This window comes from Arvicola amphibius, chromosome 1, assembly GCF_903992535.2.
Source record: "Arvicola amphibius chromosome 1, mArvAmp1.2, whole genome shotgun sequence".
Taxonomy (NCBI): Eukaryota; Metazoa; Chordata; class Mammalia; order Rodentia; family Cricetidae; genus Arvicola; species Arvicola amphibius.
In genome coordinates this window covers 85,775,360-85,887,347 of record NC_052047.1, presented here as the reverse complement: position 1 = coordinate 85,887,347, position 111,988 = coordinate 85,775,360, and the positions used below count along the sequence as shown (strand labels likewise).

At 42.3% G+C, this 111,988-nt stretch overlaps 2 protein-coding genes across 3 annotated transcripts; one reads left to right on the top strand and one right to left on the bottom strand.

The window, feature by feature from the left end:
- Nucleotides 1-9,244: 9,244 nt before the first annotated feature.
- Nucleotides 9,245-76,960, bottom strand: Pus10 (pseudouridine synthase 10). 2 transcript variants are annotated; one of them, XM_038322874.1, is made up of 18 exons: nt 75,949-76,960; nt 73,740-73,880; nt 62,344-62,583; nt 61,758-61,844; nt 44,050-44,084; nt 39,203-39,314; nt 36,417-36,478; nt 35,890-35,935; nt 34,249-34,313; nt 31,654-31,739; nt 30,701-30,826; nt 27,439-27,495; nt 26,438-26,514; nt 26,295-26,350; nt 24,564-24,681; nt 20,087-20,229; nt 16,093-16,192; nt 9,245-9,457 (listed from the first exon to the last, which is right to left on the bottom strand). In XM_038322874.1, exons 2-18 carry the CDS (start codon nt 73,863-73,865, stop codon nt 9,419-9,421), a joined length of 1,575 nt encoding a protein of 524 aa, XP_038178802.1. In that variant the 5' UTR covers nt 73,866-73,880; nt 75,949-76,960; the 3' UTR covers nt 9,245-9,418. The 2 variants fall into 2 exon arrangements, with proteins under 2 accessions (XP_038178802.1, XP_038178811.1); XM_038322883.1 differs by having other exon boundaries at nt 73,740-73,876.
- Nucleotides 76,490-102,090, top strand: Pex13 (peroxisomal biogenesis factor 13). Its single transcript, XM_038322897.1, has 4 exons — nt 76,490-76,648; nt 91,898-92,592; nt 99,574-99,699; nt 101,350-102,090. The coding sequence occupies exons 1-4, from the start codon at nt 76,551-76,553 to the stop codon at nt 101,646-101,648; spliced, it is 1,218 nt and encodes a 405-aa protein (XP_038178825.1). The 5' UTR covers nt 76,490-76,550; the 3' UTR covers nt 101,649-102,090.
- The last annotated feature ends 9,898 nt before the right edge of the window (nt 102,091-111,988 follow it).

The following is a 111,988-nucleotide window of genomic DNA, read 5'->3' as shown; positions in this document are numbered from 1 at the left end:
GCTGGGGTTGTAGGCATACGCCACCACACTGCATCTGGTTTAAAATATTTAGATTTTTGAGGGGAAGGAAGGGGAGCATCACAGTGGAATCGAACCCTGAGTCTCACAACTGCTGGGCAAGTGCTCTGCCGCTGAGCTGTCTGCATTGAAACTTATTTTATACGCTTGATAATGAATGAACTTCAAGGCACCGAAATTATTTTTTAAAGTTCTCAGATACTATTATCTAAGACGTTAAGCTTTGTATCAAGAGGAAATATTTTTTAAAATGTCAAGATGCCTTTTATTGTACAAAAGATTGTGTTACTTTTGTAATATTTTTGTATATTGTGATTTTTTTTCTTGGTGATGTAATAAACCATTTTCCAAAAATGCTTGCTAAAATTTTGCTATTTGCTCACAAAAATCTCAGTTAACTTTCCTTCCTGTTTGTCACATTCTTGTTCTAAGGAGCAGTTGTTTGGGTTGTTTAGAAACATTAGGCATTTTACAGAATGTCTCAGCGATGCGTTTGTCTGTAACTGCCCTTTGAAATGGTGTCTCAGGAAGCAACTGATAGCCCTTTTTCAAAGATTTTCCTTTTTTTATCTTTTTTTTTTTTCAGAGACAGTGTCTCACCGTGGAGCTCAGGCTGCCCTAGAACTCACTATGTGGACCATGTCTGTCTCAAACTCTTCCTGAGTGCTAGGATTGAAGGAGTATGCCACCACACCCGGCTCCCCCATCCCAAGGTCGAAGTCTCAGGGAGCAGTATGGTCAGGATCTTTTGAGTTCCCTTCATGGCTTGAAGATGGCTGCCCCCCCTCCCCTGTGACAAAAAGAGCAGAGGTTAAGATATGGAACTTCTGTGTGTTCTTCCTCTCATAGAAAGTTTTTTAGGTGTATATTTTTATTAGATTCTATTCATCTGTTTGTGGGTGAGAGCACATCTGGGGAATTAACCCTAGAGGACAGCTCTCTCCTCCCATTGCATGGGTCCCGGGAAGCAAACTCGGGTCACCAGATTTGGGGGAGTCATCTCAACTTTATTTCTTTAAAGATGACCCCCAAAATTGTGTCCTTTGACCGCCCGTTTCCCCAGTTCCTCTCAAGTGCATCCCAACCTTCCAACATCCCATTCTGACTTCAGCAATTTTAGATTTCATGTATGAACCACATCATGTAGTACCTGTGTTCTTGGCCTCACAATTTTATCCCAGGCTTGTCTACGTTGTCGCCAGTGACAAGATTTCCCCCATTAAATGGCCGAATACCATCTCACTGTGTATCTATACTGTATTTTCTTCATCTGCCAACCCACTGGCAGACACTCAGATTGACTTATTAGCTTGGTGATTATAAATCTGTGGACATGGGAATGTAGATATCAACATACTGATTTTTTCCCCTTGGGATGTAGATATATAAACCCAATAATGGGATTGCTAGACCGCACACTTGTTCTGTTTTTCTGAGGAACTCCCACAACAGCTGAACCAACATACATTCTTACCAACATTGCAGTTTCTCCTTACTGCATGTTCTTACCAGCATTTTTTTTAGCTTTCTCCATGTGTGAGTGTGCGTGCGTGCGTGCGTGTGTGTGGTGCATACATGAGTGCTGGTGCCCTGGGAGGCCAGAAGATGGCATTGGATTCCCAGAAGCCAAAGTTATAGGTGGTTGTGAGGCATCTGACATGGATGCTGGGAACTCTGGTCCTCTGCTAGATGAGCCATCTCTTCAGCCCGACTTCCCTCTTTTTGATAATAGCCATTCTAACAGGTATGAAGTAGTGTCCCATTTTAATTTTTGTCTCCTTGACTGAGTTTTCTTTTTCATAGGCTTGTTGACCCTTTGTTGAGAACATGTAATGGGTTTTGGTCCATTTTACTAACTACATCCTTTTGTGTGTGTGTGTGTGTGTGTGTGTGTGTGTGTGTGTGTGTGTGTGCACGTGTGCGCGCGCATGTGTGGTCTTACTACTTGCTAAGTAGATCAGAGGTGCTGGGGTTGAAGGCGTGTCACCACACCAGTGCCTCCTTTTTTTCTTCTATTGGATTGTTCTGGATAGCAGCCTGCTCTCAGATGTCCCATTCTGGGGGTGGTCTTTCCACTTTCTTCTTTCCTTTGCTGTTCCAAGGAAGCCTTTTTGGTTAGTAATCCCATTTGTCTAGTTTTGCATTCGTTGGTCGCGCTTTTGGTGGCAATGCAAAAGCACAGTTGCCTACAACGGGGTCAGGTTGCCTTTCCCCCATCTCCCCCTGGGAGTTCTAGCTTTAGGCGATCTTTGTAAGTGGTGTGACTTAAGGAACTCACTACATACTTAGGCACGTAGACCCAGTGCCCAGAGCCTTTTACTGTTCTTTCCCCATTGTGCATCCTTGACACTTTTGTCAGAGAGAAGCTAGATGTAAATGGATGAACTTATTTCCGGGGCTGGCATGTGTGGGTATTACTTGAGCAAATACATACTATTTTGACTACTGCAACTTTTAGTTACATTTTGAAATCAAGTATTGTAGTCAGGCAGATTTCCTGTGTCACTGAGGATGACCTTGAACTATTGGAGTTTCAGGCAGACACCACCACACCATTTTAACCATTCACTGAGCTTGGAACTCAGGGACTCATGTATGCTAAGCAAACGTCCAGCCCACTGAGCAACATCCCCAGTCTTTGCTATTATTTTGAAATGTGGCCCTATTGTATATCCCAGGCTGGCCCAGATCTTGCTGTATGCCTCAAACTCATGATCTTCCCACCCCTGTCAGCAGAGTCCTAGGATTTCCTATTGAGACAACATGCCTTTCTCTCCAATGTTATTCTTTGGACTTCCGCTCACTTTACTTGCTCTCTCTTGTGGTTCCATACACAGTTTAGAACAGTTCTGCCAAAAATGTCATGGGAATTCTGCTTTTGTCATACTGACCCATCCTTGAACCCTTGAGGCAATCCCACATGGCCATAGTCATACTCTTTTGAGTATGCTGTTGAGTTTGTCTTGCTAGCATCTTAATTTTTCACTTATGTTCATAAGAAATAGTGGCCTGAGCTTTCCCTTAGTGATGTCTTTGTTGGATTTTGCCATCAGAGTTTGGAAGCATTTCCTCTTTGCTTTAGAAGAGTTGGAGATTGCTATCAATTCTTTAAACGGTAGCAGTGAAACCACCAGGTCCTAGGATATTTTGAGGGGGGTCTTTTGTTAGTTTTATCTCCTTATTTATTATTAGTCTGTTCAGATTTTATTGATAATGGGATTGTAGTGATCTTGGAGGAAGCAATAAGAGGGTAGTTACTCTAAGGGTTTTATGTGCATGTTGTGGTGTGTGTTGAGGCTAATGGGAGTCAGATTTACCATCAGAGCAGAGAATTAAGAATTTTGAAAAGGCTGGGTGGTGGTGGTGCACACCTTTAATTCCAGCAGTTGGGAGGCAGGGGCAGGCAGATCTTTGTGAGTTCAAAGCCAGCCTGTTCTACAAGAGCTAGTTCCAGGACAGGCTCCAAAGCTACAGAGAAACTCTGTCTCAAAAAACAAAAAACAAAGCAAAACAACAACAACAAAAAGAAGGAAATTTGAAAAGAAGAAATAGAGGGCGGACACTGGAAACGCTGATAATTATAACCATAGCTTTTTGATATATATAGAAATTTCTAGATGTTACGTGTTCTATGAGAGGGCTTATGAACAGCAATCCACAATAGCAATGAGCACATGTGATCCCCAAACCTTGATTTCTAAATACCATTTTCTGGGGCTGGGGGTGTAGCTCAGTTGCTTCTCTAACCTGGAGGGGGCCCTGCTCTCCAGCATCACATGAAGCAGGCATTATACACACCTATATTCCAGGCTCTTGATTGCAGAAAATAGTTTAAGATTATTGTTGGCTACATAGTAAGTTCAAGGCCAGTCTGGGCTACATGACATCTTGTCTCAAAAAAAAAAAATTAAATACTTTTGGGATGTTGAGATGGCTCAGTTGACAAAGGCACTCGTGCCAAGCCTGACAATCCAAGTTCAATGCCCTGGACCCACATGGTAGGCAAGAACCGAACTGATCCCGTAAATTATCCCGACCTCCATACGTGTGCAGTAGCATGCATGGACACACACATGTAAGCGCAGGAAGAAGCTTATTCTAGAAAAATAGCATTTTCCACAAATGGAATCAGATCCTCTTAGAGAAATTGTCGATTTCATGGCTAGTACAGAGGAAATACAAAGATGAGCATGGAATAGCTTTGTGTCATAGTAATTACATCCTCGAAGAATGATGGAGAAAATGTCGAAAGGACATAGGAACGAGCTTGAGCTCCCACTACTCAGACCAATACTTAGAAATAATGTTAGTAACACATTACCACCTTGTCGAATAAAACGGGGATCTGTAAGTGGGGTGTGGCAGTGACAAAATGCCGCTTTGTCTTGGCTCAGTCCCCAATACCCCACAAAACAAAACCAAGGCTATGACGATGCGGAGGAACGGAGAGCGGAGGAAACGAGAAGGAAGGACGCAATCTGGCATCGGTACTCTGCACAGTAGTAACTGAGCAGCAGGGGCGAGGGGGAGTGTAAGACTGGAGTCGTTGAGAGACCATACCTTACCCAATTACCACCTCCCACCCCCCCAGTAACTGGAAAACTTGGCAACTGACTGACACTTGGTAGGGTGCAAGAAACCATTTCTTCTGTGGCATTCTCCCACACCCGAGGCTGATAAGGAAGCACCGGGCAAACTGGACTGAGGGGTGGACTACTGACTCACCGGTCTGAAATCTGAAAAGTGCTTCATGCATGTCACCATGACCACTGACTAGAGAGTGTGGCGACTCGATCGTGAAGCCCGTGACAAACGGCAACCCGAGGGAAGCCTTTGGGTGAGATAATGGGAGTCTGTCAGTGCTGACTTCCTGGCATGGTGGGCGTCCTGTGATTTACAAGACGCCTTCCTGGAATCACACGCTGATGTATCTGAGATGGTGAGGTGTTGCTGACTCAGCACCTCGGTGGGAAAGTTCCTCTGTGCTTTTCTCAGTACTTTCTAAGTTTGGAATTATTTTGAAGTGAAAAGAATTAAAAGATATGAAAGTCATTTTTTTTCTCCTCATGGTAATAAAGTTATGTCAACTTGGCACAGGCTAGACTATCTGGGTGGAGGGAGACTCTGTGGAGGAAATGTTTCCATAGGCTAGCCCCGTGGGCAAGTCTGTGGTGCAGTCTTGAACGACGGTTGTGGGAGGGCCTCGCCCACCGTGAGCCCTGCTACCCGAGCTCGTGGTCCTGGGTGAAAGCAGACCGAGAAAGCCACAAGGAGTGAGCCAGGAAGCAGCGTTCTCCCGTGGCTCCTGCTTCAGTTCCTGCCCTGACTTCCCTCGATAACGGAAGGGTAAAGGGAAATAGATTCCCTCCCTAAGTGGCAAGGTAAGTGGGTGCCATGTAAAAACCCATTCAGAAAAGCTTCCGCCTGGACGGGGTTATGGCCCGAGTACAATCCAAACACTCTGAGAGTCAGAGGAAGGAGAATCCTGAACTCAGGTCCAGTCTAAGCTATAGCAGGAGACCCTGTCTCCAGGGACCTACCTCACAAAGCTTACCGCACGCAGTCCGTTCTCCGGTGTGGACTTCAAACCCAGACTAAGGAGCAGAAATAACAGATGAGCTGGCTGATGAGGATGCTGAGGCATCACCTTCTCAACAAGATGGCACGACTGTGGCAATCATCAGGGAGGGGGTCACGGGGGCCTGTCCCCACCTGAGGAAATGCTAGCTCTTGACGCATGCCTGAAGGGGTGTGGTCTTAAACGCTGCAGCTCTCTGTGAGCCATGTTCCACATCCATGCCCACAAAGGCTGTGATCTCAGTGGGTCACAAAATGAAGATGGAAAAGTGGGAAGGGTCTCGTAGAGGGCTCTCTGGGGAGGGGAGGGAGGTAAGAAAGGATGAGGGCCGGTGTGGTGGTGCACGCCTTTAATCCTAGGGGAAGAGTTCCAGGACAGCCAGGGATACACAGAGAGACCGTCTCACAAAGAAAACCAAAAAGGATGGGGGTGTAAGTGTGACCACTGTGTGTTATGTGCATTATAAAACTATCAAAGGATAAATTTAATTTAAAAAACAATAAAGCTCCAAGTGAAAAAAAACCACCTGTTTTTCTCTTAGGAAATGTAAATCTAACTTAAAATCAATTTAATTTGCAAAGGAACCAGTTACCCTACTAGGAAAAGTCTCATTTATCAGTTCTATTTTTTTTTTTCTGACTTCTCCTGTTCTTCGGAGTTGATTTTTCCCCCCTTAAACTACAGATTATATTTACAAGAACAAAGGCTCATTCTGTGACAAACAATGCTCCTAATTTAAATAGAGCATATAGAAGGGAAACCAAGGTAATGAAATACTTCCTGCTCCTGTGACCCCCCCCAAGTCCCACGGACATCAGCAGCCACTTCAACAGGAAATAATTCAAGACACAGTTTGTTGGAAGTTCCTGGCATCGTGCTTTGGGTTCACTGGATTCAAAGCTGAGCTAAAAGGAACCAAGATTATTTAAACCCTAAATTATTTAAACTTTTTTTGCAGCGAAATTTCATCAGAAGCTGAAAGTTATTCACCAGGAGTCTTTAGCCTTTAGCTCTGTCAGCCCCTTTGCATGTTTCAGTGAAAAAACCACCAGCGAAGAAACATGCTCTCAAAGCAGAAGGCTTCCCTTTCACCTCAAGCAAAACCATTTTCCTGCTGCAATATCTAAAATCCATCTTTTTAATAACATAACTCTTTATTCTTTGGAAATTTCACATTATGCACCCTAACCCCACTCACCTCACAGTCCCTCCATATCTGTACCTCACCCCTCCAGTGTCCCCCCCCAAATTAATTAAAAACAAAAAGACCACCTCGCACCCCCACCTCTCCAACACCTCGTTCATCCTAGTGGCACTGAGGGCTGCTGTGTGTCATGCGGTCGACCCTCTGTCCTGCCAGCTCTGCCCGCAGATGTTCACTGCAGTGAGTCACTGGTCTGGCTCAAGGCCTCTGGCCCACCATCACCACTGGACCCTCACCCAAACTCCTCTCGGATATCCTGCAGTTGTCCCGAGTCATGGAGATCCTGCAAATATTGTTCTGCAGGACCAGGCCCTTCATACGCTCCAGCAGGTCCTAGATGGAGCAGATATTAGGTGGGCCAACCTAAGGTCCAGGATGTGGGTCTGGGTGGTGGCTGAGCTGGTCAGGGCCACCCTCCTCAGGCAAGGGAAGGCCTTGGGGTGGAGCTCTCCTGTGAGGGGTGGGGCCAGCCCTCAGGCTGTAATGTAAGGGAGGGGTGAGGCCACCTATATGGAGAGTCAGTGAAGGGCGGATCAGCTCAGCAAGGCCCGTGGACTGTGGTAACACAGGCCGTGGATATTACCACAGACCCCCACTTCAGCAGTTCCACCGACCCAGACAGCATTGCCCTAGGTCACCCGGATCAGTATGACCCCAGTGGCGGCATGGCCCTCGGACACCAGCATGGCCCCGGGTGGTAGCCTAGAACCCTGGCATCTGCATGGTCTTCGAGGGTATCGGGAGCTACAGATATCAACACAAATCCCGGCTGCCTGAGGTAGGGTCAGACCCAGAAATGGCCCTCAGCAGCAGCCCTGGGCCCAGACATCACCAGCATGCCTGGCACCTGTGGCGGCACAGGCCGCTCAGATCTGTATGGCCCCGGCTGCAGCATGACCCTCAGACTAAAATACATCTTAAGGATCTGTGAACTGTGTGCAGAGAAACCAAACAATCAAATACTGTTCAAAGTGATGTATCAGGAAGAAAGGAAGGAAGAGAGGGAGAGAGGGAGGGAGGGAGGGAGGGAGGACAAAGGTCGAGAAGTTGTGCCAGATGATGGAAATTACACTTGAATCCGTATTTTATTGAGTTTCTCTTCTGGAATTTTTAATGATTAATTCAACTTCTTTTGGTTCTGTATGTTTAAGGCTTCTCTTCTTCATCATGCCATTCATCACAAATAATAATTATATGAGATCATCTAAGACAGGAATTAGCCATTTGCTGGGAGCAAGTTGCTATCCGGTTCCAGAAGGCACTGTGCATCTACCTGGCACCCTTGAGAGCACCGTCAGCCACAGGAGCCACAGGTCTCGTGACAAGCGTGTACAGAAAGGACCCCGGAGGCACAACCTCAGTTCCAGTCCTGGTCAACAGGAGTAACTGGTATCTTAGGTGTCCTTTAACTCTGTTTCCTTGTTTATGAAATTAGATATAATGTTAGATATACCTTATTAAAATGTTTGAAGTTAGAAAATAGTTGAAACACTGTAAAGTGTGTTTGTATTTGTTTAGCAAGCTCAGAGTTTTGAATCTGTGACCCGGGAAAGCAGTTATTGAAGGTACTTGTTTCATTTTACCTAAAGGATGCAGGAAAGTGTCAAGGCCAGTGGTTCTCAGCCCCCCAATACTGTGACCTGTTAATGCAGTGCCTTATATTATGGTGACCTCAACCATAAAAGTATTATTATCTGCTACTGCTATACTATAAATATCTGATATGCGACCCTTATGGGGGGGCACGACTCACAGTGGGGAACCGTGGCTCTCCGGGTTCACCCCAGCACGGTCACAGTGGGGAACCGTGGCTCTCCGGGTTCACCCCAGCACGGTCACAGGTTCTGCAGGAGACAAGTACTGACAGCTTTAGATTGTCAAACTAGTGACTTGAGGTCATTAGGACTTCTGACAAACCTCACCTTAAAGTACTTCCACTGATAACACTTGAGGGTAACTGGGAGAAAGAGTCCTATCAAATGTGCGCTGGAGATATTAGAAATCCACAGGACACTCGAGCGCGTGCGTCTAGCTGCAGCGTTTATTCAGATGATCTGAACACTGGAGCACTTTCCTTTAAAGGTGCAGGGGTTCCCGTAGGAAATCTCACTGAAGAAGTCACAGCTCCTCTTAACAGTGTCTCCCACTGCACACTTCTCTGAGTGACAGAATTAAAAAGGAAAATGGCTCGATTATTCCTATTTTGGTTCTGTGGTCATGAGACGGAATGAGAAAACATAAGACATCCTCAAAACACAAAATATGGCCGGGTGGTGGTGGCGCACGCCTATAATCCCAGCACTAGGGAGGCAGAGGCAGGCGGATCTCTGTGAGTTCGAGACCAGCCTGGTCTACAAGAGCTAGTTCCAGGACAGGCTCCAAAAAGCCACAGAGAAACCCTGTCTCGAAAAACCAAAAAAAAAAAAAAAAAAAACAAAAAAAAACCACAAAATATGCGTACATATAGATCCTGAGATGTTACAGTGAACTTCAGAAACAGATGAACACGATCCAAGCCGTTTTGAAGACACTGTGCTGGTGGGTAAGTCATTTTCCAGGATACACCACCTGTATGTCCGCATCGTGTCAGGAAAGCCCTCTGTGTCCAAATGTGGGAGCTAGTCATCCAGAGCAGGGGGCCAGTCAACATCTACAGACTGCAAGGAAGAAAAGACATTAAACAGAAATCCTGATGAGCATTTCTGGGGACAGCGTCACTGTGTGCAGGAGAAATGGCACTGATAGGAGCAGCAACCCTGAAGGCCATTTCTGAACTAATGGAGACACAATTACTTCACACCTCTTGACTCCTAGAGAAGTGGACAAATCATCATGTCAGTTATGAATAAAGTATGAGGAAATTCAAATCTGGGCAACCACACTATTTTTCCTCACAAGTCTCAACAACTGTTGCTCTGATCGGCTTTCCATTCTACCACCTCCTGCTTAACAAAATACAGCTATGTATCACTTAATGGTGGGAACACATTCTGAAAAATGTGTCACCGGGCGACTCCATCACTGGGCAAACACCATGGCGGCGTACTTAACCTAAGGCATGGTGTCACTAGGGGATATCAGCTAGCAAGACCAGTGTTCAGTGGCACATGGCTCAAGCAGTCTCTAACTAAAGGGGAAGCGGATGAATATGACCATCACTAGAATTACAAAACCGCCGAGTGCCTTCTCATTTCAGAAGCTTTGCTTCTTTTAAAACCCAGTCAAGTCGGCTATCACGAAACATGCCTGCAATCTTAGCGCTTCAGAGGCAGAGGCAGGAGGCAGAGTTTAAAGCCTACCTGGGCTACATCAGACCCTGCTCCAAAGCATCTAAACAAATCCGATCAGTCTCCGTTGCTACTTACCCTCACTTTGTTCTTCCAGATTAAAATCACAGTAAGCAATCTAGTCCAGTTCCACACATCACATTCCAGACACACCAAGACAAACCTTATCTGGCCTCTCGGTGGATCCCCTTAGGAAGAGGGTTACGGCTTGTGTGGGTGCAGCGGTGTATACCTGCCACAGCAGCCAGGAGACTGAGCTAGGACAGATTAGTAGATGCTAACCTGAGCCACAAGGCAAGTTCCAAGCAAGCCTGGGATATATTTAAAAACAAAAAGCACTTGGGAGGCAGAGGCAGGAGGATTTCTGTGAGTTCAAGGCCAGCCTGGTCTACAGAGCTAGCTCTAGGACAGCCAGGGCTATGCAAAGAAAGCCTGCCTAGAAAAAACAAAAAACAGCCACCAACAAAAATAAATAAATAAATAAATAAATAAATAACCCCCCCAACCCAACCCAACCCAGAAGTGTGAAGTGCCTCTCTGAAACGAATGCGCTCATTAGCCCACGGATCACATCACACTCAATGGCAGAAAATCCAAGTAACCACTGGAGAAGCACATACTGCACAAACTGCTCTAATAAATCCCAAAATGCACTGTGTAGTGCTTTAGATAAAGCCATGTGCCAAATAATCATATTTAAGTCAATGAGTAGCTTCTCAAACTAAAACTGAGACACAAAGAGCCACAGCTGTGGCAGAGGGCAGGAAGGGGAGGCACATCACTGTGGATCAGTAGCTCTACAGGGAGTCCTACTGACAAGGCTGAGAAGCTGACCCTAAGCTATCTATTAACATGGATTGGACACAGTTCAAGGTAGAGTCCTGCCTAGCATTCTAGAGAAAATGTTTTCAAATTTTAATTTTGAGATTATAATATAATCACATCATTTTCTACTTCCTTCCCTTCCTCCAAACCCTTCCCTATATCTTTCCTTGCTTTTTCAAATCCATGGTCTCTTTAGGGCATTAATTGTTGCTACATAGACACATAAATAACACACACACACACATACACACACACACAACCTAAATATAACCTGCTCAGTCTGTGTTGTTACTTGTATGTATGCTTCCAGGGCTGAACATCTGGTATTGGATAACAATTTTAAAGAAGTGATTGTGGTTGGCACCTTCTGTGAGACTAAGTTGTCGGTCTCCTTACAACAGCCTCAACAGGCTAATCAATCTGGAAGTGGATCCTGGCTGCCATGTAAGAGCCACGTACGATCTAATGACAGCATGACTGTCATGGCTGTTCACATGGGCACATGTCCACTTCATGCACTTTTGCAGGACGCTAGCCTCTTCTGGGGTTTGCAGTGGACGGAGGCAGGGATGTCCCTCAAGGAGCACAATGTGTGACCCCACAGCCCGGAAGGGCCATTCTTTAGACTTTAACCCTGCTTCAGCTGATACTACAAGGGCAGAGTCGCACAACACAGCGCTTTTCCCTGCTCTGGACTGTGGCAGGGATCCCAGAGACAATCACCTGCTTTGCTGTGTTTGTTCTGAGTCAGGGTCTCACTGGCCTCAAACCCACATTTCTCTTGCCCATGCCTCCTGAGAGCTGGGATTATAGATGCACCACTATGCCAGGCTTGAGAAATCCAATTTACTTTATCTGATTTCCTATCATATCTAAGTGCATGCTCTGGAACAAGGGGTCTTAAATCCCTTTTTAAACATTTAACTTATTTTGTATGTGTGTGTGTACACTCATGCATGCACACACATGCCCATGCCACAGCACACAATTAGATGAGTGGTGTGGGAGGCCCTTCTGTATGTGTGTTGCTTTTATTGGTTAATGTAGTGATGGAGGATTCTCATTGGCTAATAAACTGCCTTGGCTTTTTGATAGGGCAAAATTTAGATAGGTGGAGTAGACATAACAGGAAGAAGGAAGTGAGGTAGATGGCTTAGTCAGATGCCACGCCTCTCCTAAGTGAGGCAGACTGCCATGCCTCACCTCTCCTCTCTGAGCCAGACCGCCATGCCTCTCCTCAGAGAGAGAGATGCGATGGAGCCAGCCGCCAGTTCAGACATGCTGAATCTTTCCCGGTAAGACACCATTCGTGGTGTTACAAAGATTATTAGATTAACCAATCTAATAATCGGGTTAGTCAAGATGTGAGTAAGAGGCAGAAAATAATGGGCCAGGCAGTATTCAAAAAAATACAGTTTCTGTGTAATTATTTCGGATAAGCTAGCTGGTGGCCTGGAGCAGGGGCGGCGGGAAGTGGCCCGCATCCCATCACTACAGAATGGCACCCAACGTGGATAACTGGATCCACAGAAAGCTTGAGAAAGCTTGGGAAAGAATAGAGCAAAGCATGGCTTCTTGGTAGCAGCAATTTCTCGGGTCTGAACCAAGAAATTGTTTTTCGGTTTTCAGCCATAGCAGGAAAAAAAAGCTGTGCTGTTTAAAAATGCCGGCTTTCTGGGCCGTCCTGCCAGGGCAAACTCTGACTCTTTCAAGCAGGCAGTACTGACTATGGAGCTTTTGATTGTTGTTTAATACTGTTGCAACTTGCTTGCTAGCAAGGACCTTGAAACGTCACAGAGTTGTGGTAATAAAAATGGCTCTAGCAAGTACCTCTGCCATGAGGCTGGAAAGCTAAGGAATGGGATGGATCTAGCTGGCAAAGCCACGGCTTGAATCCTACCCATATTGTTCAGTAATTTAAAGGCTCATGTGGTCAGAAAAAGAGAGAGAAATACAGTAAAGAGAGATTAAAAAACAAAGAAGACCTCTAAATGATTTACAGTGTGTTAAAAATATATGCAGGCTAAAGGTTAAAGTTCTAGAAAGAAAGAAAGAAAGAAAGAAAGAAAGAAAGAAAGAAAGAAAGAAAGAAAGAAAGAAAAAAAGAAAGAAAGAAGTTTGTTGTGGTAGTACACACCTTTAATCCCAACACTTGGGAGGCAGAGGTAGATTGACCTCTGTGACTTCAAGGTGTGGTAGCACACACCTTTAATCCTAGCACCTGGGAGGCAGAGACAGAGGGATCTCTGAGAGTTCAAGGACAGCCTGGTCTACAGAGTTATTCCAGGACAAAAAAACTGTCTCAAAAAGTAAAAGTAAAAATAAAAGAAATAGTGATTAAAACAAAGCCATACAAAGATGGAAAATACACAGAGAATCTTGATACTGTATGCTATTGTGCTCTCTTTGAATTGTTTGAATGCTGAGGAAGGAACAACAGCTGTTAAAAGATATTTGTTTACAAATGCTGCTGAACTAATTCAAGATAGATATTTTGAAAATACCTTGACTTCAGAAATTGGATCTAAGGATATGATACTTTGGAAAAGAGATTCTTCTGTTTTTACAGAAAATGAGACCTGTTGGATTGCTTCTATCCTAATATGGTATGATAGACCACGACCTCCTGAAAGGTTGCTGTGAACACCTTCAGAAAATTACTTCACCCAACTGATGACTGAGATGAACCTGGCACACAGGTTACACCATGAAAGATCTGATTAACCGCGTCCCATTCAGCAGGAAGCAGTTTGGAGAGAAATAACTGTGCCCATGTTCCCAAATATTGTTTATAAATGTTCTTTTACATTTAAAGGGGGATATGATATAGACATGAATAATTTGCATTGATATGGATTTTGCTTTAGTGATTTAAATTTAAGGTCAATTTTCTTATATGTATATGTATTTCTAATCTTGATTAAGATATTGTGATTATGTAATGTATAATTTATAACATATGTAAGATATGTTAATAGATAGTCATAAATAATAGTCAAGCTTGTAGTCATGTTAGTTAGATTTTCTAGATATATAGAGATATATTTCAGTTAGATAGGCATACTTCATATCTTCCAAAGACTATAGAATATGGCATTTTAAATGTCTTAATAACTTAGGACTTTTCACAACAATGAGACACATCTGCTCCTGGCAGCACAAGCTACTTCAAAAGGAAGATGGGCATCGAAGAGGCTCCTTATGGACTTTGATAGCCATTTGGGCAAGAAATTGCTCTTGCCTGGACTGATGCATAGACTGGACACAAAAAACCTACAGAGAGAGGACTGCTGAACTTGCCTAAATGTGAGATGATTCTTTGGGGTTCCTGATTCATGAAAGAGTCTGCGAGACATTCTACAGGACACAGCAGATACTGACTGAACTGCCTTTGAAATTTCCTGCTTTATGGAAATGTCTGCTGGAAACTATGGGCCTGAAGGCTGAAGATGGATGCCCCAATGGTACAGAGGAACTTTGGGTGACTGTCCAGGCAGCAAGATGTCTCTGTCATTTCTAGAGTTTGGAAGTTGCTTATTTCTTGTTTACTTAGGTAATATTATATCCTTCTGGAGTCTTTGATGGAGTTGAAGAATAGATAGTTATAGTCTTCCTTAGTTATGATAAAAGATAAAGTAGATATAAATATTGTAACTGTAATTCTTACTTGATAACTGTTGTTATATGTAATTTTACTATGTTAAAGTGAAAGCCTTTTTTGTTTAAACAGAAAAAGGGGAAATGATGGAGGATTCTCATTGGCTAATAAACAAACTGCCTTGGTTTTTTAATAGGGCAAAATTTAGATAGGTGGAGTAGACAGAACAGGAAGAAGGAAGTGAGGTAGATGGCTCAGACAATTGCCCCACCTCACCTCTCTCGGGCAGATGTCATGCCTCTCTCTGTGAGCGAGATGCCAGATGCCATGAAGCCAGCCACCAGGCCAGATGTGCTGAATCTTTCCTGGTAAGACACCACTCGTGGTGTTACACATATTATTAGATGTGGGTTAGTCAAGATGTGAGTAAGAGGCTGAAATTAATGGGCCAGGCAGTATTTAAAAGAATACAGTTTCCGTGTAATTATTTTGGGGCATAAGCTAGCCGGTGGCCAGGAGCCGGCAGGAAGCCGGCCCACTGATCCCCACTACAATGTAGCCCCACTGGAGACAGACGCTAGGGACAGAACTTTGCCTGGTAAGCCACAACCATGTGGCGATACACAAATTAATAGAAATGGGTTAATTTAAGATATGAGCTAGTTAAAAAAGATGCTTAAGCTATTGGCCAAATAGTATTGCAAATAATGTAGTTTCTGAGTGATTACTTCGGGGGTCTGGGCAGCCCAGAATGAACAAGTGGTCTCCGCCAACAGATGAGTGTACACACTTATGCATGCACACACATATCCATGCCCCAGCACACAAGAAGAGAGTGGGTCTCTGCTTCTACTGTGTAGATCGCAGGGACTGACTGAATTCAGTGTTGCTTTGGCAGCCATGGCCATTACTGAGATGAGCTAAGTCCAGCCCTAAAGCCCCTCCTTGAGAAAGAATATCTCTATACGGCCCTGGCCGTCCTGGAAATGCCTATGTAGACCAGGGTAGCCTTGAGCTCAGAGATCCACCAGACTCTGCTTCTCAAGTGCAGAAGGATTTAATCTGATGCCATAGGTAAATTAGTAAATGACAGTACCTGATACCAACTAGTAAATTAACTATATAATCCACAAGTATCACAAATGGATCCTGGTTTGTTTGTGTGTTTAAAATAATTACAGAGATAATTCTTCCCTATACCACAAGGCTACTGTGAGGCTTTACCCTTGTCAAATACCTAGAGAGGGCTGGAGAGATGCTCGGTGGTTAAGAGCACAAGCTGCTCTTCCAGAGGACCTGGGTTCCATTCCCAGCACCCACCTGGTGGCTCACAACCACCTGTAACTCTGATTCCAGGGGACCCAACACCCTCTTCTCAACTCCAGGAACACCAGGCACACATGTGGTGCACAGACATACATGCAGACAAAATACTCATACACATAAAAGAAAATAAATCTAAATAAAACCCTCATATTAAAAAACACCCACGGACACAGGTGATGCTATTCGGTTTAGTGTCAAAAGACCTAATTTGGCTGAATTTGACTGGCAGATGTGCACTCCCCATAGAATACTTTACCTCCACATCCAGTTCAAGGATGTCTGCGGTCACGTTCATCAGAGAGCCGATGTTCGGCTTGGTTCTCCCAAAGTCTCCGTGTACAAATTCTTTAATGTAGCTAGGGTCTGTTTAAGGAAAAGCTCGTGCAGTGCCAACTACTTTGGCCAAGGGGAAGGGAATGTTACAGAAGCGAGGCCATTTCTAAACCTGGACTTGAGATGTGTATCTCAGAAAATGAGCTCACTGCCAGCAGCCCGGATCCCACAGGCCTGGGTGCAGCACAGTAACCGGAACCTGTTCACATCAAACTCACGGGAGGCCACGACTCTGCTGTTTCAGACGGCACCGTGTGGCCTAGGCTACATGAACATGACCTGCATCCTCCCGCTTCCTCCACTCAAGTGCTGACAGTGAAAACCTTTGGCACCCCCACCCCAGGTATGGGTTTCTTATGAGCTCATCTCATCTCAAAATGCCAAGGTTTGGGTGTACATTAAATAGACTTTGTCCGTCCCCCCCCCCCCCCCCACTTTGGAGACAGCTTCTCACTGTGTAGACCAGGCTGGCCTCTAACTCAAGAGATTCACCTGCCTCTGCCTCCTGAGTGCTGGCGTTAAAGGTGTGCCACCATGCCGAACCCAGTGCTTTTCAACCCCCCCCCCCACATCATTTCTGTTTTGCTATCTGGTCCCATTTTTCAATAATGGCAATTAGCATCTATGAAATGGGAAGTTTCTACAGGACCACACAGAAAATGACCGCCAACGATGGGGTTCCTTGTAACAAATTAGCATTAAGGTGGGAGGAAGAAGTAAACTATTTAATCTTCTTTAAAAGTCTACTTGATACTTATTGTTCACACGTGCATGTGTGTCATTGAGTGTACACCAAGCATGCATGATGGCACAGGTCAGAAAACTGGTGCAAGCCCTGCCCCAAGGCTGCAGCTACGGGCACCTGGGAGCAAAAGAATTAAGTTTTTTGCTTGTTTGATTCTGTTTGCTTTCTGTTTCTATCTGTGTGTATGCTCCTGAGTTTTTTTGCCACATACCCAACCTGGTTGTCTTGAGCAGAAGCAAGCCTGAATAACAGGTCCAGAGTGAACCACACCTGGCTAGATTCTTTTTGGGGTTGGTTTTTTAGCAACTCTGTGTTCTCTATATAGGTCTTTACATTTTGAAGGCAATGGTTAAATCTGGCATTTGTTCTTAATAAGATTAGCACTCCACAACACGCTACTTCAGCCCTGACGTCATCTGAAAAATAACATAAAAACACTGCGTTAGTAAAAGCAGAAGTCAGTGTAAGTGGTTAATGGTGTTTGTACAGGAAAACAAACGACTTCTCCAGCGCTAGCTGAGAGGCAACAGTACAAGCTTTTACCCCTCCTCCCCCATAATATGTTTTGACTCAAACAGAAGACAATGATCCAGTGGCTCTTTCTTTCCTGAATTCATAATTTCTCTTCGTCGTTCTTTTCCCCTCATTTTCTTCAGAGAAAGCCAGAAATAAGGAAGGAAGGAAGCAATGGAAAGGTCTGGCCTGAATTCGTGCTGGAGGGACCAGACAAAAGGCAATGACCCTGGCCGCAGTGCTGAGCCATGGAAGACTGAGACAGCACATGAACTGCGCGCATAAGGCCGTGCACTTCTATGAGAACCATGCGGTAGCTGTAGTTTTACCAGCTCTTCTTGGCTAGCGCATTAAGTACATACATGTAGCTGTTTCCAAAAATGTCTTAACAGGATTGGAATCATGCTAGTTTTTTCAAAAGACAAAGCATTCCTTCTTGGTATGTAAAATTAAAGACAGATTAGTTTTATTTCATTCTTATAATCTGGGAGCAATAGGAAAACCAGGCATGGTGAGACATGCCTGTAATCCCAGCACTTGGAAGGCAGAGGCAAAATCTTGAGATCAGGGACAGCCTAGGATCCACAGTAAGAAGCAGTCTTAAAAGAAAGCAAATACTAAAGTAGGCCTAAGACAGCCGGAGCTCTCTGATACACTGTGTCAGAGACTCAGTTCTGACCCTGAAGCCACAAGTCGGACCTGATCAGAAACAAAGTATCAGCTTTGGCAGGTAACTATTTAAAACTCCAAGTTCCAATCTTCTATTTTATTGTTTTTATTGAGCTATATATTTCTCTCCACTCTTCCTCCCCCTCCCCTTCTACCCTCTCCCATGACCTCCACGCTCTCAATTCATGCAGGAGATCTTGTCTTTTTCACCTTCCTATTTAGATCCATGTTTGTGTCTCTTAGGGTCCTCTTTGTTGTCTAGTTTCTCTGGGGTTGTGACCTATAGGACAGTTTTTCTTTGCTTTATGTCTAAATGAGCGAATATGTATTATATTTGTCTATTTAAAACACAGTGAAAATTTTGGAGTTTTGAAACTTTTAACACTGACACTGACATATTATTGCTTAAGTAGGTGATACATAGTTTGGCTTTTGGTTTTTATACAGCCCTGCACATAAGTTACAATCACTATGTCAAGAAGCACTGGACACAGCATGTGTCCACATTCCTACCATCCTGGAGGCAGAGACAGAGAACTGCCTAAGTGTTAGTGATGAGCCTGCCTGGGCAACACAGTGAGCGCTTGTCTCAAATTCTAAAGAGGGTAAAATACCGTCTCTCCCTTTTATCACCGGTGTGTACTCAGTTGGGCAAACACTTGAAACAGATGACCAAATAGGGTTATGAACATGTGACTTGTAAAATGTGTAAAGAATGGCAAATGAATCAATTAAAAGTACTTCCTGAGTCTATTATACGCTAAACAATGGGTAAGACAGAACTGTAAACTTTAAAGTTGGCATTGAACTAACTGATGGATACTTCATGGTTTAAAACACTATTCTGAAATACAAATGGGAAAACAGACTTCAAACAAAAAGTGCGGATTCCCTAAAATGGCTGAAAGATCCTTAAGGAAATGCTCAACCTTCTTAGCCATCAGAGAAATGCAAATCAAAACAACTCTGAGATTCCATCTTACACCTGTAAGAATGGCCAAGATCAAAAACACTGATGACAGTTTTTGCTGGAGAGGTTGTGGGGAAAAGAAAACACTCCTCCATTGCTGGTGGGAGTGAAAACTTGTACAGCCACTTTGGATATCAGTATGACAATTTCTCAGAAAATTAGGAAACAACCTTCCTCAAGACCTAGCAATATGGCTGTTGGGTATATACCCAAAGGATGCTCAATCATACCACAAGGACATCTGCTCAACTATATTCATAGCGGTATTGTTTGTCATAGCCAGAACCTCGAAATAACCTACGTGCCCCTCAACCAAAGAATGGATAAAGAAAATGTGGTATTTTTACACAACGGAGTACTACACAGCAGTAAAATAATAATAATAATAATAATAATAATAATAATAATAATAATAATAATGACGACATCCTGAGTGAGGTAACCCAGACCCAGAAAGACAAATATGTACTCATTCATATGTGGCTTCTAGGCATAAAGCAAAAAAAAAAAAAAAAAAAAACCGTACAGTCTACAATCCCAGAAACCTAGACAACAAAGAGGACCCTAAGAGACATACATGGATCTACATAGAAAGAAGAGAAAGACAAGATCTCTGGAGTAAACTGAGAGCATGGGGATCACAGGATAGGGTTGAAGGAGAGGGGAAGGAAGGAAGGAGAGCAGAGAAAAATGTATAATTCAATAAAAAAAACCATTAAAAATTAATTAAAAAAGAAAACAGTATTGATTCTACTCCAAAAATACTGAATGAATATACTCAAATCCTTTCCAAAGAATCCCAGACTACCTGAGATGGCCTGTGATCCCAGCACTTGGGAGGTGGAGGCAGGAAGATCAGGAGTTCAAGGTCAGCCTGGAGCGCATGAGACCTGGGGTATGTGGGAACACATGTCTAGCAAATAAGTGTCTCCTAGATCATTGAACCTGTTGTCTAGGGCAGCATTAACTATCCTGGTCCCATTCTGGTTAGGGCTCTGTGGTGCAGAGGCAGAAGGATACGTTCCAGCTTGGGTCTTCAAATACAGACGGAAATGATGCTCGTCCACGTAGTGCGTCTCCATGGAGTGAATGGCCCGAGTTCTCACAGCCAAAGGCCTCCGGTGGAGGACCCGGAGAGGAGTTTTCTGGTCAATCTTTAAGTCCTAGAGGAGGATATGACACAATCACGAAGCCATCCACAGCTCACCACATTAGTTCCCATTACTGTCAGAGTAGGGTAAGACAGAGCCAGCTGCACCCCCCTAGGCTCTATGGGACATCTCATCTGAGCACTACAACCCCATCAGAAGCCAGGGGCTGGGAAGGGAATGGCCCCATGGGCTCTTCTGCCCTGACTCTTAACACATCCGTCAGGATCCTGACACGGGACTTTGCTAGAAGACAACATTTGTTACCCTTGTGTTCTGATGCCACAACGTGATTGACATAAAAGTGAGGACTTCGGGCTGAAGAGAAGGGGAGGCAGAAGGTGGGGCCCGAGGGTCACGCGTGCATGTGGGAAGCGTGCACATTTTACGGAACAGCATGCATCATCTATTTCAGGGTTTGTTGGACAACAGACTGTATCTAGAAAAGGCGCATCAGCGTTTAGCAAGATGCTTTCATACAGTGATTACAGAGAGGTCTGAACGGTGACTCAAGGCCTTCCAGTATTTCCTAGCCCGGTTTACAAAATTAATATTCACATGTATCTCAGCAACTCAGATTTTCAGTGATACAGGCTGCTTTTTCTTATAATTACATCAAATTAGAGATTCCCCTGTATGTTCGGTGATATAAATTAAGGAATAGGGATTAATACTATAAAAGGTCAACTACTTCATATTTTTAATAATAGATTTTAGCAAACCGGACAAGTTGGTTCTGAAGAACTCTGACTTCTCCGCAGTTTCTTGCCGGTACAGCTCCTCCTAATTTGCATGAGTGAGCAGCCAGGGCTTGGCCAAGGAGAGAAAGGCTTCAGCCTGCATTCCCTTCCGGACACCAAGGGGGAAACAGGTTCTGACAAGGGCCACACTTGAAGGGCAGGAGTCAACAGCCCCACCCGCCATGACTTTTATGATTCTATAATTCTTATGAGATGAGCTATCTCTATGGGGCTTGACTTTCTCTAGTCAAAAAGACAAATGTTTTCAAGAAGGAATTGTGACTGAAGAGTTATAAAGATGTATACAGAGACTCAGAGAGCAGAAACAGTCGGCCTTTACAGCAGCAACTGTGACGGGGCAGTGGTGGCGCATGCCCTTCATCCCAGCACTCTGGAGGCAGAGGCAGGTGGGTCTCTGCGTTTGAGGTCAGCCAGGTCTATAGTATGAGTTCCAGGACAGCTACACGGTAAGACCTTGACTAAAAAAAGGAAAGAAACGGAGGGAGGGTGGAAGGGAGGGAAGGAGAGAAGGGAAGAAATAAATAAAAACAAGCAGCTATCTAGTGAGAACTCCTCCCCTGGCTTCTGTTGCCTGACTCCCAGGACTGACAAGGAGCCCACCAGAAGGGCCATTAACACAGCACTCCACAGGACACAGGCCCATGTGTCCTTTGTGGTCTGCTTTCTAGACCACAGAGGGAAACCATCCCGCCCACTCTCAGCTCTGTGCCGCGCTATCCCACACTGCTGAATTTTCAGAAACACACACAAGCACAGGTTTTCCTTAGAAGTAGGCTGCCCTTTAAAAAGAGGCAGCAAGCAGCAAACCTGCTGCAGTCTTTTTCTCAGAATAGAGAAGTAACTCGGCTTTTATCTCTAAGCCAATGGGATTTTATAAACTATAACAGCGTTACTAGAAACCAACCAAGCCCAGCAAGTGTGTCTGGGAGTGGTCTCCTACCACTTCCTATGCCCCTATAAAATCACCTCTCTAGGTTACTTTTTAGTTAGATCTATGGTAACCCCCAAACTGCACTTTTTTTTGTTTGTTTGTTTTGTTTGAGCAGTGCTGGGACTACTGGGAGCGGTAGTGCCTAGCTGCACTAGGCAAGCCATGCCACTGAGCCACATCCCCAGCCCTTGAATCTATTTTTAATGGATTATTTTTCACTGAGCCTTGATGCCAGCCTGCAACTCCCCCCCCCGCCTTTGTATAAAAATGAATTCTAAATGAGCATCTACAATTTTCGTGAGTTGTTGGTTTCTTTGTTTTTTCTCTTTTTTTCTAGACAGGATCTCACTATGTAGACCCAGCTGGTTTTGAATTCAGAGATCTGTCTGCCTCTGCTTCCTGAGTGCTGGGATTAAAGACAAATACCATTATATCCAGCTGATTTATACATCTAAGATGGAATATATGATTTTTACAAAGTCCATAGATCTGTCTGTACTCTTAAAGTACGTCTGTATTGTATCTGCTTACCCGGGGCTGGAGACGTAGCTCGTTGGGCACAGTGCATGAAGAGCAGGCATGATGCCCCTGGGTTCAGCCCTTAGCACGGCACAAGCACAGGCATGGTGACACACACCTGGAACCCAGCACTCAGGAGGTGGCTACACTGCGAGCCCGAGTCAGTCTTGGCCACCTGATAACCTGTCTCAGTTAAAACGAAACAAACCCAAACGCCTCTCCCGGAGGCCCTAGGCAGAAACACCAAGCCTGTGGAGGTGACAGGCGTCCCCAGGGGACAAGCCACGTGTGCTTTCCCTGCAGCACTGCCATCTGTCACTTCACTTCTGCCTCCTGAGTCAGATTCAGACCCGCATTCCTTTCCCCAACGTGTCTGATATGTACAGCCACACACTGACCCAGATCACGTGAGATCATACCTGCTTCTGGTTTTATTTTTAATAGCTACAAGACGCTTGCTCATTCTACCACTAGCTCATTCAGAGTTTTCTGTTTGTTTGTTCGGTCTCACCACACGGCCCAGGCTGGTCCTGAACGCATCCTGTATGAGCACTGCCACTACATCCAGCTAATGTCATTTTCTCTCCAGCTTTGTCCTTGTTGATTCTGCCACTCTGAGCAAAGTCGGAAAACCTCCTTTCATGCATAGCCTTACACAGGAGTCACGCTCCTGCAGCGAGGCTGTCAACAGCCGGGGCGGGTACATCGGCACAGTCTTTGCTTTACAGTCACTGCCGCTGCCTTCCCAGTCTGAAACACCTTCCATGTCTTCAGGTCCCCTCCCTCTCGACCAGACCCACCGGCTGCTTTACTGGCTTAAGGGAACAGAGCAATGTCATGTACTACTTTGTCCTGGAGGTGGGGCAGTACTCCTATATTTTTCAGGGCTAAATGTAAAGCATGAGAACTTCTGCCATATTGTTTTCTGCAAAGCCACACGTGTGTGTACACGCAGCACATCTGGATGTGCTGAAATCACATGTGTGTGCACACAGCACATCTGGATGTGCTGAAATCACAAAGCATGGCCCTCTACTTATTCTTTTTTTTTTTTTTTTTTTTTTGTTTTTCTAGACAGGGTTTCTCTGCAGCTTTTTTAGAGCCTGTCCTGGAACTAGCTCTTGTAGACCAGGCTGGCCTCGAACTCACAGAGATCCGCCTGCCTCTGCCTCCTGAGTGCTGGGATTAAAGGCGTGCGCCACCACCGCCCGGCTCCCTCTACTTATTCTTAAAGCTTTCTCTTAGCACTCAGGATAGCATTTTCCCCATGCTAACAAGCATCACTTTAAACAGTTTGCTCTCTTGCTGTATTTCCCAGGGCCTCACACTGTGGTCCTCTGCCTTCACCTTCGGAGCCACCATTCCCGCCAACTTGTGTGCTTGCACACACATGTTCTTACCCACAGGGACTGTCTTTACAGGAGAGAGATGTGAACCAGCCAACAGAACAAGCAGGTCCTTTACAGTGGCATGCCCACAAAATACATGTGTTTCATAGAAACATTTTATTCATTCATGTATATAATTTTAGCATCAATTCTATAAAATAATTTTATTGTATACTTAATCTTACAGATAACCAAATATAATAACACTACTGAGTATTTTCTATGTGGCTGATGCCATTTGAAATACTTCGTACAATTGAATTACATTAGTTTTTCTAAGCTAATTTCACAGATGAAGCATAGAGGTCAGGAGTTTGTCCAGAGTTGTCCAGCTATGATGCAGACCCAGGGTTTAACCCCAGGAGTCTGTCCTCCGAATCAGCAGCAGGCAACATGGCTGCTGCTGCTTCTTCTTATTTTGTTTGTTTGTTGTTATTGTTTTGTTTTTTAAGACAGGGTTTCTCTGTGTAGCCCTGACTGACCTGGTACTCACTCTGTAGACCAGTCTGGCCTCGAACGCAGAGATCCACCTGCCTCTGCCTCCCGAGTGCTGGGATTAAAGGTGTGTGCCACCCATTGAAACCCTGCTTCTCCAAAGAGTTTTCCAGTGGACTGGAAAGCCAGAATGTGAATGCACGTCACACAGACCCCAAGCCCAGGTGCTATGGCTTGCTGGTAATAAACATGAGGACATGGACTTTTTAGCATGCAGAAGAACAGTAAAACAAACCAGAGCTGCGGGCGAAGTACCTTGAGGTCATTTAGGAACCCAATGTCGCTCTTCTGTATGGCTTTATTCGTCCAGATCAAGGCGCTGTAGGTCTTGGTCTTCCCTTCTTCACCTTCCTTCATATACCCGATGGCCTCTCTAAATACCAGCAACAAAGGAAAGTTTGTCTCAACCCAGAAAATACACACCAACCTTGTCCCAGATCTCTGCTCCCTTCTAACAGCTTGGCTGAGGTATAACCTGCATATGTTTCCCCCGGCTATGAATTTTATTGTTTTTGGAGCTAAGCATCTAGCGTCATCTAACTTCCACTGCCCCAGAAGGACCCATGGCACTTTCTTCCCATTCCTTTCCCAAGCCCAAATGATCCATCACTACCTGACTCCCCTATCTTTACCATTTCCCTAAGCATTTCCTACCAGGTACAACTATAGAGCAGTGAGCGGCTCCCGGCTCCCGCCACTTCATATGCTGCCAAGGTCGAGGTGTGTCTCTGGGGCAGTGTGACTCACCACTCCACACCTCTTCTTTTTCAAAGAAAAAAAAACAAACAAGCAAATCACACCACAGCAGGGGGCAAGTAGTAGGTCCCCAGCCATGGATTCACTGCCTGCTGTCAACCTCCGACTGAAAATATTACGTACAAAAACTTAAAAATGGCAATTGATGCTTACCTTTTTTAATATGTCCTGTTTTAATATTAGCTACTATTTTATGTTTTCAAGATTTATTTTTATTTTATGTGTATGTATGAGTGCTTGCATGTATGTATGTATGTATGCCACATGAGTGTCTGGTGTCCATGAATGTCCAACAAGGGAGTCAGATCCCCTGCAGCTCGAGTTACAGGCTGTGAGTGACCGTGTGTGCTGGGAACTGAACGCAGGACCTGCAAGAACAGTCCGTGCTCTCTTTGGTCCTGATTTGTGCTCAGTTTTTTGTGTTTTTTTTTTTTTTTTTTTTTTTTTTTTGTCAAACCTTTTCATCAGTTATGTACAGGAGAAACACACTATCTATAAAAGTCAGTATTATCTGTAGTCTCAGGTGGCCATGCAAGACCTGGAACATATCTTCCAAGGATAAGGAGGGATAACAATTTCACATTGTGTTTTTTTCTACAGATAGACAAGTGGTATCTTCTTTTCTTTTCTCTTTTTTTTTTTTTTTTTTTTTTTTTTTACTTGACTGGATATAACAGTCCTATGTAACCCAGGCTGGCCTCAAATTCACTATCTGGCTAAGGATAGCTCTGAATTCAACTGTCCTGCCTTAGCCTCCCACTTAGAATTACAGGCTCGTGTACCCACTGCTGTGCAGACACTACTGTGAACAGCCGTGTGAGCCTTGGTTGATCATGTCTGAGGTTGAAGGGGAACTGCTCAGTCCTCCAGTCCTCCTATGTGTGAATTCCTGACAGACTGTCAAGGTGCCTTCGAAGCGGCCACATTCAGCCCATTAGCAATGCGCAGGGCACTTTCTCTGTGCCCTTGCCAGCACTTGTTATTTTCTCTCTCTGCCGACTGCCATCCGTGTGGGTGTGGACGGGGCGTCCAGCTCACTGCGGCTCTGACCTGCACAGCCCTAGTGTAAGTTGCTGGGCACCATTTCACGTTCATGGACGACTCACACGTCCTCCTTGGAGAAATGTCTACTTAATCATTTTCCCATTTCTTAATTGGGGTTAGATTTTTTACCAAATATATGCTCTATGAAAGCTTCCCTTTTGGAATCTCCAGTACAGCCATCCTCACCTGGTTACAAGCTGCAAATCACGTACTTGGATTTTGTCAGATGCCTTATTAATCTTCTGTAGCAGCAGAGAAGGAAAAGCAATGGTTACCTCTGGTTCGGTCCCAGGACTGCATAGACACGGTGCCCCCACACAAGTGTTTACCTGCTGGAGCTCCTTAACTTCTTGAGAAGTAAAATGAACCCTGTGAGGATTCAGCAGCTCCACTGCAAACGGCCTTCCTGGCAGCACACGCCCACCGTGAAACAGAAACGTGTTGATGGAGTTAGGTTCGGGTAAAGGCAGAAGGTGTGACATAGGGGCTGAGCTCTGGGGGACTGAAAGTTTAGTGGCATGATTCTATCTGGGGGAGGAGGGGATGTGTGAACGGGTAAAGGGGCTTTTGGGGGACTGCAGCAGGAAGGTTGCTATGTGAAATGATTGCCTTCCCAGAGGTCCACACACAAGCCTGTGTTAATAAAATTTAAATAACCACTAATTAAGTTTCTTACATGAATGGAACTATCATTGTCACGGAGAGCAATGCCCAGATATAAGAAGGTGAGATCCATTGTCCCAGTTAATCTACTAGTGACATGGAACAACTGAGCATCAAGCAGCTCAGAATTAATTCTCATTATCTTTCTTATAACTCAACAAGATAAAATAAGAACAAGGAATGAAGGTTAAAAGAGAAGAATCATTTTCAAATAAAGAACTGGTAACTTTTGAGATATTCTTTGTTTTTTGAGACAGGGTCTCAATAAAGCCCTGGCTCTCCTGGAACTCGCTCTGTAGACCAGGCCAGCCTTGAACCCAGAGATCTGCCTGCCTCTGCCGCCCAAGGCATGGGCCACCACTGACTGGTCTGAAGAGTTCTTAAATGGAGTAACTAGTAAACTTTGAGGGGAAAAAATATTCCCTTCTTCATGCACATGCAAATCCATTCCAGCCCCAGGCCTGTGATAAGGACGTCTACCTCTAAAGAGTGACTGCTGCTCAGACACAATTCAGTCTACAGAAGTGGCCGCACAACCCACAAGGTCCCTCCCAGCCACGGGAGGAGCCTAGGTCCTCCCACTGTTCTAAGGGACCACAGTAAGCTACTGCCTCACAGGGGCTCAGCAGCAGCTGGCTCAGGTCGGGTGGCGCTGACGCCATCTTACCTTTCCCTAACGTTCTCACGTCTACGTCTTCCCTTCCAGAGGATGAGAAATTAAAACCTGTAAGAAGCGGAACAAGAGGAGAAAGGATGAGAGACAGCAGCCCTAGTATACTTTGTTCCAACCGTTGGCAGAAATCCAACTGACGATCTTGTAGTCCCAGCAATTCATGGGATAAAGATCCCCTATCTCTAATCTCAATTTTGGCTAAAAACAGCAATGACATTAATAAGTACTGCTCAATATAAGCCAGGTCCTGGGGTAAAATCACACACACACACACATCATTTCATCTTTATTATAACTTCATGAAGCAGTAAACACATGAACATTGTGCTTCATAGACATGGGTAATATTCCCAGGGTCAAATAATCCAATGGCAGAGCTATATATTTCTGACGTCAAAGCCAGAGTTTAACTAGCATCTATGCCGCCATCATAGAAGGGCAAGACTGGAAGCAAGGCCCACCTCCCTGGCCACTGGCTTGTGGCAAAAACTTGGCCTTTTTTTAAAAAAAGCAAGCATAACAATAGGAACAATTGTGTTGAAATTAAACTCTATAAAAAAGTGAGAAGAAAGGTCTGACCTTTAAATAGCAAATTAATTATAAAACCAAAACCTACATGCAGCCGTGTTAAAGCTGCTGTACAATCCAGGATGAATTTATCAGCACAGATCAAATGCTGAGGATGTCAGACAGGGAAAACAGACAGAGATGCAGAGATAGAGATCCCGCGGAAGGCTTTGTCACCACAGCAAACACGAGCAGGCAATGCTCCAAAAGCTTTAAGGCACTGTCTTCATCTTCCTCCTAAGGAAGGTGAGACCGGCAGGAGGAATCCATTGCCAAAAGTCACATCAGAGTAAGAAATGCAGATCTGGTAGCGAGGCTAGACAACAGGGACTGACACCAGAACCTCCTAACCACCAGGTTACAAGGCTGGAGGACAGGCACTGACACCAGAACCTCCTAACCACCGGGTTACAAGGCTGGAGGACAGGCACTGACACCAGAACCATCTAACATCAGCAGCAGAGCTCAGATCAAGGCTGGGAGGGGCTGAGAGGCTTTGGGAACCCTGTGGTCTGTACAGTGATGACACTGAAGGTCTCTGAACAAAGAGGAAGGAGGACAGAAGGGTTCTGGGTCACAAGAGTGCCAGTGCCGGGTTAGGATATGTGTTGCGGCAGTGTGCCATGCTTGATGCTGGAGACAGGGAAACAGGCGGTGCAGTCCTCACCCCCAGAGTCACCGTTTAAGGAGAATTAGAGAGTATAACGTGACCATGTAGACACAGTGCAGGAAACAAATGTAAGACCATTCCTGCACTATGAGCGCAATCCTATTTTTCACCCTTTATTCTGTGTGTAGGCATGTGTGTGATGTGAGTACAGGCATTCTGCTTTCACAAAAGCCTGAAAGGGGAGTTACAGAGCCTCCAGCAGTCCGTGAGCTCTGAAGACGCTAGGGCTTCTCTGGGACCTAAATAGTCCAAACTGAAGATCCCTGAATTCTCAAAGAAAGCAAGCGAGGCAGCTCTGCCAACTGTCCCTGCCTCCAACCCCCCACAGCCAAACACACACACACACACACACACACACACACACACACACACACACACAAAATCGAGCAAGTGTTCTTTACTCTTTTCTTTTGGGTGCAGTGCTGTGGAATAAAGCCAGAACCTAGTGCACATCTTCAGCCTGAGAGATGCTTTTACGGTGAGCTTGTTTTTCAGAAAAAAGTAGCAGCTTGCAGATATTAAATAGATAAAAGTTCATAGCAATGCTGCAGAGTCTTTTCCTCCGTTCAGAAAATCATTCATGGCAGATAGGGAAACAGCTGAGTCACGTGTCTCCTGTGTAAGCCCCAGGAGTCTAGCCGGAGGTTTGGCTTCACAATAAGAGCGCTTGCCGCTCTTGAACATCAGGTGGCTCACAAACACCCAACACTCCTGCTCCAGGGGACAGAATGCTCTTATCCCCCATAAGCACAGCAACTCATGTGCTTGCCTCCCCACCCACCCCACCTCCACACACTACATAGTTTAAAAAGAAAGAGAAGTGAGGGTGAGAACTCGCATCTGTACCCTACTTGCTGGGTACGGGGACGACAAGCAGAGCCCTGGACCTCGCTGTCTAGCCAGTCTAGCCAGTGTGGCCTTGTCTCACAAAGTGAGGGGGAAAGCAACTGAGGAAGACGCCCCACGTTGCCCTCTGGCCTCCACGGCATACCCATGCGCACGCATACACAGAAGGAAACAATTTGCATAAGCCTTTAAAGGTGGGAGCGGCTGGACAGCCCGGCAGCAGTTCCGACCGCACTGCTCTTGTCCAGTTTTCAACACTCACTTAAACTCACAACCCCCTGGAAACTCCAGATCCCAGGGACCCACAGACATCTACACTCGTGTGCAGGTACCAACACAGAAACATGAATAAAAATAATAAAGAACAAAGGGGAAGCTCACCCTTGACGGACAGTAAATCATGAAGGAGATGCGGTCTAGTAATCCTTTCTTCCTAACGAGTCAGCAGGGATAGCCATTGCCTATCTAGACCTCGGTCTGACTTAGAGTGTGTTCCTCAGCGTTTCTCACAGAGAAAGGGAGTGTGGAGCTGGCCCATAGAAGACTCTACTGTGCCAGAAGCCCCGCTCTAAAGGCTGGCACTGACCACTGCCCGCAGTTTTTCTCCTTCTATATCCCACAGACTTTACTAGACACTGCCTTTGATTTACAGGCCTGTTGAGACAAGGAGAACATAAGCTTCCTCAGGCCTGACTCATCCCACAAACAGGGCTCATTAACGGGAAATTAAAGCATAATACACACCATAAAAACCTCTATAAGATGGTTTTTCTAGTCATGAACTTCAATCTAAATCACTCCATAGGTCAGGGCAGAAACCAGCTAACTACTCCTGAACAAGCACTGGACATAAACATCGCAACGTCTTCCGATTTCCCCAAAGAATCTACGGCTGAGGTGTGCCACGGTTGGGGCTTAGTGCATTTGTCTAAAGCAGTCTTGGTTGTTCTGAGTTTCCCAGGAGAGAGCAGTCACCGAGAAGGGACAGACATCCTTGGGTATCTGGACTAAAATCTAGTCTGAGCCCCAAATCCTGCATATTAATGATGCCTGTTCTGGGGAAGCCTGCAGCCAGGGAGCCTGGGCTGGGGTGTGGCTAACTAGACAGAGCAATCTTTCCTGGAGCCACCAAGGGCTCATGAATAACAATGTATGTAAAACACGAGCACTTACTCTCTGCTTTGAATACAGCCAAGAGATGATCTGAAATTAATTCCTCCACCGAAGATTCCATTTTCCTTTCTCCATCAATTATCCAAGGAGTTTGTGGTAGATTCCTGGAGTATTTATTATATCTGCCTGCCAAAGAAACATCAGCTAGTTGGACTGAATGCTGTGGTCAACATATTAGGGTAAAAGGAGAATTTAGTAAGCTTGATGTTCTACATGCTAGGATAGAAAATGGGGCCTTTATCTAAGAAACAGTCAAATTGGGAAGCCATAACATAGACATGGAGATAGTTAAATAAGGCTTAAAGTAATAATAGAATAGGTACCTTAGAAACATAGAGACAGGGTATTAAATGAGAGAAATAATTTAATAATTTGACTCACTGACTAGAAAAGTCAGATGATATTGTAGAACACAACAATCATAAAAAAACCTTGCTTTTACAGACTACTACTAATAATTTAAATATAATGGTCATTGGTGATGATGTATTACAGGGAATTAAATTTGTGAAAAGTTTAAGAATTTGTAAGTTAAAAAAACAAACGAAAAACTCCCTAACACATTGTGACTCACTGCCTTATGAATAAAGTCCCCGCGAGAACGCCGCTGCCGCTGCCCAAGGAGGCGGTCAAGACTGCAGAGCGGGTTCCTTCAAGCTTTCACTATGAAGCAACTACAGCTTTTAAAACACAACAAAAACCTGCCTGCAGTACAGCAATCAGGAAAGTCATACAACGCCATCTTCTCTGGATAAAGCTAAGTGTTTAATCAGAGAGAGCACAGTAACATTAGTTCTTTGAAGTCAGTTTCCCAGGTGACTGAGCACCCTCTGCCTGGTTTGCCCTGCATCTGGCCATCGGGAGGAACAGAGCAGGAGAGCAGCCAGAGAGCAGGTGTGGACACGTCCAGGAAGGGGCTGACAGGACGTGGGCATTCTAGATGAGATAGTTACCAGCAACAAAAACGGCACCGTGAGTGCATTCGATTTCCAGGACAGTGCACACAGTCTTCGGTGAGTCTGGAGGACAAGGAAACTGCCTGCAGAACGGAGTAGATTTTATGGACACTAATACTTGAGACATGTATCACCAAACAGATGAATCTGCATTGCCCAAGAAACGCAGAACTTGAGCCCCAGGGACTATACGTCTCCCCACCTTCAAGCTTTAAAGCAAAAAGCATCCTTCAGGCCTTTACTGCTTTTCAAACTTTACTGTTTTGTTTAAAAAAAAACTTCTTTTTATTTTATGTGTATGGATATTTTTGCCTGCATGTGTGTCTGCGTACCCCGTGTGTAGTGTCTATGGAGACCAGAAACCATCCTCCAGTCCCTAAGCTCTGTTTATTCTGAGACGGGGGTCTCTCCCTGTATCCCAGGCTGGTCTGGAACTCACTATGTTGCACAGTCTGGCCACAGTTCTAGACCTCCTGAGGTCTAGGATTACAGGCCTAAGTAACCACGGCAGCTGAAGAGGACCACCTCTCTCTCCAAGATTTATTTTTAGGATGCCAGGCAGTGGTGGCACACGCCTTTAATCCTGGCACTCAGGAGGCAGAGGCAGGTGGATCTCTATTCAACGCCAGCATGGTCTAAGAGTTCCAGGTCAGGGTTACAGAGAGAAACCCTATCTCAAAACCAACCAAACAAAACAAAACAAAGATTTTTATCTTATTTATTTATTTATTTATTTATTTATTTATCTGCTTGCTTATTTTTTTTTTGTTGTTGTTGTTGTTTTTTGTTTTTGCAAGGCAGGGATTTGTTTATTTATTCGTTAGTTTATTTATTTATTGGTTTTTACAGGGCAGGGTTTCTCAGTAGCAATGGAGACAGTACTGTAGACCAGCCTGGCCTCAAACTCACAGAGATCCACCTGCCTCTGCCCCCTGAGTGTTGGAATTAAAGGCGCGCACCACCATCACCCAGCACCAAGATTTAATAACTATTTTGCCTGCATGTTTATCTGTGCACTAGATGTGTGCTTGGTGCAGAAAGAGGCAGCGTATCACCATGTGGGTGCTGGGAATCAAGCCTAGGTCCTTTGCAACAAGTGCTTTTAGTCACAGAGCCAACACTCCAGCCCCCTCTGTTAAGAGTGCCACTTCTAACACACAGCAGAGGCACTAAGCAAACTGGGGCTTGGATATTGCTCTTCAGTCAGGGGATCTTTCCCAGAGACAATTTTTAACAGCCTTCAGATGTAGGGGAACAGGCTCTCCGACCACCAGCTCTATCTGGTCACATGCTACTTCCCGGCATGAGGCTTAACTGCTTGGGCAAAGCTGGACTGTAGTGGGTAACTGCTCCCACCTGGGGGTCTGTCCTGCCTGTAGGGGGTCCTCCACTACCTCCTCCTCTTCCTTCTCATTTCAACTATGACACAGGAAAAAGTAGAAAGTTGGGGTGCCTTCTCTTAGCTAAAGGGCTTCGTCTGAGGACGACAGGGAACGACTTATCCTCTGTCCACCATTTAGAATTTCCAAAGCCACAAATTGGAGGCTGACTATAAATAATTAAATTCAGAGTCAACCCCAAACAGGTGGCTTGGAATTTTTCCGGTTTCCTAAGATGCCTTATCAATGAAATCATTCAGAAGTCCAAGAACTGGCATTTATATAAAGTATTCCTTTTAACTTTATGTGTATGATGTTTTGCCTGCATCTATGCCTGTGCACTATGTGCCTGCCTGGTTTCCACAGAGGGCAGAAGAGGCCATCAGATCCCCGGCTGTGTGCTGGTGTGTGGGAGCTGGGACTGGACCGCGTCCATCTCTCCAGTCTCTATATAAAGTATTTTTGACTTTTCAAAGATTAATAAAAATATTTCCATCATGAGACTCATTTTTTTAGTTCATAAATGATAAGAAACCCTCATCATGATGTTATTGCTTGATATGTATTCAAGGGTTTTCTAGAAGGAAAATTACAATAATTAGGTTTTTAAAAACAACACTGATAATTAAAATACAAAATTGATTGTATTTCTACATATTTTAACAATTATATTTTAGAAAAGGGCACTGAGGTTCAGAAGACGACGCTGATATAGCTGAGTTCCCATTGTGGACTACAGAATGGATCTGAAGCCAGGTTCCCTACTCCATGGCCAGCGCTCTTTCTGTGCGAGAGATGGATGGACACACTAGAAAGGATCAGATGTGGGCTGAATAGGCACAGCTCTTGACCCGTGGGCCGCTAAATGACTAAGCTGAAAACCCAGGCAAAACAACTCCTTTTTGGAAATCAAACCCTCCTCTCAAATTCAAAAGCTTGGGCTTTGGTCCTGGGAACCGAACCCAGGCCTCTCAGCTCTGCCAGGTAAGCACTGACCACTGAGCCACGCTCTGGCCTCCCCGACTTGTAATGTTCACTTGATAAATATTTACTGCTACGGCCGCACGTCGGGTGCTGTTCTAGGTCTAGGAGGAGACTGGGATGCAAACGGGCTGGCAACACCCAGGATGTCTAGAGGCAATCCATAGTGCCTGTGCCTCTAGTACCCCATTGTCTCTAAAGTTACACAGCGCCTCCTCATTTCTATACTTACGTGAGGAAATCTTCTTCTTTTATCTTATTCAAAGCTTTTAAAACCGCCATTCTGGTGAACACTGACTATATAGGGTAAAACAAAAAGAGAAGATATTTTATCTAGACAAAAGCTAAAATACAGCTAATTAGAGGAATGATATCATCCTATTTTGATATTTAAAATCAAGAAAGACTTAATAGTTCCAAGGAAGTTATTCAAACATAAGTGGTCTTAATGCTGCTCTGTACCTGGCCTGCATCTGCAGGTCTTTTCTGTCTATCTCCGTAATAAAAACAGTGTGGGCAGATCAAGGGAGACACAGGAAGACAGGGGTAGTGGGCTTGTGCCCAGCTCTCTTCCTCCTTCTGTTCAGTACAGTGCACCAAAGTCCTGCATCGGGGCATTTTATCACAGCGACAGGAAAAAGAGCTGAGGCAGACACTCCCGAGGCTCTCAATAAAGTTTGTTTTATTGGACAGAGCTAACTACTAGCTGACCAAAATTAGCCATAGATGTTTTTGGAGGACCAAGGACGTGTAGAGACACAGGAGAGAGTAGGGTGGGGCTTAGAAGGATTCTCCCTTTTAGACTGAGGAAGGAGAGAGCGAGGAGGTCACGGGTGGCTGCCCGGCTGCTTCCCGGATTGTTCAGGTTCTTACCCCAAACCTGACTCCAAGTTTGTACTGACCAAGATAATTAGTAAGTGCTTCAGCCACCGCTCTGAGGACCCTGACCGTGGAGTTCTTGAGCCTTTGGAACTGAGGGGAGGGAGGAAAGTGGGAGGGTTTGGAATTCTGGGTAGAGGCCCTGAATGCTCTAAGCAGAGCTTAGTGGCCCATTCTGGTGGGGGATGAAAAGTCAACAATGCTGAGGGAAATGTGGGAAGCACTGGCCCGGCTCGCGAGGGTCAGGATGGGACAAAGCTTCCACGTGGAACTGGACTGGGCCATTTGGGGTATATTTTCTCATGTATAATCCCATGTAAGAATTTCAGCATAGCTGAATTTAAAGGTGATGGATTAAGTTGTTCAGCAGAGGAAATTTCAAGACAGAACATTCAGTTGAGAAAGCAGCTATAATTATTAAAGAGACAAAGAAAAACCACCTGCCAAGCATTTGGCCAATAGGAAAGGTGTCTTAAGGGCAAAACCCTACCCATTGGAGGTTCCATCTTATGAAGATTCAAATTCGTTTGAAGAAAGTAAATCTTAATTGAAGTGGTTCTCAGCTCCTTGAAGGAACTGCCAATGGATGTTTCCCCAGGGTCAGTGCACAGAAGCTGATGCAACTGTGGGCCAAGGGAGCCAGGTGACATCTCAAGCTGGCAGCAGAACCTGGCAGCGACACAGGCTGTTGCTGCATGTTTAGAAGATACGAGATCAAGGGGGTCACGGAGCCCTGCCGTGTGGTTTCTGAGAACGGCTGAGGCTGGGCAGTGTGTGGCAGGATTGGAGTCCTGCAAAGGGGCCCTTAGACAGCTACAAGTTCCAGGACAAACCGGCTTAGACACTGAGTTCCAGGCGACCCTGAACAAGGCTATCTCAAAAGACCCAAAAGAATAAAAAAATGCAGAGGGTAAAAATATATGAACACAATGGAAACCTTTAACAAGCAGCTCTTGTCACGCTTGCGGCGCAGGCTCAGAAGGGAAACCCTTACCTGTTTGTTTTTGGCTGGTTTGAAACAATCTGGGCAAACTTCACCTCTGAAATGAAATTCAAGTTAAGATAAAAGTTTAGTCGGGCGTGGTTGGTGGTGCACCCCTTTAATCCCAGCACTCGGGAGGCAGAAGCAAGTGGATCTCTGTGAGTTCAAGGCCAGCCTGATCTACAGAGTGAGTTCCAGGACAGCCAGAGCTAAACAGTGACGCACTATCTAAAATAAATAAATAAATAATAAATAAATAAATAATAAAATGTTTAATGAGTTTATATTAGGTAGACACAATTCAAATACATTTTATATTTACATATTATGTATAATTTTTGTGTGTTTGTGTGTATGAGTACACACTTGTGAGCTACACTAGTTTTCCTGAGGAATCTTCTATGAGAGGTTAACATTTTAAATGTAAGGCATGACAGGTTCTGAAATATTCACAAGAAAGAAAAACAATACCATCTTCATGAAAAAGAAAAGCACCAACATTTTACATAATTGACACTGTGTTTTACGGGGCAACTTACAGGAAGCGGCAATCTTCATCTGTTTCTGGATGAGCAAAGACCACACTCACTTCAAACAAGCTCTAAAAATCACAAAGAACAGTTTTTAAATGAGCAAAAGGAAATTAACAGCTTCTGAAAGGCAACGTAAGGTAACTCCGAGGGACTGGCTCAGACACACCGCGGCCTTCAGGCCTGTGTGCAGGCAGCTGTGGGAGGAGGTACTTTTTAGCTTTGTTTGCTTTAAGTTCTAAACTCAGTCACCAGCAGGACTACTAAAGCTGGTTAGGTTGTTTTGTTTTGAAGATTGTAATACAACCCCAACACTTCTCTCTTCCCTTTCCTCCATCCAAACCTCCCCAAACTAAGTTTTTAAATCAACTTGCTGTTGGACAAATGATACATTAAAGATAAGTGAGAATTTGGAGAGCTGGACAGAGATAACTAAAAACCGCCAGAAAACTTCCGTGCCAGTACTGACCAGTAATTTGGTTCAAATCTGTAAGAATGCTGGAATGAAGCCTGTGTGTGTGTGTGTGTGTGTGCACGTGGGTGTGTGTGCATGTGTGCGTGTAGGTGTGTGTATGAACATGGAGGCCCGGGTATTTCAGCCCCTCGCCATCTTCTTCCTGAGATGGGGGTCTCGCTGATTGACCTAAGCTGGCAGGTCAACAAGCTCGAGACCCACCTCTGCTTGGCTTTTACATGGCATTGGCAACCCTCACTCAGGTCCAAACACTGGTGTGGCAAACACCAGCTGAGCCATCCCCCCAGCCTTCCGGCTTATTCTTAAAGTATTCAAATCTGACTTTTTAAACCAGTGCTCTTAATTTCCCTTTCCTCAAAAGTGATGCTTCCAGATTATAAAACAATCAGGTACAAGATGGTTTTCCAATCCCATCCCACCAGGGTGGAACCGCAAGCCATTCGGTGTGCTTCTCACTGCCATTTTTATTAGATGTTTGGAAAGCTGGCCTGTTAACGTCACTTCATAGATACCTTTCATCTGTAAGAACCGTGAGATACTAAGTTACAGAAAATATTCCTATTACTAAACAATTGCTTCAGCAAGTATTTCTGTATGTGAATAATTTCATATATATATATATATATATATATATATATATATATATATATCTTATCTCTCCAGAGAACAAGCAAGGTCTGCTACTGAAGAAAAAGCTGTAACTGCCACACACCAACTGTCCTCTGCTTGGTTCCATTACCTGAGCTCTCTAGGTCCTTACCAAACCCGTTATCTTCTCTAGAATTACAATAATAAATGGTTTCTGTTTTGCTCCTTATTCTAATATGCATTATAAAAATAAGATGAACTGAGTGTTTCCTACTAAAGGAAACCAGCTGGAATCTACTCAAACATCACTGAGTCTTTTGTCTCTCACTTTCTGTTCTCTGACTCAGTATGTAAATTTTAAAATTATCTGCTTCAAAACTGAAATTTGAGGTAAGAACAGCTTACACTGATGACTTCTCTAATTTCCAAAGTACTTTCATTACTTCGTTTCCTTTTCGGACCATCTGGGAGGTATTTTTACTCTTCTCTCTTTCAGTATTCAGCTTATAGAGCTTGTCCTGACCCTCGCACCACTTGAGAGGGGGAGGCAAAAGGTCAGGTGTTCTCATCTACAGAGTAAGTTCAAAGCCAGCCAAGCTATGAGACCCTGTCTCAAAAAGCCAAAACCACAAAAGGGACTGTGTTTACTGGAGATGGAGTATATAATTTACAATGGCTTTAAAACCTAATTGGCTCTAGAGGGTGGTGCTGGGACTTTACTTGAGTAGGGGTATATCTAACATTTAGGGAACTTCCCTCTAGTGAAGTGAGCAAGGAGCACATACTGACTTCAGACAAGCTTACACAGGGCAGCCTACTGAGCTGTCCCGATTTCAGCCCATTCCTACCACGGAGGCCAGATCTTCTCTAGAATTGGAAAAGTGGCCAGCTGTCCTAGTTTCAAAGGCAATCTCTGCCTAGAAACAGAGGGACTTGGGATACCGCCAGCTCTTACAGAGGACCCATTTCATTGTCGCTGAATACCAACTGTCTACATATTTGAAAGCAAGACTAGCCACAAATAAACAAAAATAAATAGTCTGGAGTCGATTTGACACTTGCTTAGCTTTTCAAAAAAAACTGTGTGTGTGCTTGTGTGTGTGTGTGTGTGTGTGTGTCTGTGTGTGTGTGTGTGTGTGTATGAGTCAGAGACAACCTGTAATAACTGGGTCTCTCCTTTCACCAAGGGACGTCTTGAACCCAGACCATGAGGCTTTGTGGCAAGCACCTTGATCCACTGAGCCATCTTGCTGGCTCCTTGCTCAGTTTTAAAAACACTGTTTTGTGTCAGTAAATCTGTCCTTTCAACTAAATTACAAAGCTGTCAGGTGAAGATTTCCATCTAGCCTTTCAAGGTCAGTGTGTTCACGGGTATCTGTTATCTTAAGCATCTGGGGTCACAAGGAGAGAAAACAAACAAGAGGTTTAACATTAATTTAATAGTTCAAAATGAGTATTTAAACCCTTAGGAGAGCTGGGCAGGGTGGTGCACACCTTTAATCCCAGCACTTGTGAAGCAGAGGCAGGTGAGTTCAAAGCCAACCTGGTCTACAGAGCAAGTTCCAGGACAGCCAGGAAACCCTGTCTCAAAAAATAAAACAAAAATAAGCCCCAAACCTTAGGAGATCCTTCACTGAGTTATAGAAAGAGGAGAGGCTTTTGGCGAATCAAGTCTCTGCAATAATAAAGAGAACCCAGGAAGCCAGAGATCAACAGTGCCGATGTCGGATACCTTTCCATCGACGGGAACACCCAGTCGCTCTGAGAACAGGGGGTGAGTGATCCATTTGTACGCTTCTTTCAGCTGGATTGCATCACTTCTTCCCAGAGACAGATTGCGCTTTCTGAATAACACAAGAACAAATTCACTATTGCTCACGTTAAAGGGAAGGCTGCGTGCAACTGTCTTAAAACAACGAGCATCTGCAATGTGTCGAGCACTGCTCTGTACAGCAGAAAGAACACCACACAATGCAGACAGAAATTCCTAAGGCTTTGAGTGGCACATGAGCCCACTTTTGAAGACTCATTGACTAAAAGCATATGCGTTTATTTTCCTAAGTTGGAATCACCAGATCCCAAGGTTCACACATAAATTCTGGAAAGGTCAAGAAAAGATGAATGTTTGTTGCTTGGCAGTTACAAAACCATCTACTGCAATAGTTATCCTCATGCTCCAAATGTCTCCAACTCCTCCTTGCTGAGAACAGGGGCTTACTTATGGGAAATGAAGTCACAGCTGTACTCTCCCGTCCTTATTGTGTAAGAAGAGATACTGAATCCTGAAGCATCTACATCCTAAGATGTTCACCAGTGTAATATTAGTGAAATAAAGATCTCACATTCCCCTAAAATCTACTCATGAGCCGATACCCAGTTCTGAGAAATCCCCTGTATGAGAACTAGCTTTGGTATGCACCTACAATTGTAATAGAAAGGAACTGAGGAAATGCACAGGGCAGCTTTGGTATTGATTACTAAAACTGATCTACTCTGTTGAGAACCCTAAGATATCACTACCAAACTAACACGCCTGTATCACTCAAGTAATTAAAATACCAAATGCCCCAATGGCTGGTCACAGGACAGCTTGTAACAACAGACAGGGCGGAATATGGTCACCAACCATCCCTTTTGGTTGTTTTGGTTGTTTTTCTGAGACAGGTTTCTCTGAGTAGCCCTGCTGTCCTGGAACTCACTCTGTAGGCCTGCCTCTGCCTCCCGAGTGCTGGAATTAAAGATGGGCACCATCATGGTCGGCTTTGAGGCATTTCCTCTTGAATGCCTAATTTTCACTGTAGGTTATTACCTACAAACACTACCCCTTAGCATTTAATTCTGCAAGACCAACAGAACCTACTAACTGCAGGCAAGAAACAAAAGTCTTTTAGCTAACAGTTAAAATTAGTTGGTCTGAGAGAAAAAACTATAAAAACTACCACTGTTCTGATACAGCCACTGCTAAGTTGCCTATAAACTAATAAGTAACACCATACCCATGCAGAAGAAAATAATCTTTAGGGGAAAAGTATGATATATAGATATTATAAACACACACATATACATACACACACCTACTGTTCCTCTAAAAATGCAAATTAAAAGTTGCCCACCCATTCTATATCCAGTTGAGAACATAACTTTGGTTATAGTTAAAGGTGCTTTGGAGTACAGTTTAACAATGAAATACCCAGATAACTCTTGTATTTAATAGGCTAGCAGGTAACTTGTCTACAGTCAAGAACTTATTCAAACAGTAGGTTTCATGAACTCTTTCTACTTCTCTGGATATTAGAAACACACACACACACACACATATTAGATTTATTTACTTTATGTGTGTTGTTGTTTGGTTTGGAAACTATGAAACTGTGTGTCACCAGGTGTGGGGACACACGACTTTAATCCCAGCACTCAGGAAGCAGAGGTAAAGGGTCTCTCTGAGTTCAAGGCCAGCCTGGTCTATATCTCCAGCTGTAGTTCATGGAGATACCCTGTCCTAAAATATAGAACAAAACAAACAAACAAACAAACAAAGAACTGTGTGTCTGTGCAAGATGTGCATGCCTGGTGCCCAAGGCCAGAAGAAGGTGCCAGATGCTCTGGCACTGTGGCTACTGATGGCTTTGAGTCTCCACATGGGTGCTTGGACTTGAGCCCATGTCCCTTGCAAGAACAATGAGTGTTCTTAATCACTGAGTCAACTCTCCAGCCCACATTTAGATGTTTTAAAAGACTATTTTGATATTGTGTCAACAGTTCAATTACATTTGCATAAACTAGCATCAAAGTTGAAAGTATATAACTAAGAAATAAGCATGTCTTTGAGAATGTGGTTAAGAATGTACACTGTTCCTGCAGAGGATTCGAGTCCAGTTCTGAGCACCTATATTCGGGAGCTCACAATGGCCTGCAACTCTAATTCCAGGGGATCTGATGCCCTCTTCTGGCCACGATGGGTACTGCATTCATGTCACATACATAAACAACAAACCTTTTTAAAAAATAAAATATATTAAACAATTTTTATTTATGTGTTTAAATGTTTTTTCTGTCTGTATGCGTGCACACTGTGAGTGTGGCCCATGCAGGCCAGATGAACAGATGGTTGTGAATTCTGTTGTGGTCCTGGGAACCAAACTTGGATCCTCTGGAAGAGCAGCAAGTGTTCTTAGCTGCCGAGCAATCTCTCCATCCCCCCCCCCCCCCAAAATATATTTTAGAGGATAAAAAGTAGAAACAGAAAAATAAAGTATTTTAAAATTGTTTATAGATCCTAGGCTCTAAAGCACTACAGGAGAAGTCAATCCTGTTAAAACATTGTCCATTGTCCATTATACATTTTTTAAAAAATATACCATGCCTTTATTCCCAGCAGAGGCAGGAGGATCTTTATGAGTTCCAGACCAGCCAGAACTATACTTGAGACCTTATCTCAAAAAACAAACACACAGAGAGAAAAGAAAACTGGTTTGCATGAAGAATTTCAAAGTTGGCAATCCAGCTAAAAATCTTCCAAGGACAGGTGTTTTTCTCCTCCAGATTAAAAAGCCAGAGTAAAGGCTTACTTGATAGCCTGAAAACCTTATTCATATGTAGGGCAAAAAATATAATATTTAAGACATTAAGATTTTTGCTGGGTGGTGGTGACACACACCTTTAATTCCACTGCTCAGGAGGCAGAGATAGACAGATCTCTCTGAGTCTGAGGACAGCCTGGTATACAGAGGGCGTTTCAGAATAGTCAAGGCTACACAGAGAAACCCTGTTTCAAAAAATCAAAACAAAACAAAACAAAAAGATGCTAAGAATTTTTTTACACATACACTGTTCTGCTTGCGTGTACACCTGCAGGCCAGAAGAGGGCGCCCGATCCACTACAGATGGCTGTGAGCCACCATGTGGGTGCTGGGAATTGAGCTCAGAACCTTGGGAAGAGCAGGCAGTGCTCTTAACCACTGAGTCATCTCTCCAGCCTGATATTAAGATTTTTAATCATGAAATTTGAATGAGGCTGTACCTGATTATCCTTTAGAGGGATTAGTGCTCATGAAGCAAATGTGACCTTCTGTGACCCTCCTAACTGCACTTCTGTCCGCTGTCACACACCCCAGATGAGGTGATCCTATGCGATCACTCTCACCTTAGACACAGCACAGCCAGGAGTCTAAAGAGAAGGTCAACCAGAACACCCTAGCAGTTATTTTGAACTAAATTCTCTAAATCAGTTCCTTAATGGAATCCTTAGCGATCTTTTCAATCATTAAAATGACTGGGGACACTGAAGGATAAACAGCATCCTGTATCTTTCCGTGCCAGTATTCCCATGTAGTCAAAGAAACAGCTTGGTACAAAACCCTCTGATGAGGAAGGAAAGCAACACCACCCAAGCAATGCACATGCAAGGGGAAGCGTTCAGGAAACGGCATGCTCTCATGGGGCGTGTATTGTCTAAAACTGTTAAGATCAACATTTGTTAGACCAGTCTCAAGGCTTTGAAACTCAGGGACTAAGTTTCACTAAGCCTGCAACCGTTGATGAATATGTGGTTATTTCTCCTTTGGAAAGGAAGATGCAGACATAATATACAAAACAAACAAAAAACTACGCTAACATTTTTTCTATAAACCTCAGCGCCACAGATGAGCTTCTAATACAGAAAGCTACATCTTCTGCGTTTTTCTCACCAAAGTACACAGGAACCTCCAATAACCATACGGCCTCCTTTCAAGGCACAGAATGCTTAGCTTTAAAAATCAAACAAAAGGGGCTGGAGAGATGGCTCAGAAGTTAAGAACATTCCCTGCTCTTCCAAAGGTCCTGAGTTCAATTCCCAGCAACCACATGGTGGCTCACAACCATCTGTAATGAGGTCTGGTGCCCTCTTCTGGCCTTCAGGCATACACACAGACAGAACATTGTATACATAATAAATAAATAAATATTTTTTAAAAAATCAAACAAAAACAAAAACTCTGAAGATTTAGCAGTTTTTTTATACACTTGATTTGGACATGTGAGACTGTTCACCAAATCTGATGTGTGTTTCCTTCCCTACGGAAGCAGTTCATTTAATTACACAGCACCACCCTAAGAAAGGTGTACATTATATATAAGACTTAAAACCACATTAGATTCCTAAAATCCAAAGATCTAAATTCCAAAACCTATCTGTCTCCTGCGAGTTTCGGGCAAGGGCTGGACTGCCGATTTCTGCTGCCCAGGTGCTATCTGTAAACTCAGTTACTCTGATTTAAGCAGAACTTTACTTCCCATGGTTTATCATCTAGTTTTATAAATCTAAAATTTATTATCTTAAGCTAACCTCCCAAACTACTTTCAATACATGCCTACTGCTTGTCAATACACATCTACAACCACGTTAAGCAAGTCCCTCGTAAAAGTAACAAACAAACAAACAAACAAAAAACCAAATCGGACAAGGCACTTAAAGAAAGCACCTACTGTGCCAACTGCTCTAGCTGCTGAATTTACTCTGTAAAAGGAAGTAACAGCAGTAAAGGTACTTTAAGAATCAGGTAGCGTATCTTTAAATAAAGGTAGAAACTCCCTACTTACCCCATTTCCTGTTTTACCAGCAACCATGCAGCATGCTGTAGGCAATTTAGTAACACCCAGAAAGAAGAAAAAAGGAAAAGTATTTAGTAAAGTGAAGTTTCAACATCATTATCAACGTGCTTAAATAATTTGTTAATCAAACTCCTCTTATTAGAAGGAGTCGATATTGAATGCGGTGACCTCGGGCTCATTTAAATAGAAAGAGGGTAAGATTTCAGTTTGTAATGCTGACGTGCTGTGGTCTAGGAATTCAAAGTCTTGTGCTACACACCAACAACTCCAGCAAATGGGAGGTAAGAGACAGGAAGATTAGGAGTTCAAGGCCAGCCCTGGCTATATAACAAGTCTGAGGCCACCCTCAGCTACCTAAGACCCTGTCTCAAAGCCAAACAGCCCAAAGTGACTTGCGTACACATGTAGCTTCTAAAACATAGATCTGAACGGTCTGCATTTTATTTTTTAATAACTCTGTCTGGCTCATCACATTCATGTTTATATAACCAGGAGTTAAATGTAGCACATTTACCTGGACTCTCTCTGAAATACAATGAAAGCTAAACAGACTGGAGAACGGGTAAATGAAAGAGTAGATATATCCTAAAGCAAATACAGTACAATGGTAATAATTTTAGACTCTATTGTGGATTGATGGTTCTCTTACCTTCTCATGCACTTAGTTCTATGTTAGGTAAAACATTCTGGGAAAGAATAATTAAAACTTGCAAAGAGTTAGAGGCTGAAGAGAAGGCTCAGGGATTGCGAACGTGGGCTGCTCTCAGAGGAGCTGAGTCTGGTTCCCAGCACCCACACAGTGGCTCACAACCACTTAGTCTAGTTCAGGGATCCAGAGCCCTCTTCTGACTTCTGTGGGCAACAGGTATGCACATGCATACATGTAGGCAAACACTTGCAGAAAGCTTTTTCAAAATGCTTGTTTAATTGCAGAATTCCTCAAACGGAGCTACATTCCTGAAATGACGGGTAAACGGCAACAGTGCAGAATGCTTCGCACTGGAATGTGCGACACAAGGACCTCTCGGGTTCCACGACACATCTGCAGCTTATGAACAAGGGACACTCTGTCCCGCCACAGCATCTGACATTTTGTGAACACGACAAGAACATACATGGACATACAAGATGCAAGAACATACAATTCCTATCCTCCTCAAGCAGTTATGCACCGTGACGATATATGCACGGCCTGTCCTTCCTCGCAGGACACTAGAGACTCCTAACCACAGGACCACGCAGAAACGTCGCGTATCCCAAAGCCAAAGCCCACCAGGTACTCCCTAGCTAAGAAGACACGCTTGGCACGCCTGGTGGGTTGCTGAATCTGCTCCCCCTCTGGTACCACCTTCCGCACGGTAAGAGTCCTTCATTCGTCCGCGTACTCAAACCTTTCCCACGGTGAACGGCACGGATCTAACAGCTGAAGTGAGGGAACGAACTAAGAGCCTTGTAGTCTAAACTGCAGGACGGCCAAGGGCTATCGCGAATAGGCATTGCTTAGCGACCTGTTCAAAACCAGTCTCGAAAAACCAAAAAAAAAAAAAAAAAAAAAAAAAAAAAAAAAAAAAAAAAAAAAAAAAAAAAAACCAGTGCTATAGAGACTGACGGGACTTCAAGAGTGCAGAAACAATAATTATTTCCCAAAGCTGAGAAGTCCTAGATAATAGCACCGTCCTACCCTTCTCTATATTACAAGAGATCAACAATCTTATTTCCCTATAGAGACGCTGTGGTCCGCAGGAATCAGACAGTGAGATTTCAGCTGATCACGCAGAAGGCCGACCCACCAGAACAAATGCGTTCTGATGGAGGCAAACCCAGCTGGCGAGGCGCTGGGCCCGCCACCTTTTGCGTATGGACTGATTCTCACAGTGGATCTCTTGTGACGCCAGAAGCACTCACTCTCCCTTGGTGCAAGGTCCAGCAGAGTACGGACAAGTGGGCACAACTCTTTCCCATGGACTGGTGTCCTGGGTCATCTCCCACTCCGTGGCACCTCCAGAGGGCAATTTAGTCACACAGTCAATAACCTTGGCTCCCACGGTCTAATCTCCACTTCCTTCCCTGAGATACATTAGAAGCCAGCTCCCTGCAGCTGTCTTCCTTTTGGCAGGACATGGAGTCAGGAAAGGAGTCTTGCATATAGATCGCATTTGAGACCTTCACGGATAAAGGGACGTCCAAGCTCAGAGAATTGCCTGCGTTTGCTTGTGTATATAAACTGGAAACTTTACAGAACAAGAGAACAGCAGACGAATAAGGAAATGTATGCAGGAAAGTACGTAGTGAAGAGTTTATTTCACCCTCAGATCTCAGTCCCGCGCTTGCTGTGAATCTTCTGGATCCTGAGGGGACACTGAGGCTGGCACTCAGAGGTCCCCAATATAGAGAATATTAATATTTGCCCTGCAGATCTATTGTGAGAATTTATGAAATCATATATATGCAATCAAGTAGGGCTCCTAACACATCAACAATTAACAAGTAGTAGCTATTACATTGAGAAGGCCACGTTCTAGCTAGACCACCGAGGAGCAACTGTGGGTACCTTGAAATCGCATCTACAGTTTACAGATAATACAACTCAGATGTCCCTCTTCAAAGTCTGTAGGCTTTGACCCATTTCTTCACATCCCCAGACTGCTACAGTAACTCTGAAATCTCCCTCTCGCTGGCAAATCTGAGCTGTGGAAAACTTTCTGACAGTTTCAGACCCCTCTGCCCTTTGCTGTTGTTCTGAGACAGGTTCCCACTGTGCAGCCCTAGCCGGTCTGGACCTCACCATGTAGACCAGGCTGGCCTTAAACTCAGGACGCCTGCCAATTTCTGCCTCCTGAGAGCTGGGATCCAAGGTGTGCGCCACCATGCCCAGCTCCTCTGTACTTTTTAGTGACCCCTTTGTCTCTTTTAAGTTACTTCCAGGTGATGTCATCAGCATACAAAGTATCCTATCTTACACTGACTATAAAGTATCAGAAAACTGGAGGTTGCCAAGGGAAACCTGATAACCATGTGTAATATAAAATTAAATCAAAAGTCCTCAGATCCTGAGACTTGCTAACGGTTTTTCTTCCCCCCTCTCTGCAGGCTCCCTGTTCAAGCATGCTGCAGGTTGGACAAAACAAATCACAGAGGAGATAAAAGGCTAAATCCCAAAGAAGTCAGTCTTGCTCAATTATTCAATTTTTACCACATGCTAATGATACCCTGGGCCCGTTTCTACCTAGGAAAAAAAAGCTCACCTCTCCCTTTTAGATCACCAAGGTAACTTTAATAAATGCTCTATTCTTTAGTCAATTAAAAAAAATCCATTCTCTAAAGCAAGCAATTAAATTCTTCTGCCCCAACAGAATCATTAAAGCTATAACATTTTAATGATTTATCAAATTTGATACCAGAGGCAGTATGTCACTTCCTGAAAATTCAGGAACCACACAGTTTAATCCTAGACCCAGTTTAACTTTCTCTGAGAGTTTTAGCGAGGCAAATCCTAAATAGTGAAGTTGGCTAACTGCTTGCTGAGGTGTTGTGTTCTCAGGTAACACACACTAAATGCTATTAGGCACTCCACAGGCTGGGATCCAGACGAAACATAAAGCGGAGGGCGAGCTGAGCACTGGTGGGTGGCTCCCCCTGGGGATGTAGCATGACCACCGGCTGGGCCTGCTTCCCTGTCTTCCTGGCCAGGTATCTCCTGGGACCCTGGGCCAAAATAACCGCCTCCTCTCTTAAATGGCTTCTGTCAGTTATCTTGTCATGGCCATAAGACAAGTAATTATGAAAAATGAAATTGGAAACGTCAGAATGTTTAGAGTGTCACATCAGGATATGAACCTAAAGACTAAAGCCAGAACATACGAACAGCCACATTTACACACACAGCATCTCACAAAAATGTGCAAAAGGTACTCAAAGAGTCTTCCACAACTCACCAGTCATAATATAACCATTCTCACATGACCATGGAAGTGGTAGAATAAGAAGGTAAAGAATTACTTGTACCAAAACATCTATCACACATGGGGAAATTCAGCACAAAAAATCCTAAGTTCCAGGGGCCTGGGGGAGTAGGAGGGGAGGTCTGGCTTGGATATGATCAAGATACACTGCATACAGGTATGAAATTGTCAAAAAATAAACAAAAAAATATTTTAAAAAAAGTCATACATCCCAGACAAATGAAGGGAGCAAGCCCAGGCTACGTTTTCATTCTGTGGCTGCCTGGAGAAAACAGGCACTCATACCAAAGGCAGCACTGTGGCTCCGAGTACTGCAAGCCACGGGCAAGGTAGCTTAGCACTGTAGCTCCAAGTACCACAAGCCACGGGCAAGGTAGCTCGTTGGCTGGGCCCTTGGCATCCTAAGCACAGGTAGAAGGGTTCCCATTTTATTATCGGTATCTCACAGACATGCAGAGAGAGAAGTCCGTCCACGAGCACACCCATAAAGCAGAAGGGGAGTAAAGCGACAACATGCACAGCAGCGCTGGTAATTAATAACAGAACAGGGCATATGTGAGGGGCAGGTACAGGGCCCTGTGTCCGCCCTGATCACCTGCGTGATCAAAGGGGAAGCGTCCTCCAAAGGGTGCATTCCAGGGTGCAAAGCCAGGAGGGTGCTATGAGGCTCTGGAAACTCCACCATGGCTAAGGCTGTGTGGCTGGGAAGCAAACAAAGGAAGACTCAGGAGCTTAGCTCACGGGAATATTTTCTCTGCATTTATCAAATGCAAATGGCCTAGGTATTGTTGATTTATTTATTGCCTGTATATATTGTATATAGTTATCATATTTATTGTATATAGTTTTTCTTATATTAGTTATAGCCTTTTATTATTTTAGGCAAAAAAGGGGAAATACAGTGATAGTTCATTTGTATTTTAATAAATAAAGCTTGTCTGAAAATCAGAACGCAAAACAGCCACACTAGTCAGCCATACAGGCCCAGCATGGTGGCACAAACCTTTAATCCCAGCAGCCACACTAGTTAGCCATAGAGGCTGGGTGGTGGTGGTGCACACTTTTAATCCCAACACCAGAGAGGAATATGAAGCGGGATGTGACAGGAACTTGCTCTCTTTTCATCTGAAGATTTCATAGAGGTAAGAGCTCTCTAGTGGTTTGGCTGCTTTGCTTCTCTGATCTTCAAGTGGAACCCAAATATCTGTCTCTCGGCTTTTATTAAATGAGCTACACAAATGGAATGCGCATTGCTAATGTAATTATTGTCTGTATATGTTTTTACTATATTAGTGTTAGAATTTTCCATTTTTATTTAGACAAAAAGGGGGAAATGTTGTCTGATATTTTGTTTGTATTCTGACAAATAAAGTTTATTGTGAACCAGAGGGCAGAGTTAGCCACTAGGTGACCAAAATTAACCAGAGGGTTTGGAGGACTGAGCAAGTAGTGAGGTGGGGCTTAGCAAGGTTCTCAGCCCCTTTGGGGAGGAAGAAATGGAAGAAGAAGTAGGAAGTCACTGGTGGCTTCTCTGCTGCTTCTCTGACCTTTCACCTTCTTACCCCAATATCTAACTTCCGGTTTTTTGTTTGTTTGTTTGGTTGGTTGGTTGGTCTGAGGTTTTTGTTTGTTTGGTTGGTTGGTTGATTTTTTGAGACAGGGTTTCTCCATGTAACAGTCCTATCTGTGCTGGAACTAACTCCGGTTTTTTGCTGATAAAGAATAATTAGATGAACACATCAACTCTGCCTCTAAATTAAGAAACAACCAGCTTTAAAGGACTCTCAAACAGCAGGTTCTCAAAACATTTTTAGAGAACATATAATTAAAATGTTAAGTACAAATTTCTTTTTATCTGTTCACAAAAAGATATCCTCAATGATCTTTTTAAACTAAAATTTGAATAAACCGAGTATGTCAATGTATATACTTATTACATGTATTTAAAGACTATATGTAAGTTCCACTATTTTAAAATAATCTACAAGATTTACTCTCAATTCAAGAGAACGAGTCCCCAGTTCTTTGCAAACCTCATCCTCAACTGCTAGCAACTTGAGAGCCATGATGATAGAATGGACCATCTGTAAATTATGAAATCTACCATATCCTCCTACACAGCAAAAGCTCATTATTAAGAAAAGATGCTTCTCCAAATTAGTCCCTGAGTTCAAACTCTGAAATCCACGCAGAAAATGCAAAAAGAACCTTATCTATCCCCATGTACAAAACTCAAGTCCAATGGATCAACAACCTCAATATAACACCAGCCACAATAAACCTTATTGAAGAAAAAGTGGGAAGTAGCCTTGAACACATGGGCACAGGAGGACACTTACTAAATATAACACCAGTAGCACAGACACTGAGAGAATTAATAAATGGAACCTCCTGAAACAGAGAAGCTTCTGTAAGGCAAAGGACACAGTCAATAAGACAAAACAGCAGCCTACGGAATGGGAAAAGATCTTCACCAAGCCCACATCTCACAAAGGACTAATCTTCAAAATATATAAAGAACTCAAGAAACTGGACATCAAAATAAGTAATCCAATAAAAAAAAATGGGGCATAGATCTTAACTGAGAATTCTCAACAGAAGAATTGCAAATGCCCAAAAGACACTTAAGGAAATGCTCAACATCTTAGCCATCAGAGAAATACAAATCAAAACAACTCTGAGATACCATCTTACACCTGTCAGAATGGCTAAGATCAAAACACTGATGACAACTTATGCTGGAGAGGATGTGGTACGGTAAAGGGAACACTCCTCCATTGCTGGTGGGAGTGCAAACTTGTATAGCCACTCTGGAAATCAGTATGGTGGCTTCTCAGAAAATTTGGAATCAGTTTACCTCAAGACCCAGCAATACCACTCTTGGACATACTCAAAGGATGGACATTCATACCACAAAAATATTTGCTCAACTGTATTCATAACAGCATTATTTAAAAGCCAGAACCTGGAAGCAACCTAGATGCCCCTCAACCAAAGAATGGATAAAGAAAATGTGGTATACTTACACAATGAAGTACTGCTCAGCAGTAAAACCAATGACATCTTGAAATTTGCATGCAAATGGAACCAGAAAAAGCCATCCTGAGTGAGGTAACCCAGACCCAGAAAGACAAACGTGGTATGTACTCACTCACAAGTGGATATTAGACATAAAGCAAAAGATAATCAGTCTATAGTCCATGGCCCCAGAGAAGATAGGTAACAAGGAAAACCCTAAGAGAGACATACATGGATCCCCCTGGGAAGGGGAATTAGACAAAATCTCCTGAGAAAATTGGGAGTGGGGAAGGAGAAAGGAAGGCAGGAGGGGAGGGGAGGGGAGGGGAGGGGTGGGGAGGGAGGGGAGAGAAAGGGAGGGGAGGGGAGGGGCAAAGGAGAGGAAGGAGAACATGAGGGAACAGGATGCTTGAGATGAGGGAAGGACAGAGAGGGAGAGCAAGAAAAGAGATATCTTGATTGAAGGAGTCATTATAGGGATAACAAGAGACTTGGAACTGGGGAAATTCCCAGGAATCCACAAAGATGACCCCAGCTAAGACCCTAGGCAGTGGTGGATAGAGTACCTGAACCAGCCTTCCCAATAATCAGAATGATGACTATATTAATTATCATCATAGAAACTTCATCCAGCAACTGATGGAAGCAGATACAGAGATCCACAGCTAAGCCCTGGGCCGAGTTTCTGGAGACCGGTACAAGAGAGGGAGGAGCGATAATATGAGCAAAGGGTCATGACCATTATGGGGACACACACAGAAACGGCAGGCCTGAGCCATGAGAGCTCACTGACTCTGGACTGGTACAGCGGGGTAACCTGCATAGGACTAAACTAGGCCCCCTGAATGTGGGTGACAGCTGTGTGGCTTGGGCAGTTTGTGGGGCTACTGGCAGTGAGACCAGGATTCAACCTTAGTGTCTGAACTGGCATTTTGGAGCTCATTCTCTTTGGAGGGATATCTTGCTCAGCCTAGATATGGAGGGAGGGCCTCGGTTGTGCCTCAAAGTGATGTGTAGACTTTGTTGACTCCTCTAGGGAACCCTCTCTGAGGAGTGGATGGGGGCTGGGGTGTGGGAGGAAGAAGAGGAGGGGAGGGGGTGGGAACTGGGATAGATACATAAAATGAGAAAAGATTGTTTAAAAAGAATAAATTTAATAAAACAATGCAGCCTTCTTCAGGGGCTGTGATGAGTCGTAAGAATGCACTACACAAATACTCAATAAACCACAGTGGCTTACTTTGTTATGAAAGGAGTTTTATCTCGCTGCTCTTAAAAAACATAGTGCTTATGTAGCTGTTTTATATGTGACCTACCACTTTATAAATTCATTTAATCATAAATCATACATAATTTACTATCATTATTAGATAACATGACTCTTCAGAAGCAATCATAATAATTAGAATTACTAATTGTAAAGCAAAGCAATTTTATCAGTCAAAATAAAAATATTTATTAAATATGGTTGACATGACTTCTCTGTGCGACATGAAAACTCAAATCAGAAATAGGAAGAGCCTGAATTAGAAGTTCCCTTTTTTTGAAGCAGTGCACTAGGCCACAGTCCTAAAAACTAGCATGCCCAGACCATCTCATGAGGGTTCCCACGCTGGCAAGCGGCCGTGTGCAGTAGGATACATTCAGTGGAGAAACGGCTCTAAGGGATTTGCTCCACCCTGCTTTCCTTTCAATTGTTTTACTACCAATGCTCCCCAAAGATCTTAAAGAGGCTATGTGATAATTCACAGACCATGCAAATTAAAACAGGAAACGTCACACTTTTAAGGGCTGCTCATGGTCTTTTTCTTTTCTTTTTTGTTTTTCAAGACAGGGTTTCTCTGTGTCATTTTGGAGCCTATCCTGGAACTAGCTCTTGTAGACCAGGCTGGCCTTGAACTCACAGAGATCCGCCCGCCTCTGCCTCCCAGGTGCTGAGATTAAAGGTGCATGCCGGTATCACCCGGCTCTGCTCCTGTTCTTACTGCAGCCTGCACATCCACACAGTGGAAAACCGTAGCAACTCTTCCTTCTTGCTCTCCCTCACCTAGACTAGCTGGAGACAGGTCATGAACAAAGACAAAGCTAGAAAGTAAATATATATCTTTAAGCATTTAAAACATACACTTGAGCATGCTTTCAACCGCATTCCTGGATCCAATATTTACTATGTTTTCATGGTGAGCCAGTCTTACTTGGCAACTGCTGGAGTCAGAACAAAGCATACATAATGACACATTATGAAAACACCACGATGAAGCCTTCCACTTTGTATACTTAAACAATAAAAACAACGTGGAAAGTTAAGAAAAGGCCATTCTCATGGAGCCAGGATGATTAGGTATGGTAAAATACACATGAATTTACAAGATGAAGAGATAATGTGGCTTTAAAGGGGTGTTTTTAAAGGAGTGGAAAACATTCAGATTCCAATAAACATGACACAGGATGTCACACGACCTCTATGAGCTTCGGTTTTCCTTCTTCAAATGAAGGTGAGATGGTTAGACAGTGGTCACTGTCCTTAAAGATGGGCAAAACTTGAATGGGACCACTGAGATGGCTCAGCAGGCAGACACTTGTCTCCAAGCATGGTGACCAGGAGTCAACCCTCAGGGCTGGCGCATACACCTGTACACATACTTATGGACATTCATACACAATAAACAAAGAAATGCAATACGAACTGAAAAAACCTTGGCTAGCAGGCTCGGCAGGTAAAGGTGCTTGCTGTGCAAGCCTGGCAAAGTGAGAAGGATCCCGGGAACCCACACAAAGGTGGGAGAAAGCTGACCTTACGAGTCGTCCTCAGACCTCCACGTACTCGCTTTGGCATGGGCAACACACACACACACACACACACACACACACACACACACACACACAATAGTGGCAACTTTGCAATGGTGGCAATCACCCTCCACAGAAAGGTGGGGAAACTCGGACTCTCTTCCAGACATTCTCACCTGGTATGAATGAGTTTCCACCTGGAGAGAGTCTGGCCAGGGCCGTGACAGATCGCAAATTACATCACTAACATCTTTTAAAATAAGTGCCGTGAAAAGCTACAGAGCCCTGTTCTAGCTAACTAGCAAGGTTCATAAAGACCTATGATTCCGTGAGTCTTTTACTATTATTGCATTTGTGTTTGTGTGCACACATGCACATGAACGTTTGTGCAGCCATGGTGTACATGTTGAGACCAGAGGACAACGTGTTCTCTCCCTTCCACCACACGGCCCCAGGGGACTGAACTCAGGACTCTGGGCTTAGGGACAGGTGTTAACTGGCTGAGTCACCCTACTAGTTTCTCTATGACTCTTAACAGTGCAAAACTGGAGGTGCTGGCATGCCTATGGGGGAAGCTCTTGGGGTACACTATATAGGAAGATGGATTTGGATGGGTACATGAAAATAGTTGTGTGCTATGAAGGTTTTTAAAGTAGTAGCTTGGGGACGGAAAAGATGGCCCAGTAAACTTGATGTTCAAGCAGGAGAATGAGTTCGAATCTCCTGTACCTATTTAAGAGGCCACCTGTGACTACATACAGATGTGTAATCCCAGATTTGTGGGGTGTGGGCACAGGGGGCTGTCACCCTAGACTCACACACAGTGAGAGGTCTGTCTCAAGGCACTAGGGCAGGGAGTGATGGAGTAGACACCCGACATCCTCTGGCTTCTGAGAGCTCTCACAGCTGTGTGCGTAAGTGAACATCAGTGAAGCCTCTACACACACATACACACACACACACCACACACACACACACACACATACACACACCACACACACATACACACACACCACACACACACACCACACACACATACACACACACCACACACACATACACACACACCACACACACACATACACACACACCACACACACACATACACACACACCACACACACACACCACACACACACACATACACACACCACACACACACATACACACATACCACACACACACATACACACACCACACACACACACACACACCACACACACACACACACACACACACACACACACTGAACACTGAAGCCTATGAACTTAAAACCCCTGAACCACAGACCTTGCAGAGACAGAAGGAAGTTCTAACCAACTAACTGAGCCAAAAATAAAGCCATCTACGCTGAAACCAACTGTACCCCGCCCTTCTCAGCTCAGAAAGGGGTGCGAAGCTCAGGAAAAGTGGACCTCTGTCTTATGTATGTATAACTATACAAATTATAGTTGGAAAAGCATGGAAAATGGAGAGAAAGGAGAAACTCTAGCTGCTGAATCAGAAGACAGCCAGCTCAGAGCTACACGCACAGTGAAATCCTAAATGAGCAGCTCTCTGTATCTGCAGTTAGAGCTATGAATTAAACACAATCAGAAAACTACTGTCCTTTAGAATAAGCATGGACCTTTGCAGAGGGGGAGGTTTTACTGAAGAATCAACTCAGAAAAACCTCAGGATCTGTAAATACACGTAAACCTGAGCATGTGTATTCTGCCTCTCTCTGGACCCTTGTCTGTTTTAATACAGGGCATCACTACACAGCCCCAGACAGCACCGAACTCACAGCCCTGTTGGCCTCCTGAGAGTACAAGAATTACATTATACCAGCTCTGGCTGTGCATTCTTAGGACAAAGGAATTCATTTTTTTTTTCAGATCCTAAATGAGATCAAGAGGTCCAAACTGGTAAGGAGCCCACAAATTTAAATAAAATCAACTTTAAAAGATATTCATTTATAAAATTTTAAAAAGATAATTTAAATTAAAAAAAAACCTGCTGCTACAGAATTGGTATTTAATGCAGAGCATGGAGAAAATAAATAGAATATTTTGATTTGAGAAAGAAAACTTCGACCATACCATACCACACATTGGGAACTGGGTGTTTTATATGTTCAGAATAACATTTATGAGACAATATAACTCATTTAATTGGGTCACTAGGGTGAGCAATGGGAAATGAACCAAACTGGTGGTACAATATCGCCCTCTGCTGGACTCATCTGGTAAAGACCCACCCCAAGAAATTAGCAAGAATAAGTGTAATACTTTTCCCAGTTTAGCCCCAGTTTAGTCTGGGGCATTCGTCCATTAGCAGTTTCAATGCTACAGTGTGCCTTTGCAGAAGCCAATCATGAACGCAGGTTAACAACCACAGCAAAAGCCTGACTGGATTAAGGCTCACACCACAGGGAGGAGCCCTGTACGGTGCTGCAGGCCCAGGACAAACACTTGTGTTAAACAGATAGGATGTGTGTATCAAACTGATTTCTAAACATTTGTGTCTGTACCATAGATGGCTGCTGCTCTCTGCCTCAATACGGGGGGACATTTCTCTTCTGCACTGGGAGGTGCTCATTGCAGCGACTTACTAGTCAGATGTCTGAGCATACTGTCTACTGCTGTGGTATAACAGACACAGGACAAGAAACACACATGTACAAGGGGGAACATCACAGAGGAAGGGGCAGCAGAGTGTGAAAGCCAGCAGAAGAGGAAGAATGTCGTGCAGCCATTTCCTCTAGATCAAAACATTCTGTCACAAAAGGGACAGAGACCCCCGAGGCTTGACAGGAGGGCTGGCAGGACATCTCAGCAGCTAAAGGTATTTGTGAACAAGCCTGACAAACATATCTGAGCTCTAGTCCTCAGTTTAAGGAAAGAACAGACCCCTGCAAGCTGTCCTCTGACCTCCACAGGCACAGTGTGACATCTGCTACACACACACAGAACTGTGACATATTCTACACACACATATACACGAACACACATACACCAGTGACATGATACACACACACCTGTGATATATGCTACACACATACCTGTGACATATGCTACACACACACACATATACACACACACACACACACACACACACACACACACACTGTGATGGTATAGGAGGTCCTTCTGTTTATATGTTGCTTTCATTGGTTGAATAAAGAAACTGCCTTGGCCTTTTGATAGGGCAGAACTTAGATAGGCGGGGAAGACAGAACTGGATGCTGGGAAGAAGGACAGACAGGCAGACGCCATGGTTCTCCTGCCCGAGATGGACGTTGGTTAGACTCATGCCAGTAAGCCACAGTCAAGTGGCGATACACATTAATGGAGATGTGTTAAACTAATATATGAGAGTTAGCCAATAAGAGGCTAAAACTAATGGGCCAGGCAGTAATTTAATTAATATAATTTCTGTGTGGTTATTTTGGGGGTTAAGCTAGCCAGGCAGCAGGATGCAGCCCGCTCCTCTTACTATACTGTGACATATGCTACACCATACCTATGACATATGCTATACACACATACCTGTGACATATGCTACACACTCTGTGACATACACTACACACACACCTGTGACATGCTACACACACACACACACACACACACACACACACACTAAATATTTTGAAGGATACAGTAAACTCACAGCACTCAGGAAGTTCACAAAAGTTAGAAAACTCATGAGGGTCCCCACAAGATAATAGATAAACAGCAAACAAGTTCAGGAAGACGAGATGTCAGGTGGAGCAGCTGGGTGCAGGCTGCACAGGGATCCCATGATGCAGCTTTCACGAGTCCCCACTGTGGCCTTTTCAGTGACACCGCTGCCTGACTCACTTATGCTCCAGGAAGCAATCTCAGCAAACTTCCTGGCTCACCAAGTTCACCAGCTGGAACCGTTAATGTCTGTCCTCTTTATCTGAACTGAAGAGATGTGGACTCACCAGCAGAGTAACGCAGCAGTGTTAAAATAGGTTTCCTTAAAGCTATGCTGGATGCTTGCGCTGAAAAGGCTTTAGAAGCTTCCTTCTACGTACCGGCCAGGTGGTCACCAGTCCCCTGTTTAATCTTTGTTAGAGGACTTAACCTCTCTAGCTAAATCCTTTGGGGTGAGAAGTACTTCCATCCCAAGTCTACCTTCTGAATATGGCTAGGCCAAACGCTGTCTCTGTTGTCTTGTTCTCAGGCGGAAACCTCCATCCAAGCGTGACACTCTCAGAACAGGGGCACTAAGCAAAGGCACCGTTACCGTTTCACCACAGATGGGCTGAGGTCCAGTGTCGTCCGCACTATGTCCCACTCGGTATCATCTAACTAGCTCCCCGTCTCTAACCAGTTCTAACCAACACTACCAAGATGTCAGTCCTTTAACGTGGCAGCTACTTTTTAAACTCAAGTATAAGAACCCACATTTATTCTTATCATTTCATCTTTCTAGACTGTTCTTGTTCAGAAGCTCTTGTGAATTAACTATAGCATTTGGCATGTCTACTGCACTCTCAAGCCTGTGTCCTGGAGCCCATAGGGAGGGGGAAAGAGCCCTGATGACACGGGGACTCTCCCTGCACTCCGGTGATTTTTGTTCCCATGCACAGGCGTCATCAAAGAGCTTCTGTGTCCTCCCTTAGGAGACTAGGACTTGGGAGGACAGAAAGACAAGACCCAGCAACTATTTTCATCCTCTTCCCTCAGTGGAGTTCACGCGGCTGACCGTCGGGCATGGTTAGGAGCGCTGTCCAGCTTAGGACTAGCCACTCATTCAGCTCCTGTGGATACAGACAGTCCAGCATAATCCGCCGACTGTACTGAGGCCCTGCCGTGTTCCGGCCATTCTCAGGAAGTTATCACGAGAAGGAGTGGTCAGTGGCAGGTGCTGCTGCAGCCACGTTCCACCAGCTCTCCAGAGGCTGCAGATGTGCTTTGCTCCAGCAAACTTCTGTGTTGTTCTTCCTCATCCCGGTGCCTACGACTCACACCCGCGGAGCTCCTGGCCTGGAATCTTACGGACGTGTGCAGCCAAGCTCACCAGCGGCTAGTGTTCAGAACTGTTCACCTTTGGAAAAGCTGAGTGGCACTCTGTCCCGATCGCTTGGAAAGTGTGCTGCCTTTAGAGTCCCTGAGGATCACAAGCAGCCGCAGGCTGTTGAAATCTATGTTAAAATGTAGTTTACTGAGCCAGAGCACTCAGCCCCACTTAGGAAAGCCTCACTTCGTGGAGCAGCCGTCCTCCCGAAAACAGTAACTCAGCTTTCTGTTTTTAAGAAAGATCCCTGACAGAAAGTCAGAAGCAAAGCAGGATTTTCAGAAGTCGACTCTCTATCACTATGAGCACTGCACCAGCATTCCAAACAGGTCTGCGCACGTCCTAGCCAACCTACACAAATCTTCCTCAGCAATTCTCGCAAGCCTTACTCACTGAAGGAACTGCTTTTCTCGTTGTTATCCTAACAGATCAAAGTCTCCTTCTCATATTTGTATTCACGTGACTCTGTCATTGTTGGGATTTTTGTTGTTGTTTTGTTTTATTTGTAACTGATCTCAATTTTGCAAAATTAAACTTGTCTGTTCAACTTGGGCAACAGTTACACAGGGAGTTCATCAGGTTACTCACAACGCTCTTTCGCTCTTTCGTAAGTTTTTCAGAAGAAAAAAAAGTCCCCCGTCTCCTCCATCCCCCTCCTGCTTACTCTACAGCCTGAGATGAAATCATGATCCCCTTGCCATACATACACCTTTCTCAGTCTTACCCTTTTAAAAAGATTGTTTCTTGAGACAGGCTTTCCCACGCTGTGCAGTTGGCCTCAAGTTCACAGCAGCCGTCCTGCCTCAGCTGCCCAAGTGCTGTGTTACAGGCAGGAATCCCCAAACCTGGCTTCCCAATTCTTTATGAGGAATTTTCTCTAAACTTACTTTTATTGGTCAGAATAATTTGGTTTGGAATAAAATCTGAATTTTTGCTTTCTCTAAATGTCCAAAGACTTATAACTTATCTTTTGGCCCAGGTGTTTATGCCAGTTTTTCTTACATTGTTTGAAATTCACCCAGTTCACTGGGTGGTGACGCACACCTTTAATCCCAGCACTTGGGAGGCAGAAGCAAGCAGATTTCTCTAAGTTCAAAGCCAGTCTGGTCTACAGAGTGAGTTCCAGGACAGGCTCCATAGCTACTGAGAAAGCCTGTCTCAGAACACCTAATTCGCCAAAATGTATATCCCAAGTTCTTCCCCCATCACCACCACCCCATCTCAGAAACATATTTTTTTAATTCTTAATTTTGAGCTGACAAGATGGTTCAGAAGGTAAAGGCACCTGTTGAGTTCGATACCTGAGACCCACATGACAGAAAGACAGAATCATTTACTCCAGGTTGCTCTGACTTCTACATGTGTACATACACACACAATAAAATGTAAAAAGAAACTTAAGAGTATTAATTTTTCAAACTGTAGTCTTTTTAACAATAGCACCAGTGAGTTTGCTTAGAATGAAAATTCCTAGGCCCTATTGACCAATCTCTGGAATTTACCAGATTAGGCTCAGATTCCTGACACCCTTCTGTCCCAGCCTCCTGAATACTGGGATTACAGCCAGAAGCCACCATGCCTAGTTATGAATAAATCTTATATTTGTTATAAAGTTTAAAAACCACTACTGTGTTTGAAAGAAGATGGCCCTCATAGGGAGCGGCACTATTAGGAGGTGTGTCCTTGCTGGAAGAAGCTTGTCACTGTGGGGGTGGGCTTTGAGGTCTCCTGTGCTCAAGCTACTTCTAAGGATCAAGATGTGGGACTCTCAGCTCCTTCTCCAGCACCAGGTCTGCCTGCATGGCACCATGTCCCTCCATGATGAGAATGGGCTGAATCTCTGAAACTGTGAGCCAGTCCCACTTAAATGACTTTCTTATAAGAGTTTCCCCAGTCAAAGTGTCTCTTCACGGCAATAGAAACCTTACCCAAGACAACTATCTAAAAGAAGAAACTTCAAATTCAAAATTTCTCAAATTATGTACTTTTATCTAAATGTAATTTTTATCAACCTAACTTCTTAGACGGTGGGTGGCAACCACATCTGGCGTCACATAACTGAATGTGGTGGGGTTGCAAGAAAAAAAAACTGACACCAAAAATTAAATTAAAATCAACTGTGTAATAAATCTGTGGCACTTCTGGCCATGCTTGCTCATGTCCCATCATGCAACTGCACTGCAGCCTTATAATTCTGCACACACAGCACACACAGCATGCCCAGCTTTAGTTCTGCACACACGGCACACACAGCACACACAGCATGCCCAGCGTTAGTTCTGCACACACGGCACGGCATGCCCAGCATTAGTTCTGCACACATGGCACACACGGCATGCCCAGCGGTTAGTTCTGCACACATGGCACACACGGCATGCCCAGCGTTAGTTCTGCACACGTGGCACACACGGCATGCCCAGCTTTATTTCTGCACACACGGCATGCCCAGCCTTAGTTCTGCACACACGGCACACACAGCACACACAGCACACACGGCATGCCCAGCTTTATTTCTGCACACACGGCACACACAGCACACACAGCATGCCCAGCGGTTAGTTCTGCACACATGGCACACACGGCATGCCCAGCGTTAGTTCTGCACACGTGGCACACACGGCGTGCCCAGCGTTAGTTCTGCACACACGGCGTGCCTAGCGTTAGTTCTGCACGCACAGCACACACGGCATGCCCAGCGTTAGTTCTGCATGCACGGCACACACAGCACGCCCAGAACGGCCTCAAACTCCTCACCGTTCAGCTTTCACGCCGAGTGCTGAGATTCCAAGTGTGAGCCTCTCTCTCCAACTTACAATCCCATTTTGCCTATTTTTGTTTTAAAATTGGAAATTCCCAGCAAACATCTACTACACGGTCCGAGATGTACAAATGACCTTACCTCTCTCACAGACAGCTGTGGTGGGAAGGAAACCGATAAAACCACACTGGTGTGTTCAAACCCAGAGGCCTCAACCTTTTGGCACACCTAAAAGAGCATTACAAATATGTAAACTCCGAAGAATTGCTGAAATGTGGCTCCAATCATAGAGTTCCTCCCGGGAGATGATACTGCACAGCTTCCCAACACTCACTTAGCAGCTAGGGGCTGAGGCTCGGCTGCACTGCGCTGGCCCAGCATGTGCCAGGACAAACTCTAGTGCTGCCCGAAGCAAAGGCAAACCAACAAAAGTGACACATTTGAGTGGAGCGCTCTGCACAGACATCGTGAGAATAAGCACGTCTTAGTTCTCATCCTACAGAACTGGCAGTTTCAGGACATGTTGAATGTCAGGCAGTTCTTATTAATTTTGCCATATGTTGATATACTTTCAGAAGAGTTGGTCTTTTCTAATGAAGACAAGATTCCAGTGATTAACTGGTATAGACCAAGTTGAAATAAATGGTATGGTTCAGGACCGTTGGTCTAAGAGTCCTAGCTTTAAAGCTACGCTGTTTCTGACAACACCTATAATGAGATTGTTTACCTTCGTAATAAACTCTTTCTCACAGAATTCTTGAAGAACTCCTAAGCAAACATTGCACACACTCGAGTTTGAAGGCTCAGAAGCAATGCTTTCATCTTCCGTGGCAGAGATCCCCTCCTGTCCATTTCCACTCAAATTATCCGCCCCATCTTCTTGAAGACGAATTTTCTTCAATGGTGGGTTTGGAACTTCCAAAATTTTTTCAGTTTCAAGAAATTTTTGTAGATCATTGAACAACTCCTAAAAAGTTAAGAAAAAGCAGAAACATTTTAAAGTGGCTTTAAGATTCCTAAGATGAAGTGTAAAAGTCAGCAAGTTGTAGTAATGTGTCTTTTTGTTTTTAATTAGTAGTGAAGGACCTTCCCAAAATAACTACAAACCAGACTTGTACATTTGTTGATGGAGCCCTTTTTTTTATTTAAGATTAGGGTTTTAGCTTAAATGATTTGTGAAATTCTTTTGGAAAAGTATACACATATATAACAAACATTTGGTTAGTATATGGAATAAATGCATTAATAATAAATTAGTCATCAGTAATGCATGGATGGATGTTGCACACAAGGTCTGCCTACCGATGAGCACCATGATTAAAGGCGTGTACTGCCCCCTTACAATTGCTTTCCTGGATCCCACCCCTCTGGTCCCACTAGAAGACTCAGAGGCAGAGGGAGCAGATCCTTGTGAGTTCAAGCACCCAGGGCTACATAGTGAAGCACTGTCTCAAAGCAAGGTGTAGAGAGGATTATAACAGCACAGACTCATACAACACTTGTTTATATCAATTCAGGAGTATCCAATTTACGACAGCAGTGACTTTCTAGGAGATCTGTGATGATGCACTGCGATAGAAATATCTCTTACATTCTAAGAGCCTGGACCTCAGTCAAAGTTCACAGTGCACCTTGAAGTCACTTCAGACTGTTGTACTAGTATGTGCTCAGCCTGTCTGTTTAACCGACCTTTAAGGGAGCAACAACCAACCTTACTTGCCTGAGCCTTCCCACATAATCCTTTATAACCCAAGATAACATATAGCTATGATCTTAAATTATGTACTCTCCCATACCCTTGGCCCAAGAGCAATGCACATGTGTTTGCATGTGTACTATGATAATCATTTGCTAGAAACAGCAAATAGGCCAAAAGCAGCCTTATAAAATGAATATTCACCATAAATACTGAAAGCATTCAGCTATTGCCTGATAGGGTTTGCTACCTGGGTTAGCTGGAGTTGGAACTAACTCCTTGTAAAACTGCTAAATATTTCTGCAAAGTATTCTCATTCCTTCTCCATGTGATGATTTCTATGTTGTTTAATAAAAGAAATAACGAGATGGCTAAGTGCTGTAGGAGCTCCTTCAGCCAGTAGCCTTTAAGATGCCAGCCCACTTGGGCGTGGTCTCTTATACTATGAATACCAATATAAAGCGCACACTCTGGCTCTCTCTTCCAGCTGCTAGATGCGGTTCCTGTTCCCCATTCATGCAGAGGACTGTGATCTATGAGTCTACCCCTAAATAAATAACCCTTTATTATACTCGATTCTGAGATAGTGTGGGATTTCCTTTCAGCATCCATCTTTATCTGGTGCCCACGTGGATCCCAATGCCACGCCTACCAGGTGGACTGGTCTGAAAGGCCCACAGCCCGGAAGGTCTCCCATCCCTGCCCACCTGGCTTGATTTCACCTACTAAGCTGTTGTTGTTTGTTTTGTTTTGTTTTTGTTTTTGTTTTTGTTTTCAAAACCCAACCACAGCTAAATGCGGCAACTTGGAAATTTCCCAGGCTCGTGCATGCTTTCCCTCTCCACTGCTGCTTTCCCTGCCATGCGGCAACTTGTGCAACTTCTGATTTGTGCTTCCTGCTCGTAAGCTCCTTACACCGTATACGGAATTGATTCAACTGCTCTTAATTTGTCAAGCAAAGCATACTTGTCAGTATTTAACCAGGCACCAATGCAGGCACCAAAGCGGCACAGGACTGTTCAAGCTGCCACCCTTTGCGTTTCTTTGCCACACGGCCAAAACCATGAAACCTGCTGGCCAATAAAGATTATTATACTTCAACAGTTTACCTAAATCTCATAAGAAAGGTAACTATTTAATTAATAAATAAATCAATAAACTTGAAAGTCATTTAATGGCAGACAGTATTACCATCCAGGAATTTAATAAACTTTTTACTTATACTATGGATGGTATTCTGCAAGGCTTATATGGTTTTCCTGATACATCCATTTATTGAATATTGGGACTTAGTTTTCTTTTTTATATTATATCCGTAAGAAAATGGTTTAATAACAAAGTCAAGAATGAGGCACTTTTAGGAATGATACCGTCTTCACAGACTAATAATGAACAACTAGCTGACAGGATTAATATCATCAAAAATCAAAAGTTAGCTGAAAATAATAATACTATTGAAAAGGATAACATTAATTTGAAAAACAAAATCCAATCCATGTCAAAGGGTACTGAGAAATTATCTGAAAGAATTCATACTGTTGAATTTGACAATCAGAATCTGTTAAAAGATATGATAGGTTAGCAGATAGAGTATCTCTCCAGGAAGGCAATCTGCATGGTATCCAAATAATGTCCAAGGATGAGATGTTATCCTTAAAGGTAAAACTTCAAACCTTGGAATCACATGTTCAGAATGAGGATGAGAGGCTAGGTGCCTCTATGAAATCATTAGAAATATATACAGGCCGGGAGATTCAGGCTTTACAAAAGACAGTAGTAAACATATGATATGATTGATGGGGTTGAAGATTAATTAGATAGTCACAGTTACTGTCCTCTTATGATCTAGCCAAGCCATTTCTAATACAAGACTTAGACTCCTTAGAATAGAATGTTTATTAAAACATTAGGATATGTTCCTTGTTTAATATTGTTTATGCTGGTTGTAATTCTAAGTTTATACTTTATATCTGTTCCTAGTGTTCATTGTTTTGTATTGGGTTTGGAACTCTCTTATTTAAACAAAAGGGGGAGGTGCTGTGGGAGCTCCTTCAGCCAATAGCCTTTGGGATACCAGCCCACCTGGGCATGGTCTCTTATACTATAAATGCAGTTGTAAAGCGTGCACCTGCCCTCTTGCTTCTGACTGTTTCAGAATGATGAATTAATCTGTCACTAGAAGCTTGAGAAGTCTTATATCACTAGAGAATAAACATAATGTCTGACATATAGATGATACAATCACCATGCTGGTTTATTGGCCTGCCACTCTCCTAAGAGTATTTTATGTTTTTTTTTAAATGTATTCAATAAAACTTTGGAACAACTAGGACAAGAAAAAAATATATGATATGATTGAGGAAATTACCAGAGCTAATGAGAAGGGAAACAATTGGAAATAATATGCAAACAATTTCCTAAATATATAATTTACCATTACTTGGATGACATTCTGCTATCTGATTCAAATGTACATACTTTAGAAAGAATGTTTGAAGAAGTAAAGAAAGTTTTGCCTAAATGGAGATTACAAATTGCTTCTGAAAAAAAAATACAAAGAAGAGATTCTATCAATTACTTTGGTTATAAAATAAGTTTACAGAAAATTAGAACACAAAAGGCACAAATTAGGAAAGATAATTGCAGACTCTTAATGACTTTCAAAGATTGTTAGGAGAAATTTCCAGTCTATGACCCACTGATGGGATAACATCTGATCTAATAATTCATTTAAACAAAACCTTAGATGGTGACAAAGACTTAAATAGTCCCAGGGAATTAACAGCTGAAGCTAAAAAAAAATTGATTGTGGTTGAAGAGAAATTACAGGAGGCACATATGGATCAGGTGGGGTGGATCCAAATCTTAACTGCATTCTAATCATATTGCCTTCCAGAATTTCCCCTATAGGAATTTTAATTCAGAGGGAAGATATTATCTTAGAGTGGATCTTTTTACCACATAATCCAAGTAAAAAAAAATTAATAGCAATTGTCCCAAAAGTGATAGAATTAACCTTTTAAAGATAACTAATTGGATCCTTCCCCACATTGTACATGACACACCAATAACTGGAGCCTGTACATTCTACACTGATGCAAATAAATCAGGAAAGGCAGGTTACAAATCAGAAGATTTAAGTGATATGGAACAAAGCTCTTATAATTCTGCCCAAAAGGCAGAATTATTTGCTATTCTCATGGTACTAAGAGATTTTAAAGAACCTCTCAATATAATTACTGATTCGCAATATACAGAAAGAGTTGTCTTGCATATTGAAACTGCTGAATTTATACCAGATGATACAGAATTGACTTCATTATTCATATATAAGATTCATTATATCAAGATATAATCAGGAATAGGCTTTGTCCCATATACATAACACACATCCAATCCCATACAGGTTTGCCAGGTCCTCTAGCACAATGTGTTACTGAAATTGATTATTAATTGGAAATGTGCTGAAGGCCTGAGGATTTCATTAAAAAAAAAAAAACATTATGTCAGTAGCAAAGGTTTAAAGAAAGAGTTTCCTATTACATAGCAACAAGCTAAGGAGATTACAGAGAGATGTCCTACTTGCTCTTTCTATAACCAAACACCACTACCTGCAGGGAGTAACCCAAAGGGTACTCAAAGGAATGAAATCTGGCATATGGATGTGTACTACTTTGCAGATTTTAGAAAATTAAAATATGTACACCACACCACCGACACTTATTCAGATTTTCAATAAACAACTGTTTTGAGCTCAGAAAAGGCTAACTCAGTAATCACATATTTATTAGAAGTTATGGCCATCATGGGTATACCTGCAAAAATAAAAACAGATAATGGTCCAGCATATGTCTCTTAAAAAATGAAACAGTTTTTTGTTTATTATAATATAAAGCATATTACAGGTATACCAAACAATCCTGCAGGTCAGGCAGTTATAGAAAGATCAAATTGAACTATAAAGACTATGTTAAAGAAACAGAAAGGGATGGAAAATATTCCCAGAAATAGATTGCATAATGCTTTATTAACCTTGAATTTTCTTAACACTTATGAGAAAGAAAGCATCAGAGAGACATTGGATAACAGAAAAAAATTCTGAATTAAATCAGCTGGTATATTTCAAGGATGTGTACCTCACAATGGAAACCAGGAGATGTGCTATGTTGCAGAAGGGGTTTGGCTCTTTTTCCACAGGAAAAGAAAAGCTATGGATACCATTAAAATTAATAAAGATTCAGCTTGAAAGAGAGAAACATCTTGAGAAAGAGAAATGACAGCTCAACCATAGAGGTGACAACCATCCATACAGGTGGTATGGAAACCTCATAAGGGTTGGGACAGGGTTCTGTTCTTGTCTTTGCAGGAAAATACTCATCATCAAAAAGTCAAAAGACCCTGGACATCTAGATGCCTAAAGAGAAAAAGATAACTATCCAGATAGGCTCACCAGGCAAAGAGAATAATGACTTAGACAGGTCAGCTGAGGCTAAAAATCACTGAATGTGTGTGTGTGTGTGTGTGTGTGTGTGTGTGTGTGTGTGTGTATGCTGCCCACTAGAATACTAGCCATAACTCACTTAAAAAATCAAAGCTGGATTTGGAATTAGCCAATGGCTCTATCCTTCTCTAAATCCAAGCATACTGAAAAGAAAAACATCCGAGTTTCTGTCTCATGTCAGGAGCCATCAGATAAGTGACAGAAAAAAAGAAAGAATTTAGGAAAAATTTACTTTTCTCCATACCTATTTCCATCTCTACTGTATCTTTCATTGACTATAAGTCTATATAAACAATGTTTAAGTTTTCCACAATGAACAATGAATTTTCCTGCAGTAATCTTTGAAGTTTCCAGGAAGATGGAGCCCCATAAGGAGGACTCCATCTGGTTGCTATGACGTCATGATGCTGACAGAGCTACTCTAAGACTGTTTTTTGGTACCAGCTGCTCAAGATGGTTCCAACTTGGTTAATTGTTTTACAAGATTCTGGGCAGAACTTCAAATAGGAACCTCAGAAAAACCCTAACCGTATACTCAGAGACTATTTGTAGTTATACCAGACAGTAATCTTGGAACTTAACCACCATTTTACTTTCACAGGATCCCATAGAAAGAACATCGCCAACATGACAGCTGGAAGTAACTCTAGAAAATGACGTCCCCTCTCCTTACAAAGTCTGTCCTCAGGGTTAGGGACACCAATTAGAGGTTGATTATAATTGGTTTAGGGCTGGGGGTTGGGGTGGAATTTATGTAAGCTCAGGGATCTGTCTGGAAAAAAAAGAGGGAAATTGGATAGAATAATAGGTAGATTAGTGTGAGCTTACACTAATAATAATAGTGAGTAATAGAGTGAATACTTGTGAGCTATTATTTATAAACAATTTACTTTGGTATAAATTGATATTGATACAAATTTAAATTATATTGAATGTGCTCCTATATCTGTCTACAATATTTGTACACCTAGGCAAAGTTATTTTGTCATATTGTATGCTTGCATGCTTCTATCTCTGCTTAAGACATTTTGTATATTGATACAATTTTAGGATATATTTATCATATTGCACTATACATTTCTATCTCTGATCAAGATCCTTATATGTTGTTTACATTTTGAGGTCATTGTCCTCATTTGTTGCACAGTTGTTTAAAGATTGTTTAATATTCTAATATGAAGTCTTAGTCTTTAAGCTGTATAGGTATTAAGAATTATAGGTCAATAGTCATTCATGTTTGTCATACTTATAGACTAATCATGTTCTTTAGGTACATAGATACTGTATTTCACATAGATAGGTAATCTGCAACCACTTCAAAGAACTGTAGAATATGGCATTTAAATAACTTAAGGTTCTGTTGATGTGAGACACAATTGCTCCTGGCTACACTTATCTATTCCCAAGAGACTGTTGAGCACCAAAGACACTCCACTTGGAGCTTGTTTTCTTCTTGGCAAAACTGGCCTTTGGGCAAGAAACTGCCCATGCCTCAACTGCTGACAAAATGCATGATGTCCAGACAGGACAAGCAGGACACAAGAAAAAAAGACTGTCAAAACTTGCCAAGACGGGGTAAGATGGTTTTGAAAATTTCCTGCCTCTGAAAATGGTCTGTCAGTTACTCTAGGCCTCAGCTAAAGTTGGTTGCTCCAACGTTGCAAATAAGACTTTGGGTGATTACCCAGGTAGCCAGTTGTCTCTGTAATTAATGCACATTTTGGAAGATGCTTGATTGCACTTCCTCCTTACTCAAGTAATATTATTTCCCTTCTCGGGTCTTCGATGGGGTTGAAGACTAGATAGTCGTAGTTACTTTCCTCTCATGACTTGGCCAAGTTATTTCTAATATAAGACTAAGACTCCTTAGGATAGGATAATTATTGAAACATTTATCTATGTTTCTTGCTTGATATGATTTATGCTGGTTGTAATTCTAATTTTTATACTTGATATTTGTTCTTATTGTATATAGTTTTGTATTAGGTTTAGAACTCTCTTATTTAAACAAAAGGGGGAGGTGCTGTAGCGGCCAGTAGCCTTTAGGTTACCAACCCACATGGGTGTGGCCTCTTACACTATAAATGCCACAGTGTAAAGTGTGCCTACTCTCTCTTCCAGCTGCTGGATTTGGTTCCTGTTCCCTGTTCATAGAGAGGACTATGATCTGTGAGTCTACTCCAAAATAAATAACCCTTTATTATACTCAATCCTGAGCTTGTGTGGGATTTCTTTTTAGCGTCCATCTTCAGTTGAGTGGTTAAGAACATGTAGTGTTCTTCCAGAAGGACCACGTCAAGTGGCTCACTGCCGTGTAATTACAGCCCCAGGGGACCCAAGCCTCTGGCCCCTATAGGCACCCACACAGGTGGCATACACTCACACAGACACACTCATGATTAAAAATAAAATTTAAAAATGTGTTTAAAAAAAAATAAAAGAGCCAGGTGGTGGCAGCACATGCCTTTAATTCCAGGACTCAGGAGGCAGAGGCAGGCGGATCTCTGTAAGTTCGAGGCCAGCCTGGTCTACAAGAGCTAGTTCCAGGACAGGCACCAAAGCTACACAGAGAAACCCTGTCTTGAAAAACAAAAAATAAAATAAAATAAAAAGAGAACAAAGCCCTTTGTTAGGAACAGACACAAAGGGAAAGACAGATATAGGGATAAATTTACAAGACAGCCTTTGGGTAGGCACAGACTAGACTCACACACCAGAGATACGGAGACACAAGGAGAATGAAGGGGAGAATTCAAATCTGGGCTCCCTCTTGGTTTAAATAACACCAAGGAGAAGTACTTTGATTTCTGTCTTTAATGCAACACTGGTGACTGAATTTATTGTTAATCCACTTAATCCACACATCAATCAAATGCCTACTATATATGTAAATATTTTTCTGAAAGAATTTTGCAATCAATGAAGCTAAAACCCCAATCTTAAATAGAAAGGCTCAATCAACAAAGTTACAAGTCTGGTTTTTAGTTTCATTGGGAAGGTCATTCAACTATTAATTTAAAAAAAAATCAATTCTAATTATTAAAACATAAAAATATAAACTGGGATGGAGATGCAGCTTAGTGGTAGAATACCTGCTTAGCATGCATGAAGCCCTGGGTTCCAACTCCAACAGCAAAGAGACAGACAGACACATACACACACTGGAAAGTACAAGCTGATTTTCATCCTTGCTAAACTATTTAATGCCTCACAGCACAGCGTTAATGTGAAATCTCATCATTTAGAGGTTGAGCAAGTGAAGATAATTTTTTGAGACAACTTGTCAAAATATCTAGATTTGACAGTGCTAAAAATTGGCACCATAATTACAATCCATTTATATGCATTAAGTGAAAGAAGCCCTCTTATACGTTTTTGTCTAATTTCTGTCATTCCTTGTATTAGAATGTAAAAACAAGCCTCCCCTTGTAAACACCCCAAATACTTCTGCTATTCCCCCCACCTGAATGCTTGTGCTTCTTACACATCAGGTTTGACTGTTTAGTTATTGGATAAATCGTTTGAATTCAGTTAGATTATACTAACCTTAGAACATTTTCCATTCAAACATTAGCACTCCGATTTTCACCAAAAATTCACACATACAGGTATGCTATGACCCACACAATGGTAAAAATCCACACATACAGGTATGCTATGACCCACACAATGGTAAAAATTCACACATACAGGTATGCTATGACCCACACAATAGTAAAAATTCACACATACAGGTATGCTATGACCCACACAATGGTAAAAATCCACACATACAGGTATGCTATGACCCACACAATGGTAAAAATTCACACATACAGGTATGCTATGGCCCACACAATGGTAAAAATTCACACATACAGGTATGCTATGACCCACACAATGGTAAAAATTCACACATACAGGTATGCTATGACCCACACAATGGTAAAAATTCACACATACAGGTATGCTATGACCCACACAATGGTAAAAATTCACACATACAGGTATGCTATGACCCACACAATGGTAATTGCTACCTAACGTCTGTAACAAGAGAATGACATATATGTACATGTGTGCTCATGGATAGCTCTATATGACTGGAACAAAACAAAGCTTAAAACATTTTTTAAAAAGCCTTCAAATATTTTGTTTATATTTATTCAAAAGTACATTACAGGTCAAAGTTGCTGACAGTCTCTCTCTATAAAATGTATTTGAATCCAGTACTTATACACAGTGTGATGTGTGTGGGAAAAGTATATAAGACTACACAAAACTGGCTATAAGCTGAGCATGTACACACACAGCAACTATCACTGTGGATGTGCCACTTCTGGTTTCCAATTGCTTTCACATACTTAATAGATCATGTCCTTAAAATTCCGTGAGGTAGAGGTTATCACCATTCCCACGTACAGAGAAGTAAACGGAAGGTGAGCAGTGACGAACTGAGATTCAAATCCACATCTTGTAGCTCCAAATCCTAGGCTTTGGGTTCAGAGATACTGTTCAAGTCCTAGCTTGCTCATTTAATAGCTGTTTAACTTTGGGCAGGCTGCTTAACCTCTCTGTGTTTCAGTTGCTTCATCTGAAAATAGAGATAATCACAGCATGTACTCACAAAAGATTAAGTGAAAGCCTGACATGCAGAAACACTAGATGAACATTAGGATCTATTATTATTATTTCTAACAGCAGAAACAACATAATGATATAGAAAAACAATGTACACGATGATTTGTCTTTGAAAAGATCATCTTTGTTAGTATCAACCATTAGTCACAGGCATATTTTATACTCTGTGTGAAAATGTTCTACTCAATGTCACGGCTCTCTGTGTATTATTGTAAATGTAAAAAATTCTGTAAGTTTCTTGTGTTACTAGTATCAGAAATAATGATTATGCTAAGCACTTACTTTTAAAGACTTCCTGACCAGCCAGGTTGCACAGTGCTCCTGACAATGTGGACTGCAAGGCTGTGGACGGTGGGCCCTAGATTATACTGCCTGCCAACTCTGCATCTTACACCTTAATTTAAGTATGCTTCATGAGGCTCACAGGAGCACAAAGTCATCGAAGGACATCTGCTCAGAACATATCCCCTTCACTGAGTGAAGCAAGCGGTAGGCTGGGGACATGGATGGATCGGTGCCAGGATTCACTGGCACTTGTGAAGCCCTGGGTTCACTGGCCAGCACCAGAAGAATATATACATATATATAAGTGGTAATACACAACAAGGAAAATAACCAGGACAAGCAGCATGGCCTGCTGGGTAAAAGTACTTGGCACACAAGCCTTTTAACTTGCTTGATTTCCCAGGGTCTATGGTGGAAGGAGAGAACTAGCTTCCACATATACATCTCTCTCTCTCTCTCTCTCTCTCTCTCTCTCTCTCTCTCTCTCTCTCTCTCTCTCTCTCTCTCACACACACACACACACACACACACACTACTACCTTCCACATATACATCTGTGACACACACACATCATATTCATAAATATATGCATATTCATAAAAATAATAGACAAAAATTTATTTTAAAAAAGTAACCGAACTCATTTTCTACTAAAAGAAGAAATCAGGACTATGACCCTGCCCCTCCTGCTGCATAGTATTAATGTCAGGGAAGAAGCATCATCTTATGATATTTTGTTTAGATGCCCTTTGTGAAAAGTATACACAAGTAATGAATGTAGCAAAAACTTCTAACAAAGTTCCCTCTCTACATTAACTGTTATATGGTAATGCAATCAATCAGAAAGCAACTATATTCCTAATCAAATGTTTAAGGCAATTAACTGCAGTTCCAAAATGACCTTAGTAGGAATAGTTTCATTAATTCTCCTTGTTTGGTGGAGTTACGGACCACTGTGCTCAAAGCTAGTGACATTCATTCTAAACTAAAAAAGGTATCCTTGAACGTAAAAAGAAAATACCTTGGATGGGCGTTTGTAAGGTGCATGAAGATCCACACCACAGAATCTGAAGATACATCTGGGACAGGTACCAGAACTGAGCAACATCTGGGCCACATGCTTGTTTTCCTCAGTCAGTGGAAACATGCTGAATAATTCTAACTAGAAGAAAAAGAACGTGAACAGTTTTAATGATTTACTGCTACATACAAATATGCCCTTAAGAAGAAAAACCAGCTTTCTTTCAAAAAATTCTATTTTGTATTCAACAATACTTGTCATATCTATATTCTAAACTAGGAACTTGACTATGTGAGGATGTGAATTATAGGGGTCAGGCTCATTCTGCACATGACAGTACGAACTTTCCAATACCAGGCCTGGGGACCACTCCGTTACCTAGTAAACCTTTTGAGAAAGTGCTTAAAATATGATGACATACTTGTCTCTTAAAAAAAAAAAAATCACAACTGTGTGGTCAAGTACTTCTTCCACTATCTGAATCCCTTCCAGCAGCTCACTTAACCTGCTCATTTAATGTCAAGGAAAAGAGTCTGTGAGGAGCTGAAAAATAATTATGTAAAATGCATCCTCTGGCCAAGTGTAGTAGTCCACACTGGTAATTTCAGTACACAGGAGGCTGAAGCAAGCAGATCACCATGAATTCAAGACCAACCTGGGCTTAATAGGGGATCAAAGCCAGTCTGGGCTACAGATTAAGACTTTGGAGAGGAAGGGAGGAGTAGAGAGGGAGGGGGAGGGGAGAGGGTGTGGTAGGGAGGGAGAAACCCCTAATAGAGAAATGCTGTGGAATAATCTGTCTGTACACTGTGGAGATGTGTTGCTCTTATTGTTAATAAACTGGCCCATGGCTAGCAGGATTTTGGGGGCAGAGAGAATACTGGGGAGAAAAAGGGTAGAGTCAGAGGAGACACCATGAGACCCAGAGCGAGCAGGCTAGGAAGTACTGAGCCTTGGGGCAGCACATGGATTAATATGTGGTTATTTTATGGGTTAATTTAAGCTAGATAAAAACAAGCCTAAGCTATCAGCTAAGCATTTATAATTAATAGTAAGTCTCTGTGTGGTTATTTGGAAGTGGGCTGGTGGGACAGAAAAGCACACCTATAGAGAAACTTTAGTATTAGTTAACATGAAGCATTTGATTCAATACAGAATTAACCTTTAACTCAAAAAAGAAACAAATACGCCTTCCTTAAAAAAAAAAAAACAAGAACAAAAACCAAACAAAACGAAACAATAAGCTCTTTCAAAAGGCAGTGAAGGCTTTCAAAGGCACAGTGAAGCCTTACCTCTGGACTTAATTAACAATGTTCAAATTTAGGTTCTTCCTTTTGGCTTAAAGACTGAATGCTATTTCTCCATAGGTCACTAGAATAAAGGTATTGTGCAAAGCCTCTAAAAAGTTCCCAAACTTGTTGAGAATTGCCAAACCTCCTGCCCTACGTGATTTGATGGCGTCTCAAGCAACTCAAACAAACGAAACCCTCGTGAGTGTGTTAATAATCAAAGCACGGAGCTGTACAAGGACGCAGTACCTACTCTCAACTAGCAGAAATCCAGCGACCCCTCAAGCACGTTAGCATTAAAAGAACATACGCCTTGAAGATGGTTATTTCACCTCGATGTGATGAAAAGGCAGGATTTTGTCATCAGAAATGAGTCATGGTCTGATATTGGACTTACCTTGGAAAACAAGCCCCGAGAAATACCTCTCACCCAAAGTTTTTTCAATGTGGGTGTCCGCTGTTAAGACTTTTGCTGTTTGTTTCTTTTACAGAAGAACCGAAAAGTTGCAACAGAAGCCCCTCCCAGGTGTCAGGATCTCTACAGGAACCCACTCCCTTCTCCACAGACCATGTAACTAGCCCAGTCTCATGAAATGGGGAGGAAAGGTTTTTTTGTTTTGTTTTCGCAACTACAAAAATTAATAATACTCGAAAATGGAAGAAAGAATAAAGCACGTGGGGGGGAGAAACCTGAAATAGTCTGAGTTTTCCACCATAAAATCTCTTTAAGTGCATTACCACATGCACAGGCGTGGTTTGGAGGAGAGGCATGGGAAGCGCCCACAGCCCTTAACTCTCTTTGCTAAGGTTCTAGTAACTTCCCACTCACTCCACCTGGCTAACAAACAAATAGGATTCCAGCTGCACCTTTGTTGGCATCCAGTCTCTAACCCCTCACCTCATTACCTCCTCGGCCTTACCTTCTGCCAAGCTGCTGGAGCCAAGACCCTTTGGTCGGAGGTGGGATCCGGGAAGACTAAAGACAGCGCACCTGCGGCGCCTAACAGTTCTGTTCCCCAAGGAAACGAGAGCTTTAGAAGAAAAGTACCAGGCCTTTCACGAAAGGAGGACGTGAAGGCCCCCTCTTGCTTACAGGGAGATCTGTAAGGCTGCGGGGCTTGCAATCTTGGACTCTGGGTAGCCCCGCGAACGCAAGCCCGCAAAGGGCTTCCCTGCTAGCCCTTCGGGGTCGACCCGCAAAGAAGCCTCCGTGGGACTCGGCGTCTAGGGCATATTAGCTGCTGCCGGAAATGTCGATGAGCCCCTACTCAAATTTGAAGCCCAATCTAGGGAAAAAATAAAAAAGGAAAGTTCCGCCCCTCCTCCCACGCCAGTCCCCGTGAATTAGATGTCCCGCCCTGCATCATCTCTCAGGTTTAAGCCGACCACAAGCCTCGGCCTGACGTCAGGTGTGGGCGGGGTAGAGGGCTCGGCGCTCTGCCCGTAGTGCCTGGCAAGCAAGGCGCTCCTTCTTCTAGCCGTCGCAGTCGCGGCCCAGAGCCGTAGCGGAGCAGGCGGAGAGATGGCGTCTCAGCCGCCGCCGCCCCCGAAACCCTGGGAGGCCCGCCGAATTCCCGGGGCCGGCTCGGGCCCGGGTGCGGGCCCCGGTCCCACTTTCCAGTGAGTGTGAAACCTTTGGGACGCGAGTTTTGCGGCCAGGGCGGGGACCTGGCAGGAGGCGGTTGAAGCCGTTATTGGGGGAGGCATCGCTCTCTCGCCGCCGGTCCCGGGCGAGCACCCCGGGGTCTCCCAGTCTGACATTTGCTGGCGGTGCAGCCGCGAGGTCTCCCCCCCGGGGTGTCCTGTCGGGTGCCGGTGCTGGAAAGAAAAGCGGAGGCTTTTTATTTGCGGCACCTGGGGGACGCGGCAGCCTGACCAGCTTCAAAGCTTCGAGCTTGGGTCCGTGGCCGAGCGCGACGTCCGCCTGGCCTGGACAGGAATAGGGAGCAAAAGTCATTGGAAAGGCTATTTCCAGCCTCTCCAGATGCTGGTTGTAACGCCCCAAAGGTCACTTTTACGTAACCTAGAACCCAAGCTTATACCCTTGCATTATTTTTCAGCAGAACTTAGCTAATGTTTCGGGTCGAGAGTTGAAAGAACAACTCTAAAACAAGAATTCTAAATCTGTGGGTGGCCTTTGTGTGCCAGATTGTGTTGTGTGTGTGTCTGTCTAAGGTCTGTAAAGTTTTTATTTGCTTTGATTTAAATCAGTAACACATGGGTCTGCAACTTTTAAGGTTTACAGCACAATTAGAGTTTCACGAACGTGTGTATTTTCTTTTGGGTAGATAGACATCTTAATACAGGCGACGTGATTCCGGGGCACATTGGTGCGTTTTTTTTTTCCTGGCATATCAAGATCTCAATATCCTGGAGCTCTTCTCTGCTGTTGGGAAATCGGGTGATCTTTTAAAGTGTTGAAACACTTGGACACAATTAACTAATCAATATAAGTAAAGTGGCTTAACTGTATTAAGCCAGAGCAACACTTAGAATGCTTCTTCGTATCTTCTTTGCTTGATAGCTATCCCGTCAAATTCCAATCTTAAGTTTATGGATTGTTTGTTTGTTTGTTTGTTGTGTGTGTGTGCGCGCGCGTGTGTGTGTGTGTGTGTGTGTATGTAGAAACAGTAAATTTTATGATTGGATTGTCTGTACCTGTTTATATTTGTATTACCTTTAGTATGCAAATACGGGTTATCCCATTAACGTTGGCCTTATCTCTCATTTGTAAGCCTAGTGTTCTTTTTCTAATGTATTGCCCGAATTCTGTATTATATTAAGGTGCTTACTTATATTCCTATGTGAATTGAATTCTTTTTAAAGATTGTACTTTTTGTCTTTGAATCTGTTTTATAACTTGAGAAAAATTGTACATTGGAAAAGAATTTTTATTGAAAAATTTTCATTATCTCCTTTTATAGATCGATGGTTTTCTCTTTGAGGTTTTATGTAATACCTATGTCCACTTTAACATAATTATACTCATGTCTGTATTTTTTTCCATCCATGTCAGTAGCTACAATGTTCAGTACCCAGAGTGTTTAAGAATCCATCCTTTCATTTCCTTCCTTCCATCTTTCTTTCCAAACAAGTGTCTTGCTTATGGAGCCCAGGCTGGCCTTGCAATCCCGTGGTCTTGCTGCCTGAGCTTCTCAAGTGTTGGGATTTACAGGCAATCCCCTGTGTTTTTCTTTAACTGAGAAAAGTCTTTGCATCAGTTATAACCTTTACATTGCTTGAACACTATCCCATCTATTAAACCAGTGGCTCTCATCCTTCCTAATTCGGTGACCCTTTAATCACTATCCCATCTATTAAACCAGTGGCTCTCATCCTTCCTAATTCGGTGACCCTTTAATCACTATCCCATCTATTAAACCAGTGGCTCTCATCCTTCCTAATTCGGTGACCCTTTAATACGTTCCCTTATGTTATGGTGACCCCCCCCAACTATAAAAGTATTTTCATTGCTACTTCATAAATGTAATTTTGCCACTGTTAGGAATCATAATGTAAATACTTTTGGGGAAAGGTGTCGTGGCCCACAGGTTGAGAACCTATGTATTAACCATTGTACCAGAAATACTTTCTGATAAAAGAAGCATTATCTTTTTTTTGTTCTTTTGTTTTTGTTTTCCCCAAGATAGAATTGCTCTCTCTACACCCTGCTTTGTAGACCAGGCTGGCCTCGAACTCATAAAGAGCCTCTGTCTCTTCAAGCTGGGATTAAAGGTGTGTGCCACACTGCCACTACCAGGCTCTGAATGTGCCTTGAACTGTAAAATACCTACTCTTTGGTTAGCAAGAACTCAGGAGATCATCTGTCTTAACATCAGGAGACCTACTTTTTTCCTGCCTTTTTTGTTTTCTGATAGTTGTTTTGTTTGTTTGATAATTCTAATCATCCTTGTCTTACTCTTGCCTAAGAATGTCTCCCCCTCCACTCCCTGCTGTCTGCTTCCACTGTTTTTCTCATTGTTAAACTGTTTGTTTGTTTTCAGCAAACTGTATTAGGCTTCCATATGGTTTTCTTCGTATTATTCTGGGTTAGAGTCGTAGGAATATTTAGGTCTGTCTTTGGTGCCTTTAATGAATTTCAGAAAAATTTCAGCCATTTTTTTTCTTAGAATGTTGTGGTTGCTGCTCCTCCTACTCCGTCGTCGTCTTCTTCTTCTTCCTCTTCCTCTTCTTCTCCTCCTCCTCTTCCTTCTCCTCCTCTCTCTCTCCCCCTCTCTCCCTCTCTTCCTCCCTCCCTCCCCCCCTCTGTCTCAGAATATAATGCAGAAGTTTAGGTTGTTTTTGTTGTTTTGACACAGTAGATCTAGGGAAATTAAGTTAATTAAGAGACTGTATGAGGTAACATTAATTCATACTTTTTTAATTACTTGAAAGTCAGGTTAGTGGAAGTAATATGAGTGAGGGAAAAATAATTTATGTTGGGTATGGGCTGATTAGACCTGTACCACTGAGATGTCTTATTTAAGGGGAACTTTTGGATGATAAGACATTGAATGGCCGTGAAGTAAGAACCAGATGTCTGATAAAGTTTCACTTTAGCCACCCCCAAGTGAAAACGGGCCCGGGGCGAGAAGAGGGGTATAGGTGGGCAGTGCTGGTTTCAGGAGGATGGTAAACCAAGCTAGCCTTAAACTCACAGAGATTTATACACTCCTTTTTAATTTTTTTTCCTTTTTTTGTCCTTTTGAGACAGTCTTGATAAATTGATTAGGCTGACTTCAAACTCAAGATCCTATCTTGTCTCAGCCTCCCAAGACAGCCCCGGGTGGGGTGTGTGTGTGTGTGTGTGTGTGTAGACCAGAGATGAACCTCAGGAGTCTCCTCTATTACTCTTCACCTTATTTTCTTGAGACAGAGTCTCTCACTGGAGCTAGCCCATTAGGCAAGACTGCTGGCCTGCAAGACCCTGGAACCCCTGTTCCCCCATCTCTGGGATTACAGGGATATAAGTGCTAAGGATCCAAACTCAGGTTCTCGTGCTTACACAGCAAGGACTTCACCTACTTAGCCATCTCTCCAGCCCTAGGCCTTTATTTCTTGATGGACCCTGTATCCTATTAAACCAGTCATTGAGTGCATAGATTGAAAGGTTTGGGGTTTATTTATAATTTCCTTTGGGTGTGACTTTTGTCTTCTATGAATTGCTGAGAAATCCTCGTCTGTTTTGTTTTTTAATATACTAAGTGGATCTCTGAGTTCGAGGTCAGCCTGATCTACAAGAGCTAGTTCCAGGACAGGCTCCAAACTACAGAGAAACCCTGTCTCCAAAAAAAAAACAAACAAAAAAGAATTCTCAGTACCTTGTTCTCTAATGCTTTAATAACCCACTCAAGCGGCTTTTCTGGTTAAGTCTGATTACGCGGTCTACCCTGGTTACAGGTCTCAGGTCTCCACTCTCTTCAGTGTACAGCAGCTGATTTTTTTTCTTGCGTGTGTTAGGCTTACAAGGCGCTCTGTAAAGTGCAGCATCATGTCTAAGATTCCTAATGCATCTCTTCACATTTACATGTTCATTATTTCATTCGTTTATTTTGGTTTTTAGTATGTATATATAGCCTTGGCAGACCTGGAACTTGCTATGTAGACTGGCTAGCCTCAGACTCAGAGATGCTCCAGTCTCTGCCTGACGAGTGCTGATATCAAAGGTCTTGCACCACCATGTCCAGCTCATTTGACTTTTTTTAATAGATAATACTGTTGTATCGTTGATCATTTTAAATATCTAAAATCTTTGTTTTGGGCTATTAAATTGTTTTTCCTTTAATTTTTGTTCATTACTGATTTTTGTTAACTGGTTTCTTAGTTGTTTTTTTTTTATTTCATATTTATGGCATCTCTAAAATTAGGAATTGTAGAATTTTACTTTCCTCTACATTTTTTCTCTCTCCCTGCAGGATAGTTTTCTTGCTTCTACAGTGTGAACCCTAGCAGCCCTTTCCACATAAGGATCAGGCGTAAAAACAGTTGATTGGACCAAAGATATCACATTGTTATAAAGATATTATAGTATTACAATATTACATATTAACTGTAGAAGTTAATTCATCTCCTGGGTTTTTTGTATTTTTTTTTGACATTTTCTTACATATAAACAATGTATCTTTTGGTTTTTCAAGAGAAGGTTTCTCTGTATAACAGTCCTATCTGTCCTTAAACGAGCTCTTGTAGACCAGGCTGTCCTCAAACTCAGAGATCCCCGTCTCTGCATTACCACCACCCGGCTTTCTTTGGTTTTTGCATCTTGGTCGTATTGTACACCTCCCGCTCCCCCCAGGCACCTCCAATACATTCCATCTCTCTTCACATCTTTTTTGTAACCAGCTGAGCACTGCCTATTGAAATGTTGACTGATACTGTTGGCTTGATTTCTGCAGGTTGCCATAGCTGTGATGAGGTTGGGATGGTCATGTCATGTCCAGAGACAGCATTTCATGGTACTCCTCCCATTGGCTCTCACATTTTCCCCACCTCCTCTTCCCCAGTGTTTCCTGAATTTGTAGATCAAGGGTTGATAAAGATGTCCCTCTTAGGGCTAAGCAATCAGTAGTCTCTTATTCTCACTTTGACCACTTAGGAGTCTCTGCTCTTGACCACTGCAGAGACAAGCTTCTGTGGCCAAGGAAGGGCAGCCCTATGTGTATAAACACAAATGTTTTAGAAGGTAGTGTACAATGTATCTATTTAGCAAAGCCAACAGTATCAGGTGTGTGTCCACCCCCGCCCCAGGCCTTTGATCTGACTAGTCATGGACTTTTGACATGTACCAGACACAAATCCCTCCTGTGTAGCAGGCCTCTAAGGCCTCTAATCCAATCAAAAAGTGATTGCTTACTTTTACCATTATTATTGGGTGCATCTTGCCTGGCAGGTTATTATTGTAGCATGCAAGGGTCACTGCTGGGTAAAACCACTGATGGGTTTCCTCCCCCACATCCACCCCCATGGCCTGCATAATATCTTGTGGCACAGAAGCTAGCTGGCAGGGAAACGTCGATTCAGCTTGAGTTCTACACAGTCAGCAACTGAAGCTGCTCTTGAGCACTGCAGTGCTGCTCTCTAGCTCTCGAAGGCAACCAAGAATAACGGCAGTGACCTGTTTGGTTCTGGAAAGGTATGTAACTTCCTTTAAAAAATGGTTAACAGCAAATTGTGTAGTATCTTTTGTTGGCACCAAGGACCTGACTCTTAGCCTCAGTGAACTAGTTCCACTTGAGTAGAACACTTCGTTTGTTATTTCTAGTTTCCTGAAGTCAGGCCTGTAGCATCAGCCTCCAGCACACTGTGTTCTGTTTGTGTTTTGTCTCCTTAAGTGTTAAGTCTAAATGCATCCACTTTTCTCCTATGCTTATACTCTGAGGCAGAACTGCTTTGTCAGAGCGTAAATGTGCAGTTTGCTATTTGGCCCTTGTCAAGTTTTGTTTCCTTTTTAAAATGTTGGATTCAGTTATGTTTGTTTGGTTTGGGGAGGGGGCTTGTTTTAAACAATCATTTTATTTTACACACCAATACCAGTTCTCTCTCCCTGCCTCCTCCTGTTCTCCCTTTCTTCCCCCCAACACACTTGGTATCCTCTCCTCAGAGAGGGTGAGGCTTCCCATGGGGAGTCAACAAAGTCTGTCACATCACTTGAGGCAGGACCAAAGCCCTCCCCCCAGTATCTAGGCTGAACAGCATATCCCTCCATGGGGAATGGGCTTCAGAAAGCCAGTTCATGCACTAGGGATAAATACTGGTTCCACTGCCAGTGGCCTCACAAACTGCCCAAGCCACTCAACTGTCACCCACATTCAGGGCCTAGTTTAGTCCTGTGCAGGTTCCCCTGCTATCAGTCCAGAGTCAGCTGCCTCTGTGGGTTTCCCCATCATGGTCTTGACCCCTTGTTCATATTATCTTTCCTCCCTTTCTTCAACTGGACTTCGGGAGCTCAGTCCAGTGCTAGCTGTGGATCTCTGCATCTGCTTCCATCAGTTGTTGGATGCAGGCTCTATGATGACAGTTAATGTAGTCATCAATCTGATTATAGGGGAAGGCCAGTTAACTTCTCCAATATTGGTTAGGGTCTTAGCTGGGGTCATCCTTGTGGATTCCTGGGAATTTGCCTAGTGCCACAATGACTCCTTCTATCAAGATATCTCTTTCCTTGCTCTACCTCTCTGTCCTTCCCCCAACTCCACCTTCCCAATCCCTCATGTTCTCCTCCCCTTCTTCCCTCATATCACTCCCCTTCCACCCTCCACCTTCCCCTTCCCCCCAAAGCTCCCAATTAATTTAGGAGAGCTTGTCTATTTCCCCTTCCCAGGGGGATTCATGTATGTCTCTCTTAGGGTCTTCCTCTTCTCCTGGCTTCTCTGAGGTTGTGGACTATATAGACTGATTATCCTTTGTTTTATGTCTAATATCCACTTATGAGTGACTACATACCATGTTTGTCTTTCTGGGTCTGGGTTACCTCACTCAGGATGGTTTTTTTTTCTAGTTTCCACCCATTTGCCTGCAAATTTCAAGATGTCATTGTTTTTACTGCTAAGTAGTACTCCATTGTGTAAATGTACCACATTTTCTTTATCCATTCTTCAGTTGAGGGGCATATACATTGTTCCCAAGTTCTGGCTATTACAAATATTGCTGCTATGAACACAGTTGAGCAAATGTCCTTGTGGGGTGAGTGTGCATCCTTTGGGTGTATGCCCGAGAGTGGTATTGCTGGGTCCTGAGGTCGATTGATTCCCAATTCTCTGACAGACTGCCATACTGATTTCCAAAGTGATTGTACAAGTTTGCACTCCCACCAGAAATGGAGGAGTGTTCCCTTTACCCCACGTCCTCTCCAGCATAAACTATCATTGGTGGTTTTGATCTTAGCAATTCTGACGGATGTAAGATGAAATCTCAGAGTTGTTTTGATTTGCATTCCCTGATGGCTAAGGATATTGAGGGTTTCCTTAAGTGCCTTTCGGCCATTTCAGATTCCTCTGTTAACAGTTCTCTGTTTACACCTATATCCCATTTTTTAATTGGATTATTTGGTATTCTGATGTCTAGTTTCTTGAATTCTTTGTATATTTTGAAGATCATTGCGCTATCAGATGTGGAGTTAATGAAGATCTTTTCCCATTCTGCAGGCTGCCATTTTGTCTTGTTGACAGTGTCCTTTGCCTTACAGAAGCTTCTCGGTTTCAGTAGGTTCCATTTATTAACCATCTCAGTGTCTGTGCTACCAGGGTTATATTTAGAAAGTGGTCTCCTGGGCCAATACATTCAAGGATACTTCCCACTTTGTCTTTTGTGAGGTTCAGTGTGGATGGATTAATGTTGAAGTATTTGATCCATTTGGACTTGAGTTTTGTGCATGGGGATAAATGTGGATCTATTTGCAATCTTCTACATGTTGACATCCAGTTATTCTAGACCATTTGTTGAAGATGCTTTCTTTTAGCTTCTTTGTCAAAAATCAGGTGTTCATAGGTATGTGGATTAATATCCGGGTCTTTGATTCGATTCCATTGGTCCATCTGTCTGCTTTTATGCCAATACCAGGCTGGTTTCAGTACTATAGCTGGAAATCAAGAATGGCAATGCCTCTGGGAGTTCGTTTATTGTACAGGATTATTTTGGCTATATGAATTGAGTCTTGTTCTTTCAAGGTCTGTGAAGAATTGTGTTGGGATTTGGATGCAGACTGCATTGAATCTATAGATTGCTTTTGGTAGGATTGCCATTTTTATTATGTTGGACCTTCCTATCCAGGAGCATGGGAGATCTTTCCATTTTCTGTTATCTCCTTCAATTTCTTTCCTCAAAAACTTAAAGTACTTGTCGAGCAGGTCTTTAACTTCCCTCAAGATATTTTATGTTATTTTTGGCTATTGTGAAGGGTGATGTTTCTCTAATTTCTTTCTTGGCCCATTTATCATCTGTATATATAGGAGGGCTACTGAATTTTTTTTGAGCTAATCTTGTATCCTGCCACATTACTAAAGGTGTTTATCAGCTGTAGGATTTGGGGGGTCACTTATGTATACTATCATCGTCTGCAAATAGCAAAAGTTTGACTTCTTTCCCATTTGTATCCCCTTGGTCTCCTTTTGTTGTCTTATTGCTCTAGCTAGAACTTCAAGTACATATTGAATAGATATGGAGAATATGGACAGCCTTGTCTTATTCTTGATTTTAGTGGAATCACTTTGAGTTTCTCTCCATTTAGTTTGATGTTGGCTTGCTGTATATTGCCTTTATTGTGTTTAGGTATGTTTCTTGTATCCCTGACCTCTCCAAGACCTTTATCATGAAGGGTGTTAGATTTTGTTGAAAGCTTTTTCAGCATCTAATGAGATGATCATGTGGGTTTTTTTTTCTTTCAGTTTGTTTATATGGTGGATTATACTGACAAACTTTCGTATGTTGAACCATCCTGGCATCTCTGGGATGAGCCTGCTTGATCATGGTGGATGATTTTTCAGATGTGTTCTTGGATTAGGTTTGCCACAAAGAGTGGAGTATTGAAGTCTCCCACTATTAGTGTGTGGGGTTTGATGTGTGATTTAAGTTTTAGTAATGTTTCTTTTACAAATGTGGGTGCCCTTGTATTTTGGGGCATAAATGTTCAAAACTGAGACTTTATGTTGGTGGATTTTTCCTGTGACAAATATGAAATGTCCTTCTTATCTCTTGATTTTTTACTTGAACTCTGTTTTGTTAGATACTAGGATAGCTGCACCAGCTTGTTTCTTAGGTCCATTTGATTGGAAAGTCTTTTTCCAACCCTTTACTCACAGATAATGTCTGTCTTTGAAGTTGAGGTGTGTTTCTTGTATACAGCAGAAGGATGGATTCTGTTTCTGTATCCATTCTGTTAGCCTCTGTCTTTTTATATGCGAATTGAGTCCATTGATATTAAGAAATATTAATGATCAGTGGTTGTTAGTTCCTGTTATGTTTGATTTTGTTGTTGTTGGTGGTGGTGGTATTGTGTGTATGTTTCCCTTCTTTGGTTTTTGCTGGTGTGAGGTTATCTTTTACCTATGTTTTGTGGGGTATAACCAACTTCCTTGGGTTGAAGTTTTCCTTCTAGTACTTTCTGCAGAGCTGGATTTGTAGATAGGTATTGTTTAAATCCGGTTCTGTCATGGGATATCTTGTTTTCTCTATTGATGGCAATTGAAAGCTTTGCTGGTATAGTAGTCTGGGCTGGCATCCATAGTCTCTTAGTGTTTGAAGAACATCTGTCCAAGGTCTTCTGACTTTCGGAGTTTACATTGAGAAGTCAGGTGTAATTCTGAAAGGTCTGCCTTTATGTTACTTGACCTTTTTCCATTGCAGCTCTTAATATTCTTTCTTTATTCTGTATGTTTAGTGTTTTGATTATTCTGTGATGAGGGGACTTTTTTTTTTTTTTAGTCCAGTCTATTTGGTGTTCTGTAAGCTTCTTGTACTTTCACAGGCCTGCCGTTTAGGTTGAGAAATTTTTCTTCTATGATTTTGTTAAATATATTTTCTGTGCCTTTGAGCTGGTGTTATTCTTAGGTTTGGTCTTTTCATAGTAGCCCAGATTTCCTGGATATTTTGTGTTAAGAATTTGTTGGATTTAGCTGGATTTAAGTGATGGTGGCTCATGCCTTTACACCCAGCACTTGGGAGGCAGAGGCAGGCGGATCTCTGTGAGTTCTAGGCCAGCCTGGTCTACAAGAGCTAGTTCTAGGACAGGCTCCAAAGTGACACAGAGAAACCCTGTCTCAAAAAACAAACAAACAAACAAGAATTTGTTGGATTTAACATTTTCTTTTATTGAAGAATCTATTTCCTCTATTTTTTCTTCAACACCTGAGATTCTCTCTTCCATCTCCTGCATTCTGTTGTTTGTTTGCATCTGTAGTTCCTGATTGTTTATTCAGATTTTTCATTTCCAGAATTCCCTCTGTTTGTGTTTTCTTTATTGTCTCTATTTCAGTTTTCAAGTCTTGAACCATTTCCTTCACCTGTTTGATTATCTTTTTTCTTGGCTTTCATTGCTTTCTTTAAGGGATTTATTGATTTCTTCCAATTTTTTGCTTGTCTTTTCCTCTACTTCTTTAAAGGAATTTTTCATTTCATCTTTAAGGGCCTCTATCATCTTCATAAAGTTATTTTTAAGGTGGTTTTCTTCTGCTTCATCTGTGTTGGGATGTTCAGGCCTTGCTGGTGTAGAACCACTAGTTTCTGTTGGTGCCATTTGCTCTTTATGTCACTGAATGTGTTACACTGTTGTCTACCATCTCTGCCTGCAGTGGGTGCAGGCGGGGCTGTGCCTCTGGTGATCACTGATGCAACTCTAGGGCTCCTCCAGGTACAGGCAGGCCAAGGCTCTGGTGGTCACTCCTCCAGGTACAGGCGGGTAAAAGTGGTCACAGTCATGGTAGGGAGTCATGGGGAAGCTGCTCCCAGATCTCTGGGTTTTGGTAGGGAGCACAGTATGTGTCTCCAGGGCCTAGGGCCTAGAGTGCAGGGTCCTCCAGCCGGGAACCAGACGCACCTCTCCAGGTGCAGTCAGGGCCACGCTGTTTGTTTTTAAGTAAGATTTGGTGTTACTCATTTATAATGTTGAGTTAAAGCTTTATCCTGGCATCAGATATTACTGTTTTGTAATTAAACATGAAATATTTGATATAAACAAGGATCATGTGTGGTGAGGAAACACACATCCAGTGGAAAACCAGAGTATTACTTTTGGGAGTCAGTTTTCTTCTCCCACATAGTTCTAGGGATCTAACTGACATCATCAGATCTGCAAGATCCCCATTTTTATGCACTGAGCTATCTTGCCAGCCCTGATTGTCCTACTTTAGAATAGAATGGAAAGAAAAAGTCAGATACAATCTGTAAACTAATTAAATTTTGTATTCAAAATCCAGTTTTAAAAGACATTTCAGGGGAGCTGGAGAGATAGCCCAGCACTTAAGAGCACTTGCTGCTTTTGCAGAGAAGCGAGGCTTGGTGCCCGGCTCCAGCATGGCAGGTCATAAGCCTCTGCAACTCGAGCTCCAGGAGCTTCAGCACCTTCTTCTGGCCACTACGGGCACTGGATGCTTGTAATACATATACAGACAGACAAAGCATCCTTCACATAAAGTACAAATACATTTTTAAAGACATTTTGACTCTTCAAACTCAATGATAAAGATAAATACTAAAAAGACAGTGATTAAGCTCATTCATTGTGAAGAAAGTGAGTTGATGAGGTAGCTCTGTGGGTCAAAACAGTCATCAGGTATGATGACTGCAGCCACACCCTGGGACCCACATGTGAAAGAGGACATAATGCCCCTCCATGTGCACACTGTGCCATGTGCCTAGTTCCCATATTCACACACAAAAAGTATAAAAAATTCAAGTGATGAAAGTGTGTAGCTGATTCTACATACTTTTATGTAGAATGGTAAGATTTTAAAGTGACCTAAAGGAAATAAAAAGATACTTAACGATATTACCCTTCAGAGGAATGCAGATGCAGACCACAGTGAAACTGGATGTGGTGGCACGTGCCTGTAATCCCAGCACTTAGGCGCTTGAAGCAAGAAGTTCAGGGGTATCCCTGGTTTTGTAACAAGTTTGAGGCCAGCCTGGGCTACATGAGACCCTGTTTCAAAACAAACAAAAGGACCACAGTGAGATGTCCCTCTTCAGCCATTGTGTTAAATACTTAAAAATGCCATTAACAAGAATGTGGGGAATCCATCATCTCAAACACTGTTGGTGGAAATGTAAAGTTACAGTATGCTTTGGAAACTAGTCTGGCAGTTCCTGCAAAAGTAAAATACAGTATTTAGTATACAAGCCAGCAATTTACTATAGGTATAGACCCATGAAATACAAAAATGTCTTACAAATCTTGTATATAAGTCTTCATTAGTGGCATTACTAAAATAATCAAAGCATGGAAATAGTCCAGATGTCCCCAAACTGATAAATATGAATAAATATACTTTGTTTATAATGAGTAATGAATATTCCAAAATCTGAAACTTCGTGAGGAATGACATAATGCCACAAGTAAAAAGAAAACAATTACCTCTGATTTCAGGTGATAAGCTGAGGTTAAATGTAGCATATATATATATATATATATATATATATATATATTACATATACATATATGTGTATATACATATATATATACCTGTAATTCAAGCACTTGGGAGGTTGAAACAGAGGGAGCATGAGTTTGAAGTCAACTTAGACAAGTCCTAAACTAGCCTGTAGTAGGTAGTGAAATCTTGTCTCAAAAAATAAATGTATTAAAAATAAATAGTTATACTCACAGGAGAGGAATGCCATGAGTTCATGACCAGCCTGGGCTATATAACCATGTCTAGGCCATTCAGCATTGCAAGAATTTGTCTCTGAAACAGACAAAAACTACAGGTATACTGTGACACATGCCCATCTCATATTCTGTTTAGTTCTGTGTAACATGAGGGCCTCCTTATTGTCAGGGTTTCTGTTCTACCTGGTTCTTGTGCTGCCTGGTTCTCACAGTTGCTAAGTCCCAATGAAATCACACAGAGGTCTACAAAGTTATAAACTGATTGGCCCATTATTATTATCTGTGTAAGCTATGTGGCTCAGTACCTTATTCAGTGGGGCAGGTCACATCTTGCTTCTTCGAAGTCTGGGCAGGACTGCAGAAAGATCTTCCTTCTTCCCAGAATTCTCCTGTTCTCATTGACCCACCTGTACTTCCTGTCTGGTTGTCCTGCCTATACTTCCTGCCTGGCTACTGGCCAATCAGCGTTTATTTAAAACATAATTGACAGAATACAGAATTGTCCTGCTCCAGTTCTGGGTTTTTCAAAGTAACAAATTGATTTCACTGTTTAAAATGGCTCCCAAGTGTAGTTCTATCTAATATTCCAAAGTACAAGATGGCTATGATAGGCTTTACTACAGAAAAAGTTTGTGAATTAGATTTGTTATTGTGCTAGTGACCATGAGTTACTGATACATTAACAATATAACAGAAATGCACATATAGCAAGTATATGCACTAATTGGTTGATAAAAATATGATTTGAAGGACGGGCATGGTGGCATATGCATTTAGTCCTTGTACTAGAGAGGCTAGCAGCTATACGAATTATAGGCCAGGATGGTCTATCTCAAACAAAGTGACCTGAAGCTACAGGAACCTAAACCTTTGTATTTTTTTTAAGGAGACACGAAGGCTAGCTACACTCATTTAATCATTATTATATCATATCAAATTAGCATTTTTCCTCATAAACACATAATTAAAACCATAACAAAAGGGTATTTCTCAGTACATCAGCCCATGCTGGAGAGCTAGTCCATGGAGAACAGAGGGCAATTTTTGCCCATAGTGTGCTGAGGATAAGCTTCAGTGTCTACTCGGAACCAGAGAGAAGGGCCAGAACTTGTATAGAATATGAATATGTACTCTCTAAAATTCCTGAGGAAATGAGAGTGTAGTTCAGTCACGGAAGATTATGGGCAAAGTCCACAGATAATCAAGGTAATGTTTTCTGATAGGACTTACCCTCATTTCATTTTGTTGATTAAAAAAAATACTCTGACCAAAGACAATTTGTGGTGGGAAGGGGTAAACCTTTGTATTACTCCCAGGAGTAATGATTGGGTATTGGTACAGTTCATAAATTTTTAAAGAAATACCTGCCTCAGTAACTAGAATCAACTATCTATGAAATATCTGGAGTAGAAAAGTGAGTTGTGTTAGCAAAGGTTGGGAGTGGGAAAGACACTGGTGACTGCCAGTGAGTACAGACTATTGTAAAGCTAACTTGGCATGACCAGCATTGGTGTCATGTTGTTTCCATATATGTTGTCATGACTTCTCATTCTCATTGCCCTCCCTGTGAATTTCGGATATCTTTGGGGGGAGGGGTAATGAAAGTGTTGCAAAATAAAATATAATCATAGTACAACTGGGAGTATTTAAAAACACACATATCGAAATTTATATTAAATGGGTGAGCTGATGGTAACTAAATTTTATTTCAAAGCTGTTGATTAAACATTTTTGGGATATTGATTAGTTTTTAATATTAATTGAATCATAGATTGTATAAAACGTAGTTTTCAATGGCATGATTTGGTCTAAAATATATTTTTCTTGAGAGATGTATTCTGAGATATTTAGGGGTAATTTATTAAGTTTAGAAGTTAATTTCAGATGTTTCAAGAATTTGTGGACAAGAGGAAAAGTAAATATAAGATGATAGTGTTATTGAATCTACTTTAAAAATATATATGTATTCTGCCAGGTTTTTTTTTCCTGTTTTAATTTTTTAAAAAGAAAAGGTGAGTAGAGGACAGTAAACACAGCATTGAGAACATACCGTTTGTCCTGTCCTAGGCTTGCTTAGTCTCCTTTACTATTCTGATCGTATCAGAAAACAAACAGTGTGCTATGGACACTAGATGCACTTAAGCATGGCACATAGAAAAGCATTAAACCTGGTGTCCATGGAAGCCAGAGAGGGTGCTGAGCTCCTGCGACTCCAGTTATTAAGAGTTATTGACAGTTATGAACTGCCATATGGTACTGGAAATCCAGTCTGCTCCTGTGGAAAAGCAGCTGGTACTCTTAGCTGCTGAGCCGTCTCTCCAGCACCCAGCATACAGACATCAAGTCTTTAAGCTTAATACAGTAAAGACAGTTTTTTAAATAAAAAAATACATTTTTAAAAGGAATTTTCAAAGAAAGTTATATATAGTTAAAAGAAATGGAAATTCTAATACAAACAGAAAAATACAGTAGCCATAATTAAAACTTATTTATTGAACAAAGGATTTATTTTGTGCTTAAGTAACTCATAATTTTTTTTTGCGTTTTAGATCTGCTGATCTGGGCCCTGCTTTATTGACAAGACCTGGACAACCAACACTTACCAGAGTGCCCCCACCTATTCTTCCCAGGCCATCCCAGCAAACGGGGAGCAGCAACATAAACACTTTCAGACCTGCTTACAGTTCGTTTTCTTCTGGATACGGAGCCTATGGAAATTCGTTTTATGGAAGCTATAGCCCTTACAGTTATGGATATAATGGTTTGGGCTTTAACCGCCTCCGTGTAGATGACCTTCCGCCCAGTAGATTTGTTCAGCAAGCTGAAGAAAGCAGTAGAGGTGCATTTCAGTCCATTGAGAGTATTGTGCATGCATTTGCCTCTGTCAGCATGATGATGGATGCTACCTTTTCAGCTGTCTATAACAGTTTCAGGGCTGTATTGGATGTAGCAAATCACTTTTCCCGCTTAAAAATACACTTTACAAAGGTTTTTTCTGCCTTCGCGTTAGTTAGGACTATAAGATACTTGTATAGACGGTTGCAGTGGATGATGGGTTTAAGAAGAGGCTCAGAGGATGAGGACCTATGGGCAGAAAGTGAAAGAACTGTGGCCTGTCTTGGTGCCGAGGACCAAGCAGCTAACTCAGCAAAATCCTGGCCAATCTTCCTGTTCTTTGCTGTTATCCTCGGTGGTCCTTACCTTATCTGGAAACTTCTTTCTACACACAGTGATGAAGTAACAGGTAAGAATAATTAAACGAACCAGGTATAATGGTGCACATCTTCAGTCCCAGCATTCAGGAAGCAGAGGCAGGCAGATCTCTGAGGGTTCAAGGCCAGCCTGGTCTACAGAGCAAGTTCCGGGACAGCCAGGGCTACACAAAGGGACCCTGTCTCAAAAAAACAAACAAAAAACCAGAATAATTAAACAGCTTCAAAACTATGTAACAGTCTCAAACTTGAAGAATGGATTTGTTAAGTTAGCATTCCTGGTATCCATTTGCACATACTATCTTAATGTAGTCATACTTGTAGTTACAAGTTTCAAAACTAGTCAAGGGATGCTTTAGTAACAAGACAGGCTTGCTGATGAATTTACTCGGTTTAATAGTACATATTAACCTAACTTGTTTACAGAGTACTGAACTTGGTGTTGGGAATTACATAAAGATCCAAAGCATAATTCCTATTTTTCTAAAATATTATTGAAGGAGAGTCATTAAGACAATATCAGGCAGTTTAAAAAAGGGCAGAAATAAATTCAGGTCTAACAACTGATTGTTAAACCCATAGTCTGTCAGCTGGCAAAGAATTCTAGAAAAGTGAAGCCAATATTTTTGATCATGGTAACTAGAAAAAAATGGCATCTGAATTAGCTTTTTGATAGCTTTTTATTGTAGGGATATAGCTCATAGTATGTCTGAAGCCTACGGTCCAATCTCTAGTACCACCATAAAAGGAAGAAAGGGCCATCAAACAAATACAAGCAGGTAGAACAGCTTGAACAAAAATACATGAGCAGAAAATGTGAGACCTGGCCAACAGTTGTCTTTATACACAGAAGAAAAGGATGATTAGAATCAGATTGAAGGCCAGTGGTGAAAGATCCTAATTGCTGTTATGACACTTCATTTTCATGTAGTAAGGAATTGGTGATTTTTTTTATTGGTAGTTTTTGTATTAAGCATTTGTAACATAGTTTTCTAAAGAGTTCAGACTGAGGATTGGATGTAGAAGTCACTGCTAGAGTCTTTACTTGTCTGCATGTATATATAAGGCCTAGGTATGATGCCCAGCATAGGAGAGGGAGAGCAATTAACAATTTTCCCAAAGTGTTTGAGATAGATCCAGACTGAAGTGGATTGCAGGTAAATAATGGTAAGATCATAAAGGGCTGGGTTATATTCAGTATCTAGTGACCTGTTTGGCACATTTTTTAAAAGGGCTTACTAATTTGAGACGTTCAATTAGATTTGATGAAAGAGATCGAAAACCTGAATCAGAGTATGTGAAGCAGGACAAATACTGGGTTCAGTTGCTGATTGATGTGGTTTATAAGAGCAAAGAAGGAATCAAAATGTCATAGACATTTGAACATGAGTTATTGTGGATATTTTATTAATTAAACAAGTATTTGCTGAATGCCTAATACAGGTCAGTTATAGTTGTAGAAGACAGGGATATGAAACACATTTTGTGGCAGTCTAGTGGGAGACAATCAACAAAACATGCAGTAAGTAGAAAAATATTAAGTGCTATAGGAAAGAGAAATAATCAGGGATGTTGGGGAGTCGTGGATGAAAGGAAAGGGGAGAGGATTATAATGCTGCAAATATTCAAGAAGGGCCTTCCTGATAGAGGTGAGCAAAGAAAAGTTTGAAACAGTAAAGCCTCAAGGTATTTTTTTTTTTTTCTTTTTGGTTTTTCGAGACAGGGTTTCCCTGTAGTTTCTAGAGCCTGTCCTGGAGCTAGCTCTTGTAGACCAGGCTGGCCTCGAACTCAGAGATCCACCTGCCTCTGCCTCCCGAGTGCTGGAATTAAAGGCGTGCGCCACCACCGCCCGGCCAGGCCTCAAGGTATTTAAGTGGCGGTGTCTAACATGAGAGATCAGCAAGGAGGTCAGTTGGTTGTGGCGTGTAAGAGCAGCAGGACATGAAGAGGAGGAAAGCATGGCTCGGCTGTGTTGAGTTGATGAACCACTGGGTCGCTCTGTGGGTGTATTTGAGTCAGATTCTCATTCTGTAGCCCAGACTTTAAACTTGCAACAATCCTCCTGGCTCAACCTACCAAGTGCTTAGATTACAGATAGGAGTTACTCTGTTTAGTTTCAAAAAGCACTTTTAAAGGCAGGCAGGGGTGGGTGGACCACACACATACCCACACACGCACGAGCGCGCGGGGGAATGGGGATGGCAGACAGAAAGCTTTTAGATTTTTTTAGGTAAAAGTGCTTACCCCCAAGCCTGGCAACTTGACTTTGACTTTGTGTACCTACCTTCATGTAGAAGGAGAGAAAGAAGGCAATCAAAGATCTTAGGAAATAAATAAGATTATGAGTCATTCACACAGAAGTGGTAGTTGAAGTAGTGTGTGGGATCACTGTACTAGAGAAACCAAGAAGAGAACATAAGAAATCACCTTGAACAGGAAGTGCTGTGTTACTGCTGCTGCAGTAGAAGCAACGGTGAGGACAGGAACCTTAAGGAAGGTTGGTGAGTGCTGCTCCTCAGTAAGATGAAGGGCTGAGCAGAGATCGGATTTGCCAGCTAGAGCACCTCGAGCTCCTGAAAATGCTGCTGGTAGAGTGGAAAGGACAAACTTTTGAGGTGGGGAAGGTGTGCAGTGAACAGGAGAGGGAAAAGCAGAATAGGATCAGTGTAGTTGTTTCTTGGTTTTCATTCACATGCAGGCTGAACTCAAGGCCTTGCATGCGTTTACAGTGGTCGTTCCTTGAACTACATTCTTAGCCCTGCATTGTCTGTTAAGAAATTAGATCTCCGGGGGCTGTGGTGGTACATACCTTTAATCCCGGTGCCCTGGAGATAAAGGCAGGCACATCTATGTAACTAGTTTCAGGATAGCCAAGGAGCTGTATTAAGATTCTGACTCAAAAAAAAAAAGAAAAGAAAAGGAAGGAAGGAAGACAAAAAAAAGAGAAAAGGAAGTTAGATCTCGATGTTTTTAGGACAAAGGAGAGGTAAAATGGCATGGGAATGCCCATGCCACATAATCTCAGCACTAGGAGGGAGGCAGGAAGGTTGATAGAAGTTTGAGGCCAACTTGGCATACATAGCAAGTTCCATGACACCCATAGCTACACACTAAGTCTCAAAAAGGAATATTAGGGGGAAAAAAGAAAAGGAAAAGGAAAAAAGAAGTAGATAGGAAATAGATCAGGGATAGGTGGAGGAATTGAGTAATGAAGCCTTTTTATAGAAAAGAGGGGAAAAATGTGGCGCAGAGAACCAGATAAAAGAAGGCAGGTGTCTCTATCTGAGATAGATAGTAGGTAAGATTTACTTCTGAGAAGCAAAGCTGAGGAAATTTGGTTCTTAAAATTCGCTTTCCTGCTGCATAGAGCAGATTTCCACAGATAGGCCTCTGCTAACCCTGCACGGTTCCCACTGCTGTTGGCATGTGAGATAAGAATACTGTTCATACTTTTCAGTAACCAGAAAAAATATTTTTAAAATCAGGAGAGAGGCTGGGAGATGGCTAAGTCAGTAACATGTCCGCTAGACAAACAGAAGGATTTGCTTAAGTTTGGATCCCCAGCACCCATGTAGGAGCCTTGTGTGTGTGGCTCTAGCACGGGTAGACAGACAAGGCTGGATTCCTGACCCAATCCCAGCCAGCCTATCCACCCTATCCACTATACAGTCTGTGAGCTCCAAGTTCAACTAAGAAACACTGTGTCAGCAGTGATCTGAGAAGATAGCTAGCATCAATCTTTGACCTTACTCTCTCTCTCTTTCTCTCTCTCTTTACCTATCTCCTCTCTCTCTCTCTCATGAACACATATACAACACACATTAAAAAACACAGAAGAATTTTGGCATGTAAAGATTATAGGAAATTGAGATGTCAATATCTACTAATAAAGTTTTATTGGAACATAGCCTGCTTGCACATTGCTATGACTGATTTTATGTTGAAACAGTGGAATAGCTTGTAGAAACTGTATGTGGCACTGTAATTGCTTCATGCCTCTGGTCCACATACTACAAAAGCTCAGTTACACTTAAGCAACATACAGAATGCCGCATTATTACACTATTATGATGGTTTGAATGAGGATGGCCCCCAGAGTCTCATAGATTTGAATACTTAGTCACCAGGGAGTGGCACTATTTGAAAGGATCAGGAAGTGTGGCCTTTTTGGAGGTTTGGGCTTTGAGGCTTCCGAAGCCCAAGCCAGGCCCAGTGGCTCTCTCTCTTTTGGTTGCTTGTGGATCCATATGTAGAACTCTGAGGTACCATGTCTGCCTGTGTGCTGCCATACTCCCCACCATGAGAATAATGGACAGTTAAATGCTTTCCTTTATAAGAGTTGCCCTGATCACGGTGTCTCTTCACAGCAGTAGACCTAAAACAGCTGTAGTGTGTTTGGTGATGATGCTGCTCCTGGGAATTAAACCTGGATCCTTAAGCGTTGCTAGGCTGGTCCTCTCCGTCTGAGCGGTATCTCACACTGCGTTCATGGTGGATTCATATATAGCACACAGAACTGAAAAGGCAGAGTAAACTTGGAGAGTTACACTTTAAAGACACAGTAGGCGAGTGTTGATGAATACTGGTTTTGTTATGCAGTGGCAGAATGGCTGTGTTGAATGAATACAATTACCAGACTGAAGAGTATTCATAGAAATCAGCACTGGGAAGACCGAAGTTGGAACTCTTACCAGAAAATTTTCTTACCCCCGCCCCAAGAAAAAAGGAAAAAGAAGCTACAACCAGGGTTTCCTTTGCTAGTCAGTAGAGTGGAGGAAATCTTTATTGATAATAATTATTGCAACAGCCAAAGAAATTTCAGAGACAGTAATGAGAGCAGTTTCTAAACTTTCAGAATGACATCGTCATCTGAAAACAAGACAAATGAAGGGTGGTGGGTGTGGTTTAGTATCAGAGCATGTGCTTAGCTTGCACAAGGACTTGGGGTCAGACCCCAAAATAAGAAAAGGGCAAATTATTTGAGTAGCTTTCTCTGGCTTGTGATAACCTAGTAGATCCTGGTACTTCTCAGTTACTGAAGCAGCAGTGGTAAATTCGAGGTAATGATGTCTGCTGCTGTGGATATCTATATAGTATGACTATTTTAAAAATTGAAAACACTAATCTTTGACAAACTGGGTAAACTCTACTAAGATATATTGCAGCTGATGATGAAAGTGTAAGTGGAGTTTTAAAATGTTGAATTAAAACTTACAAATCTAGCCGGGCGGTGGTGGCGCACGCCTTTAATCCCAGCACTCGGGAGGCAGAGGCAGGCGGATCTCTGTGAGTTCGAGACCAGCCTGGTCTACAAGAGCTAGTTCCAGGACAGGCTCCAAAGCCACAGAGAAACCCTGTCTCGAAAAACCAAAAAAAAAAAAAAAAAAAAAAAAAAAAAAAAAAAACCAAAAAACAAAAAACTTACAAATCTTTCAAGAGGAAGTTTTTAAGTCTATGATTATTCATTGTTTTACTCAGCAAGAGAAGATGTATTAGATATTACTAAGCCAGTAGTTTCAGTGGCATATAACTCTTGTTTACTCTTATGTCATATAACTATTGTCAAAAGTTGAAGTGGGGACAGGAGAGATGGTGCAGCAGTAAGAGCACACACAGTGTGATCCAGAGATTCGCAGGAGAGATGGTGCAGCAGTAAGAGCACACACAGTGTGATCCAGAGATTCGCAGGAGAGATGGTGCAGCAGTAAGAGCACACACAGTGTGATCCAGAGATTCGCAGGAGAGATGGTGCAGCAGTAAGAGCACACACAGTGTGATCCAGAGATTCGCAGGAGAGATGGTGCAGCAGTAAGAGCACACACGGTGTGATCCAGAGATTCGCAGGAGAGATGGTACAGCAGTAAGAGCACACACGGTGTGATCCAGAGATTCACAGGAGAGATGGTGCAGCAGTAAGAGCACACACAGTGTGATCCAGAGAGTCACAGACCATTTCACAGATCCTGGATCATTTCTTAGCCGCACATTGGTGGCTCACAGGGCCTCTCTTGACATTGTTGGAACCACAGACGTGTGGCACACACATACACACATGCATATAAATAAAACATCTTTTTAAAAAATATTAAGTTGAAGTTGGAAATTCTGGCTTTGTCTTGTTTGCTTTTTTGTCTTTTGTTTTAATATTTGTCATGGTTTCATAATATAATAAAAGTAGAAGACAGATTAGTTGGAAAAACAAGGGTGTCAGCAGGAATGGGAGGGGACAAGAAGATAGGGGAACGTATATGATCAAAATTCATTATAGCAATTTCTGAAAATGTCATAATTAAATCCATTATTATGTGTGATTAGTATATGCTAATAATGATGTTAAAGTGAGATTTCCCCTCCCGTCTAGGTTTCAAAGTTCAAACTGCAGTGCCAGAGCTAGTTCTGAACTTCAAAATGCAAAGGAACTCTCCGTATTTCAGAACCTCCTTAACACTTATCTGTCGTTTGGAAGTGACTGGTCAGCAGTGTGCTAACGTGGTGCACAGCACAATCAATAGATGAGCAGTCTGTTCATCCCCCAAGTAATGAATATGCTTAGTCAAACTTGGATGCCTATGAATTGTGCCTCAAATCTTACTACCAGTAAGCATCCATTAATAAATATTTGCAGTTGAACCAAAAATAAATTAAATACTATTATCCTCCTCCCCAAGTATTTCTTTCTTCTTGGTAAATATGCACCGATTTAAAAAAAAATCTTTGAATTTTTGTCCCCAAAAAAAACATGAAACTTATTTTTCTTTCTTGTTATATAAACTTTCATTCTGCCCTTTACTACCGGCCCTCTACCGGGAGAAGAAAAAAAATTGTCAAACCGACTGTAAGAGAGTTTAAGGAAAGGGGGAAGTTTGTAAACATTTACTTAGCTCAGGGTGTGTTTTGGGATTTACGTGGGAAGAGAGGCCTGTCCGCTTTGAATTTATACAGTTTACAAGTCATAGCCAATCAATATCTGTATTTTACAAGCTTTATTAACCGAGTCTTAATTTTGTTTATAGACAACATCAACTGGGCAAGTGGTGAGGATGACCATGTAGTTGCTAGAGCAGAATACGATTTTAATGCCGTGTCTGATGAAGAAATTTCTTTCCGTGCTGGTGATATGCTAAATTTAGCTCTCAAAGGTAACAAATCATGAATAAGTTGTGATTATCTTGACTTTTTATACTTGTGAAGGTAGTATTGGAAACTGAAGCACAGGACCTTACTAGTTCACTTGTGAGTGGTTGCTAAAGCTTCACTTTTGTCTGAGTGTGAACGTGTATGTTTGTCTGTCTCTCTGTCTTTTGATTGGTTGATTGATTTTTGCAGAGAAGAGATTGAGCCATACTGTAGCCCAGGCTGGTCCGGAACTCACTGTTTAGCCCAGGCTGGCCCCAAACTCATGTCAGTCCTCCTCCGTCCGCCTTCCAAGGCTTAGGACCACAGGTGTTAACCTCCTCTCATCCCTCCCACCCCTGCTCACCCACCTTGCTCTTCCCAGTTAGTCCCTCCTACTAGTGTGTAAATGAGACCCTGTGTCAGCAACAGTAAAGTCAGGGAAGATTCCTGTGAACGGAGACTGCGCTTTAGTTTCCTGGCCACCCAGACCCAAATAACCACATAAAATATATATTAATTACACCATTTGGCTGATGGCTCAGGCATATTTCTAGCTAGCTCTTAAATCTTAAATTAACCTATTTCTATTAATCTGTGTATAACCATGAGGTTGTGGCCAACCAGTAAGGTTCTGGCATCTTTTTCCTTTGGTAACTGTATGGCATCTCTCTGACTCTACCTTCTTCCTCCCTGCATTCAGTTTAGTTTTCCAACCTAGATCTATTCTGCCAAAGCAGCTTCTTCTTTATTAACCAGTGGTAATAAAGCATATTGATAGCATACAAAGGAGAATCCCACATCAAATACCCCATAGTGGTGTCCAAGCAATTCTTCCCTATAGATTCTATTCTAAAACAAAACCCCTAAGTTCCAAACTCTGTTCATCCCTACACAGTATACGATACTAAAGTATTAGTTTCTCAGACTCTGATTCAAACTTGGAAAGACACTTATAGGTTTTTGTTGATTTGTTTGTTTCAAGTCTGAGTTCAGACTGTCAAACTTGTCTTCCCCCTGCCTCACCCTCTTGGGCATTTACAGGTGTATAGCAATGTCAACATTTATGTTAATTTTCAGCTTTTTGTTTTGGTTTGGTTTGGTTTTTCAAGACAGGGTTTCTCTGTAGCTTTGGAGCCTGTCCTGGAACTAGCTCTTGTAGAACAGGCTGGCCTTGAACTCACAGAGATCCGCCTGACTGCCCCCTGAGTGCTGGGCTTAAAGACATGCACCACCACCACCCACCTAATTTTCAGCTTTTGAAAGAAGTGAGTCTCCTTACCCACTAAATGAACCAACAGATAAAAACTTCATGGTCTTCAAGGTAGGACTATTTAGTAAGTATAAAGTATACTTTATAACACTTTGTTTTTACTACTGAGTATACTTTTATTACCTTACTAAACTATAAATTTAAGGGTGAAACTGAAGCTAGTTGTCCCTGCTACTTGAGAGGCTAACGCAGGAAGATTGCCAGCCTGGGCAACTGTAAGACTCCATCTCTTGTTTGAAAGGAAAGTGGATCTAGAACAGGTAAGTGTGCTAGAGTTTGCTGAGTGTGTGCACAAACTAGCTTACATGTCTCAGTGTGAGACTTGGATTTGCTTAGCATTCTTTATCATTAACATTCTGCTGGGCTCCAGTACAGTGTCAGAGCTCTCTTTCCCTTTCTCCAGAACAACAGCCCAAAGTGCGTGGTTGGCTTCTGGCTAGTCTCGATGGCCAGACAACAGGACTGATCCCTGCAAATTATGTCAAAATTCTGGGTAAAAGAAGAGGCAGAAAAACAGTGGAATCGAGTAAAATTCTCAAGCAACAACAGTCTTTTACCAACCCTACATCGATTAATGGAGTGACTCCCGCCAGCTCTTTGGATGAACAGGAAGCTGCCTTTGAGTCTGTTTTCGTTGAGACTACTAAGGCTCCAGGTGCACCTGATTCTACAGCGAAAAATGGAGAGAAACAAGATCTTTGATATCTTTCACATTTGCGTGCAGGTGAACAATAGAGCACTTTTAAAAATTATTTCTTACAGAGAAATTAATTTGCAGTTGAATGAAAGCGTTTGCTCATGGCTGTCCCAGGCAGTTTGCTGCTAGAAGTTACTTAGTCAACACTAGTATGCCAGTCTAGTGATCTGGCTGCACTTGACCCTTGATTGGACCATGAGGACTTTGTTTCACCTAGCTTTTAGATTATGGAGATTGTTGTCAGTTTTATCTTATCTAAATCTCTAGGCTTATTGGAACAGTAGGATATACAAGTTGCCTCAGAAGGGATCATTAATGCTTTTTAAAGTTCTGAGTTAATTGATTTGAAGTCTTCAAAAATTGAGTGATAACATCTACTTACAAGAACAGGCAAAAAGGCTGAATTTTTATAACCTTTTAAGTAAACTAATAAAAATTTTCTGATCTATATTATGTCCAGTGTTAATTTACTTAGGTGATAGGTTTCTACCTGCGAACAATTGATACTATTATCTTTGATTATATTTATAAAATTTATTGTTAAAGGTCCCTGGGAGCACTATGAAGGAGATGGTTCTAGAATGTGAGTTTCTTAATCTCTTTTAGAATATAACTAGTTTTCATCCTGAGTAAATCAGAATATATAGATCTTATTTCTTTTCCTCCAGCTAAGATATAAGTCCTTTGTATCATTACGTGCATATCTCAATCAGTTCTAGCCTTGATGATTTTTAATCTTCATGAATTTTCTTCTTCAACATAGGAAAATTACTTTTGTAAATTCCATAATCAAGATATACTTTACACATGAAGAATGTGTTACATTGGTTATATTTCTTTTAGATTTAGTTTTCATTACTGAGACTATAAGTAATTCAATTCCTATTTCAAATATATTATTTGACTTTTTCGGCTTAATGAATTTTAATGTGTTTCAGTACAGCTTTCCCACAGAATTGGGGAAACATGCTGTCAAATGTACACAAGAATACATTTACAGATCCTGCTAAAAACTTTTTTATAAGTGATTTGTTTTTGTATCTTGCGTACAGTTGTGTTTATCAAATAAGTAATTCTAGTGCAGTTCATGTTAAGCCGTATCTAACCCAATATATACTAGATACAGAAGAACTAAAGACTTCTTGGGAAGGCCTGTTTGAAATGAGAGTATAATTAGTAACCTATCCTTCTATCTTGAGATGGAGGTAAATACTATGGTACTTGTTTATGCTAGGCCTGTTTTCTAACACTGGGGTAGCAGCCTTCTAGTTGAGAAAGCGAATTAAATACTCTACCACTGGGCTGTGTCTCTAGCCCTCAAAACAAGTTTTTGACAAGTAAGAACTTCAGTCTTGAGATGTTTAACTGCTCGCATGTCTGTTACTCTAGACATCTAGATTAAATAATAGTAGTAAAATAGAAGGAAATGTTGAGTCAGTACTATTTAGATATTTTCCCTTTTTTTTTTTTTTTTAGGAGATGACCTTTAAGATAGAACTTGTGACTGGTAGAAGCTGTATAAGAAGAGAGCTTAGGCAATAAATGGCACAGCTGTTTCTTTTAGGGTCTTTGTTTGCCTGACTATGCTAGGTTACAGTATTAACCTGATAGCTACTTGCATCCATTTTTTATCAAAAATTTTAAAAGGCAATTGTAGCTGGGCGGTGGTGGCGCACGCCTTTAATCCCAGCACTCGGGAGGCAGAGGCAGGCGGATCTCTGTGAGTTCGAGGCCAGCCTGGTCTACAAGAGCTAGTTCCAGGATAGGCTCCAAAGCCACAGAGAAACCCTGTCTCGAAAAACCAAAAAAAAAAAAAAAAAAAAAAAAAAAAGGCAATTGTAGACTAGAAAGGCAGAAACATTTGCTTTTGTATCTTAGTCCCACAGACTTAGGGTGATTTTTTGAGGAGAGGGTGTACTGGCCACAGCCCGACGTCATTGTTTTATAGTGCACCTCACGGGAATAAGTCATAAGGTGCACTAAGAAAGCAAGCTTCAAATTGTTTTCACTGTATTTTGTCAGCTTGGGAAGAAAGTGAGAAATAAATCTGTTTTCATGATCTAATATCTTATTCAGGGACTTGACCCTGTCTGGTGTATCACAGTTATCACTTCCTGAGTACAGCTAATGTTTATCTTGTGCTTTCTTTAATGGTAAAAGGAACAGATTACAGTTAAAGTTTTATTTTTAATATACTGTGAAAATATTTTACTGGAGAAATAAAATATTTTAAACTTGATTTTGTTTTTCAAGATAAATGTTAACTTGAAAATATAGTCTATGGGGAGTTTTTGTACATTGTATATAGTTATGCTACTACAAACCAATGAGTCTTGTTCTATTTCTTTTTGATTTAACGAAAAATAGTAGATTTTCATTTGTAGAAAAATTTAACAGGTGAGTTAAATAAAAAAAAAATCTTGAATTTAAATGTTGGGAGACTTGGGCCAGTTGAAAAATGTCTCAGTGGGTAAGAGCATCCTTACCATGAAGCCTGGCTTGTTGAGTTCAGTCCCAGAACCACATGGTAGGGGTGAGCCAGCCAGTGCAAGCTGCCCTCTGACATTCACAATTGTACTGTGTCACAAACACGTACACACTCAATAAATAAAAACATCACTAAGTTTGAAGACCTACATTCCATTTCATTATTTTTCAATTTCTTCATTGCTAACATTGAAGATAGCTGCCTCATCTGCCTCTTATTAGAGCTTCCTTTTTTAAGGACATTAAACACTAAAATGGTGTGAATTTTATGTTTTACAAGTTTTTCCTTATGTACTTAAACATTTTAAATCCTTCATAAGTGTTACAGAGTATACCCAAAACTCAAATTCACATGTATTTAGTTAAGAATTAAAATTAGGGCCAAGAGAGGTGACTCAGCAGACAAGTGTTTACTATTGCAGATTATCTCTAGGCTCAGTTCCTATCATCCACATCCATCTGTAACTCCAGTTTCAGGAGCCCAGTGCCCCCTTCTGGCCACCACAAGTACTGCACGCATGTGGTGCACATAAACTCATGCCAACACAAACATACGCATAGTGAAAAAGAACAATTAAAATTAGTTATGAGCATGGCAATACAAAATTTAACTTTTTTTTAAACAAGTTGAAACTGAGAATGATGGCACACATCTTTAATCACAGCAGAGGCAGGCACATCTGTGCTTTCAAAGGCAACCTGGCTTGCTTAGTGAGCTCCAGGACAGCCAAGATTACAAAAGAGACCCTGTCTCAAAAAATAAAAATTAAAAACCAAAAAAGAAAAACAGATGGAATATTTACCGAACTCAAGAAATTTTCTTTTCTTAGTGTTGCTTTGAAATATCTTTTTATATTGTGTAGCATCTTAGTTTATCTCTTGGGAAAATAAACTTTATTTAAAGCCAGTTAGTTCTTTATAAATCATGTGGCAACTTGGAATATTTTGTGCTGTACATTACATTTCAAGAGAGAGTCTTTAAAGTATTTCTCCTCATGTAAAATAAGCTTTGGGTTTTGCTCATAATTTATTGATTAGATTTGTCATTGGTGATACCAGTTTCACCCCTGCTTCTCATTCCCACCTGCATTTAGTGTTTGTCTTTCCTAGATATCTTCCATACTTTGGATAGAGCTCCCTAAGAAGTTTGGAAATTTTTAAGTTTTATATAAATTATATTGAGGTATAAATTTTATTCTGCTTATTACTTTTATAAAATTGGGTTTTCAAATCTCTTGAGGTGCTTTTGGCTAGCAGGTGTTCCTCCATTTTGTCTGCAAACCATAGTTCACCGTCTCGTCTAGTCACAGACACTGTATCCCGTCTCTTCCTACATCTGCAGATTGCTCTTGGGTGAGTTTACTTGGCCGCTTCTGTTAGTCTTAAAGTTACCGAGATCTTTCACATGTGCGTATTTAATTTAGAAGCTATACCTGTACTCTCTGGAGAGGTTGTTCCAGTTTTCCCATCCAACAGCAAGACATGAGCATTTCTCATTTCTCTTACATTTCCCTGGTACATGATTTTTTATGATTTTTTTGTTAATCTAATCTATATAAATTGTTTTTTTCTTAATCTGCATTGTCTGGCTACTGAGAATATGTGTGAGTTAGTTTCCTTACACTGATAATCTTACAGAAACAACCTACTGCAAGAGCCTATGTTGGGGGTCCCTGCAAGCATCACAGCGAGCAGGGAAACGATCCTCCTGAGGCTAAGAATAAAACCTGGGTCACAACTTTAGTCAACACTGTGTCCAAAACTTCTAGAGTCCTACCAAGCTTTAAACATAGTGAAACTTCAGGGAAAGGTTTCCATGTGACAGGTACAGCAACAGAGCTGTAGACACGGCTACATAGAAACTCCTTTGCAAAGTACATCAGACTGGTTCTCACTAACAGAGAAACAGTGTTCAGGATAAAGACCTGGGGGGAAATAATTTGTAGTAGGCATAAAGGTGGATTTTATTAATTAAAAATGCAAAGTACCTAGGACCTTTTTCATAAGGATGGGTTCTAAACACTGAGAGACGAAGCTCAGAATTTGGGGGGATTCAGGTGAAGGCTGCTCCATAGAACAGCAAAAGATGAGCAGTGTTGTTAGTCAACATCCACTCTGGCCTTTCCTTGAAGAAAAACCCTGCATGTTTTTATAAGGTGTGCCTCCTACAGGTTTCTTGGTTTTGCTCCTTTATTATTATGTTTGAAAAAGTGTCTGTCCATCATGGCAGCCGAGTGGGTCCTGTCCAGAAAGCAGAGTGGATCAGGCCAGGGCCAGGGCACGCTACAGCCAAGGACATGCCCCAATTACCTGCCTATCTGCTCTAAGCAACCCCACCACCACCGTCACCGCCTCCACTAATGCTGTCATATTTCCATCCATTAAAGGCTTAGCCCACTTATTTGATCAGAGACCTCTAATCTTCTGCTTATTCTTTGATGCAGTTATCCTGGGTTCTCCACCCTTTACCTCCAGGCTCCTTTGACCTTTCCATACTCCAGAAAACATGTTTTTCTAGAAGTGCTGGAAACCTGCTGTGTGCTGTGTAAAGTGAAGCCTTGAACTTGAATGTCTAAAGTGTCTTTGATTCTGCTCTCGATTGGAATCAGTTTCAGTATTGAATTCCAAATTGACTTTACTACTTTAAAAAGATGAAGGAACGTCTCTGCTGTCCTTTAGCTCCTATTGTGCTCATTGAGAAATCTATCTGAAGCTATCCTGATTTCTGTTTTTGTTTGTTTCCTTTCTCTCTGGAAGCATGCAGGGTCCTCTTTGCCTTCATCATTTGTAAGCTTTGCAATGTACTTTAGTGTTTATACATTGTACCTATTCAGATTGGAAATTCATAACCTTCAAATCCAGAAACTTTCTCCTCTCTGAACACTTTTTTTTCTCATAACAGCTTTTGCTAGTCTACATACCTTCTTTGTCTATCTAGGGTTATAAATAATTGTGAATTATTTTGCTCAACTTTGATTTTCCTATAAACCCTTCCCCCTGTTGGTCACCTCTGTGTGTGTTTTATGTGACTTTGATGAGTGATGCTTTCTGCTGATCCGACTTCCTGCTTAGGGTCAGAGGCTGGACAGCGGACTGAAGCCTTCGTGCATACAGGTGGGCTTGCTGCCCGTGAACTTACTGTTAAATCTAATTTGAAAGGCATGGTAGAGTGGGCTAATTTTTCTTTAACTTACCCTTCCAACCTCAAGACAGTGACCCACCAGACGTACAGACTAACCAGGACAGCAGACAGGTGGGCAGATACGGCGAAGGGTGGTAAAGAACTGAAATTTCTCCTCCCAAACTTGCCAGAGCTGCCGCGCTCTTCAGAAGTACAGTCATGGAGGGGGAGAAAGAAGCAGGAGGGTGTTGATCTAGGAAATACTTCTCTGTGGAAACATGGAGTAGAGAATTCGCTTACACTGATTGTGTTAGCTTGGACATATGTTTTCCAGTATGTCTTTATATTTGCTTGTGTTTTAAGTTTTATTTTGTTTATCTCTTTCTGGTTGTAAAGAGGAAAGTATTTCGAAGTTAAAACTTGCTAATAGTTATTCATGGTTTTGCCAGTAGTTACTTCAAATAATTCTGCCACTTTCTGCAAGCTCTGTGCTTTTATTTACTAGCTATATTGGTCAGGGTTCTCTAGGGAGATGGAATTTATAGAATGAAGTGTGTGTGTAAGTGTGTAATTAAGTACATACACACACACAATGGTTTACAGTCCAGCCAGTCCAACAGTGGCTGTCTGCTGCAGTGATGAGGCGAGCAGGCCAGCTTTTCATCACGCACGGCTTCCGCACGGCTAGTTTACACCTGAAATAATGACACACAAATTGTATTCATTTAAACACTGCCTGGCCCATTAGCCTCTTACTGGCTAACTCTCATATCTTGATTAACCCATTTCTATTAATGTGTGTAGCACCATGAGGTGGTGGCTTACCAGGAAGATTCTAACCTACGTCCATCTTGGGCCGGAGCTTCATGGCGTCTGCCTGACTCTGCTTCTTTCTCCCAGCATTCTGTTCAGTCTACTATCTAAGCTGCTGTCCTATCAAAAAGCCAAGGCAGTTTTTTTATTAACCAATGAAAGTAACACATAGACAGATGACCCTCCTACATTTCCCCTTTTTTCTGTTTAAACAAAAAAGGAAAGGCTTTAATATAGTAAAATTACATATAACAAAACAGTTATAAAGCAAGAATTACAGTTACAATATTTATATCTATTTTATCTTTTATCATAACTAAGGAAAACTATAACCATTCTTCAATGATATTACCTAAGTAAACAAGAAGTAAACAACTTTCAAAACTCTAGAAATGACAGAGACATCTCACTGCCTGTACAGTCACCCAAAGTTCCTCTGTACTGTTGTTGGGGCATCCATCTTCAGCCTACAGGCCCATAGTATCCAGCTGACATTTCCATAAAGCAGGAACTTTTAAAAACAGTTCAGTCACTTTCTGCTGTGTCCTGTAAAATGTCTCGCAGACTCTTTCATGAATCAGGAACCCCGAAAGACCATCTCACCTTTAGGCAAGTTCAGGAGTCCTCTCTCTGCGGGTTCTTCATATCCAGTTAAGCAGTCCAGGCAAGAGCAGTTTCTTGCCAAATGGCTAACCAAATCCATAAGGAGCCTCTTCGATGCCCATTTTCCTTTTGAAGTAGATGGTGCTGCCAGGAGCAGATGAGTCTCATTGTCATGAAAAGCCCCAAGTTATTAAAACATTAAATGCCATATTCTGTAGTCTTTGAAAGATATGAAGAATGCCTATCTGAAATATATCTATGCACATCTAGAAAATCTAACATGACTACAAGCTTGACTATTATTGATGATTATCCATTAACCTATATTTTTAATTATACATTACATTTTTAAATGAACTACACAATCACAATACCTTAATATCAGAAATACATATACATATAACAAAATTGACCTTAAATTTATATCAATAGAGTAAAATTTATAGCAATGTAAATTATTCATATCTATATCATATCCCCCTTTAAATGTAAAAACATTTATAAACAATATTTGGGAATATGGACATAGTTATTTCTCTCCAAACTTCTTCCTGCTATATAGGGATGCTGTTAATCAGATCTTTCATGGTGTAACCTGTGTGCCAGGTTCATCTCAGTTGGCAGTTGAGTGAAGTAATTTTTTGAGGGTGTTCACAGCAACCTTTCAGAAGGGCGTGGTCTATCATACCATATTGGGATAGAAGCAATCCACAGGGTCTCATCCTCTGTGAAAACAAAAGACCCTCTCCAAAGCATCATATCCTTAGACCCAAATTTGGAAGTCATGATACCTTTAGAACATACATGTTGGATCAGCTTAGCAGCCCACACAATGAAATGTCTCTCTGTGTTTAGCTCCTTCACAGTCAAAAAGTTCAAAGAAAATACAATATACAGAATCCAAACTTTCTCTGAATTTTCCATTTTTACGTGGCTTAATTTTACTCTATCACTTTATTTTATCTCTTTAAAGACTTTACCCTTTTTTAACGCATTAACTTTATTCTCTATATTTTTCTTCTCTCTCCCAAGCCTACATCTGTCTGTCTAACACTATGACCCATTTAGAGGTCTTTTATGTCTGAATCTGTCCCATCGCATTGTCTGTTTTTGCTTTGCGCTTTTAAATCGCTAAGCACTTAAGAATCTAAGCTGTGACATTCCTAGGTCAAAAACAGATATTGCGGGCTTGCCCCACCCAGTCCAACATGGCAGAGCCGCTTGTGCCTCTGAGCTGCAGAGTGGAGGGATGCTCTGGATGTTGGCTCCACCTCTCTCCAATTTCAAATGGAGGACGTACCATTTTCTATTAGCTCTGGGGCCGCCAGGTAGGAGCCACACTCAGCATTTTAACTCTGAGACTGAGCGTGCGGCACAGAAACACTTTTCATCCAAGTTACAGCCAAATCTGACAGGCAGAGCACTGTGCAGTCTGAAAACATCTCTCTGTATGGCGGCAGGAATCCGCCATGCTCTCCCGCCTGCCTAAGCCTGATCCCACAGTCTGCCCAGGCAGGGAGTGCAGGCATGGTCTCAGAGTACTTTCTTCCTAATCCCGAGTGGGAACACAAACACCCAGGCCCACAAACGCACCATAGCCAGCGTTTGCACCAGCGGCAGGGCCCAGGAAGCTGCGTTTTAAACCCATGCGGCTTTTTATTTTTTAAGGCCGCTGAATCAGGAAATTCTCTGTATGGTTCGCCACCCACAAACAGCAAAAAGCTGTGTTAAAGTCTCCTTTTTTATAAAGCCTTTCAGGTTTTTAAGTGGATTTAATTGGCCACGTTGGGCTGCCAATTGTAGTGATGAGGCGAGCAGACCTGCTTTTCATCATGCACAGCTCCTGCACGGCTAGCTTTACACCCGAAATAACACACAAATTGTATTCATTTAAACACTGCCTGGCCCATTAGCCTCTTACTGGCTAACTCTCATATCTTGTTTAACCCATTTCTATTAATGTGTGTAGCACCACGAGGTAGTGGCTTACCAGGAAGATTCTAACCTACGTCCATCTTGGGCCAGAGCTTCATGGCGTCTGCCTGACTCTGCTTCTTTCTCCCAGCATTCTGTTCAGTCTACTATCTAAGCTGCTGTCCTATCAAAAAGCCAAGGCAGTTTTTTTTTATTAACCAATGAAAGTAACACACAGACAGATGACCCTCCTACACCAGTCTACCAATGGGAGATTCAAGAATCCAGTAGTTGTTTGGTCCATGAGCATAGATACTTCAGCTGATCTTCTGTATACACCATAATCCCAAAGACAGAGGCTCTAATGCCAGTGAAGGAATGAACTTGCCTAGCAAGAGCAAGCAGGCAAAGAGAGAGGCTTCCTTCCGTGTCCATTTTATAGACTACCAGGAGAAGTTGCGGCCTAGATCAAAGATCCAGTTTAGAAGTGGTTCTTCCCGGCCGGGCGGTGGTGGCACACGCCTTTAATCCCAGCACTCGGGAGGCAGAGGCAGGCGGATCTCTGAGTTCAAAGCTAGCCTGGTCTACAAGAGCTAGCTCCAGGACAGGGAAACTACAGGGAAACCCTGTCTCGAAAAACCAAAAAAAAAAAAAAAAAAGGAAAAAAAAAGAAGTGGTTCTTCCCACTTCAAATGATTTAATTAAGCAAAAGTCCTTCACAGCCATTGCCAGCCATTAGTGTTTTAGTTAATTCCAGATGTAGTCACTTTGACAGCCAAGACTAGCTGTCACAACAGCCTTCTGTTGCCTCCAGTTTTCTGCTTTGGATCTGCAAGCTATACATGTCTTCTTTATTCATGTAATAATTGCTTCTAACCCATAGTTATGTTTTCTTTACATCTTTGCTAACATTTAAACACAGGAGTCTTAGAACAACACAAAGATACTAGGCTGCTGTTTTCCTCCCTGCTTTCTCCTCAGAACCAGGTACCTTTGCCCCAACCCTTATTCTGCCACCATCAGTTATCATTTCTAGTTTTTCTTTTGTATTGTTACAGCTAATTTTAATACTGTTCTATTTGAGCAAACATCTTCTCTGGCATTCTTACTCTGTTTTTACACATTCACTTATTATATTTAACTATCAAAATAGTATGGTGTCGGGTTCTAAAGTAAATTTGTGGGTTTTTTTAAGCATATGAGGATGCAAGTTCTCAGAGTTCTGATCCCCAAGGTAATCATATTTAACCTTTTCATTGTTCCATGTGTGCATGACATACATGTGGATGTGTGCACATGTGTATGCTAGTGTTTGTTCACATGTGCCTGTGCATGTACAGATGGAGGCCCGACACTGATGAGCGGCTTCCTCAGTCCCCTCCACCCTTTTATTGCGACATGGTCTCT

What these genes read in the sequence shown, in the direction of transcription:
- Pus10 (XM_038322874.1), bottom strand. Translation starts at nt 73,865, where the DNA reads ATGTTTCCACTGACTGAGGAAAACAAGCATGTGGCCCAGATGTTGCTC. An exon ending in GATGAAGATTGCCGCTTCCT is followed by an intron (nt 35,936 to 36,416) that starts GTAAGTTGCCCC and finishes ATTTCATTTCAG; the next exon opens with AGGTGAAGTTTGCCCAGATT. An exon ending in CGTGAGAACGTTAGGGAAAG is followed by an intron (nt 26,515 to 27,438) that starts GTAAGATGGCGT and finishes GTGTGCTGCCAG; the next exon opens with GAAGGCCGTTTGCAGTGGAG.
- Pex13 (XM_038322897.1), top strand. Translation starts at nt 76,551, where the DNA reads ATGGCGTCTCAGCCGCCGCCGCCCCCGAAACCCTGGGAGGCCCGCCGA. An exon ending in ACACAGTGATGAAGTAACAG is followed by an intron (nt 92,593 to 99,573) that starts GTAAGAATAATT and finishes TTTTGTTTATAG; the next exon opens with ACAACATCAACTGGGCAAGT. An exon ending in GCTAAATTTAGCTCTCAAAG is followed by an intron (nt 99,700 to 101,349) that starts GTAACAAATCAT and finishes CCCTTTCTCCAG; the next exon opens with AACAACAGCCCAAAGTGCGT.